The sequence below is a fragment of the Helicoverpa zea genome, chromosome 29 (genome assembly GCF_022581195.2).
Source record: "Helicoverpa zea isolate HzStark_Cry1AcR chromosome 29, ilHelZeax1.1, whole genome shotgun sequence".
Classification (NCBI taxonomy): Eukaryota; Metazoa; Arthropoda; class Insecta; order Lepidoptera; family Noctuidae; genus Helicoverpa; species Helicoverpa zea.
This window is the reverse complement of record NC_061480.1, coordinates 3013461-3134030: the sequence shown is the minus strand read 5'-3', so window position 1 is coordinate 3134030 and position 120570 is coordinate 3013461. Positions and strand designations below refer to the sequence as shown.

At 39.1% G+C, this 120570-nt stretch overlaps 8 protein-coding genes across 16 annotated transcripts; 3 read left to right on the top strand and 5 right to left on the bottom strand.

Annotated features, from left to right (window-relative positions):
* Nucleotides 1–16815: 16815 nt before the first annotated feature.
* LOC124644138 (transcription elongation regulator 1) lies at nt 16816–59282 on the top strand. 4 transcript variants are annotated; one of them, XM_047183371.1, is made up of 23 exons: nt 16820–17148; nt 19303–19657; nt 20010–20163; nt 20624–20818; nt 21654–21740; nt 22529–22639; nt 23341–23441; nt 24168–24303; nt 26237–26329; nt 26869–27076; nt 28030–28177; nt 33103–33223; nt 33898–34145; nt 35095–35213; nt 35684–35834; nt 42114–42312; nt 42933–43039; nt 53626–53829; nt 54389–54511; nt 55562–55726; nt 56132–56301; nt 58558–58690; nt 59145–59282. In XM_047183371.1, the coding sequence occupies exons 1-22, from the start codon at nt 16961–16963 to the stop codon at nt 58685–58687; spliced, it is 3513 nt and encodes a 1170-aa protein (XP_047039327.1). In that variant the 5' UTR covers nt 16820–16960; the 3' UTR covers nt 58688–58690; nt 59145–59282. The 4 variants fall into 4 exon arrangements, with proteins under 4 accessions (XP_047039328.1, XP_047039327.1, XP_047039325.1 ...); XM_047183369.1 differs by having other exon boundaries at nt 19300–19657; XM_047183373.1 differs by lacking the exons at nt 33103–33223; nt 33898–34145; nt 35095–35213; nt 35684–35834 and having other exon boundaries at nt 19300–19657.
* Nucleotides 59276–64783, bottom strand: LOC124644139 (zinc finger protein 420-like). Its single transcript, XM_047183374.1, has 5 exons — nt 64620–64783; nt 63394–63888; nt 62812–62937; nt 60633–60758; nt 59276–59813 (listed from the first exon to the last, which is right to left on the bottom strand). Exons 1-5 carry the CDS (start codon nt 64734–64736, stop codon nt 59697–59699), a joined length of 981 nt encoding a protein of 326 aa, XP_047039330.1. The 5' UTR covers nt 64737–64783; the 3' UTR covers nt 59276–59696.
* Nucleotides 64784–65252: 469 nt separating this feature from the next.
* Nucleotides 65253–78280, bottom strand: LOC124644242 (zinc finger protein 624-like). Of its 5 annotated transcripts, none has more exons than XM_047183492.1 (8): nt 77888–78280; nt 77407–77530; nt 76640–76830; nt 75657–75794; nt 73134–73259; nt 70671–70793; nt 66402–66599; nt 65253–65819 (listed from the first exon to the last, which is right to left on the bottom strand). In XM_047183492.1, exons 1-8 carry the CDS (start codon nt 78098–78100, stop codon nt 65778–65780), a joined length of 1155 nt encoding a protein of 384 aa, XP_047039448.1. In that variant the 5' UTR covers nt 78101–78280; the 3' UTR covers nt 65253–65777. The 5 variants fall into 5 exon arrangements, with proteins under 5 accessions (XP_047039448.1, XP_047039450.1, XP_047039449.1 ...); XM_047183494.1 differs by having other exon boundaries at nt 66517–66599; XM_047183493.1 differs by having other exon boundaries at nt 75657–75788.
* Nucleotides 78281–78743: 463 nt separating this feature from the next.
* LOC124643982 (zinc finger protein 197-like) lies at nt 78744–83239 on the top strand. Its single transcript, XM_047183130.1, has 5 exons — nt 78744–78984; nt 79302–79838; nt 80283–80408; nt 80958–81080; nt 81692–83239. The coding sequence occupies exons 1-5, from the start codon at nt 78865–78867 to the stop codon at nt 81890–81892; spliced, it is 1107 nt and encodes a 368-aa protein (XP_047039086.1). The 5' UTR covers nt 78744–78864; the 3' UTR covers nt 81893–83239.
* Nucleotides 83228–86961, bottom strand: LOC124643983. Its single transcript, XM_047183131.1, has 5 exons — nt 86802–86961; nt 86631–86719; nt 85091–85215; nt 84647–84723; nt 83228–84203 (listed from the first exon to the last, which is right to left on the bottom strand). The coding sequence occupies exons 1-5, from the start codon at nt 86875–86877 to the stop codon at nt 84049–84051; spliced, it is 522 nt and encodes a 173-aa protein (XP_047039087.1). The 5' UTR covers nt 86878–86961; the 3' UTR covers nt 83228–84048.
* A 180-nt stretch (nt 86962–87141) lies between these two features.
* Nucleotides 87142–101152, top strand: LOC124643980 (segment polarity protein dishevelled homolog DVL-3). The gene is made up of 8 exons (XM_047183127.1): nt 87142–88114; nt 90248–90419; nt 90879–91079; nt 91513–91658; nt 92977–93134; nt 93612–93713; nt 94326–94493; nt 95256–101152. Exons 1-7 carry the CDS (start codon nt 87236–87238, stop codon nt 94489–94491), a joined length of 1824 nt encoding a protein of 607 aa, XP_047039083.1. The 5' UTR covers nt 87142–87235; the 3' UTR covers nt 94492–94493; nt 95256–101152.
* A 627-nt stretch (nt 101153–101779) lies between these two features.
* LOC124643981 (zinc finger protein 501-like) lies at nt 101780–106423 on the bottom strand. Of its 2 annotated transcripts, XM_047183128.1 has the most exons (7): nt 106151–106423; nt 105092–105736; nt 104643–104735; nt 104207–104311; nt 103722–103844; nt 103070–103192; nt 101780–102242 (listed from the first exon to the last, which is right to left on the bottom strand). In XM_047183128.1, the coding sequence occupies exons 1-7, from the start codon at nt 106274–106276 to the stop codon at nt 102048–102050; spliced, it is 1410 nt and encodes a 469-aa protein (XP_047039084.1). In that variant the 5' UTR covers nt 106277–106423; the 3' UTR covers nt 101780–102047. The 2 variants fall into 2 exon arrangements, with proteins under 2 accessions (XP_047039084.1, XP_047039085.1); XM_047183129.1 differs by lacking the exon at nt 103070–103192.
* A 982-nt stretch (nt 106424–107405) lies between these two features.
* Nucleotides 107406–113368, bottom strand: LOC124644262 (WD repeat-containing protein 74). The gene is made up of 8 exons (XM_047183520.1): nt 113203–113368; nt 112020–112174; nt 111185–111404; nt 110320–110500; nt 109692–109784; nt 109027–109225; nt 108251–108417; nt 107406–107633 (listed from the first exon to the last, which is right to left on the bottom strand). Exons 1-8 carry the CDS (start codon nt 113264–113266, stop codon nt 107423–107425), a joined length of 1290 nt encoding a protein of 429 aa, XP_047039476.1. The 5' UTR covers nt 113267–113368; the 3' UTR covers nt 107406–107422.
* Between the last annotated feature and the right edge of the window lie 7202 nt (nt 113369–120570).

Sequence of the window (120570 nt, the reverse complement as noted above, 5' to 3'; positions counted from 1 at the left end):
CAGTAAGTCTGACACCAGTCTAACCAAGGGGTATCGGGTTGCCCGGGTAACTGGGTTGAGGAGGTCAGATAGGCAGTCGCTTCTTGTAAAGCACTGGTACTCAGCTGAATCCGGTTAGACTGGAAGCCGACCCCAACATGATTGGGAAAAAGGCTCGGAGGATGATGATGATGTCTAGTGATATAATATATGATTTATTGGTGATCTCTTTAAATTAGTTTGCTTAAATACTATTAGGACAAACCTATTATAATACATACAAAATAGGGCATGCAATACCGGTTAACCGGTTTCGTTTTTAACGGTAAATCGCCCATTTTTGCGAGTTTTAAATTACCGGTAAAAATAATATGAAACCGGTAATTTACCGGTTTTTACGTTTTTCTGATAAAATATAGCAATTGTTCATTTAACGTCAAATCTTTGTTATGTAGCCTGAATATAATGTAATGTTGCATACATTACGTATTGTAAGAGTGTTATAGTTGCTGTTTTTTAGAAAAGTAAACTTGTGTGTCCTTAACTATCTCTAGGTTAGATAAAATCTTCTTTCTCATCTTAATTTATAAAATCTAAACAAATTGTATTCATTCGGTTATTCTGTTTTTCCTCATAGCTGTCAGCTCATACAAGGTACAAATGCTTATTGCTTATTTTACCTACTCTATGACCTTACTGAGCAAGGGCTTTTACTTCACCACCATGTGGACAGCTCTGAGGACACGGTGGAGCACACAGTCCAGGTATGCACTGCCTGGGAAGGGTACCGCGGTGTTGTCGTCGAGGCAATAGGCAGCGGCGACCTTTCGCGTCCTTCCCTGGTTCAAGCCATGGTTCGGAGCTAGAGGGAATGGGAAGCCGTCGCCCCTTCTGCGAAGCAGTCATGCTCGAGAAGGAGACGGCGGAGCGACTGCGAGTAGCACCTCTCATCCCAGCCGCTGTAGTGGACCAGGAAGACACCACGGGCGCCAAGGGTCGAGAGACGACTCCCGGCCACCGTAGGCGTCGGTCTGTGGGCGGTGAGTTCGGGTGGCTCATCGTTCCACCGTCTGCATAGACAACAGACCCGTGTCAGCGGCGCGCGTTGTTCCACAGGCTCCTCAGGGAGATGTCAGCAAACCCAGTGGGGCCCAGCAGGGCCAAGGCCTGCCGGGGCCGCGGGATTGTTCGAAAGAGTTACCGCTACCCTGGTCCATAAAACACCTACTAAAAAACATGGGTTTTAGACAGAGTCTGTCATTTGATGATTTACCATAAAAAAGGGCTTTCCCTTCAATGAAAAATATATTTTTTACGGTAATTCTTAGCGTTTATCCCGTCTTGTGACGGGGTCGGCTTTCCGTATCTTCCTTCTCCAACTTCGCTCTATCCTCCTGAATAGACATCTTCCTCTTCGAGTTCGCAGATTTTCATGTCATTCATTACGACACACAACCACCACGGTTTCGGCCTGCCTTTGCGCCTTTGACCGGGTATATTGAGATTGAGTATCACATTCACACTGCCGATGTCCTCAGGTGTCACTCCTTTTTACATGTCCGTACCATCGCAGCCGTTTTTCTTGCATTTTGTCGGCGACATCGCGTACGGATGTTACTGACATGTTTTTTGTTACGGCCCACGACACAAAAAACGTTTACCACCTTATACTTTGCACATTTATTTAGTTTTTGCTTTAAGACTACCCAATCTTATTGTTATAACTAGCTTCTGCCCGCGACTTCGTACGCGGATCCTGTCCCTTATGCCAGCGACTACGGGGTCAGCAAAATCAAAGATCTGAATTGTCTGATATTGAATTTTAAGGGCCCGTTGACTTGAAAACAACGGAATACGCATAACCATTAGAAACGTTCCATATATTTAATTTTTGTACTTTAACGGCAAAAGCACAGCAGACTAAACAAAACGCTGAGAACTGAACCGCAATAGACGTGACCATAGGGATAAAAGTAGTGATTCTAATTAGTCCGCATTTAAGTTGTGTGTGGTAAAATATTACACGTATTATTACGTAAAAAAACATTAAATAGATGACAAAGTCGTGGTGACTTAATGGGAGTCGTGGTGGTTTAGTGGGTAGAGAACCAATCTCTCAAATATGAGCGTGCGTCTTTGATTCCAGGTCTGGCAAGTGCCTGCCAATGCAACTTTTCTAAGTTCGTATGTACTTTCTACGTATATTTTGGATACCAATGACCGTTATTTGGAGGGGATGTTAAACTGTAGGTTCCGGCTGTCATTAAACATTCTTGGCAGTCGTTATGGATAGTCAGAAGCCAGTAAGTCTTACCAAGGGGTGTTGGGTTGAGCGGGTAACCGGGTTGTGGAGGTCAGATAGGCAGTCGCTCCTTGTAAAACACTGGTACTCAGTTGCATCGTGACTGAAAGTCGACCCTAACATAATTGGGACAAAGGCTCTTGAGATAATAACGACAATAATAATGAGATATAGGCACCGCAGGACATCTGAGGCTGATGACGGGGAATAGCGACCCCGCGGGGCTATATATACTGAGTTCTCCAGGGAGAGTATACTGCCCCCATCTCCGGCCGGTCGGAGTGAACCATGACGGGGGTAGGTCTCACGCCTCTGGCTTGGCTTGGCCGTCCAGAGTGGAGTCGCTAGAGCACTATTAGTAGCCCTGCTCGGAGGGTGGGTGCCTCATGGTAAGCACAGGGAGCGCGTAATCTGCGTTTAAAGTCCGCCGAGGTATCCTCATCCTTCAGCCGCTCATGTCCCTGTTGCCCTCTTGTTGCTATTCAGTGACTGGTTCCCGGGGGCCCAGTAAGTGAGGTGGCGAGTCTCCACCTGCCATTTTTACATGTACCTAATACATTGTCATCCACTAAAATCCCATCACAATAGCCCAAGTAGTTTCCTCCATAGTTAGCAATAGTTTAGCACAGAACCGGGGATTGTCTTTTTTTTAACGACGTCCACCGGGGATTGTCCTTGGGTTCATTTCTATAGTGTATAAAGGGATAATCGTCGGTTTTGTGTCACCATTTAATTAAAGTTGTCTCAAAAGGGCTTCAGCGTGTTGGCTTCGGCCCCACGTTTGCCTCCCAAAAATTCGGAACTCTGTAGTCCCGAGGTATGGAAGAGAAGAGACATACAAAATAATAATGAGATATAACGCAACAAAGTCGGAGAGTGGGGGCTCGTGACGCCACGTCTAGATATGTAAAATTTGTACTAAGCAGTGACTTAACACAAAATTCAAGCGTTGTTGCATCTTCGTTATTATTTGTTTGTGAGAGAGAGAAAAGAAAAATACGTGTCCATTATTTTAGGGTTATCTAAAAACGGACTAATTACTTTTTTTGATTCACCATACCTATTTCATAACATTCATTTCTATACATTTCAAGTGCAGTATTGCTCTTGAAGTTCCACATCAGGTGTTCCAGATCTTCGATGTTTATACGTCAATAGAGAGTGCTTATCAAATTGAACCACTTTTGCTAAAACGTCATGTCTTCATATGCTATAGTCTAGCTGGGCTCCTGGAGTTCCACATCAGGTGTTTTAGAGAGTGCTTATCAGATTGAATAACTTTTGCTAAAACGTCATAGTTCTATATGCTATAGTCGAGCTGGGCCCCTGGAGTTCCACATCAGGTATTTTAGATCTTCAATTTGTATAAGTCAATAGAAAGTGCTTATCAAATTGAACAACTTTTGCTAAAACGTCATACCTGTATATGGTACAGAGAAGCTGGGCTCTTGGGGTTCCACATCAGGTGTTCCAGATCTTAAAATTTATTATCTCAGCTGAAAATGCTCATCACATGAAACAATTTTTGCCATGGCATCATTTTTGTATCTCTTATAGTTTTGTTGGTCTGTTGGTGTCCTGCATCAGGTCTTCAAGTTTCGAAGATACATTATAGCCTATATGTTGACCAGGCTTAATACTGATACAACAAAGAAAAAATCATTGAAATCCGTCCAGTAGTTCCGAAGATTAGCGTGTACAAACAAACAGACATACAGACATACAGACATACAGACATACAGACATACAGACATACAGACAGAATTTTTTTTTTGGATTTGTGCTCCATTACTGTTTCTAAACCCCACCCAATTATTATTTTTTTAATATATTCAATGTACAGACACAGTTTTTTTACAGATTTATTATATGTATAGATATCACATTTTAAAAAAATTACAAAAATTACCGTTTTACCGGTTTACCGGTAAAAATATTTTTATTACCGAATTTTCACCGGTAATTTTTGTTTTACCGAAATTGCATGCCCTAATACAAAACCATTTATTTGGTACTTGACCCCATATCTCCATGATTTTCGGTAATTTATTGTGGAATTGATTTTATATTGTTTGGTGACTACATTTTGGTGACAAATCTACTATTTTGAGGGCAAACCCTATTATTTAAGAAACACAAAATGAATTAAATTGGTGACAGCTTAAATCATACCCATTAAATAACTTGTTGGCATCCAAATCTGACAAAACTATACCTTCTATAGTTCTGACACGACTTAGCGCAAAATACCTCGTATTTGGGCCTATATTCTTTGTATTGATAAGAACTTTCCACTTATATGGATAGTGAAAACTATTCGTATCACTAAAAAGCTGTAAATAAGACCGCTTGGTAGTACTACAGGAAGAAAATTTTGCCCGTGGTACTACTGGTAGTACTATTGGTAGTACGACGGGCAACAAACGTTAGAATCAATAGGCATGCATCAGCTACAAGCAAAATACAAAATTTTTATGTGTTAAGGTGACTGCTTCGACCTCTCAAGTATGATGCGTGGGTTCGATTCCAAGTCAGGCAAGGGACTTTTCAAGTTTGTTATATATTTTCTTAGTAAGTATGTCTTGGAGACCAATGATTGACGCTCAATCCCTTCCTGTATGTGCCCAGCAGTGGGACTATAAAAAGGCAGATAATGATGAATGCTTCAATAAACTGGTAGCGGGAAATTCAAAAGAAAATAGTTATTTTTTATATATTTTACCTAAGTTAACAAAATGCATTGTAATTGCAAGAACTTTTGAGCTATTACCGCGATTGGTAAGATCACGCCTCATATCGAATGTTTTAACAAAAACATTAGTTGCCCGCTACCAATCAAAGCATTCACAAATATAATACATAAATGGAAATGATGCAATCAATACAGACCTTTCAGTCTCCCTAGCAACCCCCAGAGCCCAGCCAGAGCTAATTCCGGGAACTACAGATATCCTATATGTAGAATATGAGCAAATAACAACCGCGCTTGCGCGTTGCAGCTTGCACCTTGCAGGCCCATCTAGGCGAGTAGTTATATATCCTTGTGTCGGCGGACGCTCGTTTGCCGGACAATAATATTAATTGCCAAACATCCTGCTTTGAATATTATCAAGATTCTGTTCGAAGGTACCTAAATTTTTGTTGTTAAAAACTTTGTTTGTAATGCGTTTGTGTTAAATTTGGTTTTTCTGAAGTTTTCTTTTTTTTTTTGTTGAATTGCGTCGTATTTTTGAAATGTTTCGAATTGACAAAGGGCTGCCTTTGAGTTGTATGGTTGTATGCTATTGAAATATCGGAAATATTTGATTCAGATTTTCAATAAGAAGTCTGTACTTACAAATTTTTAATCAAGTGTAATGTGCGCGCCTTTTTTTGATCCGAGCGCGACGCAAAAAGAGGTGTTATAACTTTGACCGCTATGTTTGTCTGGTGCACCGTAACTCTTAAGTAACTGAGCTGATTTGAATGCTGTTTTTCTAGTTGAAAACTGGTTTTCTACCGGTGGTTCTGAGACACGTTTCATCAAAATCGGCTCAGCCATTTTAAAGTTATAAGCTGTTTTGTCCAACAGCGGGAGGGATCTCAGACAAAAACCAGCACCTTTTAAATGGTTGACTTATGCGATGGAAAATTTTGAAATTATTAGGGTGCGTCCACATCTGGCGAATGCGCAGCTCGCGAGCAGTTTCAGTTTCTTAAGTTTGACTTTCTCAATGCGAAAATTATCATATCATTGAATCACGTAGCAGTCTTAGAATTGTTTATTTATTAAAGACTGTCATCGGTACTTGGTCGTATACTCTCGCGCTCACTTTTGCGAGTAACATTATCAACCGGCAATATGAATGAAGATGTAAATCATGTGATGTCATACGACTCTATTCTTTACTTCAATAGGGTTATAATTACGTATCAAGCACGTTAGCTTGCAAAACTCGGAAAGATGGCGCGAACTGGGGCCCGATTCTCCTAAGTTAAGAATGTCAAAATCGAATAGAAATCGAATCGCAATATGATCGCAATAGCAGTTTTAACCATATCGGGCATTCTGCTACTAATATAAGACCAATCGTATTCCAACGACATTCGATTGGTTTGCGATTGGTCTGCTATTTTGGTGATTTTGGTCTATTCGGTAGTTTTCTCTACAATCATATCGTTAATCATTTGTAGACAATGATTCATTATTGAATGACAGAAAAGGATAAAACGTTTATTTCAAAGAAAAAATAGCGGAATGCCACATACGCTTCAATCGTAATCGAGTCGGGATTGGATCGCAGTCGAACGTGAATCGTATGTTGCTTAAGTAAAATTAGGAGAATCGGGCCCCTGAGCGGCCTTGCATGAGTTTGCATGAGTTTATCGCTCTAAGGTTCGCTGTTAGAGAACCCAACTTTGCGTTAAGCTCGCCTTTGTACAAAACTTATCTGTATTATGTTTGTATACAATATTTTGGTGTACAATAAAGAATAATAATTTGCGCTAAAGAGCCAAACCAAACCATTGCCGTGACTGCACGCAGTAGGTAAACAAACGCAAGCGAGCGCAGCATTCGCGGCACATTCGCCGATGTGGACGCTTATACTTAGGCCCAAGCAAACCGATAGCACAAAGGTTCGTTTTTCTACTCTTTGAAAATTCATAGTAAATAGTTGTTTTGAGAAAACTGACGCTGATATTATCGGCGAACTTGGGCCCTATATAGGTCCTTATTTTTTTGTTTAATATAGATTGGCGCAATACTGATACAATACTGTTATAATGGGAGATGTAATTTGCGACGCGGCTTTGTGTAAGTACTTATTTTTTGTTTAATATAGACTTTGCATTCTACAATTTCATCATCATCAATTTAAGAGCCCAGCTCTTATCGGTGCAGCTCCTTCCATTAACGCCTATCTAGCGACAACTCCTGAACTTCCTTATACGTCACAACATTCACCTTCTCTTTAATTTGTTTGATGTAGCTATACTTTGGACGACCCCTTCCCCTCTTTCCTTCGACCCCACGACTTCCCTTCCAAGATGTTTTTGATAAAATCGTCGTGACGTATAAGGTGTCCTATCATTTTTCCTCTCCTGTTCTCTATGTTATGCATTAGTTGTCTTTTACTTCCTATTCTGTTTAGTACTTCTTCATTGGTAATTCTTTCCGTCCAGCTAATTCTCTCCATCCTCCACCCTCCTTCCATTCTACAATGTGTAAAGAGAAAACTACTGTGTAAAAAGATGGAACCAATTCTGACAAACATGTGTTGCTGGGGAGTTTGTTGCGCCACTTCTTCTTCCCAGCAACAACACATAGGAAGTGGTGAAGGGCGGGCGTTTTGGGGACTGTCTTTTGTAAAGTTGACCTTCAAAAAGAGCTGATTTTAAATAAAAGACTTTAGCTGATTTTAGTATCGTTTTCAGGGTTCCGTACCCAAAGGGTAAAACCTATTGTTTTCGCTCCTCTGTCCGTCAGGGTTCCGTACCCAAAGGGTAAAACCTATTGTTTTCGCTCCTCTGTCCGTCCGTCCGTCCGTCCATCCGCCCGTCTGTCACCAGGCTGTATCTCATGAACCGTGATAGTTAGAAAGCTGAAATTTTCAGAGATGATGTATTTCTGTTGCCACTATAACGATTAATACTGAAAACTATAATTAAATATGACGGCGCCACCGTCGATGTGTCAACCGTCGATCTGTCAACGGTGGACCTTATATAAAGCGGCGCGCGCGCACGACTCGGGTCATTCGTTCGCCGACCGTTGCCGAGTGCACACCTCCCACAAATTTGTGATAAATAATTGTAGTGACTAATATTGTGTTAATTGGAATAACCCAAGTGATTGTGTGAGAACCCCTTTGTTTTATTTTAACGATGTCGGATCCTGACGCCGACATCAGAAGTGGGATACAATCCGAATGCCCACATCTGTTAAGGATTGCCCTGCATCGCCCACGTGTTCAAAATGTGAAGATTCTAGTGGCAAAAGTCGATACGCCTGATGCAACACTGCTATCGCATTGAATCAAGCCAGGCAAGCACAAGCAAGAATCCTGGGTGGTGAATCTCGTACTGCAACATGATGTTGGTTGGTTGGTGAATGACCAGACTGATTTCGGGAGAACTCGCCACGTGAAGATAAATTGCCTACCCACTTAAAAGAAAAAAAATGGAAGTCGATAATTTAAAATGGAGTTTGTAGTAGAAGATTTATTAAGAATTTCAGCGAAGGTACAAGTATGGTAACCACGGTTATGGTAATGGTATCGGTTTCCATTGTTACATGTCAAGCTAGTTATTGAAGGTATGCTAGAAAATTGACCGAATTTGTATTTTTTTTCTTCATGTTTCAACAATGACGGTGATCATTGTGCAATATGGCGAGAAAATTACGACGCTGCCTGCCATTAGCCCAACGTGTCTTTGTGAGGTCGGAGTGTTGGTGCTTGTGCATCTCCGTGGCTACACGTCCGCGAAAGCTTTGCTGTACTGCGCGCCATAGCGATGTGCGATCGTCACGCACGTTGAGTGGAAAACCCGGTGAGACCAATCCATTGTTCAATCCATAGTTTTATGTTGAGGTTATTTTTTACACGAGGTTATTAAACGTGGAACTGCCTCGTTGACTAGTGGTATTGGTAGATATGAACTGTGTCGTTGGTTTAGTTATCACGTAGGGCGACTGTTGTGCGCGGGATCTCGGGTCGGGACGAGTTCGCTTTGTTGGTTTTGTAAATTTTCAAAAGGCAGCCCGGAGCCTGGAAGATGCTGATTGACGCACCCTTCATTGGAGAGCGCATTGATGTCGGTCCTCCTTGTGGTTTCTCGCTGGTTGTGTTGGGCTGTCGCTATGAGATTGAAGGAATAGGGTACGTCTGTGTCTGCGCAGATGCCTGCGCACTATAATATGTGTGCGGCTGGCTGATCTCGTAATAAGGGCTAATTATACGATCGCCGTGGTCAACAATCAGCTGGCACACAATTATTGTCAGTGGTAGTTAACTAGTGGAATCACCGACGCTGAGAAGTAGTTCCACGGGTTCTGATTAATGTCTTTCAGTTACATAGAATAATTCAATTATACGTCAGACTATAGATTTGTTGGCAAGGTGTTGTTACTTCTTACGCCTACTTAGTGATTTTATTGTGTTATGCTGTACCTATGATGGGTATCGGGGTGACTTGGAAAAGACCCGTTGGCCTGTGCGATAGCAGCGTGGTGATCAGGAAGAGACTCGTGTAAATATGTGTGAGTACAGTTAGTGTCGCGTTACTGTGGTTCCTAGAAAACCAGGATGGGCTGATAAGTCGGCTAAGGGACACAAAGGTCATGTAAAGCCTGTCGAGTGGAAGGCGTTCGTGTGAGTGACAATCGTAGTTGTAATTTACAATTTGAAAGTTGGATCTTTATTTTATTTCATGCTTGGCAGCTGATGTGACCGGTTTCTTCGTTTGAAAGGTGATTGCTGTTCTTGAAATCCGTAACTGGTGGTAGTGCAGCTCGTGATGCGTAGGAGAAATGTGTCAGGGGTGTAGTGCCGTTGAGTCGTTCTGGCTAGTGTTGGTGCGCACTTATGGCTGTGATTTCTGGAGTGTAGGTCTGGTGGGTGGTGCCTGTCTTATTCTGAGTGTGTCGGTGTGAAGGACTTGCCTCTTGTTTAGGACGACCTCTGTGGCGCAAAGGTCACCAAGCCGGACTGCCGAACCTGAGGTCCCGGGTTCGATTCCCGGTTCGGTCGATATTTGTGTGATGAGCATGCTTGTTGGCCGTGGTCTGGGTGTTACTATATGTATTTATAAATATGTATATATGTAGCTATATGTAGTTTATCAGTTGTGTTAGCACCCATAACACAAGTTAATAAATAACTTACCATGGGGCTAACCGACCGTGTGTGAAAAGGTGTCGCGACATTATTATTATTATTATAAATGTATGTCTCTTCCAGACCTCGGGACTATAGAGTCCCGGATTTTTGGGAGGCGAACGTGGGGCCGAAGCCAACACGCTGAAGCCCTTTTGAGACAACTTTAATGAAATGGTGACACAAAACCGACGATTATCCCTGTATACACTATAGAAATGTACCCAAGGACAATCCCCGGTTCTGTGCTAAACTATTGCTAACTATGGATGAAAACTACTTAGGCTATTGTGATGGGATGCTAATGGACTAGGAATGGGGAAACTACGGGAACTATGGCACCTGCCGATGACAATGTATTAAATACATGTTAAAATGGCAGGTGGAGACTCGCCAACTCACTTACTGGGCCCCCGGGAATCGGTCACTGAAAAGCAACAAGAGGGCAACAGGGACATGAGCGGCTGAGAAGGGTGAGGATACCTCGGCGGACTTTAAACGCAGATCACGCGCTCCCTGTGGGTCCAGCATCACCGGCCCACTCGCCACTTACCACGAGGCACCTACCCTCCGAGCAGGACTAACCTTGCTCTAGCGACTCCACTCTGACCGGCCGATGAAGGCAAGCCAAGAGGCGGGAGACCTATCCCCCGTCATGCTTCACTCCGGCAAGCCGGAGATGGGGGACAGTATACTCTCCCTGGAGCACTCGGATATATAGCCCCGCGGGGTCGCTACTCCCCGTCATCCGCCTCAGATGCCCTGCGGGGCATTATTATTATTTGTATGTCTCTAACCGACCACGGGACTACAGAGTCCCGGATTTTTGGAAGGCGAACGTGGGGCCGAAGCCAACACGCTGAAGCCCTTTTGAGACAACTTTAATGAAATGGTAACACAAAACCGACGATTATCCCTGTATACACTATAGAAATGTACCCAAGGACAATCCCCGGTTCTGTGCTAAACTATTGCTAACTATGGATGAAAACTACTTAGGCTATTGTGATGGGATGCTAATGGACTAGGAATGGGGAAACTACGGGAACTATGGCACCTGCCGATGACAATGTATTAAATACATGTTAAAATGGCAGGTGGAGACTCGCCAACTCACTTACTGGGCCCCCGGGAATCAGTCACTGAAAAGCAACAAGAGGGCAACAGGGACATGAGCGGCTGAGAAGGGTGAGGATACCTCGGCGGACTTTAAACGCAGATCACGCGCTCCCTGTGGGTCCAGCATCACCGGCCCACTCGCCACTTACCACGAGGCACCTACCCTCCGAGCAGGACTAACCTTGCTCTAGCGACTCCACTCTGACCGGCCGATGAAGGCAAGCCAAGAGGCGGGAGACCTATCCCCCGTCATGCTTCACTCCGGCAAGCCGGAGGTGGGGGACAGTATACTCTCCCTGGAGCACTCGGATATATAGCCCCGCGGGGTCGCTACTCCCCGTCATCCGCCTCAGATGCCCTGCGGGGCTTATTATTATTATTATTAGATTTTCCGGAGGAGGACTGTTGCTGTTCCCAGAATATTGCCTCATCGGCGCGGATGGCTATTGTTGCACCACACATTTGGGACTTGACGGCTGGGGGGGCCACTGCTGACCCAAATGTTTTCAAAGTTTAGTCAGTTGCCTAAGCACTTTCCTTTTCTGACTTCACGGATGCCGTCTGAGATGAAGTTTGCCGGGGGAGCAGAAATTGTCGGGTTTGTGGCTGAGTTGACGGGGTATCTGGCTCTGCGCCACGATCGGTCGATCTGTTTGGTTAATCAGGTAGTATGTAAACGCGAACAGAGAGAGTTCATTGTAAGGGAGGCTGACATAGTTGGTTTGACTTTAATGTCTACTAGATATAGTTAGTTGCTTATTGAATGTGAGGATAACGATACCGAGAGAGTTTTGCAATGGACGTTAGCTGCCGTTCTAGCTGTTGATAAGTCGAGAAATTATCCCTATAGTCAACGTGACTCAGTGTTTACCGGTTGTGCGCGGCGACGTTGACTGTCCCGGACTGGGCGGAGATATCTCAAATCGTTGTAGTGCTAGGTCTGACTTCGGTCTGAAAGTTCGACTCACACAATAGCAGACTAGTAGAATTGGCTGTGTGGTTATAGTAGGAGGTTTGGTTGTTGAGTCTTTTGTATTGTAATTACCTAGAAACGGCTATATTAATAGCTGACCTCTCTTTACGAATTCATAGATCTTGATCATAGAGTTGGGCCTTTTGGTAGTCTGACTTCAGGGATCGAATACAACCTTTCAACTAGGAATCCCTTATTTGAATCTGTACTTAGGCCTTGAACAGTAGCTGTTGTCTTCCGGCTAGTCTTTCCAATCAGATAATCGTATACCAGTCGGAGTATTCGAGAAATCCTGTAAAAATTCTACTACTCTCATAACAATAGTAGAATTTTTGGCCAACAGTCAGATAGGGCGAGCAATGCGAAATTTTTAGTGCCTATTTGCGATTGTAGAGAATGATTCGAACGTTGCGCGACGGGCTCGTAGAAGTTCATTATAATCATCATATACCCGTCAGTCATCATCATACTCTTCAGATCGTTGTTGTTGATGTTGATTGAGTAGCAAATAGTACCAGGTTCAGTGCAATATACCGTATACCAATCGAGCTTATATTTTATTTCTACGAGAACGATGTCTTCAGATCTAGCGAGCTTCTTAGTCGACTCTGCTTAGTCGTAGATAGAAATTCGAGATACAGCAAACGGAATGATTTAGGAGGAAAATAGCTTCGAAAAAAACAGAGCGTTTTAATCTTTTAGTGACAACAGTGAGATTCCTCTTGAAGATGATTTTGTTCGTCTAATTTGAGCGGAAGAAACCGAAACTCAATTGCATAGGAATTTCTAGGGCTTTTGCTTTCATTGTAATAGACGTAGATATAGTTCGGCCATTCAGAGAATGCGTTCCTGACACGTCGCGATTGAACTGACGACGTAACTACATTCATTGATTATTGATATAATAATGTTGTTTTAATGCTCCTCAATTGTTAAAACGGTAAACAACCAGCAAAAATATTTTTATCGTAACTGCAACGCCATTGCAAAGTTACGTCGTCAGTTCAATCGCGACGTGTCAGGAACGCATTCTCTGAATGGCCGAACTTATAATAATGAGTACGAACAATATGATAGGTATCTTCTATGGGGTTTCTTGCCGAATATTCTCCATGGGAACAACTGTATGGTCCCGTGCAACTAGTGTCGTGAAACTTTATAGGAAATCGCTAAGGTTCATTTGAGACCATCTTATATTGAATTCGAGTACTAGTAAGACCACTCGAAAAGTGCTGTGGTAACATACCTGGAGCCCGTGTAGGCTTACTTGAAGTAGCTTGTATTCCAACTAAGGACTGAGGAGGCCGAGACGGCGGCTCACGATCATGGAAGGTATAAGGTGTCATCTGATAATGACGGTGACAGTGACGAATTTCAATTATAATAATGTTCTTTGACCTGTACTTATATGACACGACTTCAGAAATGATCATGATGTTCGACTGACATGACTTCAGAAAGTGATGATTGGTGGCTAACTTAACGTAACTAGCTTAACTGAACTGGCTCGCAGAGCCGATATTCCATGACATGTGACAAGTGTGACAAATCTTGGGGACTGCCCTGACACGTGACTGGTGTGACTGATTTTAGGAAATGGCTCTCTGGGTCAATGTTCTGCGACTTATGACAAACCGAATCATGTTAAGAACTGGCCTTAATGGGTCGTAGGTTCTGGTGACTAACCAACTATTTTGTGTAGGCTATGTGAGATTTTATAAAAAAAAAAAGAAAAGAAAAAGGGGAAAAAGGTCACAAAAAAAAAGTAAGCTAAAAAAAAGAGAAAAAGATGAGAGAAAAAGGTAATTTAAAAAAATGGTTTAACAGTCTCCGGTTGTAATACCGATGAGAATGGTTTAACGGTCTCCGGTTGTAATACCGATGAGAATGGTTTAACAGTCTCCGGTTGTAATACCGATGAGAATGGTTTAACAGTCTCTGGTTGTAAAAAAAGGCTCGCAACTTAAAGATTTGACTGACTGATTTGACTTGATTTGATGTGACTGAGTATGTCAGGATGATCGAGCAGTTTGCTGTCTTGTTTTCAGAAGACGCTCGAGGACGAGCGTATGTCAGCATGGCCGTGACGGCGCCACCGTCGATGTGTCAACCGTCGATCTGTCAACGGTGGACCTTATATAAAGCGGCGCGCGCGCACGACTCGGGTCATTCGTTCGCCGACCGTTGCCGAGTGCACACCTCCCACAAATTTGTGATAAATAATTGTAGTGACTAATATTGTGTTAATTGGAATAAACCAAGTGATTGTGTGAGAACCCCTTTGTTTTATTTTAACGATGTCGGATCCTGACGCCGACAAATACATATTTTGGGGGCCCATACAATACAAAGGTGATTTTTTTGTCCATTTTATAAATTATGGGAAGGAACCCTTCGTGCGCGAGTCCGACTCGCACTTGGCCGGTTTTATTTTTTTAAGTTTGTTAGTGCTTGAACACAGAAATGTGATGCGACATTCGCAAATTGTCTTATTTAACGTAGTGGGCATGCAGTGTGGGCATAGCACAACACTAATTTACTTGTGGCGTCAAACTAATTTCACGATCTCCTTCTTCTTCCTGCCCTGTTCCCAAGTCATTTGGTGTCCAATACATATGTATTTTGCTTCCAATTCTCTCTCTCTGTCAGACGTCAAACTAATACCCGTTATCAACTCCTTCCTTATTCATGTCCTCTTTCAGGCAATCAATCCGTATTTTCCTCGGTCTACCTCTGCCTTTCCATCCTTCCATGTTCAGACTTAACACACTCATTGTTGCAAGCGTTTCTTCTTTCACGATCTATTGAAAGTTAAAGATTACCTAAAATGTACTCCCTCTCTTTTACTTCCACCCTTTATACTCCCTAGTGTACCTACACCTTTAGACTTATTACTTACTCACTTATACAACATGTAACTTAATTCACGCACATCCTGAAATTAGTTTGTTCAGAATCGTTTACTGAATCGATTTATATCATTTTTAATATAGGTAATTTTTTATCCCAAAAATAATTAAAACTGCGGAAATTATTGTCATATTAACCCTGTACAGTCAAAACAAATTCAAATAGACCGTAACTCAAAGTAATGACTTCGTGTATTGTCGGCTTTTTCCGTAGTTTCGTTATGTTGTGTCGAGTCGAGCGGCGCGCGGCGCGATACTTGCGTGCGTAGTAGTATGACCAAAAAGTTCTCCAAGAATTGGTATAACTAATTTAGTAAATAACAATGCATATACATGTTAAATTAAAAATTCAGTGTATGTATTATGATTATAACAAAATATTCTAATTGGGATGTTTGAGGGTGTGCGTTAATTACGTTACATGTTGTATACTTCCCCGTACGCAATCCTATAATTCCCTTCATACCTACTCCCTTGTATGCTACCCTTTATGTAAACACCCTTATGTTCCACCCTTATGTGCTGCCTGAATTTATTATGTACCTACTCCCCCTAAGTAGGTACTCCCCAACTGATATCTCTACTCTCGAATATGCTACCTACCTTTTTGTATTGTATTTGTGTTCGGAACCCATTTATTCACAGACGTAATCTTCGTTCTTAGTTCTCAAACAGAATGACGTTATGTGGTCGGCGGCTTGCGGTTACAAAAAAATCGGTCCGTTGCGCTAACATGTGTAGGTTTTCCCATAGTTAACCCCGTGAAAATCACTTAATATAACATTTTATCGTCAAGCTTATAAATTATGTATACTTAGTACCTATGTTGTTGTTGAAAATCCTTGTTACGGGTAGTCAGAAGCCAGGAAGTCTGACACCAGTCTAACTGAGGGGTATTGGGTTGCCCGGGTAGCTGGGTTGAGGGGGTCAGACAGGGCATTCGCTACTTGTAAAGCACTGGTACTCAGCTGAATCCGGTTAGACTGGAAGCAGACCCCAACATAGTTGGGAAAAAGGCTCGGAGGATAATGATGAGGATGATGACTTAGTAGGTGCCATATGTACTTTTTCGTGCCAAACGTATCTTCTTGCTAGAAAAGCTAGTTGTGTTCCCATCTGCGATTGTTCAACTGGTTTCTGCCTTTTTACTTTATTAGTAAATTTTTCATGTAACAGGCGGATTTAATGTTTTTCAATAATAATTGTGCTTTGTACTTCTTCGATTTAAACACTTAAGTACGATTCAATGAAAAAGTGCTTTAGAATGGCCGCCAAGAAATGGCGGCAAAGTGCACAGAATAAAAATAATAAGATTATTTACAGCATGGCACGGGTCTCAAGTACTTTCGAAGTGCCTTAAAAATACTTGAATGGCTTGCTGGTAAAATGTTATAGCAGATTTTTAAGGGATTAAATGGTTAATAATGTAATAATATCAGATCGCAATGAGTTATACGTATAGTGTCCACCATTTGTGAATTATAAAATATTAAACCGCGGCCTTATTAATAGTTAATTAATTTAAAAGCTATCTCTGCCTGCTGCAACGCCCACTGATAAAATCATACTGTAATACTTTATGTATGTACATGCATTCTCTAAATATAACTTATTCGTTAGTAACCAGTACAGTCATAATCGATATCGATTCAACATCCATACAACTACACTGCGTCAAGCACTAACAGGCAACGCCGGCCGCCATCTTAGTTCGACATTGTTGATTTCAATACCAAATCAAATGTGTTTCAATTTCAACTTATTTAAGTGATTTATTATGAGGACTTAAGTTTTTTTTTATTTAATAGCGCTATTACGTAAAATGGAGGAGGAATACATAGACACTCAGGACTCAGCCGTAAATGAAGTGGTAAATCGTAGTAATGAAGTGAGTGAACATTTGGTGGACAGTACGAAGGAATTCGGTGATGTAGTGGGCTACGACGAAGGTTACGACGATGAGGACGGCGGGAACAGCTTCCGAGGAGGCCGGGGGCGCGGGAACTTCAGGTACAAACTCACATTTGAACAAAAATATATGCCATGTATTTTGTCGATAATCAGGCAAATTAGCTGTATTTTCGTCATTTTTAGCTGTAATTTAACATCATTTTGGCTATTAGAAGCCACCGCAAGCGTTTCCCTTTAATATTTCAAGCTGCATGCATGTTAAAATTGATATAATATATGAGAAAACCTTGAGTACTATGTCAATAAAAGGCTGGCGTCTTTAACTTAAAATCATGCTCGGGCGCTGCTAGTGGGGTCATTTGAGCAATATTTATAAAGCTATTAACTTACCTGACTCTTCAAACTCTTATTTAGACCCCTAGTATTAAGTACACAAGTATGATTTTAAAATTACCAACCCACATTGAGTAAGCATGGTGATAAACGCTCAATTCTTCACTGTGTGAGAGGAGGCCGCAGCCCAGCAGTGGGACGATGAAAAGGCTAATGATGATGATGTACTTACAGCCATAGATATATCTTGTAAGCCCTTTCTGCCTTGCTCTTGCATGTCTGTGTTATACCATAGTGTAAAGTTGATGCTATCAGTATAAAATTTATGTTTTATGCATGTCTACTGGCATAATTTTATTGTTGGTGAGTACAAAACGATGATTGCGCTATATTTTACCTGTTTTGACACGCTTAAAATAACTGAACAGTTGATTCTTACTGCTATATTTACAAATGTTTGTTTACCATCATATCAATGCTGCAATGTACTAACACTTAAAGCATTCTATGGGTTATCAGCCTTAGTGACTGCTTAACATTACACTTCACAACACCTGTTAGTTCTAGCGTTGCCAAGTGTTCAGATTTTCACGGAACATCCCGATATTCAGGGGTCTGGAGACGCATCCCCTTTTTGTACCTGATCGGGATACTCAATGAAAATTTTGATAATAATATAGTACTATACTTGCACTAATAGTCTAATTAAACTCAGACTTGAAACCCTTGCTTATTTAATTGAATGTCCCGATCTGCAACCGTAAATACTAATGTTTTTTACCTCATGTACTGATGCAAAATATCAGCCCTGGCAACACTAGTTAGTACCCAACTTTTTGTACTACTCTTATCACCTGCATGCCACTTCGAATTCAATGTTTTCAGCACATGTAATGTAATTTATTCCAAAGACGAGACTACAACATCATTCCATCTGCGTTCTCTTTAATCAACCTGTTCACACCTTGCATATTTTCAGTTCTTTTGTACTTCTACTCTTTTTTACTGTTGCAAAGGCATGAGTTGCCAATTTTGGAAAAGCAAAGCCTCTCAACAACTTTTGTACAAACAGATATGCAAAATTTTTTGCAGCAAGCTGTACCTGTCTTTATCAATATTTATGAAGTCTGAAGTTAGCATTCTGGCTATTATCTTTTCTCATTAACTTGCTGTGCAATTCATCATCCTATGAGCCTTTTTCCCAACCATGTTGGGGTCGGCTTCCTGAGCAATTAAAGAGTCTACTTTCTTGTTTCAATAAGTCACTCTGGTACCACAATACATTAAGAAGTAGCACCACCACATCTGACAACAGCTAAAAATCATTATATTTAATGTTGAGATCTTAATACTAAAAGCTTAAATTCATGCCAAAAAAGTGCAGATTTAGGTAACAGGTTTCCCTGTTTGATCTATTACCAAATAATATATTGACACAGTCCGCAGCTGTCAAACATATCTTTATGTGATTTGTGAAATGTTGACCCTGGTAGTGTGATAGTTACCATGCTGAACTGATAGTTCTGGGTTTGATTCTAGCTTTTGTGAGACGTTGACTGTAGTCTGGCGTTTTATAAGTTGTGTCAGCACCCATAAACAAATGAATAGCTTACTTTTGGTGTTTACCGTGGGTGTATGAAAGGTATCTCCCTTGCTCTTTATTCTTTATTGCACACGTAAAGATTTTCACTCACAGATAACAGAGAGATTATGCACAACAGCAAACTTGACCCAGTGTTAGGTTGGGTTGAAAGGTGTCCTGACATTATTATTTGTACTCAAATAGATATAATTTATTGAAATAGTGGCATTAAAGAATGGAAAGCAAAAGCTTTTATTAAATGCTAAAGTTTGCAAAGTAAATATGTGCTCAATGCTGTGGCTTCAACATTTCTAATACTAAATATTTCTGAACAGAAGCAGAGGCCGCGGCCCGCCTCCTGGTTGGATGAATGGGCCTCCTATGAGGTTCAGGGGTCGAGGCTACGGTCCTGGAGGTCCACCGATGCGAGGTCGAGGTTTCTTCCGCGGACGAGGGGGCCCACGAGGCTTTGGGCCGAACAACGGACCTAACTTTGACAATAACTGGGGTCCTATGGGGCCACCTCCGCCTGGGATGATGGGTGGGCCGCCGCCTGGCATGATGGGAGGGCCCCCGCCGTTTGGGCCCCCTCCTGGCATGATGCCGCCGGGTGGACCGATGGGCCCGCCTCCTAATATGATGGGACAGCCTCCGCCGTTTGGTGGCCCCCCTGGTATGCCGCCACCGAATATGGTAAGTGTAATACTGTAAATATTTAATATTCTCGCAAAAACTCTTTGTTTGCTCAAGTTGTTTGGTTACAAGTTTATCTACACAACAGGTAAAAATCTGTAGATCCAATGTTTATGTTAATTCTATGTATAAACAGTTCTACTGTCTACAGAATGTTAAGTTAGGTTAGCCCTGGTCTTTGAGGACACTGCTCCTATCACCAGTTTGGTTCAATAGTAGCCTTCCTTGATAAATGGGCTATCTAACACTGAAATATTATTTCAATTCAGACTGTTCCTAGTTCCTTAGATTAAACTTCTTTTTTTAGAGTGATTCATTCCATTTACCAGCTAAACTTTTATGTTATCTACAGCCAGCACCCGAACTCTGGGTGGAGACAAAATCAGAGGAAGGCAAGCCGTATTACTACCACTCGAGGACCCGGGAGACCACGTGGACGCGGCCTCAGGAGGGACCTACATGCAAGGTCATCTCGCAGTCCGATATGGAAGCTATGATCGCTTCAGGTATGGATTTGTTCATTAATCCTTTATTGTACTCGCTATTTATAAATACACTAGCCGTTTTCCCGCGGTTTCACCCAAGTCCTGTGGGATCTAATGTCTGGGGATGAAATATAGCCTTATGCCACTCAAGGATGATGTAGTTTCAAAACAGAGAAAGAAATTTTCCAATCAGTTTAGTAGTTTCGTCTTCAGATCACATGCAGAAGGTACTGTTTACCATGGCTTGAAGCTATGTGCTTGTGCAAAATTGACAAAATCGGTTCAGCCATTTCGGTGATTAGCTGTATAAAACTGAAAGTCATAAATTACTATTTACACATCTATGTGTACTGAGAAAAAAGGGGTTTTTATGTAATTTAAATTTACAGATAGACATTTCAATTTATTGCATATATATTTAGTTTCTAACTATTTATATCTACTTCTTCATGAAATATCAACAAATCTAACTCTATTTCAGGCGGCCCAATGGCCATGTCGGGGCCCCAAAACGTGGGCATGTCGGGGCCCATGGGCGGGCCGATGTCGGGCCCCATGGGCATGCTGGGTAACGGCGTGATGAACAACGTGATGCCGCCCGGGGTGCACTCGGCGCCGCCCACGGGGAACGTCCCGCCTTTTATGACCCAGCCGCCGCCCTGGGTTAAGGATGGAGGTGAGAATTTGTGTTACTTGAAATGTTTGTTTATAAAATAATATTTTAAATGGTCAGTAAACAACTAATGAGAAAACAAAATATATTTCAGAGGTCGTCCAAATAGTGTTAATTTCATTCGAAGTAAACTTAACATTCACATACATTACATAAATAAATAAATAGTAAAATAATAAATATTATATCATCATCATCATCAGCCTATCGCAGTCCACTGCTGGACATAGGCCTCTCCAAGTGCACGCCACTGAGATCGATTTTCGGCTTCTCGCATCCAGCTCCTGCCAGCCGTCTTGCGCAAGTCATCACTCCACCGTGCCTGAGGACGAGTGCCAAATATTATATACGAATTACATTTTAAAGTTCGCCAGGACAGACCGTCCTGGCGAAGATTGACCAGAAGGGCTGACCCCAAGTAAATGGGATAAAGGCCAGGCAGAAGAAGAAGAAGAATTACATTTTAAAGTTCAGGCAGTTTTAAAAAACCGGTTGTCTGTAAAGTCAGTTTACTGCATGTTTACTGACGATAGTCGAACGTGACAACGTCATAAGAAATTGATCGTCAGATGTCGAACGCTGCCGAACGCGGAGGCCGATCGTGCCTCTTTGTCGCTCGTTGCGTGCTCTCGCTTGCACTTCAAGCCGTAAACGGAACGCCTCAGAGCGAGGTAACGTCGCATGAGTCATGTTTTTTCGTGCGTGCAGCCGGCTCCATCGATTTATAAGACGTTGTCACGTCAAAAACCTGAGTTTATGTTGTCAGTGAACTTGGGCCCTAAAACAGCATATACTGTATACTTTGCTAACATTATTGTATATTGTTTTTTTTTCGTAGCTGCCAAAGACAAGGAAGAGGGTAGTCCCACAGAGAATGACGAGATGCCTCCCGGAGAGACTGCACCTATTGCACAAACAGCCAACGGTGAGTTCAATACAAATTCGGTTAACTGGGTATTGACAAGTTTTTGTTAATCAACTGGTCCCAGGTACCTAGATATGTTACCCAGGTATAGTGTTGTTCAGTAGCTTTGGAGCCTTTTTTCGGAGGATATGACCAAACAAACAGAAAATTATTTATAACACTAGTATAAATTATTCGTTAGAACAATAGTCTCTATGCCAGACTGATGATATTGATCTAAGATTAGATAAAAATATAAAGATTTATAAAATAAAATATAAAACGTGAATATATAACTGTCTGAATGTGTAAAGCCCTGGAGCAACGAATATACACAAAATATGTAAACATAGACAACTAGCTATCACTTATCTACATACCACCAAATTTCAACCAAATCGGTCCAGCCGTTTTTGCGTGATTGAATAACAAACATACATCCATACATTCTCACAAACTTTCACATTTACCCCCTTACTTATAAAATCTCTAATCACCTTCTAAGCAACATTTTAACTAATCACTACTTAGTCTTAAGTAGTGATTAAATGTTTGTTAAGACATGCTTAAGCAACGTTCTTAAGTAAGAATTTTCTTAAGCAGCCCTTAAGTATTACTTATATTTAATTCACGTTTATAAGTAAGGCTGTTATAATATAAGTAGGATATAAATAAAACCTTACAACAAGGCTGAATTCCAACACAGACTGTCAAACTGAGGGTCCCAGGTTCGATTCCCGGTACCGGCAACATTTGTTAGATGTGGTCTGAGTGACATATTATAATGATGTTATTGTTATTTCCTACAGGGCCAGCCCCGGGCGCCGCCCCCGGCTCGTTCGGGTACTACGGCGGCGGCTGGCCCGCGTGGGGCAGCTGGCCGCCGCCCCTCGTGCCGCCCGGCATACAGGCTGACTCTGGTGAGTCTACACTATTTAGTAATACTAGCTTTATCCCACGATTTCACCCGTGTTCTGGTGGAAAGTATTGCGTGGGGCTAGATAAAAAGTTGGCTATAACTATCCTTGATAAGTGGGCTGTCTAGCACTGCTTTTAAAAATAAATCAATTTCTGTATAATTTCTGAGATTGACGTATTCAAGCAAACAAATAAACAAATTCAATAAAAATTATAATAAATTATCTTAGCCAATCTGACCAACAACTATTATATTGTAGCAGAAGATTATTGTCAAAACCACAAGGGTAGCAATTTGGTAGCAACTTATTGCAGCTGGTAGCAAGTCAGAACATTCTGCATTCGAGCCTCGATTTATTGTCTAGCGGTGTTAACGCTACATATTTTTCATAATTTCATGGATTTCCGCTCTCTGTTTCCTGTGTGTACTCCTTCTGTGTCTGTTTGTAATGATAAATGATTTTTATTTTTACGAATAGGTTGTAAAAACACTTGCACACCAAATTTTAATTAAAGAAACACGGAAACAGACTCAAGACTCTGTAAAGTCCAAAAATATGTACATATCATATTACACACATGTAGATTCCATAATTTAACTATATGCATGTATTTTGAGAGTAAATAGGAGTGACAGTTATCCTGATACCAAATATTTTTCTTATTAAACATCCTATATTAAAAATAATATTTTGTCTCGTAGCCGCCAGTCAGGCGAACTCTGGCGCCCGGCCGACCAGCCCGTCGTCCGAGCCGACCGTCATCTCCGACTCGCCCACTCCTACGCCGAAGAAGGAAGAACTTGTGAGTATACCTTACTAGCTGTGTTTGGGGATATTTCTTCTCGTAGGTGGATAAAATATAGCCTATGTTATTTGACGATAGTGTAGCTTGTCAACTGTGAAAGAATTTTTCAAATAATTAGTCCAGTAATTTCGGAGCCTTTACGGTAGCAAGACACAAACAAAAATATCCTTATGATTGTATTAGCACATAGATGTACCTTGTAACTTTCGTGAAACTTAAGGTAATATAAATAAATAATGTCCGGACACTTTTTCACACACGGTCGGTTAGCCCCATGGTAAGTTATTAATTAACTTGTGTTATGGGTGCTAACACAACTGATAAACTACATATAGCTACATATATACATATTTATAAATACATATTGTAACACCCAGACCACGGCCAACAAGCATGCTCATCACACAAATGTCGACCGAACCGGGAATCGAACCCGGGACCTCAGGTTCGGCTGTCCGGCATGGTGACCATTGCGCCATCGAGGTCGTCAAAATATAAAATATGAAACCTGCCTAGCCTTTTCTCAACTGGAATTCCGGAACTCAATTTGAATATCTTTGGGAGTCGTTACGGACGACCAGAAACAGGTTTGAGGAGGTCAGATATGAAGTCGCCCCATTTGGCACACAGGCATTCTTAGACTAGAAATCGACCACAAAATAGTTGAGAAAAAGGCTAGGCAGATAATGATGATGTGATGATTTGTTTCCTCTTTTCCCCCAGGTGATAACCCCGGAGCTGGTGGCGGCAGCAGCGGAGTGGACGACGCACCGGGCGCCGGACGGACGCCCATACTACTACCACGCCGCCAAGCAGGAGAGCGTCTGGGAGAAGCCCAAGCCCATGAAGGAGCTGGAAGGTACATATACAGCGTCCCCTAGGCAGTAACCCCTGAGCCGGTGGCTGCAGCAGCAGAGTGGACCCTACTACTACCACGCCGCCAAGCAGGAGAGCGTCTGGGAGAAGCCCAAGCCCATGAAGGAGCTGGAAGGTACATATACAGCGTCCCCTAGGCAGTAACCCCTGAGCCGGTGGCTGCAGCAGCAGAGTGGACCCTACTACTACCACGCCGCCAAGCAGGAGAGCGTCTGGGAGAAGCCCAAGCCCATGAAGGAGCTGGAAGGTACATATACAGCGTCCCCTAGGCAGTAACCCCTGAGCCGGTGGCTGCAGCAGCAGAGTGGACCCTACTACTACCACGCCGCCAAGCAGGAGAGCGTCTGGGAGAAGCCCAAGCCCATGAAGGAGCTGGAAGGTACATATACAGCGTCCCCTAGGCAGTAACCCCTGAGCCGGTGGCTGCAGCAGCAGAGTGGACCCTACTACTACCACGCCGCCAAGCAGGAGAGCGTCTGGGAGAAGCCCAAGCCCATGAAGGAGCTGGAAGGTACATATACAGCGTCCCCTAGGCAGTAACCCCTGAGCCGGTGGCTGCAGCAGCAGAGTGGACCCTACTACTACCACGCCGCCAAGCAGGAGAGCGTCTGGGAGAAGCCCAAGCCCATGAAGGAGCTGGAAGGTACATATACAGCGTCCCCTAGGCAGTAACCCCTGAGCCGGTGGCTGCAGCAGCAGAGTGGACCCTACTACTACCACGCCGCCAAGCAGGAGAGCGTCTGGGAGAAGCCCAAGCCCATGAAGGAGCTGGAAGGTACATATACAGCGTCCCCTAGGCAGTAACCCCTGAGCCGGTGGCTGCAGCAGCAGAGTGGACCCTACTACTACCACGCCGCCAAGCAGGAGAGCGTCTGGGAGAAGCCCAAGCCCATGAAGGAGCTGGAAGGTACATATACAGCGTCCCCTAGGCAGTAACCCCTGAGCCGGTGGCTGCAGCAGCAGAGTGGACCCTACTACTACCACGCCGCCAAGCAGGAGAGCGTCTGGGAGAAGCCCAAGCCCATGAAGGAGCTGGAAGGTACATAATAAAAAAATAATTTTGAAAATCGGTCCAGGCGTCTTTTATCAGTAATCGATGAACGATTACTGAGAGACGAACCGACGAATAGAGAACTTTCTCCTTAGGAAGTTATTTTTTTATATTTAACTTTAATTTATAAGATACTAGGTTCTGTCGACGGTTTCACAAGGGAACTCCTTCTTGAATATGGTTTAAAAGTAGTTTGTATAATATTCTGGTACAAAGTCCATATTTCTGCTAAGTTCCATCAAAACCATACATGCAATTTCGCTCTTATAATAAATGAAATTATAATTTGCTAGCAATTTCACCCGCGTCCCGTGGGGACTACTGTCCGTACCGGGATCTCTCAGGAAGAGTGAAGTTTTCCAACAGTGAAAGAATTTTTCAAATTGATTACGTAGCTTTGGAGCCTATTCAAAAGTAATATGTATCTCCTAAAAAGTCGTGGTGGCCTAGTGGGCAAAGAACCAACCTCTCGAGTGTGAGGGCGCGGGTTCGAATCCAGGTCAGGCAAGTACCAATGCAACTTTTCTAAGTTTGTATGTACTTTCTAAGTATATCTTAGACACCAATGGCTGATAAAAAGGTAAAGGAAAACATCTTGAGGAAACCTGGACTATATAGTCTGAAATCAGCAACCCGCATTGAGCAAGCGTGGTGATTAATGCTCAATCCTTCTCCCTGTGAGAGGAGGCCGCTGACCAGCAGTGGGGCGATAAAAAGGCTGTAACTGTATGTATCCTCGGTAAAATGTTAATAGATATTCCTTTCAAATTCAAATTAAAACCAGCTAAACTATTTAGTAAAAATATCACTATACATACAGTATATTATTGTGTAGGTACATATTATATTTCTTGTTTACTTACAGAATTACGAGCCAAAATCGCTATTGAGAAAGGCGAACCTGTTGAGAAGAAAAATGACAAAAAAACTATGGAAATTGACGATAGCAAGATTGAAGGTGAGAGACTATCATACTATGTTATATGTTAGCACTTCTGAACGAATAAAGAAGTCTATGTTGTTTCTTAATTCTAGACTATCTAAATGTATTTTTATATACCTAAAAGTTTTAGAGAAACATTTGACCGGAAAGAACTTTCGGAGTGAAACAAAGTCTTGATATATAACTTACAGGTATATTATATTACCAGCGGTTTCACCCGCATCCCGTGGGAACTACGTCCCGTACCGGGATAAAAAGTAGCCTATAGCCTTCCTCGATAAATGGGCTATCTAACACCGAAAGAAATTTTCAAATCGGACCAGTAGTTCCCGAGATTAGTGCGTTCAAACAAACAAACAAACTTTTCAGCTTTATAATATTAGTATAGATTACCGCGAACGATAAGATCACGAAACATATCTTTTCTTAACTTTTCCTCTAACATTAAAAACTAAAATTCGTCCGTATCACTGTCGACTGGGAGCATGATCAAACGGCTGGCTATTACCTTTTATATTTGAATTTAATATTTTTTTTTTACCTTTCTCCCACAGTAATAGACGTAGAAGCCCACGCGGAAGCCGCGGCGGCCGCCGAGGCCGAGCGAGCCGCGCAGGCCGAGCGGGCCGCGCAGGCCGAGAGAGAGAGAACCCGCTCCGACTCCGACAAGGAGAAGGAGAAAGACAAGGACAAGGACAAGGACAAGGCCAAGCAGGACAGGAGCCGACCTATCTCTAGCACGCCGATATTGGGGACGCCTTGGTAAGTAGCTAAATTTCTAGGTATTTAAGAGTAATTTAAACACGGATAAAAATACAGAAAATCTAGTTTTTAACCGACTTTGGAAAAAGTGGGGACGGTCTTCCAAATGCCAATAAAGGTAGGTCAAAAGGAAAAAGGTAGGGTTAGGTTAATTTGTCAATTTGTAGGTATTTGTGAGTAAAAAATGAAAATGACAAAAAAAATTATCGACTTCCCAAAAGTGGTGACGATTTTCAAAATTGATGTAAAAAACAGCCCTCAAAATCGCTACTAAAGTAAGTGAATTAAACACAAAAACAGCAAAAAAAATTTGAATGACCAAAGTTTTAACCGACTTCCCAAAAAGAGGTGATGGACATCAAGATTAACATAGAAATAGTCCTCAAAATACAAAGGGTAGGTGGATTAAACAGAAAAAGGGTTAGGTAGTAGAGAGCCGCTCAAGCCGAGAGGGAGAGAACTCGCTCCGACTCCGACAAGGAGAAGGAGAAAGACAAGGAGAAGGACAAGGACAAGGCCAAGCAGGACAGGAGCCGACCTATCTCTAGCACGCCGATATTCGGGACGCCTTGATACGTATACGATAGATATAAAATAAAAGAATATTTTTGAACAAAGTTGGTTTTTAAAATTTTGTAATTTTTTTTTAATTCTAGATATTTCATCATTACTGCTATTTCTCCACCACCCAAAGGTAGACTGGGAGAAAACTCCTAAGACATTAGGTCCGCCGTTATACAAGATGTACATAAAGTATTAAATAAAATCATCATCATCATTTGCCTAGCCTTTTCCCAACTATGTTGGGGTCGGCTTCCAGTCTAACCGGATGCAGCTGAGTACCAGTGTGCCACAAAGAGCGACTGCCTATCTGTCCTCCTCGACCCAGTTACCCGGGCAACCCAATACCCACGGGAAGAGCTAGTAAATAATTACATTTCTGTTGTTCCCAGGTGCGTAGTATGGACGGGCGACGGTTCGGTGTTCTTCTACAACTCGGCGGCACATTCCTCCGTGTGGGAGCGTCCCGCCATCCTCATGGGCCGCGCAGACGTCGACAAGGCTGTCAGCCAACCGCCCGCCGCTTTGTTGGAACTGCAGGTATGTGTGTGTGGACCCAGCAGGGCCTAGGCCTGCCGGGGCTGCGGGATTGTTCGAAAAAGTTACCGCGGCCCTGGTACATAAAAGGCCTACGACGGTGTTTAGTCAGTATCCGTCTTACGACAAAAACTTTTTATCGTCAGTTTAAGACTTGTCTAAAAAAATGTCAAATTATGACGTTGACATATGGTTCATTTTGGAGCCACATTTTTTAGACAAGTGTAAAACAGTGGTTAAAGTTTTTGTAGTAAGGCCATAAGAGTCTGACTCTCCCTCACCGCTGCTAACCCACAGCGGGAGTCATTTGATGATTTTTGCCGTCGCTTAAAATAAAATAGTGTGTGTGTGTGTAAGCTGGGTGATTTTGTTGTAATTGAAATATACCTGTAGGTAGATAACTAATTATGGCTACTTTTACCGGTTACTGATAAAGTCACTGATTGCTTCATCATCATCATCATCAGCCTATCGCAGTCCACTGCTGGACATAGGCCTCCCCAAGTGCACGCCACTGAGATCGATTTTCGGCTTCTCGCATCCAGCTCCTGCCAGCCGTCTTGCGCAAGTCATCACTCCACCGTGCCTGAGGACGTCCTACACTACGTTTGCTGAGGCGTGGTCTCCACTCTAGAACTCGTTTACCCCAACGGTTATCGGTTCTTCGGCTAATATGGCCAGCCCACTGCCACTTCAGCTTGCTGATTCGGTGGGCTATGTCGATGACCTTGGTTCTCTGACGGGTTACCTCATTTCTGATGCGATCCCTCAGAGAAATGCCGAGCATAGCCCTTTCCATAGCCCGCTGAGCGACTTTAAACTTGTGGACCAGCCGTACCGACAGTGTCCACGTTTCGGCTCCGTAAGTCATGACAGGTAGGACGCACTAGTAGGACAGGTAGGATTCTCCTATTCACCTCGTCCTCAAAGTTGTTTCTACCTAACTGCAATGTCTGCCCGAGGTATACATATTTCCGAACAACTTCGAGAACGGCGCCGTGTATCGCAATCGGTTCCGGTAGAACATGTTCATTGAACATGACCTTGGTTTTGTCCAAGTTCATCCGTAGGCCGATGCGTAGAGAAGATTCAGCCAGGTCGTTCAGCATCTGTTGTAGGTCCTGCAGCGTTTCCGCCATGATGACGATATCGTCAGCAAATCGCAAGTGAGAGATGTGTTCGCCATTGATGTTGATGCCGCGTCCTTTCCAGTTCAGCGTCTGATTGCTTTTTAATTTTTAATTTATTTTTTAATTTTTAATTTTTTAATTGACTGATTGCTTCACTTCACCTAAAATAAATGTAGCTTATCATGAACTTATCTGACAGCTAGATAAACTATAAGTTTAGTACTGGGAAATTTGTTCTTCACCATCTCTTCTTCTCAGCCATAACACTAGGAATTGGTGAAAGGGAGGCGTTTTGATAGCGCTGTGCTTTTGTAATTTTGACGAGAAAAAATTATAAAAACTAACCTGCCTTTAATAATCGTTTTTGAATTTGACTCCACAAGTCTCGGATAGTAATAACTGGCAGAAATAATAAACAACCTTTATTTAGGAGATAGCATTAACTATCAGATAAGTAACTGGCACTTTATCAGTGACCAGTGAAACCAGACAGAGGTATTAAAATATATGTACTGCTTCTGTATAGGAATTGTATATTTACTGTATTCTGTTTCATTAGGTAAATAGCTAAAGATTAACAGCCTTACTACAAAAACTTCAACATCTGTTGGACGCTTGTCTAAAAAAAGTGTCTGGAAAACGGACCTTATTTATGTTCACACACATCATAAGAAAGAAGTCAAAAAAGAAAGAATTTACAAAGGTAATGCTTATTCTTAAAGAAATCTCTTCCATCATACCTGCGAAAGGAAAATGTGAATAAAAGAGATATTATTTCAACGCCATAATCAGTTTTTTTAGACAAGTGTTCAACAGGCGTTTAAAAGTTTTCGTGTTACGACGGTAACAGTCTATACTCTATTTGAGTAGGTAGGCACTTAACAATATTGATAGGACGTTACACAAATACATATTAAACAAATATACTACTGTTTACAATAATTATTCAATTATTGTTAATATAGTAATTTAATCTATTTTTAGACGCATTCTATTTTAAAACTGAGTTTTTAAATAAAAAAGCTAACTCAAATGGAGTATATGTTGTAGGAATAACTATTATCTGAGCGACATATAATTTATAAGCACTTGTAAAATCATTACTGATCTTAATAACAATGTATGTTATTTATGTAATGTAATAAGTTATGTAGAACATAATAATTATGCTTTTAATTATATATTTAAAGATAATTGTTGCATTACTTCATCATCATCAATTTTGATTTAATATTGGTTTAAGGATTATGTGAATTTCAGATCATGAAACTACTAGGCCACTACATTTTTTTAGATTGCCAAGATATTTTAGTCATTTGTACACTCAGGAGTATATTCTAAGCTGTGTCATTTATACACTCAAATAAGTTAATTTTACTAATGTGTCGTTTGTACACTCAAGAGAGTAATATATGATGTGTGTGTGATTTATTTTGTTACAAAGCAGTATATTTTAAACGTGTCATTTGTACACTCAGAAAATAATTTTCTTTAGGGACGTGTCATTAATACTCTCAAAAAACAGAACATTCTAAAAGGGTGTCATTTATACACTCAGACAGTAAATGTCGAGCCGCTCGTGTGGGACGCTCGAGTGTTGGCGCCGGCCGAGCCTGACAAAATTGCGCTACCTGGCCGCCAGGTAAAGGCCTATACACTATACCGGTGGCCGGATTACCGAACAGACGTACAATATTAAAATCTTAAAAATTGCTACTATGCAACGTGTTAAAATTCGACTGAGAGATTTTAAAGCTACGGTTTCGTAAAATTTGTACTAAATGATGAAAAATTTTCGTTGAAGTTTCGTGTTTATTGGCTTATTAAAAAAAAACACGTCTAAATTTTTTACAAATCTGTTAGACGCATTTTGTACATCTATTTATACATCATCATATTTCGCATACTTGCGCGGCAGTAATCTGTTGCCGGCATAGTGTGTAGAAGCCTTAATATGCGTGTGCCTGCATGTATAGTTCACTTCACATAACTTTGCTATTCTGAAGGTAGCCATTTGTCTGCTTGCACATTTGTTCGCACAGATATTTTGAGAAGCTTTGCTTGTACGAAGTTGGCTATCATTGACTTCACAATTGTAAAAAAAAATATACACGAGGACAAATGGCTAATATCTGAAATGCAAAGTTTTGTGCGAACTATATTGGCATTGAAGCTTATTGAGGCGTATTACGAATTTCTAAGGCGTTTTGCTATATAAACTTTCTGGCTTTCAAAACAAAACTATGGAATGAACTGTCGCCCGTGGTAGTTCCGCACTGACTTTACCTTCTTGCAACACAACACTTCTTCGGACTAGTTAGATTAAATGATTATTAAAATTTATAAGAAAAGAGCTTACACCAATTTAAAAGGCCGGAAAAGCGACTTTTCTTTGGTTTGGTGTTACCATAAATGGCTTACCACCAGCCGATCCGTCTACTTGTTTGCTCACATTACATTAAAATATTTTTTAAAAAGTGTGTCATTAGCACACTCGGAAAGTAGAGTTAGCACTGTTTTAACTTTTTAACACGATACATTTCCAAGATAGTGTAAAATGGGGGTGTCACTTGAACACTCAAAAAAGACAGTACCTTCAAAAGCGGTGTTTAAATCCTTTAACCCGTTTTGTGTCGTAGCACAGATATACGCGAGACAATTGATTTTATATTGTGTTTTGTAAATGCATCTCATTTATTATATATATATTTTTTAATTAAATGCGTCTCAATAAGTGACAACTGTCAATTCGTTACTCAAAAGGTCGTAAGCGCCGTAGCTTCACAAACTGTAGTCTCTTCGCTGTATGGACATCCTTATTTGCGTTTAGTTGGTTCAATATTATTTGCGTTTTACTTTGGCGAATGTCATTTAGTCAGTGGTGAAGGGATCTTACTCCATTTAAGTAGGCACATACACCTGTTAAACAAATAAACTACTAGTTAAAATGATAGTATTATTGTTCACATTGTAAATTATTATATTGATCATGTAATCAATATTGATAGAGTGCATTTTTATTAAATTCAATACCAAAATCTATAAAACGAAGTGCAAATCAAAAAGTTAAAATTTACAATATGGAGAGTTCTTTGCGTGTTAATCATGTTTAAGTATGTTGATATAAAAATAGTGCAATTCAAAAATAATTGTGCGTGTCCCTTCACCACTGAAAATCAATCTATGCCTTAGCGAATGATGCAAAATGTATCATAAATTCTGAGCAGCGCGTCTCAAGTATCCTCGAATACTCAAATATGTCATTAAAAACTGAAGTAGTATATTTTTATTTCTTTATTTTGCAGTTTCTATCCTTACTGGCGTTATTAATGGGAATCTCTGACGGTCTGTTGTGCTTTCACGCCAAAACTGCTGAACTGATTCGTTAGTCTCCGAAAGGACTTCGATTACTTTTTATCCGTGGATTTATAGGAAACAGCCAATAACATATGGCTCTAAATCTTATTTATTTAACACTAGCTGTTTTCCCACTGTTTCACCCGCGTCCCGTGGGAACTACTGCCCGTACCGTGGTAAAATATAGCCTATGTTACTCGGTAAGAGTGTAGCGCCCCAACAGTGAAAGAATTTTACAAATTGGCTCAGTATTTTGGAAGCCGATCCCAACGTAGTTGGGCTCGGGAGATGATGATGATTCAATAATTTCGGAGACTTTAACACAAAAACAATGTTATTTTTATTGAATTGAGTATTCGGGGATACAAACCGCAACACAAAACAATTCAATATATACCTATTTACATACAAAATACTACATGAAATCCATATTGTTTTTAGCGCAAGGACGCGGCGGGCGCGGGCGCCGGCACGAAGGCAGCCAACGGCGAGCTCAAGCGCGCTGCCGATTCCAGCACCGATGACGCCGTCGATCCCGCCAAGAAGCCTAAGGTTGAAGAAGGTCAGTTATTGATCGTCGTACCTAGTTTAATAAATAAAAATAAAATAAAAAAATATTTCATGCATATTACACCTTCTTGCTAATGTTAGTTTTCTATTCTAGTATTTATTGTTTAATGTTAGTAAATACATTTATGATTTATTATCTGCATGAACCCCAGATTGGGTGAAAGCCTCCTCCAATGATGTCCATTTTTCGCGGACTTTCGCTATTTGACTCCAGTTTGGGCCGGACCTACCTAGTTTATCGCATTTTGTTTCTCAGTTTGATCTGTATGTTTGTGTGTGATTATCCCGCGTTTGGATAAACAGGGCAGGAGAAAGAAGAAGGATGAACGGATTTTGATGCACTGTAGTTGTCAAATTATGAAGATTATCTAAGGTTTCGTCGATCCATCGGATGCATTCAAAAGCTTTTTTTTCTTGTTAGTGCGTTTTGAAAGTGGTATTTTTTTTTTTTTGGTAATTCGGAATTTCTTACAACTATAAAAAACAAAGATTTTTTTTGTTTGTGATTACTGACACTCCCTTTTCATTCATGTCATACAGGCAATCCATCCATCATTTCTTAGGTCTTTCTTTCTCTCTACATCCATCTCCATTCCGATTTAACACAAACCGTCCCTTCTCATTTTGTGCCCACATTGATTCTGAACCCACTATTCTCCTTAACAGAGAAGAAGCCAGCCCCGTCATCGCTGTCAGGCGGCGGCACGATCCTGGTGGGCGCGGCGGCGGCCGTGGAGGCCGAGGTGCGCGCCGCCCGCGAGCGCGGCGCGCTGCCCCACCCGCAGCGCCTCGCCGCCTTCCTGCACATGCTGCAGGAGAAGGACGTGTCCGCCTTCTCCACCTGGGAGAAGGAGCTGCACAAGATCGTCTTCGACCCGCGCTACCTCATGCTCAACTCCAAGGAGAGGCGACAGGTGGGTGGCGACTAGACATCATCTCCCTAGCCTTTTCCCGACTATGTTAGTGGCGTCTTCCGGCCTGATACCTCTTGTTAAGACGGCTTCTGACTACCCGTAACCATTGCCAAAGGTGTTCAAATGACAGCCGGGACCCACCAGTTTATCATGCCTTCAAACTGAAACACGGAAGATGAAGGTGGCATTCGAAGATTTAAAATGTCAGTGTTCATGGTGAACAAAGTTGCATCCAAAAGTTGACAATACTACGTGTTTCAGAGTTGATAATTAACACATCAAAGTACTTGATTCAAGCTACATTCTCGTTACTCATCAACATCATTATCTAGACTAGCCTTTTCCCAACTATGTTGGGGTCGGCTTCCAGTATAAGCAGATACAGCTGAGTACCAGTGTGCCACAAGGAGTGATTCATATCTGATCTTCTCAAATCAGTAACCAGGATAGTAGCAGAAAACGCCTAATGCGTAAAGCTAGTCTTTGTACATTGTGCAAAATATATATATATAAGTAAATAAACATGATACCTCTAGGTAAGACTGGTTGTCAGACTTACTGGCTTCTGACTACCCGTAACGACTGTCAAGGATGTTCAAAAGATAGCCGGGACACACCAACTTAACGTGCCTTCTGAAACACTGAGGAACTCGTCATGACAAGATAATAAGTCACCAAATTCTATTGCTTGTTTAAAACATTTTTCCGCTTTGGTAGTATCTTTACCTTATAAAAATCTTTTTCATAACATTTTTATTAATAATAATGTAATTTGTATTTACTTACTAGCTGATCCCGCGAACTTCGTATCGTTTAAACCTTCCCTGGAACTCTACAAACATTTTAAAACCAAAAAAACCAAAATCGGTCCAGCCATTCTCGAGTTTTAGTGAGACTAACGAACAGCAATTCATTTTTATATATAAGATATGATAATTTGCCTCCCCAGGTATTCGACCAATACGTTCGCGAGCGTGCTGAGGAAGAGCGTAAGGAGAAGAAGAACCGACTCGCGCAGAAGAAGGTTGCCTTCCGAGCGCTCATGGATGACGCCAAGCTGCACTCCAAGTTAGTACACATCTTTATTTGCCTAGCCGCTTCCTTAAGTTAGTTGTCAGTGTTACTGGACGCAGCTGAGTACCAGTGTTTTACAAGGAACAACTGCCTATCTGACCTCCTCAACCCCCTTCGTTAAGACTGGTTGTCAGACTTTCTGCCAAAGAAGTTGAAATTATAGCCTGAAACTACTTATTTAGCCTTTCTAATCTTTATAATAAGATGGTCACCCATCCACGGGCCGACCGCGCCAAGCGTTTCTTAACCTTATGATCGATGGGCCAGAGTGGCTGATACTTAGCCACGAGTTCCTCAACTAAACTACAAGCACCACAATTTAGTCACGAGCTCCTCAACTTAAGCATTGACCCCACAACTAAGCAACGGGCCCCTTAGCATGGCTACGGACGCTTCAACTTAGCCACAGGCCCCACACCTGAGCCACGAGTACCATACACCATTAACATCCAAATCCATTTCAGGTCATCATTCAACGAGTTCACTTCGAAACACGGTCGCGACGAGCGTTACAAAGGTATAGACAAGGCACGCGACAGAGAGACGTACTTCAACGAATACCTCGCCGAGCTGCGCAAGAGAGAGAAGGAAGAGAAAGAGAAAGCCAGAGAACAGGTGAGGACTTGCTGGCGGTGTATCGCACTTCAGAATGTCAAAAAATTCAGTTTTAATGTGTTTTTGAGCGATTTTTTTGGTAAAAAGTATCAAATTAGGGTGAATGGTTTTGATACTTGAAAAGGCAGAAATAAGCTTAGCTCGAAAAGCTGGGCCGATTTTGAAAGTGATTTCAGTCTTAAATTTTATGAAAAACTACAGGCTACTTTTTGGGTGAGTGAAGTAGTTGCTAGGATAAGCGGGTGAAACCGCTGGGAAAGCTAGTTTTTTATACAAAAGAGAGTTGAGTTGAAATATGGTGATAGAAAACCTTTTTCTTGGTAGTTTAAATATAATACATGAGACTTTATGACCTTCAGCATATAAAAATGCTATAAGTAAATGATTACGCTCGCATTTCTCAATAAGGCATTTCATAAAACAAATCGTTTTTGAGCTTGGCAGTAGAGGAAATTGATACATAAGGATTGTACGGAACCCTATAATCTATACTGTCTGTCTACCTCCAGAAAATGCTAGAAAATTATCAGAGACTTGATCCTACATATTTTTAATTCTCTTTCTTGATTTTTGATCATAGGAAGGCTTTTGACCAGCCGTGTGGGACAGATCAGAAAATTATGAAAAAAAAAAAAAACTATTGACAAAAAGTCGTTTTTGAAAAGAGGCGGTATATTGTCCTTACTGATACCATAAATGCGAAAGTAACTGTTTGTCGAATTTTCACGACAAAACACACTTACCGTCTTACCACAAAAACTTTTTAACGTCAGTTTAAGACTTGTCTAAAAAAATGTCAAATTATGACGTTGACATATGATTCATTTTGGAGCCACATTTTTTTTAGACTAGTGTAAAACAGTGGTTAAAGTTTTTGTAGTAAGGCCATTATAGTCTAGAGCCTGAGAAAGGACATAGGCTACTTTTTACCCGATCGCGTGAGGTATTTCCCTGGTAAAACCGCGGGGAACAGCTAGTGATAAATATATCAGAATTTCTATACATGTGCTATTAATTGATATAGATTCTAACTGTGTATATTTTCAGCAGATATTTTCAATATTTTTGGAATAGTGATCGCAGTGTGCTCGGGTTCGATTCCCGGGTCCGATCAATTTTGAATAATTCGATGCGAATGTTAAATAATTTTTTTCTTGTTTTTAGCTTGTTTGAAGTTTATTGATTGTTCCTGAATTATGATTAGTATCAGGTTCGATTCCTGGTTGAATTTAAAATGGTGTGACGAATACGGGTTCGATTCCCGTGCAGTTTTGTTTTTTGGGGAATGAAGCTGTGCTAATGTATTTTTCCTACTTATAATTTAATTGATATTTTTGAATGAAATGAATTTTTAAACTTGTTGAATTTTTTGAGTATGTCTATGTTATTGGTTTGTACATCTTGAGTTAAAAAATATGTACTTAATAGTTATTCCTGAATAATAAATAAAATAATATCTTTTTTTCTTTTGATTTTTATTAATTTTAATGTGTCAAGCCAATACCAAAGACGTATGTAATGTAATATTTGATAAAGATATTTTCTCTATAAATTAATTGATATCATGATAATGATTTTACTCTTTAAACCCATTTCTTTTTAATGTCGGCTGTGTTTCTTGACGAACGTCTTACTTTTGTCAAAAGTAAAAATATATAAGAAAAAAAAAATGTTTTTTCAAGATTTTTTTACAATTTTTTTATTAAAAAAAAATATATAATCACTGTTTCGTCACGAGACATCCCCCGCGCCCCCTTTTAGCCCTTGAAAGACAATATTAGCGTTGGTTGTTCGGTAGCGGAGCGGCGACTGCCCTGCGCGGACGACGCGGACCGGCCACGCCCGCGACTGGCCCATTGACGATTTGGCTAGGCTACGGCTAAACGGCTAAAACCCACACCCTTTATACAAGAAGGTATTAGCAAAAATATTCATTCGAATATCTCATTTTTGGCATAGCTTTTGATGGGTAGCAAAGTCGAGTATCTGTAATTTTTTTGGTAAAAAAATAATTTTTGGTCGATAGTTTTATTGAAAAGAAAAATGTTGATGTTTTTGGGTACTTATTACTAAGTTTTTCTCTTTTTCAAAATTAAATGAATATTTAAATTCCAGGATTTGATACGAATATTGCTCAGTTTAATGAATTAAAAATTTAACTTGAGCGAAAAATAAATAAATTTGGGGGATTCGTAACTTTTTAATGATAAAATCGTCAATCGGCCAAGCCGCGTCGACTGAAAAATTTGAAGGTTAGACATATTTTAAGCAGCTCAATCAATCAATCATGATTATAGTACTATTAACAAACAATTTAGATTCAGAGGAAACACTGCCTACAGTGGTGGGAACAGGGACGATTAAAAAAAACATAATAACAAAAATAAAAAAAAAGAAAAAATCCAAGAAAAAAAATAATAAAAAAAAAACTTTTTTCTACAACCTGTATATGAAAGTTCGATACAGGGATGTTAAATTTTTGGTGTTCAAAAAAATTGCCCCTTTTCCCAACATTGTAAAAACCTTCTTATTATTATATAGAGATATTAATTCCCCCACTTCGAGCTTCAAGATGCATGCTAAATAGGCAGTGTTGCCACGCTCTACGACGAAAAATAATTTTATTTAGCTGGCAACACCTACGAGCGAATGTTGCCAGCTCTAAGTAATGGTGATGGGAGTTCGTCACTGAATGTAAATATTTACAGAAAAAACAGTTTAAGACTTGAAAAAAAAAAAAAATATTAGGAAAACTAATCATTTCTTTTTCAGCGTTTTTTTGTTGTATTTTATTTCTTATTTCATCGATGTCGGTTTTCGGTGTTCAGTCATTCATTTTGAAGATTTTTTTAGAAATTTATTCAGTATTTCTTATTTTTATTGAGAATTTCCATAATTATTAAAGTTTTGAAAAAGTAAATTGATATTAAATTGTTGTCGAGTCCTCCTTCTTTTTGAAATAATGTAACGATATATTTAAATTTAAATATAATAGTCAAGTTTTACTTAATTATGCGAAATTGAACTAATATTATGTGATGAAATTATATTGAAGCTAAATTAATCCTTGTAATGTAATATTAGAGTTTTAGCCATCTATAGTAGTGGAGTGATGATTATACACGTATGTTAGTATGTTTGTCCCACAAAGCTAAAGCTAGTTTCATTCAATTATGTTTTCAAGTTTTAGAATGTTATGAGATGCATATGGAACCAAAATTTCAACAAAATATCAGAAAAACGCATTGAAAATAAATATTTTTTGCGTGGGTTCGATTCCTGCTTTATAATTTATAATATCAAGTCCTTAATATATTCTCATTTATATTTTGTGACCTTGGGAACAGCTATCTATAAATTAAGAAAATGCATAGACCTTGGCAGTCGGGTAACAAACATCTGGTCAGCTATATTTGTCGAAGGCCAATTTAATAGGGAGGCCTATTGTCATAACAGACATGTTTGTTGCGCCACTTCTTCCCAGCAACAACGCATAGGAAGTGGTGAAGGGTGGGCGTTTTGGGGCTGTCTTTACGTTCGAAAAGTGCTGATTTATCAGCCTAAATTAAATAAATGGATTTGAATATTTTTTTTTACAATATTTCATTCATAATATTAGTTCAATTTCGTAACAATACAAAGATATTTAGAGTTCAGTTAGGAATAATAATATATTTTGGTAAACGGAAGTACATATCAAGTGATATTATACAGTCGAAATAATATGATATAGGATAGATTTGAAACCTGAATTACAAAGTCTGAAATCACTCGCATTGAGCATGCGTGGTGATTAAGTGTTTTGGTACATTGTGGGTTCGATTCCTGCGCCTTTTGAAGATTAAGTTATAGAAATATTTTTTAAATGTTGAAATAATTGATAGCTACTCGCATAATCGATAATTTTCTTTATTATATAATTTTATTATCTTTGTGAGAGGAGGCCTGAGCCCAGCAGTGGGACGATAAAAAGGTTGATCATAAATTGTTAAGCATTTTTTTCGTTTTTTCAAAGTAACAAGTCTGTTCATAATATTTAAATTATGAAAAGCTTTGATATAATCCTTTAGTCATAAAAGTAATTATACTTTCTCTATACAAGGTTGGTTTTTGTTGATTACGAGACTCAAATAAATCTTATTTCTGGTGTTGCAACATGTCCAACTTTTGGTATATTTTCAGACTTTCAAAAGCTAAAAGTTACTTATTTAATTTCCCTGTAATGTAATAAATAATATGACGTCTAGGCCAGTTATCGGCCAAGGCGGCTGTTCTCGTATAAGGAGATCAGCTGCGCAGGACATATTATAGTGCACGAGCATTTGCGCAGACACAGGTGCATTCTCTATCATCGTCCTCAGGACACTTTCAGACTCCGGACTGCTTTGTGAGGGCTTCCTAAACAACCACAATGACATAAGCATATTCTGACACAAAGAATTCATTAGCATTTACACTACACATACGCTGTATGCTCTTTTTATACAATTAATTCCAGATCTTTGCATCTGACAATCCTAATTTTTGGAATCATTGTTGATAATGAAAAATATTTTTCCACTATGCAGAAATAACAATAGTTTATTTTTCCGAATATCTTCACTAAACTTGTAAGACCAGATTTTTTATGTTTCTTTCTCCAATGCTGATATTATTTTCATTCGTTCAGTAGTGTCTGATATTATCTTAATAAGATTTATTTGAGTCTATTTACAATGAATATTAACAAACCTTGTAATTAACGCATATTTTAACTTTAAATCGCATTTGATGTAATTCTACTGTTAAGTAAAGACCTTATTGACAACGAACTTGCAAATACCGGGTTCGATTCCTCGGTTAGTTAGGAAAGAATGGATAACCAACTAATTTCCACATAACATCTGGGTTCGATTCCTGATATTGGAAATAATCTGATACATATATTATTTTTAATCCTGAAGATTTTTTCGTGTCTTACCTGAGTTCGGCTCCCAGGATTGTCTTTTATAAGAAATAATATTAATGTTATGTGTAACTCAGTGAAGAGTAACGGACTGGGTTCGATTCCTGGCTGGGGAATATACCATTTCCTGATAAGTCTGTGTTATTTGGACTTGCTACAAGATTTGGGTTCGATTCCCAAACCTTATTATTGAATAACACTTCAAAAGTACATGTCTAAAATACCATAGAATTAAGAAATGTTTTCAACTTTAAAGCCGAATTTTCTGTTGATCAACGGGTTCGATTCCCGTAAATACCTATTTGAATACTCTAGATTTTAGTTTTTTAAGAGTAGGCAGTAAAATATTTTTGTAAAAAAAAAATTAAAATTTTATTTCTGTGCCATACTTCCGTCTACCAAAATACACACTAATAAATATTCTCTTTCAGGAATTAATCAGTATTTCCCTCCACAGGTTTTTAATTTAATAATTTTGGACTTTTCAGCTTTTAATTTAATTAATAATAATGTTTTTTTCAGTATTGTTCGCCGTTGCTCTGTGCGTTAAAGGTGAAACGGGGGTGGTTTTGGGGAGTTTGCTCAGCGAATTTTAGTATTTTTTCAAGGCTTGTTGCTTGGCAGTTTTTTTTTTAGAATAGTGGAGTAGTTTCAGAGACCCTTTATAGCACCGTCCAACCAGTGAAAGTATTATATTATTTGTTACTTAAGTGAGATTTTATTTATTAATAGTCAGTCTAATCCTAACTAAGAAAATAATACCTCAAAAGACGTGAACAATGACTTACCGTCATGAACCCTGTTGAACTTATAATCCTTTTTGGTGCTAACACACGAATGTCTTATCATGGAGACGTATATCTTCTTCAGTGCTACAAAGTTTTATGAATTTAAGCATTTTGACAACGACGAGATTGCTTTTAATTATCTCTGTACTTACCGGCTCCCTTAAAATTATTAGATATCTCTCTGTTACTACCAAAATCAGAGGTTTTTATTTCACATAGACCTACTGTAGGTTCTTATGAATCACTAAAGCTAGTTGCACAATTCCAAGTAGTTGGTTTCTTGGAGAAAAACCGGCAAGAATCTCCTTAGATACTCTTAATAAGTAGATTGTCCATCTCCACACTCATACCATATCAATTTTTAGTTCAATAATCGAACTACACTATTCACTTCCCAAAAATATTATTTTCGCCAGCAACAAAGCCTTAAACTACATTTAGTTTTTCCAAAAACCCCCCAAAAATTCCCAAAAACGACCCCCCATTCACCTCCTGTATAACCGCCAACGATTTCTTCAAATAAAGTGGAACCGTCTCGTTTTATAGGTGAAAACTGACTTCATAGCGCTGCTTAAAGAGAAGGGAGTGGACAGACACGCGCGATGGGTGGACGCCAAGAAGAAGATAGACGCCGACCCCAGGTATAAGGCCGTGGAGAGCAGCACCATGAGAGAAGACTACTTTAAGGAGTACTGTAAGCTGGTGAAAGAAGAACGGAAGAAGGAGAAAGATGGGAAGGAGAAGAGTGAGTCGTTTTGTACTTTTTATGGTATCTTACGCAAAGTTAAACGAGACCCTATTACTAAGACTTCGCTGTACCTCTTTTACCGGGCGTGTCAAGGAACTGCGATAGTTAGTTGAAATTTTATGTTTGTTGTTATAAAATTATGTACGGAATCCTTCGTGCGCAATTCCGACTCGCATTTCTCCAGTTTTTTGTTCCTTTTGCTATTTAATTTATGAATGTGTAACTTGAATGAATTCCTCAATTTCTATTTTTGCTTGAGATTATGCTATGCCCATGCTTCAAGGCTGTCAAATACAAGAGAAATTCTATAAACCTTACTTTAATCAATAAATTATGTAATTTAAGAATTGTTCGAGATTGTTTACACCCCCGTGCATTGAAATTGGAAAGCATATTAATGTCGATCCTGCTTGTGATCTCACTCCACTCGAATTGTCGTCCCATCGCCAATAGAGAGTGCTAATATGTCCTGCGCAGCTGGCTGATCTCCTTATATGAGAACAGCCGCCGTGGCCGAATACCAAGACTTTCGACTACTTTATTCTATAGGCACTGTTATTCTAGAAACCTTCCTGTTTCTTAATAGGAGAGTCCCATAATGTCTTATATGATTTCAGAGCGAGAACGCAGCAGCGGCAAGAAGGAGAAGAGAGAGAAGGAACGCGACAAGGAGAAGGAGAAAGAGAAAGACAACAAGAAGGACAAGAAGAAAGAGAAGGGAGACGTAAGTACTTTGTTATACTGGTTTACGATGTTCCCAATATCCCATCTATCTATTTATTGATTTTTACTTAAGATAGAATTTTTGAGGATAGAAGATAGAATTTGATATTAACCCCATCAAAGTTATGTTAAATACTTAATATAAGGTAAACATTAGAACAAATAGATCGATTATTGGGGACGGAGTTACTGGTTAATTTATTTATCGTATCTATTCAAAATTTGAGGGTTTTTCTATAAAAAATTTCTTAACCATAAGTTTACTACAAGAAAAAAATATTTTGTTAAAAAATATCTACTTATTTTCAAGTAAATATATTTTTTCTGTAATATCATATTTTTGACACTGCTTAGCGATTTTATTGCGAAACTGTGTCGGACATTTATATTTTTTTTTTTCGTGTATTTTACCCGACTGCCGAAGAAGGGTAATGGTTTTTTATTTTTATTTATTTCAAAATGTGTGTTCTCGTACATATGTAATATTAATTATTTTATAGATGTCATTACTTTTTCCGATTTTCTTTTTAGATCAATACGGCCCAGTTTCACTGGTTACCAATAGTGTCAGATAGTTATCTGATAGTTAATGCTATCTGCCAGATATTGCTATCCATCATCTGCCTAGCTTTTTCTCTAATATGTCAGTCTAACCGGACGCAGCTGAGTATCAATGTACCACAAGGAGCGATTGACTATCTGACCTCCTCAACCCAGTTACCCGAGCAACCCAATACCCCAGGGTAAGACTGGTTGTCAGACTTTCTGGCGTCTGAGTAGTAAAATAGCTGATGATGCTTACTCGGTAGAATATCGGTAGAGTCCAATAACTTTGCAGAACAATGTTTATCAAGATGTCTATAAAGTAATTAATATTTTATGTATTTCCAGCTTGATAATAAATTATATAATATCTCGTTTTATTTACCCAACTCCTTTAGTTTATAAGATACATTAAGTTTCACCTACATTGCGTCGTCTACGAGATTCGGGTACGTACATAGATTTTAATCAAAATAATAATTATTGTTTTTTTTTTCTCAAAAAAAAAAGACTTGAATATCCTACTGTTAGTAAAGTTATTTTTTTATTTCCAAAAAATAATAAATTGTGATATTTTTATCACTAAAACTTTGGATCGGATTTTTTTTTTTTTTTTTTTTTTTCAATTCAAGCGCGGGCTATTTTTACAGGTGTGAATTGGAAGGCCTTTGAGGCTATTTAAAATGGCTATTTCGGGTTATTTCACATAGTGCCGACTGTCATACACTGCGGGTGGCTATTTCCTATGATTTCCAAAAAAAGGAACATTTCGAGTGCAGTGCTTAATGCAGATAAGTGGTTGGTTGCAGAATTGCGTAGTTTATGAGAATGCGACGGACAAACGGAGCGACGGGCGGTGATTGCGGCGTTTTCTGCATCGGATCTGGTTAAAAATGCACTTTTGGAATCACAAAAAGCAATTTTTTATTCTTAGGTATTGTCCACGGATATTTTTTTTAACTTAAACGCTAACATAGATATTTTTGTCCTAGATTTTTGTCATATTTACCCGACTACGCCAGAAAGTGTGGTTTTTACAGAATTAAATTGTCAAGTTTCATTTTTGATTATACACTTAGACAGTGTTTTAAATTATCTCCAGCGATATTTCCAAAAGTGCATTCTTAGCCAAAGGGGCGTATCAAATAACACCGAAGGTCACATTTTAAACATTAAAGCCGACACTCACGGTTCTACTCTGCAGAGTCTGCAGAGTGGCGTGTGTTGAGGCCTTTATTTAATTTCTTTTTGTGGATGATTGTCTATGGGTATGGTTTTGTTGGGTTTTAGAATAGTAGGTGGATTCCATTTTCATTGTCATTTTATTAAGATCCTAATTTACTTCTGGTTTTTGCAGGGTGGGGGTTTCTATTCCTTAAATATTTGCAGTGTAAAACATTTTAGTGTGAGTTGGACAACATACTGACAATTGCAATACTGCATTGAACACTAGTGGATGTGTTTCTTATTTTGACATTACACAAAATATTTAATATGTCAAAAGTCTACGAATATCTTCTTGCACTCGGATAAAAAAGGGCCTATGTCCTTTCTCAGACTATGTTTATGTACCAAACTTCATTAAAATCGGTTCTATAGTTTTATATTTCTCCAAAAGCTGAATACAATTATCCACAGAAATGCAGAGAAAAGTCTGCAGTTAAGAATTATTTTGTTTTTCTTTATTTAAAATGTGACCTTACACGCTCTGTAGCAATCAGTAGTGACACGCCCGCAGTTTATGACACACGGCCTTAGGGAATCGTGCTCTGCAGCTCTGCAATGTGGCTTCAAAACTCTGCATTCCGTCATTCTGTGCACAGAAGACTCGCTTCAACGGTTGTCAATCAACGTTTCACGACGTACGCTGCAGAGTTTACGAACTCTGCAGTGTAGGATTGTCTGCAATGTGACTTGTAATTCCAAAAGTTGGTTTTGATATGCGCTTTTCATTGTTTTTTCTTATTTATTTTGATACTTATGCAGAGCTGCAGAGATTTCACTACGACATGATTAAATACAAAAATATAAACTGAGATTTTTCCTGTATATTAAAATTAGTGTTTTATTTTACATTTTTTGACGTTTTTGTCTTAATTCTAAGGCCGTGTCAGTTAGTAAATTGATTGTCCGATGCAGATTCGCTTTTCATGTGTCTTAAGAGCTGTATCCACAATGTTTTTCAGTTGAACCGTCTGTATATACCTACACTTATGTAAATCTGCTGAGCGTTATAAGAAAATAGTCTCTTCCGTGATTCGTATAAATATTTTACCGCATGAACGCGGATGAGGCATGCTTGTGTGAATGAACATGAGCATTTATACATACAAGTGTGGTACACTCAGTTTCATGAGATACAAAATGTATTCCTTTATTATTCTACTTTAAAGTTAAATTTATCTAGTAAAAACAAGTTTATCAATATTTTTTTTATGGCGGTTCAAAAATTTAACAGCCAAATAAGAAAACATTGTGGATACAACCTCCACGTTCGCAACGAAACCTCACTCGCTCCCTTTGTCCAACAGAAACAGGGAGACACGGAGGAGGAGAGGAAACAGCCCACCCCCCCTCCGGACCAGTGGGCCGAGATCCTCGGCATCCCTGGCGAGGACGACGCCAAGAAACCCACCAAGACCACACGCAGGTCACAGCAGGAACAGGACAAACCATCCAAAGCGGAGAAAACCAAATCCACTTCCGAAGAAGACCAGCCTTCTCCAAAACAATTGCGCTCCTCAAAGAAAGAAGTAGCGCAGACACCCGAGAAAGTAGAGAAGTCCCCGATAAAACCGCCCCCCAAGAAGCGGAAACCGGAGGAGTTCCAATCACCGGAGACGGAAACGCCGGCCGTGCCTAAAAAAGTGGAGAAGAAGAAGCAAGATAAGGCTGACAAGACGGAGAAGCGTAAGCGAAAGAAGTCTGAGAAAGAATAGTGTTTGATGTACGTTTTCTTCGGGCGAAGATCATCGCGCAATTAGTGCGCTGTTTTTGGTTCTTGCTCCCATGAAGTGTGGGTAGTTTGAATGTTTTAAGGTTTTTGCCTTTTTTGGTTTTTTAACTGGTTGCCTGGTTGTCCGTTGTGGTTGTTTGGTTGTACCAGAAAGGTCTAGTAAATAAATAGTAAGCCAATTTTGTGACTAACTTATGAAATAGGGATGACAGCGCTTTAAGTTAATATGAAAATTGACTTGCTAATATTGACCTTGACAAACTATTCGAAACAATAAAAATAATTATTATAATTAAAATAATCATTTTAAAAATAAATAATATGAATATCAGTCATTAGGAAGCTGACAGGTGGATTTGAGAAAACTCTGACACTAGGGCTTGTTAGGTAAATTGATGCTGCAGCTTACTCGATAAGAAGAGAAATAGTTAAATGTCATACACCAGATTATGGCTTTTGGCCAATGGCGTTCAAGTGTAAAAAAAAAAAAAAACATATTTTTCAGCACCCCAATCCACCCAGTCAGACGACTGGATTTACAAAACTAGCGTCCAAGATTTCAACCTGGTGACCTTCATTTTGATCTGGCACCCGTTAATTTGACGTTGGCATACACGTACATATATATCCCTACTAATATTATAAATGCGAAAGAAACTCTGTCTGTCTGTCTGTTACGCTTTCACGTCTAAACCACTGAACTGATTTTAATAAAATTTGGTACAGAGATAGAGTTGACCTTGAGAAAGAACATTTGGATAGTTTTTATGCCGGACCTTTGAAGAATTCTCTTGAAAACGCGATATAACCGAACTCTACACGGGCGAAGACGCGGGCGGATGCTAGTTTCACATAAGTCCCACGAATTTCAAATCTGGTTCTTAAGCTTCAAATGCAACGGACAGCCGGCATTTTTGTATTATTTCGAGCAGACTGCCCACACGTCAACAATAGACTCTTTCAGTGAAAAACAATAGTTCATAGTTTTGTGTGTTTTTGTAACTGTGTCGCGGGATTACTGGCTTTTTATTCACACATGATACTTATGCCTTTATATTGTCCCACTGCTGGATACAGGCCTCTCTTCTCATACAGAGAAGGAATGAGATTTAATCACCAAGTATAGATTTTCAGAGTAACAAAATTTCGCTATTGTAAACATATCCAGCCAAGGTGTGAAATTACCAAAGAAAAGAAATAGACAAAGTTATTTTTACGATTTGGAGAAAAGTGGTCTTTCGTTCTTCTCTATATAAATGTTAAATAGTTGATATCAATTTCAAAGCGAAAACTAAACTGTATTGACAAAACATATTATTTTATAATCTTGACATCTATGATGAGACATAAAATCCTGTTTGTTTGAAAGCCTGTCATTCCACCACACGTTTGTCATGTTTTAAAACATTTTGGACATTGTAAATATTGAAAAAAAGTGTACATTTTAAACTTAAGTTTAAGGTTAGATTTTTATGTGAAACTTAGGTATTATCTTACTTAATGACCGGTGATTCGGATCGCATTTAGGCTCAGAATCTTCTAAAGCGGAGAGGTTTTTAAACAACCAATATAATTCGTTATTATTATAGTATTCGCTCACTCAATAGTAGCACGTTACTGTCGGTGGTGCTTGTGATCTCTCTCCGGTGGTGTCGGCTTGTCGTCGCATCGCGCTATGAGAGTGAAGGAGTACTGAGTGCACCGCAGTACAAGCTAATGTGCCTGCACTGTAATATGTCCTGCACAGCTGATCTCCTTATATGAGAACAGCCGCCGTAGCCGATCGATTATCGACTAAGTGGACATTCTATTGGTTGTTTAAAAACTTCGCTCGGCTTTGGTGTAATCTAGGCCTTAGCATACGTGCGATTTAAATCACCCTGTATACAGTACAATAGTCGATATGAAGCTATGTGACACAATTGTTTGTCGATTCTGATTTTAATCGATATGAATAGAAAATAATAATAAATTTAGCAGTTACTGTATGGTCAATAACAAATATGAAAGATATCGGAGATGACATAAGGCAGGTAGGTCAGGCGCCTTCTTGTAGCTCAAGCAACGTACGGTAGCCGGGATCACTTACTACAACTAACGAGGCGTTCGGGTTCCTTGTCTAATCAAAACCAATCTGTCAAAGATTGGTCTGATTTTATTTAATTGACGAGCTCTACAGTAGAAGTGTAAGGGATGATTAATTCAGTAAATATTAATAAACATAAATAAATGTTTTTCTGTCTGTTATTGAGCATACGGTGTTGCCACACGGATTGTGATTACAAAGCCATGCGAGTATGCTGCATGTTGCCATATGAAAAAAACATTTCTACTGCACTGGATTTCACGGTCAAAATAATTGCAATCCTTTGACGAGTTTCTACAAATATATGAAGAACTAGTCATATTAAGACATTTAAAAAATATTATTTCACACAATAACTTCTGGGTAACTGATAGTTTAGTTCAGAATGTCAGACGATTGTAGTTATTTTGAACGTCAGACTATAATGATGAATATGACGGTTAGATACAGTTAAGAGTTGAACCCAGTTTTAAGACAGAGTGACGGTTAAAAGTACCCTCTAGGTAATTAAACGAATAGCGTTGTGAATTAATTAGATAGATAATTACTATCTAGAATTGGTGAAACAGGTTCATGAACCCCTGGGTTCATAGCTACGAACCCTTGGGTGCATGTTATTAACCCTGCGTTTGTTTGCAAAGGACGCATATTATTGCAGATTATGATAAATTTTGACAGCAATTTGGTTTCCGATACAAAAATATATTTACAATGACAATAATATATTGTTGTAATATGAATTAAATATTTTCAATGTATCGGAATATCGCTACAGTCGTATCAACGATGAATATTGTACATATTTTATGATATAATTTAAGTTATTTAATATTTCTCGTGGTACGTTGTCACTTTAAGTGCCAAGTCCCAATGTATTACGTACAGAATTTTAAGCGCTATACACACTGAAGGCGATAAATTTATCGTCTCATAAAGTTTGGGATACACAGTATTTTATAATATAGTTGTTCGTAGTTGAAGTTCGATTCCTGAGTCAGGACAGTTTTAATGTGTACATTAATGTCGTATTTTCAATGTTTAAATAATAAATGTTACAAATTTTCATTTCAGTGTGTACAGCGCATAAAAAAAATTAAATAAATACAAGTTTTAAGCCACAAATATGTTTATAGAAATAAGATCCCCATTAAAGTCCCAATAAAAATGCTCCGTATACGAATTTGGTGGATATTCAAAAGATGAACCCTAGTGAACCCGTTGAACCCTCGTGAACCCTTGAACCCTGTTGTATTAATAGATATTACGGTTATACAATTCTATGTTAGATTATGCCATTGCCAAGGCTTGGCACCTATTGACGGTATGGAATCGGTATTTTTACTTAATATGAGTATATAAATTAGTTGTTAAATAAATCCTTTATCATATTTATTTGGTAAATCTATAGTTATCGTTTTGATAGTTTTTTTTCATTGGTCAAACGTCATAGTTCGCATTTCCGTAGAAATAAAGTGTTTTGAAAATTAATGTTTTGGATATTGACTAGCTTGTAACTACCGTTATGATGACCAATAGCAACAGAATTTAAACTTTATTTCCATACAAATAAGTTTCATTTTTTTCGTTGTCTCATAAAATTATACCGTGCCGTCAATAGTTGTCAGGTTCATAATTATGCGAGTTAAAAGTCCACTTGTTTAAATAAATAGTAGGAAATCTATGTTCGAAAACGGTTAAAATATTCGTGTATTTGAATTCAATATAAAACAGTTTATTCATTAAATAGAAATTTGACATTAAATGTTAGGTGTCTACAATTTAATATGAATATTACAGATTTTTTTGTCGCTTCAGTTTTAACATAACGTATAAAGAAATACAATTGTAAAAGAGGTATTGGGTTGCCCGGGTAACTGGGTTGAGGAGGTCAGATAAGCAGTCGCTCCTTGTGGCACACTGGTACTCAGCTGCATACGGTTAGACTGGAAGCCGACCCCAACATAGTTGGGAGAAGGCTCGGAAGACGATGAATGAACCAATCCTTACTAATATTATAAATGCGAAAGTTACTCTGTATGTCTGTTTGTCTTGAGCCTGAAAAAGGACAGATACTACTTTTTAAACGGGTGCGGGATGACTTCCCCCGGGACGCGGGTGAAACTGCGTGGAACAGCTAGTGGTAAATAAAATAGTATTATGTTATGGTTGGTGCCTCTTTCTACTGTCTTTGTTGGTGAAATTGTTGAATCTATGCCAATATAATAAAGCTGAAGAATTTGTTTTCTTTCAACGCTCTTTTATTGGGAACTTCTGGACTGATTTAGAAAAATATCTGTGTTATTGCTTGTTTGTTATCTGAGTGCGTGGAGTACATATCTCACAGGACACGGGTGAAACCGTTGGCGGAAGCTAGTTTTGTTTTGCGAATGATATCGCAGGGAACAAACGAGCATTTTGAGGATGTTAAGGCTACTTTTTATCCTTAAATCCGTAACTTCTATCTATAGGACACGGTGAAAAGCTAGGTAATACTGAAGTAATTTTTCCAATAAGTTCCGTAGTTTCTAAGATTAGCGCGTTCAAGCGAACAAAGTTCAGTCATAATATCAGTATAGAAATACCTCTTTAAATTGTCTATTTCTTATCGAGTGAGCTGCAGGTTTAATCACCTAACAAACCCTAGTGTCGGAGTTTTCTCTAATCTCATCATTTTCCGAGCCTTTTCCCAACTATGTTAGGGTCGGCTTCCAGTCTAACCGGATGTAGCTGAGTACCAGTGTGTCACAAGGAGCAACTGCTTATCTGATCTTCTCAATCCAGTTACCCGGGCAACCCAATAGACTGGTGTCAGACTTACTGACTTCTGACTACCCGTAACGACTGCCAAGGATGTTCAATGACTGCCGGGACATACAGTTTAACGTGCCATCCGAAACACAGTCATTGGTGTCCAAGATATACTTAGAAAGTACATACAAACTTGGAAAAGTTGCATTGATACTTGCCTGACCTGGAATGGAACCCACACACTCATACTAGCTCATCCTACATTTACACGTTGTGTTAAAACTTAAGCGATATATTAGATTTTTAATAGAAGTTCGTGTTCCTTTCACATTCACTGTAGGTACTTATAAAAATGTAATCTATGAAGTCCTATACTAGCCCTCTCCTGAACAGTATTTGTCAAATATTTTCATATATGTTAGATTTCTAAAACTTATCCGTTGGTTTGAGATTAGATATTGATATAGAAATACAGATTGTAGAGAAGCGCAGATAGTTTGATTGAAAAATACTAAAGGGTTTGTCAGGAAATAACTATATGTTTTTACAAAATAAAAAACTCAAGGTGAAGTTAGAAACAAAATTATAATTTTGAAATCATGATTTTTTTTTTATATTTGCGGAAAATAATGTTAGGTTATTCAATGATAGACGTTTTGGAAAAACACAGTTTGGTTCACAGTTTTTTTATTAGGATATAATTGACTAGGTCTCAAAAGTATGAAATTCGCCTCCCATTCGGTAACTCAAACTATCATATCATACTATTTTCAATAAGTCTAATTCATGTAAACTGGACCTCATTGCAGACACAGATTAATTTATTTCAAAAAAATATTTCACTTTCATCAATTCATTCTAGTGCCGATTTTTCAATTGCCAGGTAACTTATATTTGGCGAATATGAATCAAAATCAAAAGTCATTTATTCAAATTAGGCTGCAAAACAGCACTTTTCGAACGTCAGAAATTTACAAAAGACAGCCCCCAAAACGCCCGCCCTTCACCACTTCCTATGTGTTATTGCTGGGAAGAAGAAGTGGTATGTTGACATATTGACAGCTTGTGTATAGAAAATTATGTTAAACCGCTATATTTATTCCTGAACTAAAAGTTAAGTGATGATTGAAAATATGTTCTTAATAAAAATAAATAAAATAGTTTTTCTATTATTATTATTAGACAGTTCACTTAAAATTCAAGATGCAAAACTTACATGCGGTCTACGTGAATTAGACTTAATACTCAAAATTATTCAATTTCAAACCTTCAGCAGTTGGTAAAGAGAGCATTTTTCTATAATAAGTACATTTTGTACCGTCACTAGTTTATATTATGTAATCTGTACAAAGGTTTTATATACTAATTATGATTGAAAATGTTTAGATTTTATTATTGTGAATAAATTCATGATTGTGTATGTTTTGGTGTTTTTGTTCCCCTTTAACCCTAGTAGCAAGAATTACGTGGACAGTTGCAAGAATAACGCGGGGCACGTAACAAGAATATGGTGGGCTGTAGCTAAGAATAGCGTAGGCAGTGGCAAGAATAGCGCGGGGCACCTAGCAAGAATAACGTAGGGGCACGTAGCGAAAATAATGCGGGCCGTAGCACAAAAAACAGTGCGGGTCCGTAAGTCCGTAGCAAAGAATAAGGCGGGTTGTAGCAAGAATATCGTGGGCCGTACCCTGTGGTTCTAAAAAATCTAGTTATTTCGATTGAGCACATATATACGGAACACCAATTACTATAGTCTTGTTATATGAAACGAACAAATAAAAAAGGCAGGCACGTACCTATAAGTGCCAAAGGTCTAATTAATTAGGTTAAGCTTGTTGAAGGTATTTGCTCAGAATACTTATTAAATAGCTCGGGTTCGATTCCCAGGCCGCGTTGAAATTACTAGTGGTCTGCTTAGTCTGACCGCTGGCGAGTCCAATATTTGTCTATATTGGAGTATTGAATAAATTAGTTATAGGATGCCTAGGTGTATTATGAGGTACTTAAACAAATTGCCGAGTTGTTGGCGAGGGCTATTGAGACCCGCAGTAAGTAACAACAGCTCAGGTAGATCGAACTTAAGGGCTCAGCCACGCATGGAGCAGTCGGTCCATGGATGTGTAGCCTTGTCGTGACAAGTTTCACTGTATATACATAAATTATTAACATCCGTCGTTAGCCACAAACTCCTCCTGCCTATAAAAAACATCATACATCCACTTAGTCTAAAAACCTCCCAATCCTCAAAACCCAGGAGCCACCACCAGAGGAAACGGAAGAGCCTGACGCCGAGGAGTTGGAGACGGCGTCGGACGCGGAGACAGCGGCCCGGGAGAAGGAGGCGCGGGCCCAGGCCTCCATCAAGGAGAGGGAGCGAGAGGTGCAGAGGGCGCTGGCCACCAGTCTCAGGGATAGGGATAAGGAACGGGAGTATCATAAGAGGGATGAGGCTGTGCAGGTGAGTGAGGGCTTCTATACCTATATAATAAAGATGAAACATATTTTTGTTTGTGCCTTAAAGAACAGGACCGTTTTGATAAAATATTTCACTGTTGGGAAGCTACAGCATTCTTGAGTGAACATAGGTTATATTTTATCCCGGACGCGGGTGAAACCGCGGGAAAACGGCTAGTGTACGGTTTAGGCAAATTAAACAGAATAGTAAATAGAATAGTTTATTTTCTTCACAACTAGGTTGTAGACTTATTTCTGAATCTATTTACATAAAATAAGTAATAGACAGTTTAAATCGGTCGTGTGATGAACTCTTTAAACCTAGCGGCCTTATAACGCCAGCCTACAACTTTTGATGTCACAAATGTATTTGCATTCAAGTCGGTAGCCAATATCACCCAATTTCCTATTTCTTACATTCCCTGCAGAAGCCAAACAGCAAAATGGAAATATCAGTTCAGTAACATAGATTTTTAGAACCTTTAAAAGGCCCTTATAGCTGCGGGGCCCATAACTCTTGGTACATGATCAATCCAGCACTGACATATACCACATGTTTGCAGCATTTCAACGCGTTACTAGCAGACTTGGTTCGCAACCCCGACCTGTCGTGGCGGGACGCGAAGAAACAACTCAAGAAGGACCACAGGTACAGCCTCGCTGAACTCCTCACTAAGGATGATAAGGTTTGTGCACTTATTTACGTTTTTTTTATAATACCACCCCGACTTCGTACGGTATAACAGTATTTCCCCACTAGAATCAAACTTAGTTATATTTTTGACGTTCATAAGTGCTTGTAAAGGCCTAAATTAAACAAAGGATTTGACTTTGACCACTATTTAATGTATTTTATTGTACATGCAAACCTTCCTCTTTAATCACTCTATTTAAAAAAATCGCATGAAAATCTGTTGCGAAGGTTTGAAGATTTAAGCGTACTAATAGGGATACAGGGACATAAAAAGCGACTTGGTTTCATAATATGTAGTGATGTTGCTACATTCATTGTTATAGAGGGAAAGTCTTAAAAGATATGCTGTACTTAATGTAAGCTAACTAAACGGCTGCAGTACCGTGGCTCTGCAAATAAAGGCGCGTACGCACGTACGAACACGAACATAGCGAACACAAACACCAGACCCGAACATTTGGTTCGTACGTATGGACGGCATATTCGAACACGAACGCAAACATAGTTCGAGTCGAGTTCGCGAACAACAGTCGTGAACTCTATCTTAGTAGCCATGACGGCGCCGTTGTAAGTAGTCGATAGTGAAGTAGCGGAGAATTTTTTGATGTTCGCAGTTTTGTTGCGTAACATTTATTAAAGCTCTTCGAACACCGTCCATACAGAACACACTACAAGGATCGCCGCGAACATGTTTGACGAACAGAGTGTTCGATGTTCGATAGTGGTACGCACGTCCGAACCAAGTTGTTGCATATCATGTAACGCAACAAATTTGTTCGTACGTGCGTACGCGGCTTAAGGATTCTTAAAGAGAACAATAAAGAACAAAAAGCGAGATTTTTGGGTGTCAAACCTTGCAGTGTGGCTTAAGAAGAAATCGTGTTATGTTTTTTAATTTTTTTAAGATATTTGTTGGGTATTTTGCTCTAAATGTTAGATTTTGGCAAAGGTCAGATGTGGTACTGTCAAATGGGGAAGACTTTTTTTGATGGCACGATGTTGACAGATAAATTATTTTATTTTGAACCATCTATTGTCGTAGGAGCGTCTATTCATGCAACACACAAGTGCTCTAGCGAGCAAACGTCGCGACAAGCTGCGGGCGCTACTCAACGAGAAGGGCACCAGCTGCACCGCGCACTGGCGGGACGTGAAGGCCATGCTGGGCGACGAGCCCGGCGCCCCCGTCTACACTAGCGCCTCGCAGGTAACACTAGCGCCGAGCACGTAACACTAGCGCCTCGCAGGTAACACTAGCGCCTCGCAGGTAACACTAGCGCCTCGCAGGTAACACAAGCGCCTCGCAGGTAACACTAGCGCCTCGCAGGTAACACTAGCGCCTCGCAGGTAACACTAGCGCCCCGCAGGTAACACTAGCGCCCTACAAGTAAGTCTAGCGCCCCAAAAAGTACTTGAGAACTCCAAAAATTTACCTATATCATATTTTACTAAGTCAGTTAAGACAAATACTACTTTCATCCGCCTAAATGACGGCAAAGCATTAACGCTTTCGGCGCCATTTTTACCTAAAAATTGTGTCAAAATTGTTTATAAAAAGCGTTTTTAAACGGCTGAAAATACTCTTCATCTAAACATTCCTTTACTCTCTCAGATGGAACGTGAATTCCGCGACTACCAGCGCGACAAGCAATCAGCAGCCAAGACAGCGATGCGTCAGCTGCTGCTTGAGACGCGCTCCATCACGCACAAGAGCCTCGCCGCCATTAAGGACAACCCCAGCGCTCTGCAACATGTGTTAGACGCTCTGAAACACGACGCCAGGTGAGTACACACTAGGGCATGCAATTTCGGTAAAACAAAAATTACCGGTAAAAATTCGGTAATAAAAATATTTTTACCGGTAAACCGGTAAAACGGTAATTTTTGTAATTTTTTAAAAATGTGTTATTATAACAATAAGATTGGGTAGTCTTAAAGCAAAAACTAAATAAATATGCAAAGGTATAAGGTGGTAAACGTTTTTTGTGACGTGGGCTGTAACAAAAAAAAACATGTCAGTACCATCCGTACGCGATGTCGCCTACAAAATGCAAGAGAAACGGCTGCGATGGTACAGACATGTAAAATGGAGTGACACCTGAGGACATCGGCAGTGTGTATGTAATACTCAATCTCAATATACCCGGTCAAAGGCGCAAAGGCAGGCCGAAACCGTGAACCAGCGCCGCAACTCTGTCTCGCATAGGGTCGCTGCATATGCTGAGCGAGGGCCATTTCGCGTGATCGTGACGCATATTTTCCTTTTCCCATTCTCTTTTTTTTTTCGTTTTCATTCCTGTTTTGTTTTATTTTTGTGAGCTTTTATATGTATTCGTTTTTGTGTGTGCGTCACGAACGCGAATAAACGTTTTGATTTGATTTGATTTTTTTGATTTGTGGTGGTTGAGTGTCGTAATGAATGTCATGAAAATCTGCGAACTCGAAGAGGAAGATGTCTATTCAGGAGGATAGAGCGAAGTGGAAGAAAGAAGATACGGAAAGCGGACCCCGTCACAAGACGAGATAAACGCTAAGAATTACCGTAAAAAAATATATTTTTCATTGAAGTGAAGGCCCTTTTTTATGGTAAATCATCAAATGACAGACTCTTTCTGTCTAAAACCCATGGTTTTTTAGTAGACGTTTTATGGACCAGGGTCGCGGTAACTCTTTCGAACAATCCCGCGGCCCCGGCAGACCTTTGCCCTGCTGGGCCCCACTAGGTTTGCTGACATCTCCCTGAGGAGCCCGTGGAACAACGCGCGCCGCTGACACGGGTCTGTTGTCTATGCAGACGGTGGAACGATGAGCCACCCGAACTCACCGCCCACAGACCGACGCCTACGGTGGCCGGGAGTCGTCTCTCGACCCTTGGCGCCCGTGGTGTCTTCCTGGTCCACTACAGCGGCCGGGATGAGAGGTGCTACTCGCAGTCGCTCCGCCGTCTCCTTCTCGAGCATGACTGCTTCGCAGAAGGAGGCGACGGCTTCCCATTCCCTCTAGCTCCGGACCATGGCTTGAACCAGGGAAGGACGCGAAAGGTCGCCGCTGCCTATTGCCTCGACGACAACACGGCGGTACCCTTCCCAGGCAGTGCATACCTGGACTGTGTGCTCCGCCGTGTCCTCAGAGCTGTCCGCATGGTGGTGAAGTAAAAGCCCTTGCTCAGTAAGGTCATACAGTAGGTAAAATAAGCATTAGCTACATTTGTACCTAGTATGAGCTGACAGCTATCAGGAAAAACAGAATAACCGGATGAATACAATTTGTTTAGATTTTATAAATTAAGATGAGAAAGAAGATTTATATCTAACCTAGAGATAGTTAACGACACACAAGTTTACTTTCCTAAAAAACAGCAACTTTAACACTCTTACAATACGTAATGTATGCAACATTATATTCAGGCTACATAACAAAGATTTGACGTTAAATGAACAATTGCTATATTTTATCAAAAAAAAAACGTAAAAACCGGTAAATTACCGGTTTCATATTATTTTTACCGGTAATTTTAAACTCGCAAAAATGGGCGATTTACCGGTAAAAACGAAACCGGTTAACCGGTATTGCATGCCCTAGTACACACATTACACACAGACATACATACACACATCCACATACACACACACACACACATATCTTCTGATATGAAGTTGGACGTCAAATATGAAAGGGTTTTTTAATATGTTTTGTATAAAGTAACATCAGATTTAAGGCGTGATCTTATTATTCGCGGTAAAAATATTCCTCAAAATAAAACTTGGCTCTGAAACAGCACTTTTTGAACGTCAAAAATTTACAATAGACAGCCCCCATAACGCTTCACCACTTCACTGAAGAAGTGGCGAAACCAACTCCCCAGCAAAAGTTAATATCTTGTTGTGTATTTTCCTTTTCGCGTACATCATCTCTCGAGCCTTTGCCCAACTATGTTGGGGTGGCTTCCGGGCTTCTTTTTCGCATTCAATTATATTTTCATTTTCTATTTTGAATATAAATAAGTAGTCTTACATATATGTATTTCCGTTGTCACAGGTACACAGCACTAGACCACATACCTGAGGAGAGACAGCAGATCCTGACGAGCTACCTCGAGGAGTTGGAGAAGAAGGGTCCTCCCCCTCCCCCCACTGCCACCGAGCCTTCTCGGAGAGCCAAGCAGTGATAGGTAACTATTGCCCTTAGTACCTAGAGGTAGTTGTCTAGTATATCTTGTTTGGCATTAGCGCCATCTATCGAATCCAATTGTATTTTCAAACTATCCAGCGACTAGTTAGTTTTCTTATAAAATGTAGGCTAGCTGAACATTATTTTTCTAATACCTTTGTATTTAGAAATAAATATGGTCTTCGACACATTTAACATAGCCTTTTACAGTTAAAAGAATTATCAAAATCAGTAGATCAGAATCATTGCCCCCCTACATCGCGACAAACTCCCAAACTTTACTTCTTTGTAATCCTTACTAATATTTATTTTGTTTGTCACGTTTTTACACAAAAACTACTGAAATTATTTAAAGCCTTGCTCAAAAGTCAGAAGGGGACATAATATGCTACTTTTATTCGGGTGCTGTAAAATTTTCTCCTTATTAATATCTGTTTCTTCTGTTTCTTATCCAGAAGGCGTAAACCAAACAAGAAGACACTCAATGCAGCAATAAGAAGCAACCACAAAATGTATATTTTGAGTTAGTCAAAGGATTCCTTTAGATATTGTAATTTTTAAATGAAATAATAAATGAAAGATGAAGTTTGTTATTTGATTTTTTATTTTTAAAGCCACTTAGCTTTAAAGCACAATAATTATAAAGCTGCCCACAGACTATCAGATGTGGCTTTCACTACTTTGTCGCGGAGACATAACTCGACTTTTTATAACAGACTTCTGCAGGAAGTCGCAAACAGGGAGTCGACCGACTCAGCAATTGTTGGTACGGCTTCACAAGCCACAGTCTCACTAATTCTAATTCTCGCACATTCCGCCGAATTCTGTAGGATTCTCGCAAATTCCGGCGAATTCTCATGTCACGAAAGTGACGCTTTTTTCTTGGCGAATCGATGGCAGACGACCATTATTTCACGCACAATTCATTGACAATGTCGGCACAAAGGTAATGGTAAGTATTTGAGCTTTATAAAATTCTGGTACATTCAACGCCGATCTTACCTATACTAGGTATGTTCAAAAGTATTAATAAATTTGGCGTCTGGTCTCTGATACTTGTGTGTTCTGTAGCGATGTCGAGACAGTTGACGGGACGACTTGAATGTTAGCGGACATTGTTCACACTGAAAATTAGAAATATAAGTATTTTAGACATAAATCCCTACTAATATTATAAATGCGAAAGTAACTCTGTCTGTCTGTCTGTTACGCTTTCACGTCTAAACCACTGAACTGATTTTAATAAAATTTTGTACGGAGACTTTTGAAGAATTCTCTTGGAAATGCGATATAACCGAACTCTACGCGGCCAAAGCTGCGGGCGGAAGCTAGTAATAACTATCATGCAAGCTAGCTGAAATCAACACTCGCTGACGCGAGCTTTCTTTAAAAGAGTCTAGTTTCCTGTAAAACCTAGCCAAGCCATGATATTGGTAGTTTTTCGTCAAATAACTTTTTTTTTCACTTTTGATTATTGGTTAACGACAAAGCAAACGAAGCAATTGCTACGGGCCCCGAATTTAAACTTTAAAAGTCTGACTTTGAGAGTACCTAATGAACCGTTCTTATTTCGCTGTTTTGCTCTTAAGGCCATAGAATGTATACTTCTTATAAGGATATAGCGGCCCCATGCTCTTCTTGCTGGCCTCGAGCCTGCTAACACACTAGAAGTCAAACTATTTATATCAAAACTAGTCAAACTAGTCATATTATTGTATCCCCAACTATTATAATCTAAGTAGTGACCCGTCCCGGCTTCGCACGGGATAACAGTATTTCCCCACTATTTCATGAATGTTATTATACATTAAACCTTCCTCTTCAATCACTCTATCTGTTAAAAAAACCGAATGAAAATCGGTTGCGTAGTTTTAAAAATTTAAGCGTACAAAGGGACATAGGGACAGAAAAAGCGACTTTGTTTTATACTATGTAGTGATAACCTGCACTGTAGCTTCGGTGCGATGGCTCTCGATGTGCTGCACAAGACATCGCCTGCTGTGGTACGCCGCGCCGCACTCGTCGCAGCTGAACGGACGCTCAAATGTGTGCATACGACGCTCGTGGAGCTAAAAAGATTACACGATAATTTTAGATCGAAACAGCGTCTTACTATGTCAAAGTTGCCTCGGACCTTTGTTTGTTTGTCCTGAGTAGGGCTGCCATCTCAAATTTCGCCAAACCCGGACAAAAATTAAAAAAACCCGGACATTTGGCGTTAATCGCATTTTTTCCCCGAACGAGTACGATTTTTTTTAAACAAAATAATACCTAATTTGTAATCCATTTACTACTAACATATACTTAAATTCAATGAGGTGCCTCCTTACATGAAAAGTGTCCGGGTTTTCCCCGGACACTTCTTGAAACCCCGCCCGGACGGTCCCCGGACGACCTCCAAACGAGGACAAATCCGGGGAAACCCGGACGGATGGCAGCCCTAGTCCTGAGGCAACGATGCGCGAGTCAGCGCGGTGATTTCGCAGCCCCGGATCTAGGGGGGGGCAAGCCGGGGCCCATGCCCCGGGCGGCAAATTCAGGGGGCGGCAAAATCAGGCGGCTGCCTGATTTTAAATCCTACATCACAGAATACCATAATTGTTACCTACAGGGCCGTCTTAACCTATGGTGCAGGGTGTGTGTATGTCTCAGGGGCGCCCCACCACCAGGAAATTTCGAAAAAATTACACCCGTTTGATAAGGAAGTTCCATTGTATCATGATACTGACAAGCAAAGTTTCTAAAAAAGTCGCCTTCGCTTTGTTTAATTGATCATTTTGAATATTTTTCACTTTTAACATCCTCCAAACGTACCGTACGTAACGTATGTATTGTTTTTCTGATGGTTTATCATTTTTATTGACGCACCGAATCAACGAACACAAATGGCACTCGCTCTAATCACGGTTTCTTTTTATTTGTACATAATTCCCAGTTTCATTTGTGAGTCTTCAGGGCCGTCTTAAGCTATGGTGCAAGGTGTGCGAATAACCCGGGCGCCTCGGTCTCAGGGGCGCCGCGGGACGCCCCTGTTTGATAAGGAATTTCCACATTGTATCATATGATACAGACAAAAAAGTCGCCTTCGCTTTGTTTGATTGATCGATCATTTTGATTATTTTTCACTTTTAACATCCTCCAAATAAGTGAAAAAATTCTCGCTCGCTACGCTCGCGGCTAAATGACAAAGTATGTACTATTTTTCTGATTGTTTATTATTTTTATTGACGCACCGAATTACGAACACAAATGGCACTCGCTCTTATTACGGTTTCGTGTTATTTGTACATAATTCCCAGTTTAATTTGTGAGTCTTCAAACAAATAATTTAAAAAAGTTCGTGGCTTTACAATGTACTTAGTCACTTAATATTGTGTCGTAGGTTCAAAAATTTCGCGCTCGCTTCGCTCGCGCAATATTATACATATGTTACTTTCATAACTTCATGACTCAAATCCACGCTATATTACATTTTATAAGTCAAATGTAGCAAAAAATATTTTTTATGGAGTCCTCAAAAACAAAAAAGTTTGCGCTTCCGACTGCTTGTTACTTTACAGCGCTTTTTAAAATTTATTAACTTTTTGTCCCAAAATTAAAAAATTTGCGCGCTTCTTTCGCTCGCACAAATTTTTACAATAATTGTATTATTCTGTCTCGACTTTTATAACTTAAACCTGGCCAACAGTTTGAGCCTACAATTATTTGGACACATTTTTTTAAGTCATTTACCTACCAAAAAAATGACTTTCGTTGGTGAAAATAAACATTAGTAGGTAGGTAGGCGGGGCGGCATTTCAGTTTTTGCCCCGCCTAAAAAAAATTGAAGATCCGGGGCTGTGATTTCGAGCTTTCGAGAGCGGAGCATTTAAGCTGAGCGCTGATGTTTTCGCTCGGATATGACGCAAAAATTGTATTACGTACCAATATTATAAATAGATTCTTTTTACTTTGTACTCTAAAGACTACGATTTTTTTTCTTTGTTGGTAGGTAATCGGGTGACAGTTTATATTTTGTCGTGGAAAGTAATTCTCACAGGACGCGAGTGAAACCTAGGAATTGGGTAATATAGCCTACTCATGGACAGCTTAACTCCCCAACAGTGTTTGAATCTCTCTCACCTTGAGTTGAGCATTATCTAAAGCTAGATAGTCACAGTGTGGACATGAGAGTTCTCGACTCATGCCGTGGTAGGATCTACAGTGGCGCTTCAGCTGCGTCGTTGAAATAAAACTTTTTCCGCAAAACTGAAAAATTCATGTTGAAGTTAAGTTTTTTGACGATAATCAGTAAGTAGCTTATTCTACAGCTGTGTTAAAGCTCATTATTATAATAGAAAGAGAGCGCATGAGCTTCACAAGGTCCGATCCGATTTAATAGATGAGGAAGGTAGGTAACCCAGTATTTTTGCATGATGCGATAAGCGAGCGCAAAATAACTTTACAATTCTGAAGTTAGGTATTTAACTCTTTCCCCATTATTCCCTATCGAGAAGCTTTACATAGCTAAAGTAAGAACTAGTGAATTTCCAGCAGACAAAATGTTTTCAACAAAACACTACGCATGCTTGAAGCATTAAATAGCTAACTTCAGAAACGAAGTTATATTTGACGCGAACTTCTACATGTACCTATACCTACTGCACGCTCGACTACGCAAGGCGAGGGTACTTCCGTGCCCAAATTATATTAATAATAACTTACTTCACAAACAAAATTGAATCCCAAATGTAATTTCGCGTGACTGATAAAGCATTTCCAATTGCTGACAGTCTTCTTACAAATTTTACATCTAACCGGCCCTTCCGGGTCCAATTCACCATCAACCAAGTCCAAATACTGTTGCCTTTTCTCCTTTTTAGTTAACTTTTTGACAGTTCCCTCTGGCAGCCATTTTGTTTCTCCACCATTTTGATCTTCTATTCTGTCACATTCGATTTCGACTTTTAATTCCGGAAATCCGTCAATATTATCGTAATCTTCACAATTTTCATTGCTGTTGTCATGATTTTCCAAAATGATTGAAATTATTTCACTATTTTCGACTATATTTTCGTTGTAATTACTTTGATTGCTGTTGTACTTTTGTTTTAATTTAGTTTCGCTTTGTAAACTTCTGTTGCGTAGATTTAAAGCTGTGTGGACGTCGTCCTTGCATTTGCTGCATATATTTTGAGGGAGACCGTCGTTAGATTCGATCTATGAAGTTTAAAACATGTTGATATAATTTGGAAATATGACTAACTACTACCTCTTTTACTGCAGGTAAAGGTACAAGTTCGCAGCCGACCGCAGGCGACAACTGCAGATGACGTGTCGCAACGACACTACTGGTTTCTATGTATTTCTATGAAATTCCCTTCGTAGTTGAATGAAGCGACGACATGTCGTCTGCAGTTGTCGCCTGCGGTCGGCTGCCAACTTGTACCTTAAGTAAAAGTTAAAAGCGCATGTAAACGTGTACCATCCCACCCGGCGAAAAGAACATTATTCAATGGCAGTCGGTAGGTATAAAAATCTTTCACTGTTAGGAAGCCAGGCACTCCCACAGTAACATAATTCGGATAAGTTACGGATAGGTACGTGTTAATTCGCATACGTGAAGTTCCCGGGACGCGAAAACAACTATGCAGTTAGATAATATAGGTAATTTACATTGACTTGATTAACGTAGATGAAAGATTAACGAGCTTCGCCGTCGTAAGGTCAGACCGCCATGTTGCAAATAAATAAGTAAGTCAATATTTACTTTATTTGCAATACAAATAAGTTAAATTGGGCGTGAGAATATAATGCAAACTTGTTAACAAGAGCCTTTAAGTTAAAAACATATTCTGATTCAATATAGGTAGGTGGGTATACTTAATTGCCATTGACAATCACTTGTTGACAAGAGGACTCAACAGATTTTGATTGATAACCCGACTTACTTTCAATCCTGTAGTTAGCAACAAAACATGACTGAAATTGTCATTTTCTTCCGTATTTGTGAATAGAAATGATAAATTATCTTCAGATAAACACAATCTACAAAGTTGTTCACACATTTTGAGACACCAAACTAGTTTTGCTCCGATTTCGTCAGTCGAGTATAGCTGGATTTTGACAGATATGGGTGACCAGACTTGATTTCAAATTACCCTGACATTAACTCTGTGTTGCCAAATGCCAGGTAATTATATCACGCATATTTTATTTTTTCATGTTTTGAACAAAGCAAGACACATACATTTTTAAAGATTAAGACGCAAACCAAACCTGAAAGAATGGCGCAGGACTTTTTAGGTAATCAAGTAGGTGGGGTCCCCCAAAAATGATTAGCCTGAGGCCCCACAAATTCGAAATGTAACGCTGCCAACCTCTTGGTCACGAGGATAGTATGACGTTTTTAAATAATTCATCTTTACTTTTGCTGTGTATGTGATATTTGTTGCATAACAGGTTTAATTTTATTGATGAAAAAAGGGATTTCAAGTATTATTATTAGGTACACTCTATCTGTGCCAATATGTTAGAAACAGACAAACGGAAGAATCTTGACTCTTACAAAATAAAACAAGTTATAATAAAAAAAATGATTTATTTCTAATAAAAATACATCTACATATATTATTTACAGTGATTTGTGTAACTATTACTTGCATAGGTATGGGACAAATGAAAATAGAGATATACATAATAGACTGAAACATTTTTCAAAAATTCAAACATTTTATGTATTGTTGTATGTACTGTGTGCTTGCACTATTAAGTACTAAAAACAAAAGCTTTTGTAATTTGTGATTTTAACTTCCAAGGCATTTTCAGACTAATCTTTTTATTCTAATTTCAATTAAAAAAAAAAAAAACTAATTAGCTCCGAAACTACTGAGCCAATTTGTAAAATTCTTTCACTGTTGGGGCGCTACACTCTTCCCGAGTAACATAGGCTATATTTTATCCCGGTAAGAGCAGTTCCCAATGGCCTGCAGGCAGCTAGTTTCGTCTAAAACTGATGATCGTTCTAGCTATCTACCACGAACTTCTCTATGGGACCCTGATCTGACCGCGCGATGTTGTGGAAGTTGACGAGGTGACGCCGCACGTGGTCAGGACATTTGTAGATCTTCGGACACTGGGGGCACATGTACCTGTGGCAATAGAGAATGTATCATTATTATTATGTCTATGCTAATATGTCTATGTAAAGGATAGAACGATCATAAGGTTAAGCAACGTTTAGGCGCAGCCAGTCTTTGGATGGGTGACTATCATGTCATGACGAGTTCTTCCGTGTTTTCAGGGGTATTGGGTTGCCCGGGTAACTGGGTTGAGGAGATCAGATAGGCAGTCGCTCCTTGTGGCACACTGGTACTCAGCTGCATCCGGTTAGACTGGAAGCCGACCCCAATGTAGTTGGAAAAAGGCTAGGCAGATTATAATATTGTAAAGCTGAAGAAATTGCTTGAACGCCCTAATCTCGGGATCAACTGGATCGATTTCAAAAAATCTTTCAGTTTTACATAAACCATTTCATGTGGAAGTAAAATTTATCCGAATTCACTGAGTAGTTTCCACAGACGCGGGCGAAACCAGTGTCATTTGATGGAAGACGCGGATGAAACCAACAGTAGATGAACGATATATTTAGTCATCAATGTTATTCAACAAAATTTGTTACTCCATCATTCTTTTTCCGCCCCTAAAACTTGAAAAATACCGTCGTAAAATACCTGATATCTCTCAATAACGCCCTGATGGTCCCTGCCGACGCCGTGACTCCTGGCCAGATGGAGCCTCGCGTTCCCCGGGCGCGCGAACGTCTCCTGACAGACGGGACATAAGTACCTGTACTTGTGTTCCTTGTGGACTTTGTACTTGTGGATGTTCAGCCGCTTCTGAGACTTCTCCCATTTCTTGCAGATGCCGCACTGGGGGGTGAAAAATTTGGAGTTAATATATTTTATTTATTTTATTAACATAAGCAAATAAGGGCAGAACTATAATACGTGATTAAGAAGAGGTAGTCATTATTTATTTACACTAAGAGGAAACATTTAAATAAAACTACTTTTAAGGATTTTATCGCGGTTATATGAATATTATTTTATCCCGACGTTTCGGATCCTTTACAGCATCCATGGTCAGAGGCGGGGTGTGGTGGGAAGTGTTAGAAATCAGTAAAAGAAAAAATGTTGTTTGTGTTTTTTGTATCCTAAAGACTCCGAAACTACTGAACTGATTTCCAAAATACTTTCACAAATTTACCGAGTCATCCGCCGAGCCTTTTCCCAACTACATATGTTGGGATCGATTCCCAGTCTAATAAGATGCAGCTGAGTACCAGTGTGCCACAGACGACTGCCTATCAGACCTCGTCAACTCAGTTACCTAAGGAACCTGAGCTGCATTCGGTTAGACTGGAAGCCAACCCAAACATACATGAGCAAAGTATGGGTAGATGATGTAGTCATTTCTGCAGAAAAGAATAGCAGAGTATAGGGTAAAAAAACCCGTACATTACATTTAGAGGTTCTACAGCTCCCATAAATTGACTTTGCCGCTCGGAATTTAGCTACAATACTACGCGCGGCGAATGATGATCCCTATGACGTTTCAACTGACAGTTGTAATAGTGATGCGAAACTGCTATAAAATGCCATATATCAAGTTCATTTATGTGTTTGTTTCAGTGCCGTCATACTAACGCAACAAGTTCTACAATAAGTGCAAAGTTTTTTCCTTCCAGTTTTTTAAAAATTGTTATTGTACCTACTTGCTTCTCATATCACTTGTCAGTGGCAGAATCGTCGACATCGACATCGACGGCATTGATTGCCAGAAACAAGAATAGAATAGAACTGTTAGGCGAAGGTCATGTCATTCAGCCAGGTGCATTTCATTGCATTCAAGGGCCTTATTATACTTTATTTTACTTTACATTAATTCGCCGCGCGTAGTATAGTGATTGCGCAAAAGTCAAAATGTATGAACAAAACATTTGAATGCGCGAGGCGGGCACCTCACTTCACAGCGGCAAAGACATTTGACGAGAAGTATATATTTGTATAAAAGTACGAACAAGTTAACAATGATTATGAGAACAAAGTAAGGTTGAGGCACTAGTGTTTGACATAAATAGTGAAAAACTTGACTTTATTGCAAAAAAAAAAACTGTGTCACTAGTAGTTGACAAAATAAGAAAAAATATAACAAAATCAAAATATCAGATATAAAAAAGTTACTTAATATTAAAAATAGGGCAATTTGAAATTCTTTTTACATAAAAATACACTGTTTCAAGTTTCATTATATTACGTTATACATTTTTTCATTCAGGACGCGGGAAACGACTAGTTATTTAAACATGCGATCTTGCAAACGAATAATATATAATGTAGAAGGCGGCAGCATAACCAGACGATTCTATCTTTAAGTTAACTTTCTTAATTAAAATTTTAAACATATACCAAAATATCTATACCTATCTATGTCAACCACTAGTGCTCACAAAATATTTAATATTATTTTCAATAATAATAAAAGTCAAACAATATAATATAGTGCCTAAACCTTACCTTTTAATATCCACGTTGAGAAGCAAAGGGCCGATTGTATGGTGCCTAAAGTGTACCTATTGTTAACCTCCCACGCAAAAAGAGGTATTTTATAAGTTTCATCGCTATGTCTGTCTGTGGCGCCGTAGCTCTTAAACTGATGAATAGATTTTATAGATGAATACGGGGTGTTCTAACTATGGTTTGATTCATTAAAGTTGGATTTTAAATATTAATGGCCTTACTACAAAAACTTTAATCCCTGTTTTACACTTGTCTAAAAAAATTTTGACTGCAAAATGAACCATATGTCAACGTCATAATTTGACATTTTTTTAGACAAGTCTTAAACTGACGTTAAAAAGTTTTTGTGGTAAGACGGTAACTCTTTTGACATAAATACTAGGAAAGTTGTATTTTTCTAATCTCTATACTGATAGCGTAAATCACAGATATACTTAATATATTTTGCGGATCCATCAACATTTGTTCAGAAAAAAAAAAAAATTAAATAAAATACCTTCTAATATTTGAAAAACTAATCACACATGAAAATATGATTAGACTTCTTGTACATAATAATAATACTTTTTACGAGATCTGTATAGTTTAATTTTAATTTCTAAATCTAATAATTTCAATAAAATACTATTAAAGATACAATATGGCAAAATATGACCCCCAATCTTGGGGGTCAATTGGAAATAAACATGGAAGATTGTTTAACAGACTTTTTAACCAAGTATATTAGGGAAGTCGGTTTTTTCACAGCAATGTACATAATATCAATGGACATAAGGAGATCCCTTCGGACCCCAAAATAATAAAAGTTTTTTTATCAAAATGTTATCAGGAAGATTTAATTGTATGTACAATAATTGAAATATATTTATACAGCTTACTATAAATTAAATACATGAAGTCGAAGCACTTTTTATACCATTTACTTTTAACTAACCTTGAATGCTATGTAATATCCTAACACTTACGAAATCATTATAAACCTGACTCAATATCCCTAGACCCCTAAAATATCCCTAGTTTCATAAGGGAGTCTAGAACACTAACTCAATGTTCCCTTTAGACGCCCTAAGTAAACTAAGGGGGTCCAGGAAACTCCTTAAGAAACTGAACTCAATATCTCTAGACCCCCTAACTAACTTAGGGGGGTGTAGAAGACCCTCTCTGAAACCGACTAACTCAATGTTCTTTTTAGACCCCCTAACCAAATTTAAGGGGGTCTAGTAGCTGACTAAACTTAGGAAGGTCTAGATGACCCCCTTATGAAACTGAACACAACGTTACCTTTAGACCCCCTTCCTAAACTTAGGGGGCTAAAACCAAGCTAAAACCAAGGGGGTCCTACAACTGCACCCTAGCAATCGGCCCTTGCTGTTCATCAGCCACGCCGTGCACCCTGCGCATGTGCGCTCGCACTTTGTTCGGCTTCTCGAAGCGATGCTCGCATATGCCGCAGAGGTAGCCGTACCTCTTGCCCGTGTGAGCATTGTGTTTATGTATCTGCAGGAACTTGCGCGACTTGAGCCTTTTAGGGCACATGTCGCACTGTTTGGCTGTTAGTATAAGTTTTAGAAGAAATACTAAAAATAATAGGAACTAAGAGACAACTATAGTATAGCATGGAGAAAAAGAGAGGACTTTGTACGTCATGATGGTTTTATGAAAAACATCGTGAAAGGGAAGGTCGAAGGAAAGATGGGGAGGGTTCACACACGTCTCGAGACAACAAGTTCCCGCACGTGGACAAAAAGTAGCTTTTCTCATTGAACGGATTTTGATACAACTTCCATACCTTATACATCAGAATATCTAGGCTACTTTTTATTTGAGTGCGGGTTGTAATTCACTCAGGAAATGGGTGAAACTTTAATGAAATACTTATGTTGTTTTCATATTTTTTTTAAACAAGATCCTTATCATGTACGGTCAGCGTCAAAAGTAGCTGATTCTGATAAATCAACATTTTCAAAAGTGCTCCGTTAAATTATCAACGAAACCGTGTTTAAATAATTTTTAAAATTTTGACTTGTTCAGCTAGTTTTCAAGCTGACTGTACTATTGGACCTTTAAAATTATTGTCACCTGACCATATCCTTAATAAAAAATTGGTATTATGACCTATAAAAATATTTTGTTCTTGCAGCATTTTAGTATGGGCATGTAATGAGGAGGGATGATACGCATGCAACAAAGTGTGTGCTAAGTATGAATGTAGATGGATGGAGAGGAAGAGGAAGTCCCAAGAAAAGATGGATGGATTGCCTGAAAGATGACCTGAATAGGAAGGGAGTGAGTGTCAATATGACGAGTGACAGGGGAAAATGGAAGAGGATGACATATTGCGCTGACACCATATAAAATTGGGAACACGGCAGGAGGAAGACGTTCTTGCAGCATTTTTGTTCTCTATTAGATGGCACTTACTTGGAAGTTCTTCTCGGGCAGATGTATAGCGATGTGCTGCACGAGGTTGGAGCGGCGGTGGAAGGTGGCGCCGCAGTGATCGCACACGTACGGCCGCTCGCCCGTGTGACGCCGCTCGTGGATCTGGGTATGGTATCATTACCGTTAGATCATCATCTCCCGAGCCTTTTCCCAACTATGTTGGGGTCGGCTTCCAGTCTTAAGCTGCGTCTACGCTAGGAGAGCCGAACACAATTCGTCTAGTGTGGACCAACTTACAAGCGTCTAAAGAGCGCGCTGCGAGCATGTCGTTCGTGCTCGGCTGCGTTGACGTCGCGTTGACACACACTTGACGCCGTGAACGACAAGCCGAGAACGGCTCCGCTTGTGCTTCGCTCGTGCTCGGTTCGTCTAGCGTAGACCCGCCTTTACCGGAAGTAGCTGATCAGTGTGCCACAAGGAGCGACTGCCTTACCTGAACTCAACCCAGTTACCCGGGTAACCCAATACCCCTTGGTTAGACAATTTTTAAGTAATGTATGTCTAAAATGGGAACAGCTAGTTAGAAAATAGGGCCTATGTAGGTACTAACTAAAACTTAGACAGTAATGAATTTTATATGAACTGGCTTAGTTACTAACTTATTTAATCAATTAAATCATTTTTTTAATAACTGATTTTTAGAAAAAATATATCCCACCCAAAACAAAAATGTGAAAGGCTGCCAAGTTCGATAATATGGAAATCCTTCGCCTATAAAAGAAGTGAGATCTGAATAAGTACCAAGTTCCATACACATACCACAGTTAAAAATAGTTACTTTTTAATGATGTTACTTGGCAAGTTTTCACACACCTTCTTATAAACCTACTAAACGCAATGAATCAAGTATTTAATTTTCTATTAAAACTTGCCAAGTAACATTATTAAAAAGTAACTATTTTTAACTGAGGTATGTGTATGGAACTTGGTACTTATTCAGATCTCACTTCTTTTATAGGCGAAGGATTTCCATATTATCGAACTTGGCAGCCTTTCACATTTTTGTTTTGGGTGGGATTTCATTTATTTTTGTAAGGTTGTTTATTTTATTTTTTTCTTATGATTAAGTTAGTTAAGGAAATGTCTCATTTATACTATCTTTCAGATTTTTGAAGCACTATGCTTCTTACAAAGAAATGAACTAGATTAACTAAATGGACTAGATTTACCAACTGACTGACATGACATGTTATCATATATTATGTTCGTGGATCAAAGTTACACATTCGTTATTTTCGAAAGTGACTCACACTTGGCCGTTTTCAGATTTTTACTTTGACTAAATACAAACCTTTGTAACGAATTTCAGATCGGTACGACCATTCGAAGATATATTATATAAATATAGATAAATTTAGTTCGTTTTAGTTCCTTAGGGGTATAAATTTACACTGGGTATTTTACACCTTCATTATTTTTAAACCGACTCACACTTGGCCATTTTCAGATTTTTCCCTTTACCTTGACATAAAGACCTACCTCCATGCCAAATTTCAAGTCAATACGACCATTGGAAGTGGTCTAGGTTTTTGATGAGTGAGTCAGTGAATCAGTGAGTCAGTCAGTGAGTGTATAGTAAAAATAGCGATTTTCTGACGTCAATATCTCAAGACCTACAATAGATATATTAATGAAATTTTGTATTTTAGATAAGTGAGGGGGTCTCAACAGATACTAGAAATTTGAAATGTGTAAATAAGATAGATTTTGAGTTATAGGGGGGTCGAATTTGGCCCGAAATGGTTCGTGTAATATAACCCACGGCCGGTGTGTCGCTTTTTTTGCTCGAACTTGGCGGACACACTGCCGTGTGTCTAGATTTTTAAGCCGTGAAGTCGTGGTGGCCTAGTGGGTAAAGAACCAACCTCTCAAGTAAGAGTGTGTGTTCCAGGTCAGGCAAGTACCAATGCAACTTTTCTAAGTTTGTATGTACTTCCTAAGTAAATCTTGGACACCATTTACAGTGTTTCGGCACGTTAAACTGTAGGTCCCGGCTGTCGTTTGAACATCTTTGGCAGTCGTTACGGGTATCCAGGAAATGTGACAACCAATCATACCTAGGGGTATCAGTTGGACGAGTAACTGGGTTGAGGGGGGCAAATAAGGGTGAGTGCTAGCTAGCATGTGGTGGCTGTATATTGTATAATGCAATACATACTGCATACAAATGTAAATACAATAATTTGTCGAAAGGTTCTGGGGAGACATGTGTTGCTGGGGAGTTTGTTGCGCCACTTCTTTTTCCCAGCAACAACACATAGGAAGTGGTGAAGGGTGGGCGATTTGGGGGCTGTCTTTTGTAAATTTCTGACGTTCGAAAAGTGCTATTTTGCAGCCAAGTTTGAATAAACAAATTTTGATTTTGATTGACCCTGGAAACCGACCCAAACATAATAGGAAAAAGCTAGACAGTCAATGAATTAATAATTAATTACGTCTTACCGTTAACGCCTCTTTAGTAGCAGAACTATACTCGCAGTAAGCACACTTGTGTATCCTGTACAAGCCGTGGCGAGCTCTCTTGTGTTCCTGCAGCTGATTGTTGTTGCGACACCTCTTTCCGCACGCCTGGGTAAAGGGAAAATAGACACATGTGTTGTATAGTTTTGTCTATGTTTGTAAATGCTACAGGGTTTCAAAGCTAAGCTAAAAAGTGCTAGAGTTGAATTTTGTAGAATCAAGCTCGATTTTTTGAAAAAAATCTAAGTCGTATCCAGTTGTGCTATAGGATTCAAAACCTGAATTAGAAATTCATGATATTGTAGACAGCCGTTATCTTGATCGGACGTGAAGGACGGATTGGAATGAGAAAGCTCGAAAATTAGGTTCATAATATCACATATTACTTACATAGGGGTACATAAGAGAGCATATAATGCAGTTTATAAGGAAGGAAGTATATAAAGCAGTACATAGTTATATACAGTCGACTCTCGTTAATTCGAAACTTGAGGGACTCTTAAAATATTACGAATTATCGAGTTTTTGAAATATTAAATGGTTCGAAATTTGTGAGAGAAAATAAATAAAACTCCGAATTATTAAGTGTTGATCAATTATTATTTGTTAACTGCTATTTTATAACAATGTCAAAAGTTTAAAGACACATTTGTGTGTAGGTATTCATAATGTGAATTAATTAATCTTTTGAAACAGCTCCGTCATACTGCTTCAAAACAGATTGCTGCTACTCAGACTGCTCTCTGACTCTAACTTACAATCTTTCCGCCTCTTTCTCTCTGCAACTTTGAATTCTCGAGTGTTGGACGACTAAGAATTCGAATTAACGCGTCGTTTTGTTATATAGCAATGCTTTTTTCGTTCGAATTACCAAGTGCATAAAAATGTATTGATTTAGTTCGAAATATAAAGAGATTTTGTAGGGAACTCGTGATAACTTTGAATGAACGAGAGGTTCGAAATATTTATTTATTTATTTACTCTCTCCAAACATACAAATATTTTTACAGGTTACACCCAATGCGATATTGTAGCAAACATAAAATTTATAAATATACTTTAAAAATAAGTATTTCACTGTTGTTAGTTACCATAACAAATCCTGTGGGTAGCTGCTTTTGTAAATTCACCCAAAGAGCAACAGAATATGTCAATGTCACCCGCAATGAGGTTGAGAGTGCGGAGTGCTCTCGTGAGCGGCGCTTCTCGAAGCAAGTTAGTTCGCGCACGCGGTTCCGCCAGCAACCGTGGCTGACGACGACGACCCACATACCTATCGGGAACGACTGGATTAATCCTTCGCAATATATCCGCATTATGTATCTTTCCTCTTATTATCTTAAAGATATAAGTCACCAGTGCAAGTTGCCTTCTGACCCTCAGTTCATTATATCCGACCATACCCAAGACAAAAAGAGTTGGATACATTAACGGATAAAATGGGTAAACCCCGTATTGCTTCATATATTTAAACCTAATAAATTTATTTTGCACCCGCTCCAGCATGAGACTATACTTAGTTTCATGTGGAGCCCAGATAACTGCATTGCATTCTAGTTGGCTTCTTACTAAAGCATTATATAATGCCGTTATAGCTCTAATATTTGTGAACCCTTTGACCGTCCTAAGAACAAACCCCAGATTTCTATATGCCTTTTTACATACCTTCACTATATGATCACGAAACGTGAGTCCGGTGGTGAAACGAACTCCCAAATCCCTAACTTCCGTCACCCTATCCATTGGTACTCCATCTACCGTATACGTATGTGTGATGGGTGAGTGTGAGCGCGAAAAACTTATAGTCACACATTTAGAGCTGTTAAACTGCAGAAGGTTAGTTTTGCTCCAAGCAACCACTCTGTCTATATCACTCTGCAGTCTTTCACAGTCCTTCACATTCGTAATGGGGAGATGAAGCTTAAGATCGTCGGCAAACAGTAGGCATTTAGAATATTGTACAACGTTCGGCAGATCATTAACCATTAGGAGAAATTCTAGAGGCCCTAAATTTGTGCCTTGACTTACCCCAGATCTTGTATAGTAAGCGTTAGATCGGTATCCAGCGTACTCAACATACTGTTGCCTGTCGTTCATATAGCTCGCAATAAACTTAAGTAAATGTGGGGTGAAACCGATTGCCGCCAACTTTTTCAGAAGTACGTCATTATCAACTAAGTCGAAAGCTTTTTTAAAGTCGAATATCGCAGGTTTGAATTAACAAGAGTCGACTGTACATAGTTTTACATTATACATCGTTTGATTAGGGGGTCGCAAGGCCTTTTGATCTGTACTGTAGACTATGTATAAAAAAGTATACATATAGGGGAACACACAAGAAAGTACATTATCTAATACATAAGGGGCACACTAGTGTAGGACGTCCTCAGGCACGGTGGAGTGATGAATTGCGCAAGACGGCTGGCAGGAGCTGGATGCGAGAAGCCGAAAATCGATCTCAGTGGCGTGCACTTGGAGAGGCCTATGTCCAGCAGTGGACCTAACCTCACAAACGCAGTAGTTAGTATGGAACCGTATATGCGCCTTGTAAGTCGTCTTCATCCGGAATTCTTTGCCACAAGTGCCGCATTTGTAAGAAGAACTGTTGGGTATCGTCATACGTTTCTTTTTCGGCGGCTGTTTCTAAAAAAAAGGCAATATATAATTAAAATAATTAGGTATTGTATAGGTATTACTGGGTAACAGGGCTGTGTCTAAAATTTAATTAAGAAATCCCATTGATTTTATTTTATTTTATTCATCATGGGACAATAAACAGCTACAATATAAATGTTACAAGAATAGTCAATAATAATTAAACAATATTGCAGCCCACTACATTATCCACATATTAGCAAAGATATGGTAATAATGGGTGCCGCTAGAATGGCAATACAATTAAATTAAAGTATCATTAAAATTAACAGTACAAATTTTAGTGAAATTCCTACTTTTATTTAAAATCTGAAATTCAGTCTGTTATTAGTAAATCGTTTCAGAATAAATTAAGGAAAATTATGTGAAGATATTTGTCACCTGTCAAGGATGTCAAATGGGGTCAAACAGTCAAATGGGGTCATTATTTTAAGGGGTCAAGTGTTAAATGAAAAATAATACAACACAATCAGATATACAAATCTGTTTGTAACTTTAATGCTAAGTCATATAAACTATATATCTATGTAACTAGCTTCCGCCCGCGGCTTCGCCCGCGTAAAGTTCGGTTATATCGCGTTTCCAAGAGAATTCTTCAAAAGTCCGGGATAAAAACTATCCTATGTTCTTTCTCAAGGTCAACTCTATCTCCGTACCAAATTGTATTTTAAATTAAATTTTAAAATCAGTTTAGTGGTTTAGACATGAAAGCGTAACAGACAGACAGACAGACAGTTACTTTCGCATTTATTTAATATTAATTAATAGGGAAGTAGGGATTTAAATAAGTCTTTCTAAAATTGTTTTAGAGGCAAATCAACAAAACACATTACCTGTCTCAAACTCCTACTGTTCTCACTGCCGTCCATGACAGGATAGTCATCAACATCATCGTTCTGGAACTCCTCGCTGAAGATCTCGTAGCTATAGTCATTCAGTTCCACCTTCTCCACTTTAGCTTTCTTGATCTTTGGCTTGGATAGAGACTTTTGTAGACGTGTCGTGTATTTCTTTTTGGGTTTTCCTGGAATTAGACGTGGGATTTAATTTTATTGTTTCACTCGTTTTTGTCAGCGGTTTCACTTGTGTTGAGGGGACTATTTACCGCACCTGGGTAAAAAGTTACAGTAGTGTTTTTCAGATGTATAAGCTATATCTACTGTTTCTTGCAGTTTTACCCTCATGAGAAGGCACTACTACCTTCATCCATTAATTTCTTTAGCTGTAGAATATTTGTGTACTGAATTACATGTAAATTGGTTCATTATATAGTTGTAGTCGTTTTGGCATGAAAGCTTAACAGACAGACCAGAGAGTGACAGTTTCTCTGCTTTTTGAGGGAACTACTTCCCACAGTCAGATGAAAAGGTAATCACTTGCATGTAAGAATAATCAAAATCAAAGCTCATTTATTCAAACTTGGCTGCAAAACAGCACTTTCTGAACGTCAAAAAAAAAAAAAAATACAAAAGACAGCCCCCAAAACGCCTGCCCTTCACCACTTCCTATGTGAACACACAAACATTATGTAAATATTATTAAATTTTTGAATAAAAAAAAAAAAAAAAAATATTATAAAATATTAGTACATTTTTGTTACCTGATATCATATTTAACAGTGTCTTCTCAGCTTTGCGACTAGTTCTCCTGAACTGTAGTGCATTGTTCATGGTCTCTATACATTGTGCACAGATCTTCTGTGATAAGCCATCATCCATTTTTATCTGAAAATCCAGAATTTCTTGTATCAAAGACAGTTTTACTTTACTAAGTTTAAGACAGATTGATGTGATATAATTTTTTAGTTTGTTGCATTTATTTCTTAATTATTTAGAGTTTTTGGTATTTTCTTTACGAACCAGCTTCTCTGCACAGTTACTCAAACAGTTTCACTCGCGTTCCGTGGAAACTAATCCGCACACTCGTAAGTAGCCTTCTTCAAAAAATAGGTGTGCTGTCTAATACAGAGAGAAATCAGTTTTCAAATCTGTTTATTAGGTCATAAGATTAGCGCGTTCACACTAACAAATTCTCCACCTTTTTAGTATTAGTAAACATAATAAATAACTTATGAATTATACCTCTAAGCCGGTGACCAGTCTCAAATCCTGCGACCTTTTTTCCTCACTCTCTTTATTGTAAAATATCGACACTAAGTCCTCCGTACTTAAACAGGTTCTGCAGTAAGCTATTTCCGGTGTTTTCTCTTCGGTTTTAGTCACTTTTTCTGCCAATTTTCGCCTTGCAGCCCTGTGTTTCGTACTCATATTATTTAAAAGCAATAAGGCCAACATTTTTCACAACTTTTTGATGTTGTTCGGCTTTGTAGAGAACATTTATAAATTAGAACTGCTAGTTGATTTGGGAGTATGATATTTTGCAGTGTATTTAATGCAAGATTAGTTAATTTCTAGTTGGAATTTGTGATTTATTATTTATCAACATAAACATAAACAAATGAAGTAGCAGCCATGTTGTATTTCTTGGATGACGTTGATGAATTCGTTGATAAATTAATAGATGAATATAGATCTTTACTGATCTAATGTTTTGATCAAAATTGAGTGTGCCGCTAATTTCGAGAATGTAACAAACGATTTTAATATCCTCATATATAAAAGCGCAGTACTTTGTGGTTATAACTTTTCTAAATTAACGATCGACTTAGCATTTAACAAAACTGAGAAATCGTTTTAGAACGAAACTCTCACGTTTTGTTATTGCTTATGTAACGTTGCCTCCAGGTTTACGACAATGATAATATTTCTTATCGTCAACATCATAATTTTATGATCATGATTCTATAAACATAAAATTATGTATACAGCCATAAAATTTATGATATTTTATCGAATTATTTAATACCGAATCTTCAAAATAGTGTAAACGTTCCTCCCCAACAACAGAACGCTAACGTCATTTTGGCTTCTGCTGTTTGAATGTCAAAAAATCGTAGAAAGGATTTATTTTGAAGCAGAAATGTTCTTATTACTCTTCTATAGCTTAATTTTATGACAAAAATACGAAAATATTATTACCTTTATCAGTATTTAACGACATGGACTCTTGGAACTGCTGTAGAGCATGCCTGGGAGTGGAAGCTTTGCATCCAATATTTCAACTGATAGATCATCATGAAAAGTATACAGATGTTATTTTTTCAGCCACTGGGCTTAAGGTATAAAATCTGTACTAATCTATAAAGTTATAAAGCTGAGCAACTAGTTGTCTGTACGCGCTAATTTCAGGAATCGCTTGTCCGATTGGTAAATTCTTTCAACGCCTTTGTCGAGGATAGCTATAGGGTCCTTTTTGCCCGAGCACGGGAAGTAGTTGCCTCGAACCACGGATGGAACAGTGGGGACAGCTAGTTATCAATTTTTTACAAGCAACGAAACTAGTTCTAAACTAGTTTAATACATAAGAAAACGGTATTAATTGCTAGAAAAGAATTTTTATTTGCTATTCATTATTATTGGTATTTCATTTTTACAGGTAGAATACAACGACGCATTACCCCAAAAAATGTGCACCTCATGCATAAACTTCATCAACGCATCCTACAAATTCAGGAAAAAATGTGAAGAAAATCAAAAATCATTAATTAGCCGCCTCAATGAGAAACCACAATACGAAATTAAAATAGAAACAAATATATTTGATGTAGAAAATAATGGAAATGTATCTATAGACATATCTGACTTAATAAACTATATAGATGTACATGTGGTCGCCGTTGCTAGTTACAATTATGATATTGCTGACAATATTGAAAACAATGATATAGAATTTGAAACGAAAGTCGAAGATATTGTCGATAAACCTGTAGAATTAATTTTTAAAAGTAAAAAGAGTAAAAACTGTAAAGAGAAACCTGTTAAACGGAGTTTGCGGAAGAAGAAAGAGAACGGAGAAAAGAAAGAGAGATGTAAAGAGGAGATTGAGTGTGAATACTGCCATAAGATATTAACTTCTAAGCTGTCGTTAAGAAATCATTATAAAATACATACTGGATTTGATGTTGTTTGTGAAGTGAGTATAAAATATGTATTAGTGTAGGATTTAATGTTATAATATTTATGTATAGTATTTTCTATGGGCCTTAGATGCCTGATTAAAATAAATATAGAGCCATGTTCATAATTGAAATTATGTAACAATGCATTTTGACAGGATAGTCTAGACTTGTCTAGGCATAGAATGTAATTTTAACATTATATATGAGAAAGTAACTCTGTCTGTCGCTTTTTCACACTAAAATTACCAAACCAAGTTAAATGAAATGTACATAGAAGATAGCCAAGACAGAAAGGACATTGACTACTTTTTACCCAGCTGCTGGAAATAGTTACCTAGGAACTACTCATCATATCAGTGATTGCTCACTGTTTTCTTGTAGTTTCAATCATCATATATACATATCATTCTAGGATCAAATAATATATTTAACTGATGAACTTTACGTCTTATTTACAGCATTGTGGCAAAAAGTTTATAACAAGGAGACTGCTACTGATGCATTGCAGAGCTAAACACGGTTACGAGAAGACAGACAAGTGTTCCTTCTGTGATTACAAGGCTTCCAATGCTGAGCAAGTGAAGGTGAGCCTCATTACTTACTAAATAATGGTTCTCATATGAAGAGATCAGCCAGCTGCGCAGGACATATTATAGTGTACGAGCATTTGCTTGGACTGCAGTGCACTCAGTATTCCTTCACTCTCATAGCGCGATGGGACAACAATCTCTTCCCCTGATAGGTTTTAGTCAGTAAAAGTCTTGTTTCTCTTCTCAAGAACAGCATGGGATGGAGATCTAACACGACAAAAGAGATCAGGCGCAGGACCGACATCGCACGGGTGTATCAATCACCAACTTCCAAACTCCGGGCTGTTTTGTGAAAGTTTAAGAAAACCCACAAAGCGATTTCGGCTTTGCCGATGATCAATAATATTTTTGTTTTGTTTGTTTTAACCCTAAATATTACATTTTGAAAAGAGAAATATTTTAATAATTCTTTCAGTGTGGGATATTTTTTTTTACCGGTGATGCAGATATGTTCTTTTAATGATTCTGGACCACCAGTATTTTTTTTGCACTGCTTAAAAATCATTCCTGTATTTTTAAGTATAATTTGTCTTTTTTTTTTAGATCCATGAGCGTCTCCACACTGGTGAGAAGCCGTTCGTGTGCGCGGAGTGCGGCGCCGGCTTCCATCGCAAGAGCAGCTACCTGCAGCACGTCGCCATACATCTGCCGGAGAAGAATGTGCAGGTAAGCACTGCTAATCTTATAGGGGTGAAGAGCTTGGTCTGATTTGAAGAATTAGCGTTAAACTGGTCCCGGCTGTCATTGAACATCCTTGGCAGTCGTTGCGGTTAGTCAGAAGCCAGTAAGTCTGACACCAGTCTAACCAAGGAAGGGGTATTGAGTATTTGAGTGCTTGGGTAACTGGGTTGAGGAGTTCAGATAAGCAGTCGCTCCTTGTGGAACACTGGTACCCAGCCGCATCCGGTTAGACTGGAAGCCGATCCCAACATAGTTGGGAAAACTTTCAGGAGATGATGAGCCCATTTATACATAGAGAAAAGTTATAGATAGAGTAAGATCGCGGAAGCCAAGCTAAGATGATTCATCTCCCAAGCTATTTCGTCATATCGCTATCGTCGCTATCTTCGTTTTCTATGCATTAATATTTAATTTCAATATTTTTCAACCGACTCAAATTCGGAGGTCCTCAGTTTGACCTGTATGTTTGTGTACGATATTTCATGCTTGATTGAAACGATTTTGATACGGTTTTCAGTATAATATTTTTCACACTTAGGGGCAGGTTTTATTATAAGTCAGTTGCATTTTTACTAAATCCTTATCCTTTATTCCAGTGCGACCAATGCCCGGCCCGCTTCAAGTCAGTAACGCTAATGCGAATCCACAAGAACCGTCACCGCGCCGCCACGCACGCGTTCCGCTGCGGCGTGTGCGACAACACGTTCGTGCGGCGCCGCAACGTGCTGCGGCACCTCGCGCGCATACACCACCTGCCGCCCGACCCGCTGCACGTGCGCAGAGTCGATATTGCGTGATGATAAGTCGCTAAGTGTGTAAAAAGTGGGGTTCGTCACTAAAAAGTGTGTCGAAAAGCGTGATTCGTCACGAAAAAGTGTGTTGAAAAGTTATCTCGTCATCAAAAAGTGTGTCCAAGGTTGGATTCGTCATCAAAAGTGTGATAAATTTTAACAATAGCAGCTCCATACCTATGTGTGGAAATATCGTACAAAGACTATATTCATGTTTATTTACACGCACAGTAGCTTACCCGCTTTCGTGAAATAAAAATGTCTACAAAACGTTTTTTGGATACTCAAAAGAACATCCTGAATGGCTGGTCCAATCTAGATGTGACCCGTTAGATGTAAGCCATTGTTAAAAGCAATTTAGGCAACTTTAATTTGAGAAATGGTTTATTTTTTTCAAAATGAGTTAATTTTACGAATTAAGTATTGGAATAAGAATTGCCACCTTTTATATGATTTTCGATTTGTAATGTATTTCTATGTAACATAAGTATTAAAAATTGTGATATTACTAATATTTTAGGCTCTCACTATAAAGCAATAAGGACCTTTTAATTTTTATAATGCTTGACCATGAAAATACCCTAAGTAGTACTAATTTTAATTCCTATACCTATGATTATTAATTCACTCAATTAGATATAAAGTTAAGGGTCTCTTTAAGGTACGTTTTGAATGCCAACTGCCGACCGCACATGCCGCGACTGCATGAAGTCGGCCGCAGCTGCACTACTGGTTTGTATGTCATCATCATCATCATCCTCCTGCCCTTATCCCAACTTTATTCGTGGTCGGCGCAGCATGTTTTCTCCTTCCATACTTTTCTATCTGCCGTCATCTCACAAGTCTCTCCGTTCTTTCTAATCATATCCACTTTCACACAATCCATCCCTTCGGTCGTCCTCTCTCCCTATACCCGTCCACGTTCATCACCTTCTTCACACATGACTCTCATTCCTCCGCATCACATGCCCATACCATGACAGCCGGTTTCCACGCAGTTTTTCTGTTACCTACAGGCGCCACTTTCAAACTTCCTCTTATATATTCATTCCTCACTGTATTTGTATGTATTTACATGAAACCGTTTTCGCCCTCAGATATCGACCGATTTCATGCAGTCGCTGCAAGTGCGGTCGACAGTTGCAGTCAGCAGCTAGCATTCAAAACATACCTTTATTTGTGCAAGAGATTTAATTAAATCAAACATTTTTGTAGCATTTTTTTTAGAAAGGACTATAAATTATTTCCCCTAGTTATGTAAGTAAATTGATAGATCCGATTTCAATATTAATTATACCTATTTATATTAATTATTTTCTATGAGAAGGTAATTAAAAACTCTTTTTAATAGCATTATTAGTTTTATTTCTTATAACTATGTATTAAATATACATTAAATCAATATTTTTCAATGACGTTTTGGGACGCGGGTAAAACCGCAGAAAACAGTCAGTCGTAAATACAAGGGTTTAGTCATTAGCCTAATTAAAAACTCTGAATTAAGAACCTCCCTTTTTGGAAAGTCGGTTAAAATAACTTACTATTAGTAGTACTTCGTAATTGGCGTATTGTTATCGAATCTAAATTAAGTGTAAAATATTGTCAGCTGTGAAAGACCTATCATCATCCTCCGAGCCTTTTTCCCAATCATGTTGGGGTCGGCTTCCAGTCTAACCGGATGCAGCTGACCACCAGTGCTTTACAAGAAGCGACTGCCTATCTGACCTCCTCAACCCAGTTACCCGGGCGACCCGATACCCCTTGGTTAGACTGTGAAAGACCTTAATGAAATAAATAAATTGTACAGAATAAAAACATTAACCGACTTCCAAAAAGGGTATTCAATTCAACTGCTGTCCTTTTTCTTTTAGTCTGTTATAGTTATCGGCACGAATCTTGAGCTCTGACCTTCACCGGCGCAGAAGTAATTCATTGGGTCCCTTTTGTGGTATGAAGTGAGGCGCGGGGGCGCGCTAAAGCGTGGTGATTGGCCCGCTGTGCATCGCGTCATAGCTAATAAATCACTACTGCGCAGATGTAGGTCAGAGCTCAAGATTCGTGCCGATAACTATACAGAGAAACCTTATATTTTTGTGTAGTTGACAGTTTTAAAGGGAAAATTGCATTTTTTTACCGACTGACTGGACCAAAAACCGGTCTGCTCATATTCGTGTGGCTGGCTCATTGTGAGGCCTGTTCTCCTTGTCGCGAGGGTCTGCGGTGCACTGCAGCAGCGTCCACAGCGCGTCGCTGTCGCCGCCGCTACTCATGTCCACTTCTATCGGCTGCAGTAGCTTGCGGGACTCACTCTTTATATCTGGAGTTTGCGTAGTTAAGGAGATATTATGTGTAAGTATATAAGAAGATAGAACTGGGACATTAAAATATGGGAAAAAAACTGGTAAGGGTGAGTAGGACTCACCTTGGGTAGGGTATTTCAAACAATTTCTTACTTGTTGTCTGTCTTTCGCTCTTTCATGGCTAAACCACTGAATCAATCAAATATAATTTGGTAGACAGGTAGTCTACAGCCTGAGAAAGGCTAAAGACTACCTTTTATCCGGCTATAGGAAGTAGTTCCCTCGAGCATTCATGGGAAACAGCAAATGACACATGAAAGACAGTTATTTTTGCATTTGTAACATCACAAATACTGGTTCTTTCTGGATCATTTGAAAACACTAAAACCTGTTAGTTGTTGCTTCTGTCGGGCAGTATGAAGTATGCTAGTTAGTATGTAAAACTTTATGTAAAGGATACATCCTTTAGCCACGTTAGGTGGTGCACTAAAGTCCCAACGGATCCCAGTCAATTCTTTAGCAATCTGGAATATTTCTCTGAAACAATACAAAATAGAATCAGTACTCTTACTTATTTTACTAACTTATAAAATACGGATCATATGATCATCACATTTTTCTTGCTGAGGGCCACAGGATAAGGTGACTGCAAGCCAGACTTTTTGGTATATTTATTTAGATTGATAACTGATATTCTACATTAACTACTTTCAGCACATGCCTGTTATTTTTAAGACAACCCACTGACAAAAGTAGGTATAGTTATCAGCACAGATAATGAGCTCTCGGCGGAAGAGTGGGCATCGCTTTGCGCACTGTACACTTATGGCAGTAAACCAATAAATCGCTTCTGCAGGTGAAGGTCAGGGCTCAATATCCTTGCCGATGATTCTAGCATACTAACTTGGCATTATCCAATCTGTTCCGATCACTGTCTGCAATGGTGAGATGTGACTCGAAGGTAGCACACACTCGGTCCAGCTCACTGCCTCGCCGTTCCAGCTCTGCTAGACGTTCTGTCAGCTCTTTCTAAAAATATACCATTGTCATTGTTGGTATATAAACTTTGTAATAGTTCACTGTTGATGATTTTATTTAAAAATAATGCAGATGCGTAATTGGTGGAATAAAAATCCTCCGACGTCAAATGGATACTAAAAGTCTTAAAGTCTTCAAGAGGGTCCAATTATATATTTAATTTTATAAATTCACACATAACAAGCTTTTTACAACAACTGACATTTCTTTTTTTTTTACACTTTTTTCGGGTTGGCTTTAGTATCGTTTGGCAGGCGGACGGGGCTAAAAGTGGTTAAATCTGGTAGAGGGTGGGTCTCCGATTATAACGCTACCACTCTTGTTACAAGGTAATGGATATTTTTCGAGAAATTTACAAAAAATGTTTCTAACCTCAAATCAGATAAAACGCGTAATGTCAACGTTATTCGGTGAAACGGAACGTTAAAATGGGCGATCGACAACCGAATGTGTTTTAGTATATCGTCTGTGGTGTACAAATCCGTGAAAAGGAACGCAAAAAATAAATAAATGTCTCTGGTTTTTGCGTTAAGTGTCATTTGTGATTAGCTGTCATTCCGTTTCTCTTCGAGTTGCGTCAATGTACTATGATGTTATTTCAAATAACATCTTATTTCTCTTAGTATGCTCGAGCGAGCGAAGCAGCTCGCGACTTAGGGCACCCCCGACTCGGATAGGTTAGGTTCGAAGGGGATGGCGGGGTCTTAGACCCCGCCATTCCCTTCGTGGTTATTTTTTTTTAAACCACCCAGAAGTAGGAGCCCCGCGTAGCGGGGCTCCGTCGACTTTGCCTTTGTTCGTATTGATTAGAAGTACTTGCACTTAATTTTCCGACCTTAGTGGGTGATTATAGTGTTTTGAGGTTAGGTTACAAATATCTATTTTTCTCAAAAATTATGCGTTACCTTGTAACGGGAGTGGTACCAGAGGATAGGGGTGGAGCCCCCCAACACCCTCCCCCCCTTTTCCTCCCCCTCCGCCTGCCAAACGATACTAAATTTTTACCCTTTTTTCTTCTATCAATTTTTGTACCTAAACCAAAGAGATTGTACATACAATAATAAAAAACACCATTCTTTTCTATGCAAAATAAAAAAAAATAGTTTATTCACAGCATATAAAATAGATAGAGATTTACATGAGCTTTGAACCAAAGTTCGAAATAATCCAAATTATAAAAAGTTGTTGACAAACAAAAGTTGTGGCGAATTTTAGTCCCCACAACCTGGACTACTAATATTACACAGTTTGTGAAGATAACTGGACTAACATGTCTGCATTGGTATGCGGAATAACAAATATACAATAATTAGATTAGATAGATAGAGAATATTTTAATAGGGAGATCAATTTTGCAACGTTACCTTGGTTGGAGTTATTTGTTTTAAAAGTCAAGTAAAACTTACATTTAACTTAGTTTCCTGTGCAAGTTTCGTCTCTAATTCTGTGTACTTCTTACATGCTTTCATTTGTTGCTGTTCTTTCTCAATCTTTTCTGTAAATGAACAAAAAATAAGTCGAGTTACCAAGCAAAGTTTTTCTACGAGACTTGCTCCAGTTTTAAGTTACCTACTTACCGTCAACCCGTTTGTAGAAGTCGTCCATTTTTTCCACAATGTCCAAATACCAAGACTCTCTACATTCTGAAGCCATTTTCAGTGCTTTTCAATAAGATTTGGTGATAGAACCGAAATAAAGCAATCAAATTCGTAAATTCGTCAAGACAACAAACTAAAACGACTATTTTGAATTCAAAATTAATAAACAAATGTCACAGATAACTTAGAAAAACTATAGACTATCATAGAAAAGCCAATGGACCTCCATGTTTTCTTTCCGGTTACGGTTTTTTTTAGTTTTGTGTGTGTATCCGAACGTAGTGATAAAAGAAAGCGACAGCAGCTCCCCGCGGTGCCGAATAGCGGTACTATATTTATCGCCATATTTGTGATGGCGACCGATATTTATAGATCGTAAGGGTGTTGTTATTCAATAAATAAATGCATTAAAAATGGAGGAGACGAAAGTTATTTATTACATAGACGATGAAGAAACGCCGTACCTAGTGAAAATACCTATCTCACCGGAGAAAGTGACTTTGTTGGACTTCAAAAACCAGTTGAATCGACCGAACTATAAGTTTTTCTTTAAATCCATGGACGATGATTTCGGTGTTGTTAAAGAGGAAATTGTTGACGATAACGCTCATTTACCGTGTTTTAACGGTCGTGTAGTGTCGTGGCTAGTGTCTGCCGAGGGCTCGAACCCTTCGGACGGAGCTTCACAGTGTACTGATAGCAATGCAGGGAAAGGCAAACAAACTCACGGGGCTCCGGCGCCCGTCACCCGGGACACCTGCACCGATACGGACAGCACCATCAGCTCCCGTCCCGGCCACAGAGCGTCCTGCGACAAGTATAAATACCGTGGATTACGGATAAACGGCCACTCAAAATATGGCAACCATGGGTTGGAATACGAGACAGCTTCCGTGCTCAGTTCTGACTTAGACTCCACAAGTTTGTTCGACAGCCAGTCAGAAATCACCACGACGACTGGGAGGCACACTAACGCCTCCGTAGACCGAGCCCTGACTGAATGCAGCAGTGTTTCTCACCTGCAAGTGAGTTCTCGTAAAAGGCCACAAAGGAGACGAAAGAGGCCGCAAGTCATGTCTAGAACCTCCTCCTATTCATCTATAACTGACTCTACGATGTCTATGCACATTATCACGGTGACTCTGAACATGGATACTGTGAATTTCCTGGGTATATCTATAGTTGGCCAGTCAAATAAGGGTGGAGACGGTGGAATATATGTTGGCAGCATTATGAAAGGAGGTGCTGTGGCTCTGGATGGGAGGATAGAGCCGGGAGACATGATATTACAGGTGTGTTTACTTATTATAGTATTATTTACTTTATATTTGACTCTTGTCTTGGATAAACTCTAGTCCAAATTAATTATTGTCAAAGTTGTTCTGTGGATGGGTGACCATCTTTGTCATAACAGGAATGTATGATTTGGATCATGTTTTGGAAGGTATGATTTGTGGAGAGCACTCAAAAGCTACAAATTCGAAAACCAGTCTTATCAAGGAGTATAGTGGTGTCCGGGTAACTGGGTTTGAAGAGGTCAGATAGCTACTCAAGTGCATCCAGTTAGACTGGCAGCCAACCCGAACTTAGTTGGGAAAAGGCTAGGCAGATGATCAATGTGTTATGTAGAGTAGAATTTATAATTGTGTATACAAAAAACATATGACATTGTAAATGATAAGTTATAAAGTATGTATGTATAATGGTTCCTTATAGTTAGACAATATTTCTAGATATATCTATGAGAAAAACATACTCCGTCTTACCACAAAAACTTTTAAACGTCAGTTTATGCCTTGTCTAAAAAAATGTCAAATTATGACGTTGACATACAGTTCATTTTGCAGCCAAAATTTTATTAGACAAGTGTAAAACAGGGGTTAAAGTTTTTGTAGTAAGGCCGAGAGTATCTAAGGTCATCATCAATATCATATGGATATAAAGTAGGACTAGCTGCTGCCCCCAGTTTCCCTTCCCTTCCCTGCATTCTGTGGGAAATTCTTCTCATACCTGGATAAAATATAGCCCATATTAATCAGAGATAGTCTAGCTTTCCAACAATGGAAGAATTTTTCAAATCGGTTCAGGAGTTTTGAAGCATTAACAAACAAAAATTGATTCCTGTTTATTTATAAGTATAGATGGATATTGTTCCTCTACTCATTCCCAAAAACACACAGGAAGTGGTGACATATTATAAAATGTAATATACCCAGTCTAAATTATGTAAAGTGACAAATATGTATGTCTAAATGATAGCTAATTCAAATCAATCATATAATCTGGACACTATCTGGTAAAACTAAAAGTATAATGATATGAAATTCATCAACATAATACAACTGCATGCATTCTTAATAAAATTCTACTTATTGTTTTATAATGAAATATGCCTGTTTTCATTCTTTCACTCTAAAACAAAGAAACTTGTCAGTAATATAGCCTAACATTAGCACAACATATACCAAAGGAATTCTACATTAGCATAAACAATTAAATACCATATTTTTAATTACTGTCTACTGTTATTAAGAGATAGTATATCTGTCTATCCATACACAGATAGACTAGAGCCAGAGAAAAGACCTAGGCTACTTGAGAAGTAGTTTATTTTGAATAATTCGGACATTTATTTTAAATTCCAATTTCATCAATCTATTAATTAAAGAAGTAGTTAAGAAATAAAGGTTTATATCAATAAATTATCCAGGTGCGGGAAGTAGATGCCTCAGTATACAGCTGCAACTGAAGGGAACATGTTGCAATATTTAGAAACCCAAGAAATTGTATTTGACTGTCTCTAACAAATTATTTTATACAGTTCAGCTTAATGAGAAGCTTAGCATAGCAGCTTAAGAAATTAAGCTTTAAACACCAAATTCCTACTAATATTATATATGCGAAGGTAACTCTGTCTGTCACGCTTTCTCGTCTAAACCACTGAACTGAATTAAATAAAATTTGGTATGGAGATAGAGTTGACTTTGAGAAAGAACATAGGATAGTTTTTATCCCGGGCTTTTGAAGAGTTCTCTCGTCAACGCGATATAACCGAACGCGATTCGGGCGAAGCCGCGGGCGGAAGCTACTATTTATGTAGTTTAAATTAACAAGGTGCAGGAAGAAGGTATTCACCACAGGAATCAGCTGAAACTGCAGGAAACATGTCATAATTTAAAACTATCTTTAATCATCATCCTTCGAGCCTTTTTCCCAACTATGTTGGAGTCGGCTTCATGTCTAACCGGACCGCTTTACAAGAAGCGACTGCCTATCTGACCTCCTCAACACAGTTATCCGGGAAACCCAATACCCCTTGGTTAGACTGGTTGTCAGACTTACTGGCTTCTGACTACATGTCATAATTTAAAACTATCTTTAAATGCCCAAATTGTTTTGTCTAATAAAAACTTGTAAAATTCCAGGTGAACGACGTGAACTTTGAAGACATGACGAATGATGAGGCGGTGCGCGTGCTCCGCGAGGTGGTGCAGAAGCCGGGGCCCATCAAGCTGGTGGTCGCCAAGTGCTGGGACCCCAACCCTAAGGGGTACTTCACTATTCCTAGAACAGAGCCTGTGAGGCCTATTGATCCAGGTCAGTAACCTATAAATCTGTAATAACGGCTCCCTAATCGATTGTTGACTGTTCTCATATAAGGAGATCAGCCAGTCGTGCAGGACACAAAATGAGTAGTGAGATTACAAGCAGGACCAACTGTAAGTTTTTGAAACAAAATCTTTCAGTGTTAGATCGCGTAAGAGTCTGATACTCCCTAATGCTACACCCACAGCGGGAACCGGCATTTGATAATTTCCCATAAAAAAGGGCCACACTTAACTAAATACTTAAAGACTTAAATACTTAGTAAACCATCGTGGGACTCCGTCTCGTTTCGGCTAGCAGCATTATGTTGACCGAGAGCCGTATTGCGCGTTTTAAAACGCATATTTATTATATATATCATTTTTATCTTGTCGTTGTGTATATGCATCCTTACATACGCAATAAAACTTGTTTTTAGTTCTTTAAATAAATAAAATTTTCTTTTTCCAGGCGCATGGGTAGCTCACACCCAAGCCCTACGCGAGGCCTACCCGCCGCCCCCTCCATCGCTCTCCGCGCTCCCGGTATCGTCAGTATCGGAGCGCGGGGCTTCGGACGCGTCGACGCTGCCGGCGGGAGCGTTGGAGCCCCAGCTCTCTGTCAATATGGACATGGCTATTGTGGTTAGGGCTATGCTGAGGCCTGAATCGGGTGAGTTTTTAAGTATTTATTACGTTTTATGTATTTTAAAGTTCTTAAATTCTACACCTGAAAATTAAAATAACGAAGATACAGGACGTTCAATTTTCGTATGATGTCACTGTTTCGTAAAATATTACAAATTATAAAAATAAAAAGGTGTCCAATATTTTTTGCCTACTACATTTATTTTTCGTCTTTATTCTTGCTCGAGGCTATTGCGTTTGATTTCTTAGCAACTTCTCCAAAAGTTTTGAAACTAGAGATCCGATATGAAATAAAAATTTAGCTACACTCTTTCCAAGTAACATAGGCTATATTTTATCCCGGTACGGATAGAATTTCCCCTGAGACACGGGTGAAACAGCGGGCAATTACTAGTAACAAAATTTTTTTTTTTTTCTTAAAATGGGTAATAATATTCCGTAACTATTTATTCCCCCAGGCCTAGAAATCCGCGACCGCATGTGGCTCAAAATAACTATACCGAACGCGTTCATCGGCGCCGACGTGGTGGACTGGATCCTGCAGCACGTCGCCGGCATCGCGGACCGACGCGACGCCAGGAAGTACGCCTCGCACATGCTCAAGGTGAGGAGGAGTCAAACATTAGGAAAAATGGGGGCGAAATATGAGGTTAAATGGGGGCGAAATATGAGGTTAAATGGGGGCGAAATATGAGATTAAATGGGGGCGAAATATGAGGTTAAATGGGGGCGAAATATGAGGTTAAATGGGGGCAAAATATGAGGTTAAATGGGGGCGAAATATGAGATTAAATGGGGGCGAAATATGAGGTTAAATGGGGGCGAAATATGAGGTTAAATGGGGGCGAAATATGAGGTTAAATGGGGGCGAAATATGAGATTACATGTGGGCTAAACACTTAGGTGGGGGCGAACACTCATCATCATCATCATCATCATCAGCCTATCGCAGTCCACTGCTGGACATAGGCCTCTCCAAGTGCACGCCACTGAGATCTATTTTCGGCTTCTCGCATCCAGCTCCTGCCAGCCGTCTTGCGCAAGTCATCACTCCACCGTGCCTGAGGACGTCCTACACTACGTTTGCCGAGGCGTGGTCTCCACTCTAGAACTCGTTTACCCCAACGGTTATCGGTTCTTCGGCTAATATGGCCAGCCCACTGCCACTTCAGCTTGCTGATTCGGTAGGCTATGTCGATGACCTTGGTTCTCTGACGGATTACCTCATTTCTGATGCGATCCCTCAGAGAAACGCCGAGCATAGCTCTTTCCATAGCCCGCTGAGCGACTTTGAACTTGTGGACCAGCCGTACCGTCAGTGTCCACGTTTCGGCTCCGTAAGTCATGACAGGTAGGACGCACTGATTGAAGACTTTTGTCTTTAGGCACTGTGGGATCGACGAACGGGGCGAACACTAGGTCCTAGAAATAGTAACTAAGCAATAGGGGTAAAATACTAAGTAATATAGGGGCGAAACACTAGGTATTACAGGGGCAATATAGAGGTACTAGGTTAAATAGTGACTAAGCACTAGGGGCAAAATACTAAGTTAAATGGGCAAAACATCAGGTTACATGGGGAAGAAACACTAGGTTAATTTGGGGTGAAACACTAGGTTAGATTGGGGCGAAATACTAGGATAATGGGAGGGTGAAACACTGGGATAAATAAGGGCGATACACTATAATATAACTATGTTAAATGTGGGCGAAACACTAAGTCTAATGGGGACGAAAAATAAAAAATATTGAGTCATTTGAGAGCAAAATTAAGGTCTAAACACTAGGTTGAATATGGGCAGAAAAACTAGGTGAATTTGGTGAGAGTGTTTTGGGGACTGTCTTATATAAATTTGACTTTCGAAAAGTGATGATTTTCAGCCTACTTTGGCCTGTATTTATATTTGTTTTATTGTTCCCAGGCGGGCTTCATCCGTCACACGGTGAACAAGATAACGTTCTCGGAGCAGTGCTACTACGTGGCGGGCGAGCTGTGCGCGCAGCTGGCGGCGCTGCGCCTGCGCGGGACTGACGCGGACAGTGTGCTGAGTGACACTCTCGCGCCGCTGCCTAACCCCAAGTAAGTTGCACCTATACCCTATTCGCCGAGCCGTGAGCCAAAACGTGTACAAATAACAACAGATGGCGGGTATAACCCGACCGATGACAAAACGTCAAATTTTTATGTAAAATGTTCGCAGTATGTGTGGTCTACGATTTAGTAGCGTTCCATGTTTGACAGTCAAATCTTTTAGGTTTAGGTCTTTCAACTTCTCAAGTAAGTTTTGGCTAGTAATTTTACTAAATGCAGAAGAATATTACGTAGACCTATCTAGTTTGAATTACCCAAACCAAAGTTTAAAGTACACGGCTGATAAAAAGGTGAAGGAAAACATCTTGAAGAAACCTGGACTCTAAAGTGTGAAATCACCAACCCCCATTGAGCAAGCGCGGTGATTAATGCTCAATCCTTCTCCGTGTGAGAGGAGGCTGCTGCCCAGCAGTGGGACGATAAAAAAGGGTGTTACAACATTAATATTAATCGTATTTGTTCCAGCATAATGGGTCCCGGCTACATGCCGTACGCGGGCTCGTACGGCTACCAGCCGATACCCTTCAAGTACTCCTCCTGCGTCAACAGCGAACACACTGTATATGGGTGAGTCGTACACATGTTATACAGGGTGCTCTGATATTAAGGGGGAGTCGTACACATGTTATACAGGGTGCTCTGATATTAAGGGGGGCAAAAACTGGGTAAAATGTGGGTGAAACGCTAGGTTGAATGGGGGTGAAACATTAGATTCAATGGGGTTGAAATACTAGGTTATATGTGGGTGAAATACTAGGTTATATTATTATGTGGGTGAAATACTAGGTTATATGTGGGCGAAATACTAGGTTATATGTGGGTGAAATACTAGGTTATATGGGGTGAAACACTAGGTCATATAGGAGCAAATATTTAATGGGGCGGTAAACGCATATGATAGAAGTCGACATGGCTATGAAGAATGTCACTTGTGAGATGACGGAAGGAGAAAACATGCTGCGGGGACCACAAATAACATTGGGATAAGGGCAGGAGGATGATGATGATGTACATGGGGTTATGTGTAAGAGTTGTACATAAAAGAGTAAATAAGGTAGTTTATAATAGGAATTCAAGTACATAAAAGAGCACATAAGGGAAATTGGTCATGAGTAGTTCTCACGATCCTCATGTAAATGTGTTTTAGTAGGATTAATAATGATGAATGTGTTGTTCCAGCTACAACCGCGAGGAGAGCGTGGTGTCGGGCAGCGGGGGCTCCAGCGGCGGCTCCGAGCGCCTCACGGCCAAGGAGCGGGAGCCCGAGCGCAAGTCCACCTCCTCCTCCTCCTCCGCCGCGCCCGAGCCCGTGCCCGAGCCGGACCGGCCCGTGCTCTTCCTATAACGGTGTGTATCTACTGTAGCAGCGCCAGTCCACCTCCTCCTCCTCCTCCGCCGCGCCCGAGCCCGTGCCCGAGCCGGACCGGCCCGTGCTCTTCCTATAACGGTGTGTATCTACTGTAGCAGCGCCAGTCCACCTCCTCCTCCTCCTCCGCCGCGCCCGAGCCCGTGCCCGAGCCGGACCGGCCCGTGCTCTTCCTATAACGGTGTGTATCTACTGTAGCAGCGCCAGTCCACCTCCTCCTCCTCCTCCGCCGCGCCCGAGCCCGTGCCCGAGCCGGACCGGCCCGTGCTCTTCCTATAACGGTGTGTATCTACTGTAGCAGCGCCAGTCCACCTCCTCCTCCTCCTCCGCCGCGCCCGAGCCCGTGCCCGAGCCGGACCGGCCCGTGCTCTTCCTATAACGGTGTGTATCTACTGGCCGTTTCACCCACTGCCTTTTTGACCCTCCCGTATCCGAATGCAGATCAAAATCCTATGTCCTTCTCCATGTTCTAAGCTGCTTACCCACCTTTGTCATCCAAGGTTCAGCCGTTCTTGAAACTTTGATTTTGACTACCAAAGATGTTCAATGACAGCCGGGACCTACAGTTTAACGTGCTATCCGAAACACAGTCATTGGTGTCCAAGATATACTTAGAAAGTACATTCAAACTTAGAAAAGTTGCATTGGTACTTGGAATCGAACCTACATTCATACTTGAGAGGTTGATTCTTTACCAACTATTTTTAAATACTAATATAATGTTTTTTTTTTTTTAATTCCAGGAGCGTATTTTGAGGTGTGCCCTCTGAAAACTGCCAAAAATCGTGACGTATATAATATATTATATTATTCGATACGTCTTAGAGGATGCGGCTGACTTCTGACGCAGCTGGGTAAAGAAGGTATTTAAAACGGTACTATAGGCTTTTTAATTAATTTATTGTTGAAGAAATGAACATTTTGATAAAATATGACGGTTTTTGTGTATAAAAATAGGTATGCAAATGTGTTATTTTGAGAATTTCAGTATTGTATTTCAAATTGTTAATTTTTAATCGACTTTCTAAAAAGGGGGTTCTCAATTCGCATGTTTTTTGAGAAATCAGTAAATTGTTTGAATAAGCACTATTATTTTATATAAAAAATATCAGGTATAAGTTGTATACCTACATATTTTTATACCCAATTACTGAAATGTATCCGCCATAACTGCACAAATGTCTCAAAAACGACTTCCATTTTTTAAGTCTGGAAGTCGATGTCTAAAACTGAAATAGTGTTAACAATTGTAACTCAATGTCGAAAAGCGACTTCAAGATTTTTTGAAGTCTGGAAGTCGGCGGCCAGTCGCAGCCCACGGTAAAGCTAATCATGATACTAGACCGCCATATAATTTTAGTCTTATGTATATTATTAGTTTAAGTGTAAATATCTAATTGTAACACCCTATATATAACTTAAAAAACTAAAATAATACACTTTTTAGAGATAGGAACGAGAGTGGCAATAATTTAAACACCCTGTTTTAACCGATTGTCGAAACAAAAAGATGGTAATGCTTTTTGTTTAGGTACTAATATTACAAAACTGAAGAGTTTGCTTAAACCCGCTAAACCCGGGAACTACTAAATCGTTTTGAAAATATCTTCCTGTGCCAGTTCAGTAGATAGCTCATTTATCGAGGAACGCTGGTGACTTTTTATCCGATGATAAAGACGACGACTAATATAATGAAGAGGATTTTTTTGTTGATTTGTAAAGGCTCCGAAACTACTCCGAACCCATTTGAAAATGTAAAACTCTTGTGTGTGAAAACTCTTTCACTGTTGGTTCGCTACACTCTTCCCGAGTAACATAGGCTATACTTTATCCCTGTACGGACAGTGGCTACCACGGGACGCGGGCGACATCAGTTATATGTAATTTCATTCATCATCATTTCACATAAAAAATTACTACTAAATTATTTCTCAATAACATCAAAATTGGTTTCAGAGATCAATCAATATTACATGCATACAAACTGTGAAATTAGTAAAATTGCAAAACGACGGCCATATTAATTTAAGTTTTATGACGCTCAAGTTCACGTAAATATCAGTTTTTCTTAATACAACTGTTTTCTTTGAAAATTGAACGTGAAAATACACACGTTTATGTCGTAAGTGAAAATGGGAATTAAAATCACTACCACTCGTTCTTATCTCTAAAAAGTGTAATAATATTAAATAAAAAACGATAAAACTACGCTAAGTAATATATTAAAACAGTAACACCATTTAACTATTACGATAACCGAACCATTTTCAGTTGTCAAATCGCTGATATGACGTAAGCAAGTATACGGCTGGTTATGGTTTAGTTATCGTTATAGTTAAATGGTGTAATTGGCTCTTAGTGTCATTTATTATAAACAAATTGGCACTAAAAATACTTTGATTCTATTGGTCGAAAATTGTATTGTCGTCTTTTTCCAACCCAGTGAGAATGACAAAGTCAGATATATATTTTTTAATGTGTTAAGACTATATACTCTATTTGAGTAGGTACTAAAATAAAGGTAAAAATCTTGATAGGATGTTACACAAATACATATTCAACAAATCATTGAACATCTTTGACAGTAGTTACGGGTAGTCAGAAGCCAGTAAGTCTGACAACCAGTCTTACCAAGGGCTATTGGTTTGCTCGGGTAACTGTGTTGAGGAGGTCAGATAGGCAGTCGCTCCTTGTGGCACACTGGTACTCAGCTGCATCCGGTTAGACTGGAAGCCGACACCAACATATTATTGTATTTACATTGTTTTTTAACCGTATATTATTTTTAAACTGAGTTTTCAAATAAAAAGTAATATCAAGACTTTTACCAGTTAAGAGCCTACTTAAATGGATTATATTTACTTTAAAAAAACTAAACCTTTTTTTGAGTTTTTGAAAAAAAATTGACAGCTGTCAAAATAGCATTGCATCTCTGTCTGTTGTTCTATATAAAAGTGAGACGGCAATACATTTGATTGACCAATAGGATTAGAGTGAAAGTATGAGATTTTCGGCCATAAGCCATCATATATGTACGTATTTATATATGAAATTAATTGTGGTTCTATGCTTGTACTAGAAGGGATATACGTTTTTTGTTTTGTTTGAATAAAAAAAACTTTGCAATGTGTACTATATATTTGTGTGGGTACATGTTAAAAAGGAAAAAAAAAACAGACAAATATTACTTTTCAACCGACCTCCCAAAAAAGAGAAGGTTTTTCAAAATATTTTTGAAGTTCGGTCTTGAAGGTAGGTAGGAAGGTAACTAACTATTGAAAAATCGTCTTAAAAACAACAAAAATAAATATTACACATTGCAGTAAAATTATTTTACAAATATTGTTTCAAGCCCGTTGTTTTATCGACCGTCGCGACTAACAGCCGATCCCAATATTCTGTCTATCTGTTATTTTGTATACATACAGTGCAGCCACCGACACATTCACACTATGTGCATATACACCAACACACATTCGTGAAATTAAACGTTTATACTGTAATATTAGTTCCGTGCATCGGAGAGCACGTTAATATCGGTGGTGCTTGTGATCTCTCTCCGGTGGTGTCGGGTTGCCGTCCCATCGCGGGCAAAGAGTGAAGGAATACTGAGTGCACCGCAATACAAGCTAATGTGCCTGCACTATAATATGTCCTGCGCAGCTGGCTAATCTCCTTATATGAGAACAGCCGCCGTGGCTGAAATCGACCGTGGACGCCATTATTTTATTATTAGTTCGCGACGGTCAGACGGTTATGTATGAATCTGTGTTACTATTCAGAGATTGGTACAATATATTTACTTCAGCTAATTATCTGATCTAGTGAATAAAAATTATGAAGAAAATGATCGATTCAATTTTTTTTTGGTAAAAATTTGCAATTATCTAAAAAGTGATGATTTAAGACAATGATTTTAAAGCAGCATCATCATTATTAGTTTTTCCCCAACTATGCTGGGGTCGTCTTCCAGTCTAACTTCTATACGGATCACTAAAAATCATGATTAATCAATCACTTGCAGTAAAAGTAAATATACTTTACCAATTTCTAACTACAGATTTTTTTCTAATGTACCATTTTATTTTTTTAATAACGAATGAGATTTGACCATGGAGAACAAAATGACTAGCGGAGATGTCATAACGCAAAGTCTCCTAAGAAAGTAGCGCGACAACATGCGGGGCGAGTGACGACGAACGTTACTAGCGCAGCATTATTTTCTAAATAAAATCATCAACCAATCAAGACCAGTCTTTGACAGATTGGTTTTGATTAGACAAGAAGCCCGAACGCCTCGTTAATTGTAGTAAGTGATCCCGGCTACCGCACGTTGCTTGAGCTACAAGAAGGCGCGTGACCTACCTGCCTTATGCGATCTCCGCTATCTTTCCTTCCTCCGTGGTAGGATCATGTATTTAGGGGCACAGAAGAAAAAGCATTTGTATACGTAGATACATTAGGAATGTAATAAAATGAGGGTAAACGCATACTGTACGTAATTTATTTAAAAAATAACTGAAAAACCATGTAATCGGAAGATTTTAATAAATTATATATAATTGTATGTATTGATAACTTAGCTGTTTGTAGCCTTTACGGCCGAAAATGCAGCTGTTGCGTTCGCTTGCGATTTTTTTGTCGCTGCGTTTAGTCGCAGTTACAAATCGCTGTCGCAACGCTTTTTACAGTATTTAGAAATGTTTTTTTTTAATTGTTGGCAACTATTTTGTATTGAAACTATGTAATGTTAATCTCGCTTCGGTCTCTCCTACTAGGAAGTAGGGAGAACTATTTTGTATATTTCATTGAATAATTTATTTGGACATATCATATAAAAATGTTTATTGCTAAAACTTAGAACAAAATGTATTTTTAACTATTGATTTTTTAAAACTACAATGACGTTATTCGTACAGACTTTACCAAAGCGAAGTTTTTTACCAACCAATAGAATTTTCCGCTCATAGATATATGTTACAGCCATCTAGCCATAGTGATTAAATAAATATTATACATAATGACTGGTCATTATATACAATACCCAAATTGTGTAGAAAATGTGATAATAATCACTTTATCTGGTCATTCATAATAGATGGTCAAAGTGAGTCAAAGTAAAATATATTTTATAACCAACTTACTTTTGACTAATTCTTAAAAACGGCTCAAGTTAATATCGACTTTTTTATGATAAATCATCAAATGACTCCTCCCGCTGTGGGTTAGCAGCGTGAGGGAGTGTCAGACTGTTAGTGATTTAAACCCACTGGGGTTGCTGAATCTATATACTATTGAGCGGGCTGCGGGATTGTTCGCGCTCATTACCGCGGCGCTAGTACATGGCGGGCTTAAGAAGGAACATGGCGGGTTTAGTCAGTAAGAGTCTGACACTCCCGAGCGCTGCACCACAGCGGGAGCCGACATTTGATGATTTCCCAAAAAAAGGGAAACTACTGAATATTTAAATAACGAAATTCTATTGGTTGTTTAAAAATATTTTTTGATAGAATCTGGGCTTAAAACGACAAATTACAAAGTTTTTTTTTTTTAATAAATGTAAACTTGAGCGTACTATTTGCGATTCATATTATAATTTTGATAGCGTCTTTTTATCAGTTTGACAGTCACAATATGAACATAGGTGCGAAAAATGTATAATACTCTGATTGAAGCATTTATTTTGAAGTTTATATTGGCAAAAATAGCAATACAATAAATTTCACTGTTTCCTACGGTTTCACTCGCATCAATTCAACTTTATGCTGAAATTAATTCATAATGATAAAGATTACGAACATAAAACTATATAATATACAAACCTTTCTCAGTAATCCCTCGATCTATTGGTGGGAACAGCATCAAAATTAGCTCAGTAGTTTGAGGTGATTGCAAATAAACACAGACTTTGTAGTTGGCTATTTCTGTCAATATAAAATATTATATTGATTAAAAACGTATTAAGTCGTTTTGGCAGCTTATTGAACAAAATGCAGTCGATAAGAAGTTTGATATCAAAGTTTTCAATGATTTTTGAATTGAAAATATAAGTAGGTACATACTTATGCCAAAATCCTGGAGCACATTGTTATAGATAGACAATAGCATAACATACTTAATTAAATAAATTTAAAAAATCAACAAATGCATGCAATATTTTTATTTATTACTAGCTGATCCCGCGAACTTCGTATCGTTTAGGTAAACCTTCCCTGGACCTCTACAAACATTTTAAAACCAAAATCAGCTCAATCGGCCCAGCCGTTCTCGAGTTTTAATCAGACTAACGAACAACAATTCATTTTTATTTATATAGATAGATTTAAAATATTTTCAATTCAAAAATCGCTCAAAATTATAGATTTTTCAACTCGGAGAATACTGCCAAAGGTATCAGTTTCTAACCGACTTCCCAAAAAGGAGGTTCTCAATTTGGTTGTTTGTATGTTTTTAGTGAATATTGTTCAAAAACATTTAGTTGTGATATCGGCAGCCTGAGTTATATTTCTTTACAACTATTTCGTGTATATTATTAAAATATAATAGCAATGATTATTATTTTTATATTATTATTATTTGGAAGGAGCTATTTAATGTTCACAATGTGTAATTTGAATAAAAGATAGCATTTTGTAAGTGATTCATTGTTTTATTTACTAAAAACTTAAAACTATTATTTATATCAATCTGTCGAGCCTTTTCCCAACTATGTTGGTGTCGGCTTCCAGTCTAACCGGACGCAGCTGAGTACCAGTGTGCCACAAGGAGCGACTGCCCTATCTGATTTCAACCCTGTTACTCACGCAACCCTTGGTTAGACAGGCGTCAGACTTACTGGCTTCTGACTACCCGTAACGACTGCCAAGGATGTTCAATGACAGCCGGGACCTGCAGTTTAACGTGCCTTCTGATACACGGAGGAACTCGTCATGACAAGTTGCTCAATCGATCGATCCGCTATTACGAGCTCCTGATATTTACATTACATTTTACATACTAATGCTATGTACATTTTTGAATTATTATATTTAGTTTTTACATAAACACAACCTGTACTTTTTGAGTAGAGACGATTTTTCTTAAATACTATATAATTTTTACAAAGCTGGAAAAATACCTAAAATGCACCATGCCATTTTTGTCATTATGTAACTACAACATTTCACAATAAAAACGTATGCAACTTTGATTGAATTATAAAGAGTCATATCACTTCTTCACGACACTAGAGTTATCTTTCATATATTTTACACTTCTTTTACTTATGTATATTTATCACTTTTGCACACTTTAGTTATAGGTACCACTTACGTCACATTACTGATCACTAATAATAAATAGCACGTTAATGTCGGTGGTGCTTGTGATCTCTCGTCGCATCGCGCTATGAGTAAATGCTCGTGCACTATAATATGCCCTGCGCAGCGCAGCTGATCTCTTTCTGCTTTAGCATATGCAATGGGCTTGGACGCCGTCATTAGTATTTTTTTTATCAATGTTCACTCTGATGCACAGTATATATCAGTAACTCCGGGCTACTGTTCAGCCGGCTGGACGATGCGAGCGGGGTCGGCAGCAGCATGGACGAGTCTCGCGTGTCTGACGGCGTAGTAGCGGCACTTGTAGCGTCGTGCACATACGGTGCAGGTGTATCGCGACTTGCTGTGGCATGTCAGTTTGTGCATGTGCAAGTTGTCGCGAGCTTTGAAACGGGATGGGCAGAGATCACACTGAAAAAGAAAAAATATATACTTTGTATGTTTGCTGACGCTAAATCTACTGAATTGAACTTGATGGAGCTTGATAATACATAGCTTAAACAATATGTATTAAAATTAACGTCCGTTTTTTGTCGTGTGGCAATCTCAATGTACCCATATATTTTTGTGTTTTACAGCTAAACAAAGGAAAAATAAATTATTTTTCAAATTATAAAGGTGGGCAGAGGCTCCATACAATTTGAAACATCTTTGATCTTCAAAGGCTGAAGCCTACGGTGAGCCTGAGTCGGACTCGCGCACGAAGGGTCCCGTACCATGTTTTTTAAAACGGACATAAAAATTACGGTTGTTGTATGGGAGCCTAAAATATTTATTTAATTCTAGTTTTCATTATTTGTTGTTATAGCGGCAACAGAAATACATCATCTGTGAATTTCAGCTCTCTAACTATCACGGTTCATGAGATACAGCCTAGTGACAGACGGATGGGCGGACAGAGGAGGCGAAAACAATAGGGTCCCGTTTTACCCTTTGGGTACGGAATCCTAAAAAAGCTGAAAGAAGAATTTCTAATAAGTAACTTTAACACTTTGAAATGAAGTCAAGTTGTTTTCATCATCATCATCTCAGGCATAGGACGTCCACTGCTGAACATAGGCCTCCCCCTTAGATCTCCACAGATACCTGTTGGAAGCGACCTGCATCGTCGAAAAGTGCTGGAGTGGAGACTACGGACTAGCAAGCGCAGCGTAGGACGTCCACCAACGAGGTGGACAGACGACCTTATAAAGGTCGCCGGAAGTTGTTTTACTGAACTATATTAATAAATTACATACCTTAACGAGCTTGTCAGTGTTATGCGAGTGTCGATGCTGCATGAGCAGGTAGGCGGCGTGGAAGTCGGCGCCGCACGACTCGCACACAAACGGCTTCTCGCCGCGATGACGACGCTCGTGATTCTAATCAGAAATTATTATAATTTGTTACTTTAAGAATCTTGATTATCAATTATTGTAAATAGTCGTCTATCAAGGAACAATGCAAGAAAATTATTCTAATTTAGTTGTGTACCTCCTAGATTTACAAACATCATCTGCATAGCCTTCTTTCAACTATGTTGGGGTCGACTTCTAGTCTAATTAAACCGGATGCAGCTGAGTACCAGTGTGCCACAAGCAGCGACTGCCTGTCTCACCTCCTCAACCCAGTTATAAAACGGTAAGACTGGTATTCAGACTTGTATTCTGACTACCCGTAACGACTGCCAAAGATGTCCAAATGACAGCCCCCACTACAGTTTATCGTGCCAACGGAAACACAGTCAATGGTGTCTAAGGTATACTTAGAAAGTACATACAAACTTAAGTTGCATCGGTACTTGCCTGAAATAGAATCGAACCTACACCCTCATAATCGAGAGGTTGGTTCTTTACCCACTAGGCCACCACGACTTTTAATCAGTAGTAATAATATATAATCAGTACATACCCGCATAGCCACAATGCCAGCACTCTGGAACTCGCATGTCCCGCACTGGAACTTTTCGTATCCATGTTTGGCTCTGTAGTGCTCGTTCAAACGAAACTTGTTTCCAAAACTCTTGCCGCAGTGCTGAAAAAGAGGAATATTAAAGTCAGTTTGTTGATTTTTGGCCTAACCTGTTCAGTAGGTATAAATGTGTGTGGAAGATTTTTTCACCGACTTACCAAAAAGGAGGAGGTTCTGAATTCAGATGTTTTAGTTTTGAAGCGACTCCAAAGTCATACAATATACTCCCTTACTGATAAAACAAGAGCTGACTAATTCTAAAGTATATATCTGTTGCGGTTTCACAAAAAAATAACAAAACCAAAATTAATAAACACAAATTCTAGAGCCTAAAAAGATTTCTTTTATCCGCTTGCAGGAAGTATTTCGCTCAGAAAGCGGATAAACCGCTAGGGGAAGCTAGTTAAGTTTATATAGTCATATACCTCACAGACAGGTCTCAAGCCAGCGTGTGTGACGGCCTTATGTTTGTTCAAGCTAGCTCTCTGCATCTTCATCTTACATATATCACATTCCGCCATCGTTCTGCCCTGTAACAAATAATAATAATTTTACTATATCACTACAGTTCTCCACATTAGATATTGCCGGCGACTCCACCCGGCTTTTAACCGGCTGCGAGATGTAGAGCCCTCAGTACAAACTGTTTTAAGTAAAGTCTGGAGCGCTTTGACGCAAAAACTACTTACTACTATTAAAAACTAAGAAACATTATTGTTTGTTGTGAAGACTCCAGAACTATTGAACCAATTAGAAAAATTCTTCCACTGTTGGGGCGCTACACTCTTCCCGAGTAACATAGGCTATATCATATCCCGGTACAAGAGGTATTTCCCACGGTGTTTATATCAACGTACTTACAGATTCATTGATCTTCCTCTTCCTGACTTTAGCTGTGCATGACTCCACGTGATCCAAGAGCTGTTCTTTGCTATTAAACTCTGATTTACAATACTGAAAAAATTTAGAAAAATATACTTATAGTCTGTCTGATTTAGTAGGACATAATGCTATACTGATAAGTTATTTCACTGCCAAGTTTCATCAAAATCCATTCAGTAGTTTTATCATAAACATCCACATTCTGAAAAAGCAACTTTCGCATTAATAATATTGATAGGATATGAAGGTGGCAACCAATCTGACCAAGGGGTGTAGGGTTTCTCGGGTAACTGTGTTCAGGAGGTCAGAAAGGCAGTCACTCCTTGTTAAGTACTGGTACTCAGCTGTATCTGTTTACACTGGAAGCCTAAACAGTTGGGAAGAAGCTTAGATGATGATGAATATTAATAGGGTGGAAAAATACTTACTCCACATTTAACACCAGCACTTCCATGCATCATAACCCGATGCCTATTCATCTTGTTCCTCATCACGTACTTATCACAGAGCTCGCACCGCACCTTCCTCTCGTCCGCCCCAGGGTGTCTCCGCATCATATGAGCATCTATACTCCGGATCGACAACTCTTTAGTACAAAGTTTACATATAACACGAGTAGTTTTGTCCGTTACTGCGTCCGTGACTATGTACGGTACATCAGTACATTTTTTGTTAGTAATATATTGTGTTTCATTGTCAATATTTTGTTCAGTTTTGAATACAGTGTCTTCGGTAAAATTATCTTCATTGAATACAGTGTTTTCATTAATTTCTGAAATGTTAATACTTTCAGTGTGTTGTAAATATAATTTTAAAGGTTTGTTTTCAAATTTGGTGTCTGTGGGTTCCAATTTAATACTTTTTAATTCTGATTTAAGATTGGAATCTTCTTGTTCTTCAGTATAATTGTGTGATTTGACTAAAGTTTCATCCTTATTGGTGTAGTTTTCAGTTTTTATCTTTAGAAGTAATGTTTCAGCTTGCTTGCATTGTTTGCGAAACTTTAAATTATTGTTAAAATTGTTCATGCAGTTTTTACACATGTTTTGTGGTAAACCATCATTGTATTTTATCTGAAAAAAATTGTGAACATATTGGAAATGTCTTTTCTCCATTTAAGTAGTCAAAGTAAATAAACTAATGCTTAAAATAATTGTTATTATTATATTTACATTGATTTTTAGCAGCATTTTATTTTAAACTGAGCTTTTAAGTAAAACGTCAAGACTACATGTTTTCTTATATTATTCAATAATTTCCATACCTACACATGTATTTTGAAATTGGGTATTACATATTTCATTAAAAGACCTACATAATTGATTAAAAACATTTAAGTTTTGCCCTAAAGTTATTACATACATGTTAAATTAATTTTATAACTACTGTTAAATAGAATTGCAAAAATGCTGAATAGACGTATTATAAATTACTGAAAAGTCAGGTAACTAAAGATTTATTCGTAGTTAAATGAGTGTCATATTTACCTGAACTCCTGTACACGATAAAAGTAGTCCTGGTAACATATTTTGAGCGTCTTCAGAGAGAAAAATTGGAGTTAAACCATTTTTATTGTTCTTCAAACAAGTCCGACAAATTTCTGAGAAATTCATGGTTTTTACACTAAAACTAAACTATTTTAGTTAAGGAAATAATAGCTAAGATATTAATTTGCAATACTTAATACGTAAAACATGAAAAAAAGCTTATTTTTGGAATTTTTTACTGTTTTTTGTTTTCATACAATTCCTTGATAAAAAATATATTTGACACTGACATTGACAGTGATTGGGTGTGGGGGGTATATATCGATGAATTGGGTCGAGTCATCGACTGTCGATATTCCTGTTCGATACTCTATACGTTGGACGACTTTTTGTGATAGGATATTTGTATTTTGTGTATTTTAAGGCCCCAGTACACGTTGGCCCAAGTGCGGCCAATACACGCCATCACCAATGTGTACACGGGGTATTGGTGCAGGTTGGCGGACATTTGTCAAGGTTGGCGCGCATTCGGCGAGTTGTCGGTTTTTTGGGCACACATCAAAGGAATCGTGGCCCAGCTTGGCGTGTGGTGTTTACACATTCGGCCAATGTTTAGTTCGTCACCGGCCGCTGAGGATAGTACACTTTTGTGCTGCGTATAACAATAAATAAAGTAGTGTAGTATAATATAAATATAGTAGTACAGTATAGTATAAATATAGTAGTGTAGTATACAAATAAACAGCCGCAGCCTTAACTACCTCGACGTCCATCGCAAGTGACTTGCCAGGCAGCAATGAGCCATGCGCCAATGTGTAAACACCATTTGATCGTGGCCTACATTTGTGCATTGCAAAGCTTGGCCCAACACAGGCCAACGTGTACTGGGGGCTTTAATCTAGTATAAATCGCCTTATTTATATCGCAACATGCTACATAAAAATGAATCCCTAATTCCCTTGCTTATGCCACCACGGGTGACCGGCTGGCCTGATTAATCTGAAAATTAGAGGGTAGCTTAGATCCAGGAAAAGGACATAGTTATTTTCACCTCATATAGAGGTTTGTTGTCTCCTACAGTACTTTGAAACTACCTCCAATTTGAAGAAAATATTTCACTGCCGGAAAGTTACATACACTAACACCGGGTGCCAAAAGCTATGTTGTAAACCAGAAACCAAGTACTTCCAGTAACCAACAACACGGTTAAAACCGCCAACAGAAGCTAGTGAATAAATAAAACAGCCACCATTTGTACTAAAAACTTTATTTCTACGCATTATGGAACACACTCTTAGCTTTCTTCTCCCGTTTCTTCTGATCTCTCTTACGTTTCAGCTTTTCAGTGCTCTTCAATAATTTCTTAATAGCATCCTCAGTATTTTCTTCAATGTCACCATCCGTACAACCGTCAGATGAGGGCTTGATTTTCTTAGCTGGCAACTCTTCTATATCCGCCTGTTTGGGCCTTTTTGGTTTCTCACTGGAATTAACATAAAAAATAAATACATGAATATAAGACATTTAAATAAAACTACTTTTACGGATTTTATCGCGGTTATATGAATATTATTTTACCCAGACGTTTCGGATTCTTTACAGCATCCATGGTCAGGGGCAGACTCTCTGGACTGGGACTTTTAACTAAAGGACAGACAGGCTCGAAACTCCAGAAATGATTTGAAAAATTCTTTCACTGTTGGGGCGCTACACTCTTCCCGAGTAACATAGGCTATATTTTATCCCGGTACGGGCAGTAGATCCCACGGGACGCGGGTGTAATATAAAAAATGTTTTGATGTAATAGACAGGTACATTAGTCATTTATTAAAACTGCATTATCAGTTTTCTGAAAATCACGTCAAAAACTTCTTAAAATGCCTACGAACTTTCTACCAGGAATAATTCCAAAACAAGGTTTAACCAGTTTCTTAGCAATTCTACGAAATTCAAAGTTAGAATACTCTCTCACGCATGCTTGGCTAACCCTTTTGATGCTACAAACATATTACACTTATTAAAACACTTTGAAATAGGCGTAAACTCCTGAAAACCAAGATTTCGCATTTTTTTTGCAAAAGAGTGTATAAAGCAACATACCCAACGGTCTCCATGTTCTCAAACAGATGGTCCAAGTCGTCTCCATCATCAGCTTCCACCTTGACCACATCTTCTACTTCTTCCTTTATCTCACTCTCCACTTTAGTGAGAGGGGTTGAGCTCTCCGTTTGTACTAACACGCAGGATAGTTTCGATGTTAAGTATTGCTGGAAAATGGTTTGAAAGTAATTAACATTTTTGATATATTAAGACATAAATAGATTTCTAGATTCTATGAAATTGGTATTTGGTATACGAAGTATCTTTCTATATCTATTACAAGTTCACTTTACATAGTGTTTAAAATTGATCCCAAATCCCACATTTTTCCGAAAAAAATAATTATAAAAAAAAATGAATGAATGCTTCGATTTTTTGCGGAAAATTCAAATATATTATATATCGTTTTTTTACGTAAGTACCATTCGAATAATGCGTCACCGAGGTAGCAATATAGTAACGTTTGATGTCTTTGTAGGTATAAATACGAAAGTTCTTGCAATTCAGTAAATGTAATCCAATAAACTTTTTAATGCAAAATGTAACAATATTTTAATTTTAATGTAACAAAGTCTTCAGAAATTACTTTGAGGTATATTTGAGGAATTGAATAAAAAATGCTTCGTTATTTGTTATGAATTTCCTACCACTCGACCCGTAATGAGTTTCAGCGACTTTTGCACAACATTTTCAATGTAATATTAAGCAATTCAATTAACCGTTTAGACTTTCATAAAATAACATAAGAAAACCACACTATTATTAAGAAAACCCACCTTATAAACCAACTCCTTGCTATTATAATCATGGACCCTCATATGCCTGTCTAAACTACAGCTGACTATAAGTCGTTTCTCTCTAACTACGCTGATGTCGGAGACTGCGCCCACGCAGCCCTTGTAGCCGCGGTCCGGCTTGCCTTTGCGAAGGTCCACCTGATGCAGCTGACCTCGACCGAAACCTACTAGGACTTGGCTGAAACATGTGAAATAATTTTGAAAAATATTAGCTAAGTTCATTATCATCTCCCGAGCCATTTCCCAACTATGTTGGGGTCGGCTTCCAGTCTAACTGCATGCAGCTGAGTTTAATTGAATTAAAATTTAAGCAAAGTTAATTAATATTATAAAGGTAAAGAATTTTTAATTTTACAGAGAATGGGGTAGCAAGTTCTGGTTTGATTTGAAAAAATATAATATTTGAGTGATAAAAAGTCTATTTATCGAGGAATCGTTCTAATCTCCGTGCCATGGGAAATATTCTGTGCACCCGTTTAAACAGTAATAGCCTTCCTCGATATATGGGATATCTAGCACTAAAAAAGTGATCATATCAGTCCATTAATTCCTAAGATTAGCATGTTTAAACAAATAAACGAAACTCTTCAGCTATAATCCTAGTATAATCAATCAAGTATATGTATAACTATGTAATATGTTACCGTTCATCAAAACTGTTGGTGATGCAGGTGGCCGCCATTTTCTCGAAGTCCACACATATAACCGGCCTCCTTTGAGCACGGCTGTCATATAGCCTGTGGGTAAATTAAGCAATCATAAATTATTGAAGAACTCGTGTCTAACGGCCAGTTTCTTCATTAAAAGTTAAAGTTAAAGTAATGTCTAAAGTAAAAGTAACGGTCAAATTCGTTTTTTCAAGGCTAAAGTGACAGCAAAACTAATAGAAAAATTGAATTTGACCGTTACTTTTACTTTAGACATTACTTTGACTTTTACTTTGGCTTTAACTTTTGATGAAGAAACTGGCTGTAAGTAATACCGTTTCCAACATGGTTGGGAATAAAAAATAAGGGCTCGTCTACATATTTTTGTGCAATTTGTGGTTGCATTGATTGCAAAAATTGCCTAGCCATTACAAAAATCTATCTATGGCTGATTTATTTGTTGCAGTATGTCTGCAATTGCTTGCTATGTGAGCGGCACTGCACTGGTTTCACTCGCGTCCCGTGCAAATTACTTCCCATATTCAGTGTGATTAGCGGCCCCCAACAATCACACAAAAGTATTTATTGTATTTTAGGAACCAAGGAGGAAATACCCGAACCTTACCTAACATAACCATGTCTGGAGCAGCATGCAGCCAGTCTGCCACCTTCTCCGTGGAGGAACACCAGGTCCGACACCCACACCGGCCGCCGCAGCTGCAGCCAGTCGTGAGCTAAGTTCTTGGCTGCGAAGGTGGGTTGGGGCTCTCCTATGCGCCAGATTTTTAAGTCATTCTCTTCTCCGCCTGAAAATTGTGTATAGTTTTTAAAGATGGGTCTTATAAGTTTACTTGTAAAAGTTGTAACTGGCAACTAGTTTGACGTTTCGAATGAGCTCTCATAGACCTATTTGAAAAAAAAAAATTGTTGTAATTTTTTTAAAGATAAGCCGGTCTGGATGCAGTATTTTTTTTGTTGATGGCTGCTTTTGTAGGTGGTAGTTTGTTTGGTCATTACAATCGGCTCAGCCGTTTTAAAGTTATTTCGTTCTAGCTAGCTGTTTGTTTGTTTGCTGTAGCTGGTTGTAGCTGTTTTGTCAATGGTGGCAGGAATTATGGACACAAAATACCACATAATTTTGTCGTGTTTAAATGATTTCCGATTTGTAGTTTAAAACATCTCACTAGTCACATTTTCTTCACTTTCAAACTTCTTCCTACACACTCGTTAATTAACCTATCCAATTGCGTAACACTACACATTCCTCTAAACATTCTCAATTCTTTTACATGAAATTACAAAAATATATAAAATTAATAGTTTAAAAAACACGCTAGTCATGTATTGTCATCAGAACTCAGAGTGTGTGCAAAATTTCATCCTAGTCGAAGACCGGGAAGTGTGTCAAATTAAGATTCCAAGATTTTCTTACATACACAGTTACAAGTGAAGCTAATATAAGCGTGTTAAAAGCTATAATCACCACTTACCAGTCCCAAAAACCGTATCATCATCAGGACAGACCCTCATGCGATCAATCTTCCCCACGTTCACCAGCTCCTCAGACTTCTTGCTCCAGATCTTAACAACCCCGCTGGAGACGGCTGCTAACATCTTACGCTTACTTCTGCCGAGCCCCACCACTTCACCGGGAGCGAAGTCCGCTGTGTAGGACTTCGTGAAGCCTTGGAGAGTGTTGTATATTTGGATCTGAAAAGTTTTCAAGGGCTATATAATTTTAAAGATAGTTACAGGATACTTTATTTGTGTAAGCACAAGTGTACTTGGAATAATGCAAGAAGTTATAAAATACAAAGTAAGTCCATCATGTTTGGCATAGTTGATAGTTATTTATGTAATCAGTCAGTGAAACTCCATTTTTTTAACATAATGAGCAAAAGAACTTATTTTTGTCCAACCCTGCTTTCTGAATATTTTTTAAAGAAAGTCCTAAATAATATGTTTACAGTTGAAGGTGAAGGAGGTTGAAGATTTTAATTTATGGTAAATAGTTGTTTTCCTTGATTAGAGGGTTATTTTATCTGTGAAAATGGCCAGAATGGACCTAATTTTTGATAAAAATCATCACTTTTCACTAGACTGCCAAGTCTATCACAAAGAGTTATAAAACTTTGTTAGAGTAAATAAGAATTTTCACAACCCTAGCTTAGGCTTTCATGTTTTTAGTTTGATACAGCTTTTACATGTACTTTAATTGGGAAAGTTGATAAGTTTGTCAGTGTAACTTGGTACACACATAGTCAAGATCTAGAGCCTCGCAACTCATTCATGTACCTTTATGAAAAAGTTTATCAGAAACTATACCTGTTGATTCTTCCTGCCAACAAGTATTTCTGTCTGCTCAGGGTTCCCCCACTCCAGCCGGGTGATGCCTTCATCTTTCTGCAATGTCTTGATGTCAACTAAGTTCTCCGTGTTCTTCTTACTGTTCTTGGTTGTGTCTGTGTGGTATTTTATATCTGGAAATATTGATAATTATTATTAAAATACATTTTTTATATACCTATCAGCAGTTTCATTTAACTGGTGTTCATCTGGAACTGCTCTGGGTGAAGGTACTAAAATTAAGTATGTTCTACTTTTGATCTAAGTACTACATACAGACACGATACAATATGTTTTGTGTAACTAACCTTCGAAATAGTAATATCCAAAGTTAAAAACATTGAGTTTGAGCCCTTTTGAAGTGGCTCCACTTTTCAATTATATAGTTTTTATATACTTAACTATACTAGCTAGTATACTAACAGCCAGTTTCTTCATCAAAAGTTAAAAACGAATAAACGATTGCACTAAAATTATTTTGTATAATTTATTAATACATTTTTAGCTCAATTTGGATTGTATAACATTCTCAGGACTAGATAGAAAACTGTATGTTTGTAATTATTTTTATTTTCTTTTAAAAAGAGTGTCCATGGAGTTTCTTGCCGGTTCTTCTCCATGAGACCAACTCTTTGGAACCGTGCACCTAACTTTGACGTTTCGAAAGAGCTTTCATAGGCCTATTTGAAATAAAAAAATTTGAGTTTGAGTTTGAATTTGAGTTTGAAAGCCAAAGTAAAAGTCAAAGTAATGTCTAAAGTAAAAGTAACGGTCAAATTCAATTTTTCTATTAGTTTGTCTGTCACTTTAGCCTTGAAAAAACGAATTTGACCGTTACTTTTACTTTAGACATTACTTTAACTTTAACTTTTGATGAAGAAACTGGCCGTAAGTGCATACCAGTACACTTTTCAGGCTATTTTGCAGTTAAATTGCGACAATTAATCGAATCGGATATATTTATTAAAAGTTGTATTATTTGCCCAAAACCTTAAGGATAAGAAAGTAATGTTCAGCCATTCTCTTCATTAATGAAAAAAGAGAGCAAAAGTAATTAAAATATTGCGAATAACATGTTTTGAATCCAATAAAACAACAAACAACGTGTTTCACTAAAATCGCTCTAGTTTTTTGCCATTTTAATATGAAAAACTGTACTTACGTTTAAAAGAACCTATCTTACTAGCGACGAATATGTCTACTTCCTTATCTTCTAATAACAACATGGTTATTTTTCATTAATTTTCGTACAATTTTAAATATTTATGTGCATTTCAGCTGCACGGAAAATCTGTAAACACGTGAATATAACTGTCAATTGAAAATGACATAAGTGACATCGATAATGTTGCCTCAGCAACCTTTATTTTTTGTACCATTCATACAATCTATACTCATCATCAGCCTATAGCAGTCCACTGCTGGATATAGGCCTCTCCAAGTGCACGCCACTGAGATCGATTTTCGGCTGCTCGCATCCAGCTCCTGCCAGCCGTCTTGCGCAAGTCATCACTCCACCGTGCCTGAGGACGTCCTACACTACGTTTGCCGAGGCGTGGTCTCCACTCTAGAACTCGTTTACCCCAACGGTTATCGGTTCTTCGGCTAATATGGCCAGCCCACTGCCACTTCAGCTTGCTGATTCGGTGGGCTATGTCGATGACTTTGGTTCTCTGACGGATTACCTCATTTCTGATGCGATCCCTCAGAGAAATGCCAAGCATAGCTCTTTCCATAGCCCGCTGAGCGACTTTAAACTTGTGGACCAGCCGTACCGACAGTGTCCACGTTTCGGCTCCGTAAGTCATGACAGGTAGGACGCACTGATTGAAGACTTTTGTCTTTAGGCACTGTGGGATCGACGATGTTAGGACTCGACGTAGCTTCCCAAATGCAGCCCAACCCAACTGAATTCTCCTATTCAGCTCGTCCTCAAAGTTGTTTCTACCTAACTGCAATGTCTGCCCGAGGTATACATATTTCCGAACAACTTCGAGAACGGCGCCGTGTATCGCAGTCGGTTCCGGTAGAACATGTTAATTGAACATGACCTTGGTTTTGTCCAAGTTCATCCGTAGGCCGATGCGTAGAGAAGATTCAGCCAGGTCGTTCAGCATCTGTTGTAGGTCCTGTAGCGTTTCCGCCATGATGACGATATCGTCAGCAAATCGCAAGTGAGAGATGTGTTCGCCATTGATCTTGATGCCGCGTCCTTTCCAGTTCAGCGTCTTGAACATATCCTCCATTGCATTAGTGAACAGTTTCGGGGAAATAACATCCCCTTGTCTCACTCCTCGATGCAACGGTATGGGCCTTGTTTGCTGATTCTGTACTTGGACCGACATTGTAGCGGCTTCGTAGAGACATCTCATCACTTGGATGTATCGCCAATCTACTTGACAACGCTGCAGGGACTCCAAAACAGACCAGGTTTCAACCGAGTCAAAGGCCTTCTCATAGTCCACAAATGCTAGACACAGGGGCTGATTATACTCTTCGGTCTTCTGTATAATCTGCCGCACTGTGTGGATGTGGTCTATGGTGCCGTATCTCGCCGGAATTCGTCGAGTCTCCGCGCAAGTCGGTTCGTGATCACTCTTGACAACAGCTAATATACGTGGCTTAGGAGGGAAATGGGTCGATCGTTCTTCAGCTGGGTTTTGTCTCCCTTTTTGAAGAACAGGACGACAACACTCCTACTCCACGCCTCTGGAGTTCTCCCTTCGAAAAGGACGGCATTAAAAAGCTTCTGGAGCTCCCCCAGTACGGGCTTACCTCCCGCTTTTAATAGCTCTGTTGTAATGCCATGCTCGCCAGGGGCTTTTCCATTTTTGAGCTGTCTCAGAGCGATCTCGATTTCGCCACTGCTGACTTCTGGCAGGTCTTCGGTGAAATGGCGTGTTAATGTGGCTCTAGAATCCTCATTTAAGGGATCAGGTCAAGATGCATGCGATGCGTATAACCGGCCATAGAAATTTTCCACTTCCGAAAGGACTGCCGGTACCGAAGAAACGACTTCTCCACTTGTTGTGGTCAGCTTCGTCAAGTGGCTTCTTCCAAGAGATTGTACGAACACCTTTGACCCCCGATTCTGCTCAATTGCTCTTTCAATGTCAAGAGTATTGGAGCACCGGAGGTCGCGTCGTACGTGCTTGTTGATCTCTTGGTTTAGAGCCCGCTTAGCTGACGAAGTGACAGGCGGGTTTTCACGTCGTTTCTTCATAAGACCTAATGTCTCTTCCGAAAGCTTTGATTTCTTGCCCTTACGCTGCATGTTACAGAATCTCGAACCTTCCTCCCTGAGGATCCGAACCACATATTCGTGGTTCTGGTTAACGTCTGCTGTGGTTTCCACGGCGGCAAATCGGTTCTCCAAATTTGACTGGAACGTTTCAGATCCTGTCATGGTTTGGAGCAGTGTTGGTCGGAGCCTGGCCTTCATCAGACGGAAACGTTCCGCCTTGAAGTTGATATTCAGAGAGCCTCGGACAAGTCGGTGATCGCTCCCGGTATTAAACCGGTTGATCACGGAGACGTCTCTGAATATGTGCTTCTTGTTCGTCATGATGAAGTCAATCTCATTTTTAGTCATAGTGTCGGGGCTTTGACACGTCCACTTCCTTTGGGGCTGCTTTTTGAAAAAGGAGTTCATCAAAAACAGCTCCTCGCGTTCGAGGAAGTTGACGAGCATTTGCCCCCTATGATTCCTGCTTCCAAATCCATGGGATCCTACTGCCGATTCGCCGCAAATCTGTACTCCCACTTTAGCGTTAAAGTCCCCCATGACAACGGTGTAATGGGTCTTTGTAGTGAAGTGGAGGGCCCTTGATATATCATCAAACATATCCTCCACTTCATCGTCTGAATGTGTCGAGGTCGGTGCATACACTTGCACTACCTTGAGGCTATACCTGTCGGTGAGCTTTATGATAAGGTACGCTACCCTGTTCGACACACTAGACACCTCCACAACGTTATCAGCTAGGGACTTATTTACCAGAAACCCAACACCACCTTGGGATTGTTGGTCTCCCTCTCGGAAGTACATTAGGTGACCTGATTCGAGGGTTATGGTGTCCTCCCCCTCTCTTCGAACTTCACATAACCCTAATAGGTGCCACCTATTCTTCCCAAGTTCCACCTCGAGTTGCGCCAGATGCGAGTCAAGCCGTAGCGTGTTTGTTTGTTTGGTGGCCTCCCGTAACCCGGAGATTCTTCGCACCCCCTGCCCCGCCGTAACCACGGTCGCCACCATGACCGGGAATAGCGGGACTGCCGGGAACTAGGGGCCGTGGCTTTTTTGTTCTGCACATGAGGAATTTAGCCTACTGCTATCACGCTGGCCAGACGGGTTGATAGAGGGTTTTTTCCGAGTTTTCCTTCTCTCGCACTGGTGTTCGGTGCATTTTTACTCCATTAGTCGCCTTCTACGACACCCACTGGAAGAAGGGGTAGCGACATATGTATTCTTAAGCCGTCGCTACACGGCTAATTAGTTTAATTATTTAGTTTAAACTAGCTGTTGCCCGCAACTTCGTCTGCGTGGGCAATATAGAATAGTCAAAATACTACTTATCCCGTAGGTGCATTCTTTCACGTGACAGTATAATTAGGATTAGCACTTAGCAGTCGCATAGATTCATTGATCAAGGTTGTGTTGTGGATGTGACCATTTATCTAAACAAAAGAAGTAAAGTTTGTGACGTTGTGAATATCTCTGGATCTAGTCAGCCAATTTGGAAAATTATTACGTATAAGGTGGGTAAGTAATTTTCACAGGAAACAGCTATAATCTATGTCTATATGCTTTGAGTCTGACAAACCTGTCATTTTTACATTTTCTGCAGCTGCTGCGACTAATCAGAAGCCAGAAAGTCTGTCAGTCTTACCATGGATATCGTCTTGTGTAGTTGACTGGATTGAAGATAGGTAGATAGGTAGTCGTTCCAAGCAAAATATTGGTACTCAAAACAGATTCGGTGACTGGAAGCCAACACCAACATAGTTGGGGAATAGCTGGACAGATGATAAAATGAGTCATCATCATCAGCAGGCGCATAGGGTAGGATAGTTTCACTACTGGGGAGAAACACTTGTATGACGGGGATTTTCTGTGCACTTACTCACTATGATAAGGCTGACCCCACATTAGGCGTGCGTGATCCTCGGGCGTGTGAGTAGCGCGGGCGTCGCGAGCGCGCTGCGTGAACGTCGCGTTTTGCTGCCCTGCGGCCTGTGTGAAGAGTGCAAGCGACGCGCTCGCGGCGAGCACGCGGCGCTCGAGTTGCGTTCTTACCCCTTCGCCCGCTATCCCCGCCGCCCGCTAAACGCCTTAGCAGTTAAACGTCAAGGAGAGCGGCGCGGGCAAGCCGCGAGCGCGCTGCAAATGCCGCAGGGCAGCAAAACACGACGGTCACGCAACGCGCTCGCGACGCACGCGCGGCGCCCGCGCTACTCACACGCCCGAGGATCGCGCACGCCTAATGTGGTGGCCTAAGCCGGGACTCCACCGAAATGTTTGCATTAGTTCACGAATAGGCAAAATGTACGTATCTGTGCGAGTCCACTTCATGTGTTCGTACTTGAAACCTGCAGTTTTGCCAAGATTTTCAAAATGTACGCTCGCAATTTGCCATTTCTTGGTGGAGCCAGCAAATCAAAAGAAACAGAAGTGTTGTATACTGTGCGTCACTACCGCACACCGGGAAAATTTCGCTATTGCGGAGGACGTTTATATACCATATTTTGTGTCACACGTAAACAGGACGACAGTAAGTATCCACCGAAACACTGTCAAAGATCTGATGAACAAACAAATCAGACCTGACTTGGTCACCTGGGGCCAATCAGAGCTCTATGAAGCGATCATACGCTTTGGCTCCTACTGTTATTGTGGTTTCTGAAAATTTAATCACCTCATTCAACGATGAATGTAATTCTGATGGTACTATGAAGAACACTTGCTTAGCGCAGAAGCTGACGTTAGCAGGTCAAGTCTTTGACTTCTCGAATAGGATACCATTGGTTTTTGTGCAATGCACACCTGCAATGCATTCTGGATTAGGATAGGATATAGGTGGATAGGATTTGCAACAGAGAACAATTCTGTCTTTGTGATTAAATGACATCAAACGTAGTTTTATATAAAAGGTGTTTTTTTAGACTTGGCTCGGGTCTTACTGAGACTGTTCGTAATCGTGAACAGTGTATTTGCGATCAGAAGTTGAAAGTAAGCATGTCTCTGGTATGCGGCGCGTAATTTGTACGTTTTCAGATGCATAAAGCATTTTACGTGTGTATGGTATTAAATCGAGAAAACTCTCATTTCTTATCTGCACTTTGTATCTGGGCTTGTTTTTAAAGCTACAGAATCCTACATTACCTACCTCACGCTTAGCAGCGCCTGGGAGAGATAGATCCTCATTTCTTCTAGGATTAATTTTACATATTTTGCATCAGAAAAAATAATTAAGGTCTACTTAATACTACTCACTCAAAGTAATTTGTTTTAAGGCCACCACATTAGTGGAAGATAAGCTAAACTATGTTTATGAAAAAATCCTGATATGAACTCCATCTGTAACTTTAAATGATAAGTAATTGTTCCACTAAAGTCATCATTTTTGACATAATGTTCAAAAAATAATTCAGATGGCACCGTTTTAAATTTGGCCGAGAACTATTAATTTTCCTTTCATCAAGGTAATATTTATAGTTGGATTTTGATGTGGCACGGCAAACTGACAAACACAATTGAAATGTCTATCGAAAAATTACACTTCGTGTTAAAATATGGTGAATTACGGAAAATACACAACTCCATCTGTTGAAATAATAATCCTCTATAAAGAATGTATGGTAATATTGTCATTTACCACGTCGCTCCTTTGACAAATTGATGATGTATTTTATGTACCACAGATGGAGCTACTTTAACCTTGGCTAAACAAAATTTTCATTTTTTTTTCTTCCGAAGTTACTTATAAAGGTGTGATTTTCTGTGTAAAGATTAATAATAGGCCGATCAACTAATATAAGTACAACATTCAAATGTACAGTTTTGACAAATAGATTGCGTGTCGTAATATTTTACATATCTTGAATTCACAAAATTAATCATATCTTTTGATAGAGTGAATCGATTTCGATGAAACAAAAACTAAGTAATACCCCAAGTTACGTAGAATTTTTGTATATAAGCATTGTCTGCATTTAATTCGTAGATTTTACGTGAATCCCGAACAAACAAACAGATAAACAGACAAACAGACAAAAATTACAAAAATGATGGAAATGGGTTCTGTTAGTTATCCTTTAACATGCTGGCTATTTTTTTTGTCAATTTCTTCAATGTACAAAAATTACTTTTCTACAGATTTATTATATGTATAGATTAGTACAATCTATACTAATTTAACAAAACGATTTTTTTGTTTGTTTGTACCCTGAACTCCAGAACTACTGAACCGATTTGAAAAAAATAATAAATTGAAAAGCTACACTATATATTTCTCTCAAGCACCGCACGCACTCACGAGCCTTGACAGAGCCTTATGCGCACGAATTGTGCGATAACTTGATTTTTTCTTCATGCACAATATTTTTATTGTAATATTATTTCGTAATTGAAAATAAAGATTTTTACTATGCTTCAGTAAAACATGGATTAAAAATAAAACAACAAAAATATTTAACAAGTTTATTTTTATGAAAAATTGCTTAATGAATAGGTAGTATTTTTTAATAACTTATATTATTGCAAGTTTTTATAACAAAAGTATCATTGGATAACAACGAGTTCAGGCAAACTTTATAATTAAAAAAAAAGGCAAAAGTTGTTACTTGCCTTTTTAAGTAGCAGAGCATTGCTTGTTTTGGAAATATAATAAAAAAATCTTGCCTGTACCTAAATGAAATAGGTAAATCTGGTAAACATTTGTCAAACTCTCAGTTTTTCATGTCGTGAGTATCGTAGTTTCTTCCGTAAATTCAAGTTTTAGTATATGTATAGAGTAAAATAGAAAATCAGGGGGCATATTAGCTGACTTTTTCAGTATAAAACTGTTGTCAGAAAAAAATCTGACAGGCTATACAAGTTGCATGAATCTGTATAATAGACAGTTGTGTTAGTTCACAACTCAAAGGACGGGTGAAAGCAATTTGGTAAAAATCGGTGGTAAGTTAGTGCTTGGAACCAGGGGACGGACTCAGGATGGCTTTTATCTCAATCTGGGAAAGGGATATAGTTCCTTTGGGACGAGGGAAACCGCTGTTGAAAGCTAGCGCTTGGCTAAAAGACGAATGAATAATCAACCGTACAAATAAAATACAATTTTCCCGCAACATACATCTAAATTAAACACCTCGTAATACTGGAATATGCCCAAGATTTTGTCCCTTGAATGTTCCCATATAGAAATGTTAGTTACCCATTTAATCATCTTATGAAAAAGTAGTCTTGAAACGGTCGGTGATTCAACCTTTTTTATTCCATTTATTATGAGGTGTGGACTCTAAACTATGTTGCGAG

What these genes read in the sequence shown, in the direction of transcription:
- LOC124644138 (XM_047183369.1), top strand. Translation starts at nt 16,961, where the DNA reads ATGGAGGAGGAATACATAGACACTCAGGACTCAGCCGTAAATGAAGTG. An exon ending in CCGCTTTGTTGGAACTGCAG is followed by an intron (nt 28,178 to 33,102) that starts GTATGTGTGTGT and finishes TATTGTTTTTAG; the next exon opens with CGCAAGGACGCGGCGGGCGC. An exon ending in TCTACACTAGCGCCTCGCAG is followed by an intron (nt 55,727 to 56,131) that starts GTAACACTAGCG and finishes TTACTCTCTCAG; the next exon opens with ATGGAACGTGAATTCCGCGA.
- LOC124644139 (XM_047183374.1), bottom strand. Translation starts at nt 64,736, where the DNA reads ATGTGTGAACAACTTTGTAGATTGTGTTTATCTGAAGATAATTTATCA. An exon ending in TGCTAACTACAGGATTGAAA is followed by an intron (nt 63,889 to 64,619) that starts GTAAGTCGGGTT and finishes TAAACTTCATAG; the next exon opens with ATCGAATCTAACGACGGTCT. An exon ending in GATTCAATTTTGTTTGTGAA is followed by an intron (nt 62,938 to 63,393) that starts GTAAGTTATTAT and finishes TGAATTTTTCAG; the next exon opens with TTTTGCGGAAAAAGTTTTAT.
- LOC124644242 (XM_047183492.1), bottom strand. Translation starts at nt 78,100, where the DNA reads ATGTTGGCCTTATTGCTTTTAAATAATATGAGTACGAAACACAGGGCT. An exon ending in GACTGGTCACCGGCTTAGAG is followed by an intron (nt 77,531 to 77,887) that starts GTATAATTCATA and finishes CTGGATTTTCAG; the next exon opens with ATAAAAATGGATGATGGCTT. An exon ending in ACTGTTAAATATGATATCAG is followed by an intron (nt 76,831 to 77,406) that starts GTAACAAAAATG and finishes GTCTAATTCCAG; the next exon opens with GAAAACCCAAAAAGAAATAC.
- LOC124643982 (XM_047183130.1), top strand. Translation starts at nt 78,865, where the DNA reads ATGGACTCTTGGAACTGCTGTAGAGCATGCCTGGGAGTGGAAGCTTTG. An exon ending in TTTCAGCCACTGGGCTTAAG is followed by an intron (nt 78,985 to 79,301) that starts GTATAAAATCTG and finishes TCATTTTTACAG; the next exon opens with GTAGAATACAACGACGCATT. An exon ending in CCAATGCTGAGCAAGTGAAG is followed by an intron (nt 80,409 to 80,957) that starts GTGAGCCTCATT and finishes TTTTTTTTTTAG; the next exon opens with ATCCATGAGCGTCTCCACAC.
- LOC124643983 (XM_047183131.1), bottom strand. Translation starts at nt 86,877, where the DNA reads ATGGCTTCAGAATGTAGAGAGTCTTGGTATTTGGACATTGTGGAAAAA. An exon ending in CACAGGAAACTAAGTTAAAT is followed by an intron (nt 85,216 to 86,630) that starts GTAAGTTTTACT and finishes GTATATTTTTAG; the next exon opens with AAAGAGCTGACAGAACGTCT. An exon ending in AACAGATTGGATAATGCCAA is followed by an intron (nt 84,724 to 85,090) that starts GTTAGTATGCTA and finishes GTATTGTTTCAG; the next exon opens with AGAAATATTCCAGATTGCTA.
- LOC124643980 (XM_047183127.1), top strand. Translation starts at nt 87,236, where the DNA reads ATGGAGGAGACGAAAGTTATTTATTACATAGACGATGAAGAAACGCCG. An exon ending in ACGCCTCGCACATGCTCAAG is followed by an intron (nt 91,659 to 92,976) that starts GTGAGGAGGAGT and finishes TATTGTTCCCAG; the next exon opens with GCGGGCTTCATCCGTCACAC. An exon ending in GCGCCGCTGCCTAACCCCAA is followed by an intron (nt 93,135 to 93,611) that starts GTAAGTTGCACC and finishes TATTTGTTCCAG; the next exon opens with CATAATGGGTCCCGGCTACA.
- LOC124643981 (XM_047183128.1), bottom strand. Translation starts at nt 106,276, where the DNA reads ATGAATTTCTCAGAAATTTGTCGGACTTGTTTGAAGAACAATAAAAAT. An exon ending in GTGCTGGTGTTAAATGTGGA is followed by an intron (nt 104,736 to 105,091) that starts GTAAGTATTTTT and finishes AAATTTTTTCAG; the next exon opens with TATTGTAAATCAGAGTTTAA. An exon ending in ACACTGACAAGCTCGTTAAG is followed by an intron (nt 102,243 to 103,069) that starts GTATGTAATTTA and finishes TTTCTTTTTCAG; the next exon opens with TGTGATCTCTGCCCATCCCG.
- LOC124644262 (XM_047183520.1), bottom strand. Translation starts at nt 113,266, where the DNA reads ATGTTGTTATTAGAAGATAAGGAAGTAGACATATTCGTCGCTAGTAAG. An exon ending in TTGGCAGGAAGAATCAACAG is followed by an intron (nt 111,405 to 112,019) that starts GTATAGTTTCTG and finishes AAAACTTTTCAG; the next exon opens with ATCCAAATATACAACACTCT. An exon ending in ACCAACAGTTTTGATGAACG is followed by an intron (nt 109,226 to 109,691) that starts GTAACATATTAC and finishes CACATGTTTCAG; the next exon opens with CCAAGTCCTAGTAGGTTTCG.